We start from the raw sequence: 104,243 nt of genomic DNA, 5'->3' as shown, positions 1-104,243 counted from the left end.
TGGGAACTGAAGTTGTAAAGGAATTGGTACAAATTGAAAACCTGAGGGCTGGAGTTGGTACTGAGACTCAGGAGAAGAATGGCCAAAGACAGATTATTTCCAACATAACAACTCTAAGGAGGTAAGGTAGCGAGAAAATGGACACAGCAAGCAGCTGAGAGACAAAATCACTGCCGCATTTGTATAGGTGGCTCCATAAAGGGACTAGCTGGGAAGCAAAGAAGCCTGGAGAAGGCTGAAAACTACAGGTTGATTTCTGTTTAAAATTTAACCTGTAATACACTAAATGACACCTGGTTACCACAAACCAATCAAATTGCAGAAAATGAGCAATGGAGGCCGGACAGATGGAGATGGAAAGCTTACATAACTTTTAAAATTTTATATGTGGAAAAATGGAATCTGTTTCCGTGAAATACATTGAGATTGAAAAAGTAACCTATTTTAAAGAAATACTTAATTCAACATTATTTTGTCTTAGCTTCCAAAATAAACAGTTAACGTTTGAGACATTAATTTTGCATTTCCAAAAGTCAAGCGGATATGGTTTTGATACAAGAATAAAAGTACAGAAGTCACAAGTTCAAATTCTTTCATGGTAAGTTGAGGGGTGAAACTCAATAAATCTTTTATGGGTCAGGCACCAAAATAATGAGCACTAATAATGGTTGTGATTCTGTTGTAAAAATTCTACTGGTGCACTTCACATCCTTCAGGGAGGGGAACCTGCTAGGGAATCACAATAACACAATGCGCTTTATAAAAGCAGTAGAACTAAATATGTATTAACATTTTCTTGCATTTTCAATAAGCTATCACATGTTGTAATTGGTGAAGGAGAGGTCATTTTATAAAAATGTTTCCACCATAAATGAGAAATTCCTGTATTTCATTGTGTATTCATTTGTTTTTCATCATTTTCAAAACTCATTTTCAAAATTCACTTTGCTGTTTCAAATAGTATAGGGCATTTCTTTCCTATGAGATCATATAAATTGTGAAGTTGTACCTTTTTGCTTAATTTTTCCTTTACTATATGTTTGGTAAAAATCACAAATATACACAGAAGTATGTTTAAGGTTTAATTTCACAATAAAGTGGTAAAAGTACCAAAGAGTATTGATGTGTTTTTTTCTAAATAATAAATTAAGGCACTTTTGCAATGTAACCACATATATTTTGCCAGTGTGCATTTCACAAAGGAACATCACGGACAGAAACATTATAAGAAAATCTGTAAGATCCATGCTCTGTAATACAAAACACTCATTATACTTAATGAGGTTTTTTCTTCAAATTTGTCATCCAGATGCATTGTTTAATAGGGTGGCAGACTGCAAAAGTGGACATGGAGTTCAGCATGCCCAATTCGTAGAATTTTTAGTTATCCATGAAAGAAAATTTCTAGTCAGACTTGTATATTAATGCCAAACCATTTTCTTTATTTCTGCAAGCATGTAAAATACACTGCTTGGGCTAGATATTTTGGATTGGACCATGCTCCAGATGTTGACCTTAATTCAAGTTAAGGAACTGAGAAGTGACCCAAACAGAGGACGCATCATAATGTGTGACTAGCAACCCCACTTTGAAAATTGGCATTGCTAAGGCAGGCAGGTGACCATGAGGGTGCAAATTGGAAGAGTCCTCTGCAGCATTGTAAAAAAAGAAATTGAAACTCACACAAGGCCACAGTTGTCAGGGTTTCAGCATACAGAGGGAATTCCTGCATAGGATGGGCTGAAGTTGTGGTTCTGGCCACCCGATCCCAACATGTACTTGATGCCCTCCAGCAATGACAAAGCAAGCAGCTATCTACACAAGCTGCAAAGACCATTCGTTTCCAAGACGGTGTAGCAACAATATTTCTTTCCATGACCAATTCTACAGTGGAACAAGTTGCCTATGGAAATAATCATAGACCCATCACTTGAAAGATCTGGGCAGTGCTATCAACGTTCCCCCACTTGGTCTATTAATGGATCCAATTGGTTACCTGCCATTGCCAAGTGGGTACTCTCTGCTGTATTGACCCTGTCTCCGGCAAGATCGTTTGGAGGCGGGGCCCTTCAGCTAGCTGTCCTGCACACTATGTTCTGACTTTGCTCACAGTGTCACCTCCTAAGCCATGGAAATTTCAGCCCTTTATGTCAGCATCACTCAACATTTTATAGTGCATTTCCACTATGATGGCGCAAAGTGATATGGTTTTGCATCAACACTAAACTTGTCAGTTCATCAGCTTTATTTACACCATGCTGTATTGGAATGAGATTGCTTACTCATTAGTTATCTCCTCAAAGACTTGATCATAATTTCTACAGCAGGAAGTTGACCTGAACACTATACATTGATTTCGCTCCCAACCCCATCTCTTAGCCCACCTCCACAGCAAATTCAGCCTTTGAATTGAATTTACTGCTCCTGGACTAAGAAGGAGAAAACCAACTGAGTTTTCCATTGTCACTTGTTAGAAAATACACATATGCAGATATTAAATGGAAATAGGAATAGACTAAGAAATTATGAGATGAAAGCCAGCAAAAAATTGCCTTGTTAGAAACCATGTTCCTGAGTATCATCTTAAGGAGGTGATTGAACTGAAAGGGAGAAGTGCAAAAATTGCCAAATCTCTCAGTCCATCACAAAAGGCAACTGCCAGTTATATGAGAAAATGTAGCAAGCGAGAGGCAGTGAGTGGAGGCTGAAAGTTGGATGGAAGAGCCACTGAGGCTGACTCAGAGTCTGTGGGAGGTGAAAATCTCAATTCCGTCACAGCACAAGAGGCATGGGGAGTTAAGTCTGCATGTAAGCATTTAATTAAAGTTATTCAACTATTAACATAATCTAGATCACTTAATTAATGTAAACATTAAAAGTAAGCCAATTTGATAACATTTATAAACTCTAACTTCTATTTTATATGTTGCACATTGGATGATTTATAGCATAATTATGATGTGTTTAATTAATTAATCATATCTAGGATAACATAAAAATTAAATAAAGAGGGAAAGTAAAATTAAAGGGCTTCTTTTTTCTATTAAATTAAGATCTGGGGTGTATGGATAATAAGAGGCATTTAAGTAAACCTCACTCTGAAATGCAGTGATCTTAGCACAAGGGAAGGAGCTGATTGCTGAGTACCCGCTGATGTTTGTTTAAGTCTTCAGTTTATTTCTATTAAATTAGTTAATGCTATAATAAATAGAAATGGTGGATGAAATGAACAAATATTTTGCTTCTGTCTTCATTATAGAAGATACAAAAAACATTCAATTATTAGCTGTAAATCAGGAGGTGGAAGGGAGAGAGGAACTTGGTGAAATTACAATCACTAGGGAAGCAGTACTGAGCAAGCTGATGGAGCTGTGGACTGACAAGTCTCCGGATCTGGATGGTCTTCATTCTAGGTTCTTAAAAGAGGTGTCTAATGTGGTGGTAGGTGAGTTGTTGTTAATTTTCCAAAATTCTCCAGATTCTTGAAAGGTTCCATCAGACTGGAATGTAGCAAATATAACCAAGAAGGGAGGGAGACAGAAAGCAGGAACGATAGGCCGGCTAGCTTGATGTCTATTGTGGGGAAGTGTTAGTATTGATCATTAAGGAAGTTATAGCTGGGCACTTAGAAAAACTCAAGCCAATCGGGAAGAAGCAGCATAGTTTTGTGAAAGGGAAATCATTTTTAACCAATTTATTGGAGTTCTTTCAATAAGTAACATATGCTATGGAAAAAGGGAAGCATGCAGATGTACTGTACTTGGATTTCCAGAAGGCATTTGATCCACATAAAAAGTTATTGTGGAAATTAAAAGCTTATAGTGTAGGAAGTAAGATATTAGCATGGATAGAAGATTGGGTGGCTAGCAGAAAAAAGTCTAGGCATAAATGGGTCTTTTTCTGATTGACGGGGTGTGATTACCTGATCCACACCCCGATAGGAGGAAACAGCAAAGGTTACTAGTTAGAAGCATCTTAACCTGCTAAAGAAATATTACAGTCAGAGAGTGGAAATATCTGAAGGTGGACAGGAGGAGTCAGCTGAGGAGGAGGGGCCCTGGTTGAATCCCCAGTTACCAGACTGGCAAACACCAGAGTCTTGGAAGACTTAAATGCCCAGTTAACACACCTGACCAAAGAGCAGAGGGAGATTGTGGCCACACTGCTTGGAAAATTCAAAGAGATCTGTAGGCACCAGAGAGAGCGTACCACCCTAACATGCTGTGAGCGACCCCCCACCGATAAAACAAAACCCCTATAGGCTGAGCCCTGACAAGCTGGCTCAGGTCAGACAGGAAATCCAGCACATACTGGACCATGATATAATTCAGCCTAGCCAGAGTAGTTGGAGCTCCCCCACTGTACTGGTCCCAAAGCCATGTGGATCAAAACAGCTCTCCATTGACTACTGGGAAGTAAATGTAGTAACCAGGGCCGATTCCTGTCCAATCTCACACCTTGAAGATTATGTAGACAAGGTGGACCACTCAGCTACCTTGATAAATTCAATAGTAAAAGAGTAGTTAGAGGAGGAGTGAGACTAATTAAGGACCAAAAGGGGACTTACACATGAAGGCAAAAGGCATGACTGAAGAGTTAAATAAACACTTTGCATCTATCTTTACCAAGGAAAAAGATGCTGCCATAGTGAAAGAGGTGGTAGTTAAGAAGCTGAATGGGCAAAAAGAGAAGATATTAGAAAGGCTGGCTGTGCTTAAAAGTTGATTAGTAGCCAGAACCAGATGCAAAGCATCTGAGGATGTGGGAAATTATGGAGCTACTGCCCATAATTGTCCAACTCTCCTTAGATATGGAGAAGGCGCCACAGGACTAAAGGATTGTAAATGTTACACGCTTGTTCAAAAAGGGTGTGAGGATAAATACAGTAACTACAAGCTAGTCGGTTTCACTTTGGTGGTGGGAAAGCTTTTAGAAGCAACACCTCTGGAACAACATTTATAGCCACTTGGACAAGTTTGGTTTAATTAAGGAAAGCAATCACGTATTTGTTAAAATCAAATTGTGGTAAACCAACTTGATTGAATTTTTTGTTGAGATAACAAAGGATTGGTGAGGATCATGGTGTTTTTATGGATTCCAAAAGGAGTTTGATGAAGTGCCAGCAAAGTTGAAGCTCATGAAATAAAGGGGACAGTGGCAGCATGCAAACAGTGACAGGAAACCCAAGTGACAGGAAACTGACAGTAGTGTTTGTTTTTAGACTGGAGGAAGTTGGGGCCCCCTGGGGAACATACTCGAATCACTGCATTTCTTGAATTTTAATGGCTTAGGGTTAGGTGTGTAAAGCACAATTGCAAAATTTGCAGATCACACAACATTTCAAAGTGTAATGAATTGTGAGGAAGATAGTGATAGGCTTCCAGAGGACATAGACAGGCTCGTGGAATGGGTGGGTGCATGACAAATGAAATCTAATGCAAGAAAATGTAAAGTGATTCAATTCGGTAGGAAGAACCAAGAGAGGCAATATAAACTAAAATAAACAATTTTAAAGGGGGCGGGGGCTGTGCAAGAACAAAGACACCAGGGGCAAAAGAACACAAATCCTTAAAGGTGGCGGGACAGGTTGAGAAAGTGGTTATAAAGGCTTACGGGATCCTGGGCTTTATAAATAGGTGCATACAGTACTGAAGCAAGAAATGATGATGAACCTAGCTAGGTAAATAGGTAAAAGACTAGTTTAACTTTAACTGGAATGTTGTGTCTAATTCTGGCCACTGCACTTTAGGAAGGATGTGAAAGCTCCAGAGAGGGTAGAGAAAAGATGTCCCAGAATGCTTCCAGGGATGAGGGACTTCAGTCATATGGATAGATTGGAGAAGCTGGTGTTGTTCTCCTTAAAGATAAGGTTGAAAGGAGGTTCAAAGTCATGAGAAAAAAATGCAGAGCTATGGAGAAGGGGGTGGGGGGATGGGGCGTTGGTTGCTGCCTGAAGGGAGCTAAATTTCTCTTGCACTGAGGCTACACAGACTGGAGGCCGAAAGGTCTCCTTCTGTATAGTAACAATTCTTATGAGAGCTTTGCAAACACCAGTGGACAGGGTGATATTCCATGCAAGCTCCTTGTATGGAGCTCCTCGTCCTGTCTTACTTCATTTCACTAGCAAAATATCCTTCCATTCCTTTCTCCCTAGTACTTACCTAGGTCCCCTTTAAATTGTTCTCTGCAGTTCACCTCAACCACTCTGTGTGACAGCGAGTCTCTGAATAATAGAGTTTCTCTTGAGTAATTCGTGACTATCATACATTTATGGCAGCATGTGTTTGGTTCTTATCGGGGTGCTAACATTTATTTTGAGGCATAAATTGTACAGATATATAGAAAGCCCTGTCCCACAACTGAAAAATACTTTGGACTTAGTTAAGGAGAAATATTTGCGGGAATTTCCAGGTATTGGCTGGGTGTTGCAAGTTGCCAGTAAGTATCACATAGTACAAAAAGTAGCTGGAAAAATCAGCAGACAGGGAGAGGAAGATAAAGTTAACGTTTCGAGTCCGTATGACTGCATTATAAATGTGAGCGAGACAGTGAGGCGCGTTTCGCGCGCGCACAGAGAGATAGGCGTTTCAAAGCTGTGGTAAACACAGAAGTGCAGTCAACTGCTGGGTTGAGGGAGGGCGGCGATAGTGAGGGACTTTCCACACACACATCGGAGCGACACCATGAAGCAGCTTCGACTGATCTTGAACTGTGCGCGGCTGAGCGCTGCGACCGCCTTGATTCTCTTCTTCTTAACTTCGTGCACCAATTACTGGCTCCACGCGGTGACCCAGCCGTTCCTGAACGACACCGAGACGGTGAGACTCACTCCTCAACCCGGAGCGGGATCAGATTCAACTTCACCCGTTCCCGATCACCGACCCCTCCCTCCCCACTCCCTCCCCTCTAATCTCCCCCTCGTTTTCGCCCCCCGCCCCGCCTTCTTCTCCCCCCCCGCCTTCTTCTTCTCCCCCCCCCGCCGCCCTGTCTTCCCCTTCGCCCCCCCACCTTCTACTTGCCCACTCCCTCGTCTTTCTCCCCCCTCATCTATCCCCTCATCTTCCTCTCCCCCTTGTCTTCCTCCCCTACCTGCCCTTCTCCCCCCCGCCCCATCTTCTCCAAACCCCGTCTTCTCTCCCCCTCTCCTTGTCCAGTCTCGGCCCCCCCTGCCTTGTCTTCGCACCCCCCCCCCCCTGCTGAGTGGCAGTGTCGCTGGCATTGTAACTCTTTTGAGTACAAACCCAGTTCCATCTGTTTCAGATGAAGTTACATTGTTTTGTAGTTTGCCATTGTGGGATTTGAACTCTTGATTTTGGGGTTACAAACCCAGTACCATAACCACTTGGTTGCCGCTAACAACTGGTGTTGGAGAGAAAAGCTGTCGCCTGCAAACCTTTAACTTTCAAACATGAAACGTAATCTTCCTAGAGTTTCAACGATGTGTGCAGGCCTTTTAAAGTTTCTATCAGTTCTTTTTAAAAAGAGACTTACTTTTAACTATCGGATATGTTTTGATGTGTTTTTTTAGTTCATTCATGGGACGTGGGTGTTGCTGGCTTATCCAGCATTTGTTCAGAGGCATTTTAAGAGTCAACCATATTTCGTTCCCTTAATTACATTAGTGAACTAGATGAGGTTTTACAACAATCATTTGACTTTTAATTCCATATTTTTTATTGAGTTCAAATTCCACCATCTGCTTTGGCAGGATTTGAATCCAGGTCTCCAAAGTATTATCCTGGGCCTCTGGATTACTAGTTCAGCAACAATACCACTACACCTTTTAAGAATGTAACGTTGCATTCTGAGGTGGGGCACTGCACCAATTTGTGTGGTGGATGGTGTACCATATTGGATAGGCTGACTGCTCACCATGGTTTCCATACCTCACCATTGGCAGGAAATGGCCCCCGCTAATCGAAAATTTAGAGGAAGCAGCTTTGCACCAAATTCGAAAACTAGTTCTTATTGACATGGAAATAATCAAACTCCTAACGTTTGGCAACTTAAAAAAGTGGTGTTATTTTTGTCACTTAAGTGGGCACATATTGGAATTTTGAAAAGCGAGATTAAAACAGGCTTCCAGGCAACAAACAAAGTCCAATGAAGTATATGGTGTGGAAGAGCCAGGAACAACCAATTCTGACATTTATTCCTTATTCAATATGAAAGTTGGGAAGACAGCCAATGGCCATCACATTGCAACTGAATGATAAACCCTTAAAAATGGAAGTACACACTAGTACTTCTACCACTGTAGTAGGAGAACACAGTTTCAGATATTTAAACAAACAAGAGTACCTGTTTATTATAGACACTAAACAGCACAACTACCAGTGATGGTATAAGAAGGTAGAGGACCAAGCCTTTTGGGTTGAAATTGGTTGAGGAAAATGAACCTTGATTGGCCAGTGAGATTTCAAAAGGAAGCAGGAAGAGTTGAAATTGGAAAAGGAACAAGGCAAGGTAGTTCAGAAAGAGCCTGGAGAGTCCAAGGACCTCAACAGCTTGATAAAGGAGTGTGTAAGCATTCAGCAACCTGCAGAAATGAAGACTGACTTAGACAATGACATAGAAGAACTGCAGAAGAAACCTAAGAAGACTCTGCTGAATTACAGAATTCAAATGAAGCGAGTGAGTTTCTTAAAGAAAAAGAAAGCCTGTTGAAAGGCTTTCACACGTGACAAGGATCCCTCAAGTCAAAGTTTGTACCTCTGGAAAATTATGAAGAGAAACAGGAAGAATTTAACGTCATTCTGATCAAACTGAAGGATCATTTGGCAGAGAAGATGCAACAATGTTCAAGGTTGCAGGAGGAAGCAAACAGATACAAGAAGGAAACAGAAGAGCTGAAGAATGAAGCTAAAGAGGCTTTGAAAGTAAAAGTTGTAGAACTTTCCAAGATGCAAGTAGATAATGAAGTCATGGGTAGCTCAACTACTTAACTAAGACAAGTTGAGATTTCACCTGAGAGAAGTCTAGCCGACAGTGAAGTCAAAAAGAAGCTCGAGACTAAAATCTGGTAGAAAGAAGAAGACAAAAAGGAAGAAGGTTCCAAAAGGACAATAAAAGGTGGGAATGAAAAGGTTAACAGGTGAATCATTGAAAACTAAACTTGCTCGTTCCCTATTTCACGACAGAACCCACACTTCTGGCAATAGTACTGAAGATGTCTGCTCCAGAACTTGCTGCGCCCCTAGCCAAGCTGTTCCAGTACAGCTACAGCACTCGCATCTACCCAGCTATGTGGAAAATTGTCCTAGTATGTCCTGTACACAAAAAGAGGACAAATCCAACCCGGCCAGTTACTGCCCCATCAGTCTACTCTCGATCATCAGTAATGGAAGGGGTCATCAACAGAGCTTTCAAGCAGCACTTGCTTAGCAATAACCTGCTCACTGACACCCAGTTTGGGTTCTGCCAGGGCTGCACAGCTCTTGACCTCATTGCAGCCTTAGCTCTTTTGTCCATATTTGAACTGAACTCGTGAGGTGAGAGTGACTGCCCTTGAAATCAAAGCCGCATTTGACCAAGTGTGGTATCAAGGAGCCCTAGCAAAACTGGAGTCAATGGGAATTGGGGAAAAACTCTCCACTGGTTGGAGTCATACCTAGTACAAAGGAAGATGGTTGTGGTTGTTGAGGTCAGTCATCTCAGCTCCAGGACGTCACTGTGGGAGTTCCTCAGGGTAGTGTCCTCGGACCAACCATCTTCAGCTGTTTCATCATTGACCTTCCTTCCATCATCGTGTAGGCTGATGATTCATTTCAGCACCATTTGCAACTCCTCAGGTACTGAAACAGTCCATGTCCAAATGCAGCAAGACCTGGACAATATCCAGGCTTGGGCTGCCAAGTGGCAAGTAACACTCACGCCACACAAGTGTCAGGCAATGACCATTTCTAACAAAAGAGAATCCAAACATCGCCCCTTGATGTTCAATGGCATTATCATTACTGAATCCCCCACTTACCAACATCCTGGGAGTTACCATGGACCAGAAACTGAATTGGACTAGCCATGCAAATACTGTGCCTATAAGAGCAGTTCAGAGGCTAGGAACTGCGTGTGACGAGTAACTCATGTCCTGACTCCTCAAAGCCTGTCCACCATCTACAAGGCACAAGTCAGGAGTATGATGAAATACTCCCCTCTTGTCTGGATGAATGCAGCTCCCACACACTGAAGAAGCTTGGCACCGTCCATGACAAAGCAGTCCGATTTATTGGCACCACATCCGCAAACATTCACTCTCTCCACCCCTGATGCACAGTAGCAGCAGCGTGTACCATCTACAAGATGCACTGCAGGAATTCACCAAGGGCAGAATTTTCACCTTGGTGGGCAGGAGCACACCTGACCTGTTTGAGCGTGAAATGACACATGTTGACTTTGGGCAAGCATCCCAATGTCAACGTGCAGGCGCGCGATAATTCGATCAACGGGTGTGTGGAGGAATTGACAGCGCGCCCACCAACAATTAAAAGGCCTGTTAAGGCATTAAAGTATCATTTAAGTTAAATCTTTCGCTGCCCATCTGACCTGGGAGCTATCCTCGTGCAAAATGAAGCACCAGTGGCATACGTTTCAAAGGCAGTGACTGAATCACAGCAGTAGTACGCTCAAATAGAGAAGGACGTTTATGTTTGGCCTAGAACACTTCCATCAGTTTGTCTATGGCAAAGACATGGAGGTAGTGTCTGATCATAAGCCTTTGGAAGCTATACTTAAAAAGCCCCTGAACTGTGGACCACCAAGAATCCAAAGATTACTAATGTGTCTGTGGAAGTACCAGGTCAGAGTTAAATACAAATTGGGCAAGGAAATGTCTATCGCAGACATTCTGTTACATGCATACCTACCCATCACGGAGGAAGAGGATAAAGAAATGGAGACACAGGTTCACATGCTGACAAATAACTTACCTGTGACTGTAACCAAATTGGATGAGATCAGGGAAGTGACCAAGATCAACGCCACCCTGAGAAAACAGCAGCAGATTGTGCAAACTGGCTGGCCCACACGTCGGAGCGGAGCCCCTTCTGCTGTACAAGAATACTGGAACTTTCATGAGGAATGTCATGTAGCAGAAGGAATACTTTTCAAGGCAGAAGAGATCATAATTCCTGCAACACTGAGGAAAGAAATGCTGCAGCCCACATGAAAGTCACCTCGGCATAGAAATATGCAGGAGAAGAGATTGAGATTGGCCTGGAATGGGAGCACAAATTGGGTAAATGGCGAATTGCCATTGTACCAAAAGTACAGTAAAGCACTGGGTTTGTAACCCCAAGATCAAGAGTTCAAATCTCTCAGTGGCAAAACTATGAAACAATGTAACTTCATCTGAAACAGATGGAAACGGGTTTGTACTCGAAAGAGTTACATTAGTCTCATCAACTGTCTCTGTTATGCTTGGCCTAAATAGCCAAGTGGTTATGGTACTGGGTTAGTAACCCCAAGATCAAGAGTTCAAATCTCTCAATGGCAAACTATGAAACAATGTAACTTCATCTGAAACAGATGGAAACGGGTTTGTACTCGAAAGAGTTACACAGTGTTCCAAAGAGGCCCTGGCAGAAAATTGGAGTGGACTTGTTCACATTTAACAACAATGAGTACCTATTGGCATTAGATAATTACTCAAAGGCTTTTTCAGTCTGTGCTGCTGAGAAATGATAGTAAGAGCATCACTGTAATAAATCATTTAAAATCAATTTTTGCTCCCCATGGCATACCTGAAGTGCTCATCTCAGTTAATAGTCCACAATTCTCAGGCATTTAGTTTCGCAAATTTGCACAGGACTAGGAGTTTTGCCACACTATATTAAGTCCCAAAAATCCACAATCCAACAGAATAGTGGAACGCACAGTGCAGACCTTAAAACACCTGCTGAAGAAGGCAAAAGCGGATGGAAGAGACCCCTACCAGCTTCTGCAGGAATACTCCATTAGAGGGCATTGGGTCATCTACAGCACAGCCCTGAGGAGAAGGCTAAGGCCTAAGCTTCCAACTGAACTTCAACTGTTATTTATACAGCCAGTGAGCTACAGTGTGCAGGACCTGCTCAAACTGAGACAGCAGAAGCAGAAACAATACTTTGATTGAGGCGCCTGACCTGAACATGGGAGAGACAGTGAGGATTCAGCATGAAGGGATCTGGAATCCTGCTGTTGTCACAGGAATCACAGGAGAACCAAGGTCTAACATACTGCAGAGTCCAAACGGACAATAGTAAGGAGAAACTGAAAATTCTTATGGAAAACAAATGAAACGCAACCCTGCTCTGAACCAGAAAGTGTAGCTGAAGGTTGAAAACCAGAATGTACCAGTGAAGCAACAGATAACCAGACAAGGCCTGAGAATCCTGAAAACTCTCTAAGGGGCGATAGTGACACTGAGCTGGAGAAGGCCCCTTGTCCTTCAAAATCATCTGTCACCATTCAGAACATCCAGCAGAAGAATTGTGAAGAAACCACTAAGATACAGAGATGAGTAAAAGACAAAACAGATGGATCAAAAGAGTGAGAAAGAACCTCTGCGTACTTGAGTTGTTTAAAAACTTTTTTTTTAAAAAAAGGAAATGTCATGATAATAGCTGATTGAGGTTGTGGAATCCAGCATTAGATAGAAACATAGAAAAGAGAAGCAGGAGTAGGTCATTGAGCACTTTGAGCCTGCTCTGCCATTCAGTATGATTATAGCTGATCCTTTACCTCAACGCCATACTCCTGCTCTCTCCCCAGATCTCCTGACGCCTTTAGAGTCTAGAAATTTATTTCCTTAAATATATTCAGTGACTTGGCCTCCTCAGCCCTCTGTGGTAGGGAATTACATAGGTTCACTGCCCTCTGAGTGAAGAAATGTCTCCTCGTCTAAGTTTTAAATGGCCTACCCCATATCCTGAGACTGTGACCCCCTTGTTCTAGACCCCCCCCCAGCCAGAGGAAACATCATCCTGCATCTAGTCTGTCCATCCGTGTCAGAATTTTATATGTTTCAATGGGAACCCCTCTCATTCTTCTAAACTCCAGTGAGTACCAGGCCGAGTCGGCCCAATCTCTCCTCTTACGACAATCCTGCCATCACAGGAATCAGTCTGGTGAACCTTTGTTGCACTCACCCTATGGCAAGTATATCCTTTCTTAGGTAAGGAGAGCAAAACTGTGCACACCGTTCCAGGTGTAGTCTCACCAAGGCCCTGCAGTAAGACACCCTTGCTCCTGTACTCAAGTCTTGCAATGAAGGCCAATGCCATTTGCCTTCTTAACTGCTTGCTGCACCTGCAAGCCTGCTTTCAGTGATTGGGTGTACAAGGACACCCAGGTCCCTTTGTACATCAACATTTTCCAATCTGTCACCATTTAAATTAAGGTCTGACAGCATATACGGAGAGGAATACAGTTAACATTTCGAGTCCGTATGACTCTTCGTCAGAATTGTTCTGATGAAGAGTCATACAGACTCAAAATGTTAACTGTATTCCTCTCCGCATATGCTGTCAGACCTGCTGAGTTTTTTCAGCTATTTTTGTTTTTGTTTCAGATTTCCAGCATCCGCAGTATTTTGCTTTTACCATTTAAATAATATTCTGCCATTCTGTTTTTCCTACCAAAGTGGATAACTTCACACTTATCCACGTTATACTGCTGTGTATTTGCCCACTCACTCAACTTGTCCTCCTCACCACTTACATTCCCACCAAGTTTCGTGTTGTCAGCAAACTTGGAAATATTACATTTGGTTCTCATCCAAATTATTGATATATATTGTGAATAACTGGGCCCAAGCACTGATCCCTGCGGTATCCCACTAGTCACTGCCTGCTATTCTGAAAAAGACCCATTTATTCCTACTTTTTGTTTCTTGCCTGATAACCAATTCTTGTCCATGCGAATATACTACCTGCAGTTCCATGTGCTTTAATTTTGCACACTAACATCTTATGTGGAGCTTTATCAAAAGCTTTCTGAAAATCCAAATACACCACATCACTGGTTCACTCTTATCTATTCTGCTAGCTATGTCCTCAAAAAACTCCAGTAGGTTTGTCAAACATGATTTCCCTTTCATAAATCTATGTTGATTTTGTCTATTCCCGTTGACATTTTCTCAGTGTCCTGTTAGCACATCCTTTATAGTAGACTCTAGCATTTTCCCTACAACTGAGGTTAGGCTAACCAGTCTGTAATTGGCTGTTTTCTCACCCCCCCCCCCCCCCCCCCCCCCCCCCCCAACCACCCCTCCTACCCATCTTTTTTTACATAGTGGGGTTACAATTACTACCCTCCAATCTGCTGGGACTGTTTCAGAATCTATAGAATTTTGGAAGATGACAGTCAATGCATCCATTATTCCCATGGCCACCTCCTTTAGTACCCTGGGATGTAGATTATGAGGCCCAGGGGATTTATCGGCTTTCAGTCCCATTAATTTTTCCAGCACTGTTTTATCAGTAATTCTAACTCCCTTCAATTCCTCCAATTCACTAGACCCTCGATTCCCTAGTACTTCTGGGAAGTTATTTGTGTCTTCCTCCGTGAAGACAGAACTAAAGTAGTTGTTCAATTGATCTGCCATTTACTTGTTCTCTATTATAAATTCTCCCGTTTTGGACAGTAAGGGACTTACATTTGTTTATACATCACTCTGTACTATATATGTGGTCACCTGACCTGGGGGGTTGAAGGTCAGTTAGCACAGGTTGGAGCCTGTCTTGATAGAGTTCAGACACCAGATATTTTTTCATGTTGGGAAAATGTGTTATCAATAAAGTTAGGTCAGCTACAATGTTGACGGCCTGTGTGCATCATTAAAACAAGAAACCAGAAACAAGACATACAGTTCATAGACACTTGAGCAAAAATAATACCGAATATGCAACAGTGTGAAATCCCTTTCCCTGAAAATATATTGTGAGGAGGTCGGAAATGAACCCATTGTGTGTTAAGACTGAGCGAACAGCTGATTCTCAGTTCTACAGTAAATAACAAACCCATCCCTAACCCCACCAGTTTTAATCATTATTTTGTTTCAGTCAGACCTAAGCGCCCTTTTTGTTAAGAATGAAGTGAACAGGGAAGGTAAAAACCATGACCATATTAGAACATCAGGTGAAGAAGAGGTATTTAGAGAAAATTTTGAGAGGATGCAAGTGAAAGAAAACAGAGATAGAAGCAAAATACTGATGATGCTGGAAGTCTGAAGAAAAACGTAGGGCCCGATCTTCTGAGCAGCAGCAATAATGGTCAGATTGCTGCTGCGCTCGGAAATTCTCCTGCTCAATGCTGCTTTACATTTCTGCCAGGATCTTCCAAACCCAGCTTTCACAAAAATGCGCAGCATCCCTCAGGGAAATCCAAGCGGAGTTCAGTAGAGTTGAGGAAGACAGGACATGCCCCTTTTTTATGGCACTAGCTGTATAAGGTAAGTTTAAATGACCAGTCATAATGTTAGAGAATGAATGAGTGAATGGCTGAATGGCTAGGTGGGCAAGTGGGTGAATGGGTAGGTGGGTAAGTAGGCAAGTGAGTAGGTGGTAAAGTGGGTATGTGAGTAGTTGGGTAAGCTGGGCAAGAGGTGAGGTGTAGGTGAATGAGTGGGTGAGTGGGTAGTTGCATTGAGGGTGGTTGAGTTGGGAGGGTAATCAGGTCAGGTCATTTCGGGGTTAGTTGGGTGGTAGTCGGGTTGAGAGGATAGTCAGGGCAGGTAGTTGGGTGGTCGCAGGGTGTAGTTGGTATGTAGACAGATCGACGGATGGGAGGATACTCAGGTTAAGGGGATAGTAGGGTCAGGAGGTTAACTAGGCTGTAGTCAGTACTGGTCTTGGGGGGTGGTGGTGGATGGGTAGTCAGGTGATCAGGGGGCTGTCAGATGAGTGGGGTGGAGCAGTTGAGTCTAGTTGGGGGGTAGTTATGTGTTCAGTGGGGCAGTAAGGTGGTCAGGGGGTGTAGTCAGATTGGGTCTGGTGGAGGCGGGGGTGCAGGGTAATTGTGTCAGAGGGTAATCAGGTGGTTTGTGGGGGTAGTTGGGTTGGATCTGAGGTGAGTGAGGGGTGGTTGGGTGGTCTGAGGTGGTGTAGGGTTGGGTCCGGGGGTGGAGTTAGGAGGTGGTTGGGTCTAGGAGGGTGTAGTTAGGAGGTAGTTGAGTGGCCTGGGTGGTAGTTAGGTTGGGTTTGGGGGATATAGTCGTGTGATTGGATGGGGGCTCAGAAGGGAAGTTTGGAAGAGATTCAGGGTAGGCGATTGGAGGTCAGTTGTGCAGTTACCCAGATGTTAGGCCAAATTTTAATCTGTCTAATGTTTCCTGGGTAACTATCCAATTAAGTCCCGTGGAAATGTCTGAAATCTCCAACTCTAGCTCAGTGTCGGAGACATTCCCGGCAGGTTCCAGGGAGCAGGGGTATTGCCATCAGAGGTTTAAATTTCTCGGGAATTTCCTATAAACTGTTTCCCATAAACAAAGTTGAAAGGGTTTGTGCGCTGGCTAGGGGTGGAGTGAGGGTTTAGGAGCATGGGAGGATGTCCTGAACAGTACTGAATCTGAACTTCCCTTCTGAGCCCCCACCCGATCACACGACTATATCCCCCAAACCCAACCTAACTACTCCCCGGCCACTCAACTACCTCCTAACTACACCCTCCTAGACCCAACCACCTCCTAACTCCATCCCCTGGACCCAACCCTACTACACCTCAGACCACCCAATCACCCCTCACTCACCTCAGATCAAACCCAACTACCCCCCCAAACCCCCTCAAACAAATAGCCGACAGTGAGAGGCCCAGCACATGCCTTCCTTGCTCTTGAACAACTTAACTTCCCACCTCATTCGCTCTGAACCCCCTGGTGGCCCAGGTACTTGTCCCATTTTGCTTCGCACATTTGAATCTCACGTCCGCACCTGCATTGGCTCATTCCACCGCAGTAACATTGCAGGTGATGATACTCTACAGCTCATGGAATCACTGCTCTAAACAGTTGGTTAATTGTTTAAATAAGCTTCTTTTAGTGATCTGCAGAGACATGTTTTATCCGATAAACTCTTATTTAAAAAGGTATTCCCTTTGCGATTTGAAAATAGTATTTCAAAAACAATTTAAATCTATTTGCTAATTAAAATTTACTATTTAAGGTGAATCAGTTGTGTGCCCGTTCTTCAGCTTGTGTCTTTCAACAGTGCAGCCATAGCTTTGCTATTATTGGCTAACTTTTGATGGGCAAAGTGCTGGGAATATACCAAAGCCTTACTGCTGAACCCTGTAAATCCAGAATCGAAGCTGGGATTTTCCAGGTCAGCAGAGCTCAGCACTTATTATCTTAACTAGTTGAGTACTTATGGATTATTTCAATTCACTGTAATACACGTTTCTCCTTCAGGAACACTTGAGTGGGAAAAAGAATTCAGAGGATTACGTTGGATATATAGCACAGAAACAGGCCATTTGATTCACCCAGTCAATACTGGTGTTGATGCTCCATCGAGCTTCTTCCCACTGTAACATTGATTCCCTTCTCCCTCAAATGCTTTTCTGCCTCTTAAATCCATCTGTACTATTTGCTTCAACCAATCCCTCTGGTAGCAAATTTCACTTCCTTACCACTCTTTGGAGAAGAAGTTTCTTCTGAATTCCTGATTTGATTTATTGGTGACTATCTTATATTGATGGCCTCTAGCTATGCTCTTCCCCACAGTGGAAACATTCTCTCTGTCCACTCTGTCAAAACCTTTCATAATTTTAAAGACGAGCCACCTTCAATCAAGAAAAGTGACCTAGCCTGTCAACCTTTCCTGATATGTATACCCACATATTTCTAATATCATCCTGGTAAATTTTCTGCTCACCTTCTCCTTTTTACAATGTGCTGATTAGAACAGCATGCAGTACTCTTAGATAAAAACAAAAAAACTGCGGATGCTGGAAATCCAAAACAAAAACAGAATTACCTGGAAAAACTCAGCAGGTCTGGCAGCATCGGCGGAGAAGAAAAGAGTTGACGTTTCGAGTCCTCATGACCCTTCGACAGAACTAGTTCAGTTCTGTCGAAGGGTCATGAGGACTCGAAACGTCAACTCTTTTCTTCTCCGCCGATGCTGCCAGACCTGCTGAGTTTTTCCAGGTAATTCTGTTTTTGCAGTACTCTTAGCTCTGGTCTAACCAAAGTTCAATACAGATTTAACATAACTTCTTTTCAATTTTAACCCTCGAGAAGTAAAACCTAGTGCTTGGTTTGTTTTTTTTTATCTAGTTAACCTGCGACACAACTTTTAATGAAATCTCTGAAATCCCCTTGTTCCTCTACCTGCCTAGACTTGCAGCTTCTGAATAACAAAGATAGTGCTATTCTTCCTACCAAAATATACTCCCTTACATTTATCTGTGTTGAACTTAATAGTTTGCCCATTCTGCAAGAAAATAATGTCCTTCTGTAATTTGTTGCAGTCCTCCAATTCAACTGGAATTAATCAGCCATTTTCTATGAATAAATCAGCTCCCCAGGAAGAGGAACAATCTTCGACTCATCAAGCGAGACCCAACCTGGACACAGCCTTAGTGATTGTGAGTTCTACGTCTATATAATTTAAAATTACTTTACAATACTTAACCTTTTAATTTACTTATCACTGGTCCCTATAAGCTACCTTATGTTGAGGTTGCTAGTACACGTTCATGAAGGTCCCAGTTAGGGTCTCCCTTTCCTCACTACCTCCCTACTTGTGCACATGTACCTGGTCTGCTTGCTGCCCAAAAGCATCTACACAACTGAAATCAAGCAGAAAGCGGAATTAAGAACAAATCCTATGACTACCTTGACTTCATTCTCTAGTTACTACTCCTGTGCAGTGTGGTACAGTACAATTTGCAAAATGAATAAGAGCATAAGAAATAAGTGCAGGAAAAGACCCTAAGGTCCCTCGAGCCTGCTTCGCCATTCAACATGATCATGGCTGATCATTGGCCTTAATGTCACTTTCCTGCCCACTTTCCATATCCATTGATTCCCTGGGAGACCAAAAATCTGCCTGGACCTAAATATATCCAACAATGGGGTAGATAATTCTAAAGACTCACAAGCCTTTGAGTGAACAATTTCTTCTCATCTCAGTCCAAAACGATCTGCTCCTTATCCTGAGACTTCAATGCATCTTCAATGCATCGCCTCCAATGCAAATATATCCTTCCTTAAACATGGAGACTAAAACTGTGTACAGTGCTCCAGTTGTAGTCCCATCAAAACCCTGTTCAATTGTAGCAAGACTTTCTTATTCATATACTCCAATCCCCTTGCAATAAAGCCATATGCCATTTGCCTTCCTAACTGCCTACTGTACCTGCATGTTAACTTTATATTCCTTGTATGAACTTTAAATATTAACATTTAGAAGTTTCATGCTTTTTAAAAAGTATTCTGCTTTTCTATTTTCACTACCAAGCTGAATCTCACACCTCTCCACATTATACTCCATCTTGTTGTCTACCCACTTAAACTATCTATATCTCTTTACAAACTTTTTGTGTCCTCCTCACAGCTTACATTTCCACTTAGCAAACCAGTGCCAACTTGAAAATGCCCCAGTGATTCTAAGTCTGTTTCCTGTCTGTTTGGCAATCCTTGCTAATATGTTTCCCCCAACTTCATGAGCCGTTATCTTGTGTATTAGCCTTTTGCTTGGCATTTTTCGACAACGTTTTGGAACTCTACATCCACTGGTTCCCCTTTGTCTACACCACTAGTTAAATCCTCAAGATAAACTCCAATCAATTTGTCACACAAGATTTTTCTTTCACAATACCATGTTGACTTTGTCTGATTATACTATGATTTTACACTGTTATGATCTCCAGCTGAGGTTACCACTGGACAAGCCTGATCCCAGGGTGGAGCCCAGTTTGATAGATCATAACTTCTATGTCTGTTTGTTTAGATATGTGGAGAGGGGCTACTGAACAGAATTACTGGAGTCAGCTAATGAACTGTTAACAAAAACATAAAACATTTAAATAAGAAAGAATGAACTCTACTACAATACTCCTTTACCCACAACTATACCTTTACAGATATATGCACATTTGTAAGGATAACACAACCTACAAAAACTATCTTATACTCATGTTCACAGTAAGTACAGTCCATATAAACCAATTGGCAACCTGTGGTCAGACACATCACATTCTGAAACCAAGTGACAGATGCCGCTCCAGACAGATGCTATGGATCTCTCCTCAGCTATATGTATCCCCGCCCCCCCACAGACACTTGTTACACCGTGAGCCAACCAGTCTCACTGACTTCCACATGAGGGTTTCCAATATCCACTTTCCAAGAACTCCCCTTGGAATCTTCTCCTGAACCGACACTTTCTCTCAGACGCCTTCTGCAAAGGTTCACCTCCAGGGTTTTGAACTCTCCTGATGTTCCTCTCCCCTGGGTCACCACATGTGTTCAAGCTTTCTTCCATGCATTCTCTATCATGGGCTTGATTGTCAACAGTACACCACTGCTTCACATACCCTTTGCATTTGGACCTTCCAACTTAAAGCCTTATATCAATTTGACTCTGCTTCCTGCAGCATGGAGCTTTAAGATTGAAGCTTGGAGACTTTTTCTGCCCCTCACTCTTAACTTCACTTAACAGGACCTTTTCCAGGTTCCTGCCCTTCCTTTGACTAGAAGGTCTGCTTGGGACTTTCTCCAGTTCCACTCACCTGGATTCTTGGGGACTTTCTTCTTTAGGTTGCGATTGGCTATTTGTCCCTTTTGCTCCAGTCTCTCTATTGCAGCTACTTTCAACCACATTTAGCTTGGAACAGGCTATCTGAGCCTTCTAGGATGCTTCTGCCTGGCAACTGTCTTCAAAACTGAACTCAAAAACTGCTGTTTCTAGTTTCTTCTGTATGTCTGTAGGAGGGGCCTGCCTCTCTGGATTTCTGTTGCAACAGCCCAGTTTTTCTACTCTTTTTTTGTTTGATTAACTTCCCTCAAAGTTGGAAACTCTCATTAGAAATGCAGGCATCTTTTAAAGTGAAACCGAAACTTAACTTGACCTTTTCTTAACACACTGATACAGAAATACAAGTCTAACTGAAACATTAAAGCTAAAACTTATTTCTAACACCCACAAACACAAATATTACTTAAACAGTCTCTATTTCATAACAATAAGTGCTTTGTTAAGAGTTCCTTCATAATAAATTCTAACATCTCCCAACAACTAATGTCTAACAGGTCTGTAGTTCCCTGTTTTCTCTCTCCTTCCTTTCTTGAATAGCAGAGTTACATTTGCTAACGTGCAATCTGTTGGGACTATCTAGAATCTTTGCAAAATCATAACGGGTGCATCCATTATCTCTGGATCTACCTCTATTAAAAGCCCAAGAATACAGTCCATCATGTCTTGAGAATTTGTCAGATTTTAGTCCTTTATGTTTCTCCAATACTTTTTCTCTGCTGACAATAATTACCTTAATTTCCCCACTCATTTTAGCTCCTACGTTACCCTGTATTTCTGGCTTGTAATTTATGTCTTCTGTGAAGACTGACACAAAATATTTGTTTAATGTCCTTGCCATTTTTTCATGCCCCACGATAATTTCCCCTATCTCTGCTTCTAAGGGACCAATATTTACTTTATGAGAAGCTACTCTTCTTTTTATATACTTGTAAGAGCTCTTACAATCTGTTTTTATATTCCTGGTTGGTTTACTTTTATATCCTACTTTTTCTTTTTTATCAACTTTTTGGTGGTTTGCACTGGTTCCTAAATCATTCTCAATCCTTAGGCTCAGTACTGTTCTTTGCCAGAGTAAAATTCCCTTTTAATCTAAACTATCCTTAACTTCCTTAGGAAGCCACACATGGATTTTTCTTGCTGCATTTTTGCTTTTCAGTGGAATATCTTTGCTAAATGCTTTGAATTGTTTCTTTTTTTTCCTGTTGTATTGTTATAGTGATTTGAAGGCACCAATAGCTAATAAGGGATTGGTAAGTATGTTGTGGGTTCATTTATTTATACTAGGCATATGAGAACAGATATACATGGATAGAAAGCTTGAAGACATCAGAACTGTGCTATGTCTTCTGAGGCAAAAGTGAAACTAAAATTGGATTACTTGACACACTTCTAATGATGTCATGCTGCTGCACCTTAAAGGCATGTTACAACATCCTCCTTTCTTACTAAAGATATTTTCCCCCCTTCCAAAGAAGAATAATTATTTACAACACTTGTTCATGTTTAGCTACAATTACAACGTGTGTAGAGCAGATGAATCTATGAGCATCTAAAGCGTCGAGGTAATTTGTTGGTACACCCAGATTTTGTAATGGTAACCTTGTCTGGAAGTTTCTTTAATTGCTCACAGTGATCTGTGGGATTGTCATTCTTGGATGTTTTTCCTTATTGCATTTGGGACCTTGTCTTTGATACAATAGGATTGTACAGTGGTTGAAGAGCTGAAACGGATCTAATTTGTCCTCAGTTATGCCTCACTGTTGCGCTTTTGTGTGTAATAACTTCATAAGACCTTGATTCTGAACAAATCCTTGTCACCTCGGCTTGTTGCCATGTAACCTCTGTGGGATCCTGGATGCAAACTTTTTGTCCCACCTGTAAACTTGGCAGTTCTGTACTCACATTTATATTGTGCATGTTGGTCATCTTCTCTTGCTGTTTTAAAAGTTGCTTTCAAGTTCCTGAGTGAGTAGATCCAAGAAAAGTAGGCAGATTGGTATAAACTGGTCTGCTAAACACGTGCTCTGCTGCCGATGGAATAGTTGCACTTAGCGGTGTCGGTCTCAGATGCAACAAATGTGTTGATATTGCTTGTTCTGCCTGCATTTCAGAATTAGGGATTTCACCATGTGAATCATTCGTTAGCTAGGCTGTTAGATCTAGGATAATGAGGAGATGAAGTAATGTGATCAATATTCCACTATTCATAGATACCCTGAAATGGTTTAGCAGTAAATTCAGGACCATCATCCATAATGGTCTCACGTGTTTGTGGTCATGCTGAATTGAATCAGGCCATCCTGTGATGATGGTTTTCTATAGTTCTGTAATGTAGAATCTCTTGCTGTTTCTTCTTGTAGCTGCTGGCATTTGCTTTGTGCAAAACGTTCCAGACAAATTGATGGACTTGCATTCTCCTGCAAGTGTAATGTTGCAGCTCGTTTGAAACTGCCAACTTTGTCAAAACCTTCTGTATATTTTGATGTTAGGTCATGAATTGAGGTAACAGGAGTAGCTTCTGAGGCTGATCTGCCATGTAGGGTCTCACTGACTCTATGGATTGTCATTAGTATGAGGTCACGGCATGCTTGTAGACAAGCAGTCACTGGGCCTTTAGTTTCCATGATGTAGAACATCTGTGACATCCAGAAGGATTGATTGTACTTGCACTCCAGGAATATGGAACCTGCACATGGAATTAGTGGACAGGATTTTTCAGTCGGTGTGTGGGACCGGGCCCGACACGCTGCTGTGTAAAATAACGCGCCATGACGTTGGGCTTGCATCCCGGTGTCATCGCATTGAGTTACGAATTTTCGTTCGGCGGGCGTGCACCAGAGTCGGCTGCGGCCCTGCCAATATGTAAGTGGCCTATTAAAGTAGAGTAGTACTGTACAAGTATTATTCGTCAAGAAGTAAGGTTTCTAGCTAACATAAATAAGGCCCCGAGCTAGCATATTTTTTAAGGGAGTAACTAGCTTAATCGAGAGGGATGTCATGGCAGAAGATCTCAGACCCGTGATATGCTCCTCCTGCAGGATGTGGGAAAAGAGGGATACTTCCAGCATCCCTGTTGATCATGTGTGCGGAAGTTGTGTCCAAATGCAGCTTCTAGTTAACCGGATTTCGGAGCTGGAGCTGCGGGTGGACTCATTTTGGAGCATCCGCAATGCTGAGCAAGTCATGGATAGTACGTTTAGTGAGGTGGTCACACTGCAGGTGAAGATTACACAGGCAGAAAGGGAATGGGTGACCATCAGGAACAATAAAAGACTCAGGAAGGTAGTGCAGGAGTCCCCTGTGGTCATCTGCCTCTCTAACAGATATACCGCTTTAGATACTGTTGGGGGGGATGGCCTCTCAGGGGAAAGTGGCAACAGCCAAGTTCACGGCACCATGGGTGGCTCTGCTGCTCAGAGGGGTGGGAGGAAAACAAGTGGCAGGGCTATAGTGATAGGGGATTCAATAGTTAGGGGCACAGACAGACACTTCTGTGTCCGCAAACGTGAATTCTGGATGGTATGTTGTCTCCCTGGTGCCAGGGCCCGAGATGTCATGGAGCAGCTGCAGGACATTCTGGGGAGGGAAGGTAAGCAGCCAGTGGTCGTGGTACACATTGGTACCAACAACATAGGTAAACTAAGGGATGAAGACCTGCAAACTCAGTACAGGGAGTTAGGAGATAAATTAAAATGCAGGACCTCAAATGTAGTAATCTCAGGATTACTCCCAGTTCCACGTGCTAGCGAGAACAGGAATAAGAGGTTAGACCAAATGAGCAGGTGGCTGGAGAGATGGTGTAGCTGGGAGGGATTCAGATTCTTGAAGTATTGGGACCAGTTCTAGGGAAGGTGGGACCTGCACAAACCGAACGGGCTGCATCCAGGCAGAGCTGGGACCAGTGTCCTTGCGGGGGCTTTTGCTAGTTCTGCTGGGGAGTATTTAAACTAGTGTGGCAGGGGGATGGGATCCCAGGAGTAGGATCAGATAGGTCAGAGTCAGATCAGAAAAATGGAGGTAGAACATTAGCTAGGGACGTTGTGATAGGCATGGACTTACAGGAGAAGCAAAGTTTACAAAGTGTCCAGCATGGGAAATTGATGGGGTTAAGCTGTTTATACTTTAAAGCGAGGAGTATTACAAACTAGGTAGATGAGTTAAGGGCACAGGTAGACACATGGCAGCAGGATGTCATTGCTATAACGGAGACCTGGCTAAAGGAGGGACAAAACTGGCAGCTTAATATCCCTGGTTATAGAGTCTTTAGACACGATAGAGTAGGAGATAAAAAAGGAGGGGCGGGGGTAGCACTAATGGTTAAAGAATCAATTCCAGTTGTGAGAAGGAATGATATACTAAATGGGTCAACAAACGAGGCTTTATGGATTGAGCTTAGAAATAAGAAAGGGGCAGTCACACTACTGGGAGTATACTACAGACCCCCAAATAGTGAAAGGGAGATAGAAGAACAAATATTAGGCAAATTTCTGCTTGTAAGAACAAGAGGGCAATAATAGTAAGAGACTTCAACTATCCTAATATCAACTGGGATTCAAATGATACAAGGGGCACTGAGGGAGAAAAATTCATGCAGTGTGTCCAGGAAATTTTTTTCAACCAATTAGTGACAAACCCAACGAGAGGAGATGCAATTCTTAATCTAGTCTTGGGGAACAAAGAAGGGCAAGTGGGTGAATTGACAGTTGGCGACCATATTGGGGACAGTGATCACAATTCAGTTAGATTTAGCATTACCATGGAAAAGGACAGAGATAAGGCAGGAGTAAAAGTCTTGAACTGGGGGAAGGCAAATTTTGTAGAAATGTGAAGGGACTTGGCTGATATGGAGGATAAAACAGTGGAAAACCAGTGGGAAGCACTAAAAAGCGAGATCCTAATTGTACAAAGTAGACATGTCCCCTACAAAAATAAGAGTGGTACTGCCAAATCTAGACCTCCCTGGTTGTCTAGAGGATTACAGGGGAAGATCAAACAGAAAAAGAAAGCGTATGATAGGCACAAAGAACTAAGCACTGCAGACAGCCTAGACGAATATAGGAAGTGCAGGGATGAAGTAAAAAAGGAAATAAGGAAATCATAGAGAGGACATGAAGAAAGATTTAGCAAGTCAAGTTAAAGATAACCCAAAGATGTTTTACCAAAACATTAATGCTAAAAGGTTAGTTAAGGAAAAAGTGGGACCTATCAGAGATGAAGATGGAAACTTTATGTGTAGATGCAGAGGCTGTGGGAAGGGTTTTGAATGAATATTTTGTCTCCGTGTTTACAAAGGAAAGGGAGGATGTAGATATAGTAGTCCAGGAGGAACACTGCGAGATATTGGAGGGGATAGTCATAAAGAGAGAGGAAGTACTCGAAGGGTTGAAATCCTTGAAAGTTGATAAGTCCCCAGGGCCAGATGGATTGTTTCTGAGCTGCTGAAGGAAGTCAGGGAGGAGATAGCAGATGCTCTGAGGATGATTTTCCAATCTTCACTAGATACAGGGGAGGTACTGGCGGACTGGAGAAATGCAAACTTAATTCCATTGTTTAAAAAGGGATGAAAGGAAATGCAAACAATTATAGGCCAGTTAGTCTTACATCGGTGGTGAGCAAATTAGCAGAATCAATCCTGAGAGATAGGATTAACTGTCACGTGGAAAGGCATGGACTAGTGAGGGATGGTCAGCATGGATTTATTAAAGGAAGGTCTTGCCTCACAAATTTGATTGAATTCTTTGAGGAAGTGACAAGAAGGGTTGATGAAGGTAGTGCAGTGGATGTTGTGTACATGGATTTTAGCAAGGCATTTGACAAGGTCCCACATTGCAGATTGGTCAGGAAAGTAAAAGCCTATGGGATTCAGGGTAATGTGGCAAACTGGATAAAAGGTTGGTTTTGTAACAGGAAACAAAGAGTAATGGTCGATGGATGCCCTTGCGAATGGAAAGTTGTCTCAAGTGGTGTTCCACAGGGCTCGGTGTTGGGACCCTTGCTGTTTGTGTTATATATTAATGATTTGGACATGAACGTGGGGGGCACGATTGGGAAATTTGCAGATGACACAAAGATTGGCTGAGTAGTGGATACTGTAGAGGATAGCCGTAATCTCCAAAATGATATAGATGGGTTGGTGGAGTGGGTGGTAAAGTGGCAGATGGATTTTAACATAGAAAAGTGTGAGGTCATACACTTAGGGAGGTCAAGCAGTTACAGCGATTACAAAATAAATGGGAATATACTAAGAGGGGTAGATGAGTGAGAGATCTTGGCGTACAAGTACACAGGTCCCTGAAGGCAGCAGTTCAAGTAGACAAGGTTGTAAAGAAGGCATATGGAATGCTCTCCTTCATTGGCAGAGGTATAGAATATAAAAGTAAGGATATAATGTTGGAATTGTATAAAACACTGGTGAGGCCACAACTGGAGTATTGTGTGCACTTCTGGTCACCACATTACAGGAAGGATGTAATAGCTCTGGAGAGAGTGCAAAGACGGTTTACAAGAATGTTTCCAGGGTTAGAAAAGCATAGCTATGAGGAGAGATTGGATAGGTTGGGGTTATTTTCCTTAGAACAAAGAAGGCTGAGAGGTAACTTGATTGAGGTGTAGAAAATTATGAGGGGAATAGATAGGGTGGACAGGATAAAATTATTTCCCTTGATAGAGAATTCTAGAACCAGGGGACATAGATTCAAGATAATTGGCTGAAGGTATAGGGGAGACATGAGGAAGAAATTTTTTATGCAGAGGGTAGTGGGTGTCTAGAATTTGCTGCCCAAGTTGGTGGTAGAGGCAGAAACTTTAAACCCTTTTAAAAAGTACTTGGATCTGCACCTAAAGTGCTGTAAGCTGCAGGGCTATGAGCTGGGTGCTGGAAGGTGGGATTAGAAAAGGCACCTGGGTTCCTCGGACTGGCATGGACAAGATGGACTGAATGGCCTCCTGTGCTGTAACTTTTCTATGGTTCTCTGGTTCTAAGGCCATTGAGGAACTGATTAAGGTAATTGTAAATGCTGTCTGGCCAACCTTATGGTTGGCGGGCTGGCGAAAAGTGGCCTTCGTGTTTTTTTAGGAAACCTCATCCATGAGTGGGATGAGGTTTCCTTAAGCTTTTATTAAATAAATGAAACATTTTTCATAAATATGAAAACATGTCCCATCTCATGTGACACAGTCACACGAGGAGACATGTTTAAATACATTTTTAAACCTTTTATTTAATCATTCCAAAAGCCCTTCAGTCTCCCTGAGGCAACTCTGTACCTTAGGGAGATTGAATCGCTTTTTCGCGAGCATGTGCAAAAGAGCACTGGCCCCGACTCTCCTTCCTCACCCCGCCCACACAGGTAGCGAGCACTACTCTTCGCGTCTTATGCTGGCAGGCCTTAATTGGCCCACCCATGTTAAATGGCAGCGCGGAGCCGAGCGCTGGCGGCGATCAGCACCACGACTGTCCCCGCCCGCTCCCGCCAAGCCCGCCTGCCGGCTGAAAAATTCAGGCCAGTGAACTGTTGTATGCCGAAAGTATCACAGCAGTAGGCTTCACCGCGGTCTTCCATGTCTGTGGGATACATGATTTTAGAATTTGCAAGGGTGGTATGTTAGCACTTGCCCCTGTGTCAGTCATGGCCAATAACAAGTAGTTTCCAATTTTCTTAGGGCAGATAATTCAAATTTTGGCAAACACTTTGGATGATATGTTTTCCACGAGATTGATGAAACAAGTGACCACCACTCTTTGTCTCATCATGCACATTGTCTTTTTCAGGTTCATCAGCCACCTCATATATATGTTTCTGACGGGATACCGGAATGTCAGTCTTCCTGCTTGAAAGTACCTGTTGTGTAGGTTCTGTTTGGATCGATGCACGGCTCTTCGTATCTGCATCAGTCTTTGCTCTAGTGCACTGCTGCTGCCAATATCCCTTTCTGCCACATGCCTTGCAGAATTGCTGGAAAGCTGAGCACTTCCTTGGTGCACGCAAAAGGCTACACCTTCCACATGTCTTGCTATGTTCAGTTGTTCTAGTGAGTGCATCAACAGTTGGTGTCATACTTAGGACCTGTAAGCTTCGTTGATCTGCGTGGATCACTTTGTACATATGTCCATCCATGTGTAGCTCTTCGATGCTATATGTTTTGGGTCTGTCTGGCAGATCTTTCTGGAATTCTTCCAGGGGAGTGGATGTGATCACTTAACTCAATAATTCTGTCTGCTATCTCTGTGTTTAAAAAAAAACACAGAACGTACCTTTTCTCTGCATCTGATAAAGAAGTGGTCTACAGATTCTGTAGACTATTGTCAAAATGACATGAACTCTAGTCAATCAATACAGAAGTTTAACTTGATTCTGAACTGGTCTTCCAATGTGGTCCTTACCTTTTGTGGTTGCTTTAGCTCTTCTGCTGTTAATCCTAACATATTCACTTTCATTCCCAATTATTAGGTAAATTTTTTTGGCTTGCTTGTCTGTTTCAGACACATCTGAGTCAAGAAACCATAGCTCTGTACGCAGTTCAAACATTTTGAATTCAGATATTAGGTCAGCTGCATCCCAATTCAAAGTGGGAAATTTTGTGGACATTCTGACAATATCACTTTGACCTTCTTTCTCTTATATCACCTGGGATGCATGTTGCTGTCGCTTTTCAGAAATTCCGCCCATTATCATAGTAATCTTCTCTAGCCCGATTTAATGATGGTTTTATTTGTTTTTTTTTTGGTTGACTCTCATGTGCTTACTATCAATCTGGCCCGCACCCCAGTCACTCGCCTCTCCCAATTGGGCAAACCTGTTGCTGCTCCTCTCTCTGTGCTGTGCCACTCACTGAACTGAAAGGCTATGCACTACAATCTCACCACAAGGGATCCGCCTGCTTACCAGCTCTTTATTTGAACACTATCTCTGCATGGTGCCTTCAAAGCTTTTCTGTGCAGTCAGAATGTTGCAGTTTCAACACTCTGGGACACTGTGAACGTATTGTGGTCTGACCAAAATTTTGAAGGACTTCTCATGCCATGTAGCATGATCTAAAATAGTTCACCATGATATACCTGTACTCAAATCTTGCTGCCATGCTGTTTGACCACTGCTGAATATCGTGTTGTGTGGTTATAGTGTAAGAGGTTAGGTAAACACATTGTGTACTAATTTATTGAACTAGGAATTGTTACGACCGATGCAGTTGGTAAAGCGGAGTTATTTAAAAATCCCAGAGGGATGCTTTAAACAATTGTCATAATCAATAATTTTAAGTGTTATGTTTGAGATCCAACTCTAAACTCAGGAATCAGACCACTAGTTCTCAAGGTTTTACGTTAAACTAAATGAAACATTTTATTAATTTACACAGGTTAAAATATATGTACACATAACTACAAATTACTACAGTCATAACTTTTAACAATTTCCCAAACTAATCTCCATTAAGGCAACAATAACCCATAGACTTAACCAAAACACCAGGCAAAGCATTTTCACCTTATGAATTCAAAATGAGGTTCCCTTCACTGTAGAGCCAGTTGGACCAGTTGGAGGCTTGCAGCTGCCTTTTGATCTTACATTGCCTCTGCCTGCACACCCAAAAAACTTCTGAAGTTATACCCACCAGCCCCATTGAATGTTAATTCTCATTGTATCAACCACCTCTCTGAACTTCACCTTTTAACAATGAAACCCCTTTCATAATACCAATTTTATTAGTAATATAAACATATTGCTTAGTCGCTGTTAGAAAGGTGACAATTTTCACCCCACTTCTTGAAAGCTGTATTCAAAAAATGCAAATACATGCTATCTCTGTTTACATCTCAAACTAATACATCAAAGCACCCAGACTCAAAAATAAAAATACCAGGAAAAATTCAGCAGGTCTGACAGCATCTGCAGAGAGGAACACAGTTAACGTTTCGGTCCATATGACTCTTCAACAGAACTAAGTAAAAATAGAAAAGAGGTGAAGTATAAGCTGGTTTAAGGCAAGGGGTGAGAGCTGGATAGAGGGCCAGTGATAGGTGGAGATAGCCAAAAGATGTCATAGACAAAAGGACAAAGAGGTGTTGAAGGTGGTGATATTATCTAAGGAATGTGCTAATTAAGGGTAGAAAGCAGGACAAGCAAGGTACAGATAGTGGGGGTGGGGTGGGGTGAAGGGAAGGGATCGAAATAGGCTAAAAGGTAGAAATAAAACAATGGATGGAAATACATTTAAAAATAATGGAAATGGAGGAGAGAGTTCATGATCTAAAATTGTTGAATTCAATATTCAGTCCGGAAGGCTGTAAAGTGCCTAGTCGGAAGATAAGGTGCTGTTCCTCCAGTTTGCGTTGAGCTTCACTGGAACAATGTGGAACAATGCAGCAGGCCAAGGACGGACATGTGGGCATGAGAGCAGGGTGGAGTGTTGAAATGGGAAGCAACAGGGAGGTCTGGGTCATGCTTACGGACAGACTGAAGGTGTTCTGCAAAGTAGACCCGGTCTGCGTTTGGTCTCTCCAATGTAGAGGAAACCACATTGGGAGCAACGAATGCAGTAGACTAAGTTGAGGGAAGTGCAAGTGAAATGCTGCTTCACTGAAAGGAGTGTTTGGGCCGTTGGATGGTGAGGAGAGGGCAAGTAAAGGGGCAGGTGTTGCACCTTCTGCGGTTGCATGGGAAGGTGCCATGGGAGGGGGTTGAGGTGTAGGGGGTGATGGAGGAGTGGACCAGGGTGTAGAACTGACAGAAAGTAGAACTGAGTAAACATGGAACATTAGTTTTTACTCAGGTCAATGTTTTTGCAAAATCAACAAAGACAGGAATTTTGAATGTTGAATCTTAGAGAAGTGTGATTCAAATTAATGAAACTATACAACTTTAATGACCCTACAGAGTGTATGTGAGTTAGAAAATTAAGTAGGAACCTATTTCATGTGACCCTGTGTAAATTGGACAAAACATCATCTTATAGCCAGGCTTTTAGTCCAGCCTAAAGCCGAGTTGCGAAGGTGAAATTCTATCCAATTTACCCTTGCCTGAAGATTCATTTTCATTATTCTGCATTGTTGGTAATAGCAATAGAGGAAAAAAAGAGCTTGCATTTACTTATATGAGGTCTTGGAATTCAAATCACCTGGATCTCGTACCAGCTTGGGCAAGTTAATGAAGCCTTTCTGCTCGGGGAACAGTATGTCAATTGCCCATGGGAAAGAAGGAATAAGTCAAGTGGGAGCAGCCCTCTTCCAGGTGGCTAGCCTCCCAAATTACTGGACCTCTTTTATGGTACGCAATAGCCATCAGGCTAATAACCTCAACAATGATCCCATTTGATATATATATCACAAAAGAAAATGTTCCAATATCCAAGTAGTCTCATACCATCAAAACAGCTGGCTGCAGGCTAGCCCTTCATATTATGGTTATAAAACCAGCACCATGACAATTAGACAAGCAGTGGGATACATTCAGTGAACTATTTGGTGCAACACAAGACTAGAACATACTCTTAAAAGGCAAATACCTCACCTGTGTGGTTAGGCAACAAGGGCAACTGATGAGCTAAGCTACAATGTCGATTTAAAAGAAGAGACTTACACAAATTGGAAGGAAAGTGGAAATCCAGCAGGCTTACAGCAGAAGAGTTGTAAAAAGTGACGAAGCGGCACAAAAACAATATTAAGAGCTGCAAAAATGAACACAAGAGACTTGCAATTGTATTAAGGCTAATAGTAATACTTTTTATGAATATATTTAAGAGAAAGAGAGTGATTTTGGGAATCCCATTAAAGAAAGACACATACTACGCTGCAATCAATAACTTGCTAAATGAATACTTTGTATCTACCTTCACAGTAGAGGATGAGTAAAAATACCATTGGTACAGGGTACTTTAAAAACAAATCAAGGGGTGGAGTTTATTGAAGTTAATCTGTTTAAAACATTGTAATGGTAAAAATAAGAAGACTTAAGATACCTCCAGGACCTAATGGTTTCCACACTAGTGTATTAAATGAAGTAGGTTATGGAATTGGAGTTGCATTAGTTTTTCCAAAGCAGTATAGATTCAGGAATGTGACTGCAAAACTATCTAAGAAGGGTGAGGAAGTGAAGCCAGGGACAGAATTTAACATTTGCTGCAAAGGGTCTATTCACTGGCTGGCGAACCGATGGCAACCCCACCACAGCCATTTCTCTAAACCCCATTGGGATTAAATTCCAGTCAGGCAGTCTTCTGGTGTTGGAGTTCTCGGCTCCTACAGGGCAAATTTCCCGCAGGAGTTACTCCTGCAGGGTGGATGTTCTGCCCCGAGAGCTGCTGGCTAATCAGGAGCCACTGCTGGTACTTCAGTAGGCTTGAAGATCATGGTCGTTATGCTGGAATGCAGGTAAGTGGGTGTGATCACCATGGCCATTCCAGGGAAGCCCTGGTGAGGCTGGGAGAGAGGAGCTGATGTTAAGGGCAGTGGGGGTATCTTCCCATGGGTCCTGCTTTGTCATCAGCTGGTCCCTTTGTTGGACACAGGGTGCCCAGGAAGGAGGTGCCCCTACCCCAACATAGGCTTCAGGTGTGCCTGCTAGTGTTTACCACTTAATGTGGCCCCCACCTGGGATGTGGTCTTTATGTGGCCTCTTAAGGGCCTCAATTAGCTCTGGTAACGCTGTTCTCTAATATTCCCACCCCACACTTAATGGATTTCCAAGAGGCAACAGGCCTTCCACCCCAAGCCCCATTATAGCATCTCCCTGCCACCCTGCCTCGCAGCTGTGGGAGCAGTAAATTCCAGCCCAAGTAATTGCAGACTTGTCAGTCTAGCATCAGTAGTGGGGAAGATATTATATTTTGTCATCAGGGACAGAATGGCTGAACACTTGGATACATTTGTGCTGATCAAAAGATCCTCATGGATTTGCAAAGAGCAAGTCATGTTTGGCTAATCCGGTGCACCTTTGAGCTCTCTGCTCTTTGTTTCCTAACTTTCAAACAGTTTCTTTTGTCATCCCAAGGTTTACTGCAACACCATGCACTTTAAGTTTTGCTATCAATTTGTCATGCAAGACCTTATCAATTGCTTTCTTGAAGTTCATGTAGGTCAACATCCATAGATGCTTCCCTATCCATCATTTTAGTGACCTCTTCAAAAGGATGTTGTAAAGGGACAGGCACTTTAAATGAGTGGGCAAACTCAATGTGGTAAAATGTAAATTCATCCAGTTTGGATTTAAGAGAGAAGAATTGGATTATTTACTAAATGGTGAGAAACCAGAAAGTGTGGAGTACGGAAGATTTGAGTGCCTGTCTGTACATAAGAAAATGGCTCATGGAATGTTGATCTTTATTGCATTGTTTTTACAGCACAAAAACAGACCGTTTGGTGCAACATGTCTACATGAGCCTCCTCCTACCTTCATCCCTTATCAACATATCTTTCTATTCCTTGCTCCCTTATGTAATTGTCAACTTTCCTTTCAATTCATCTATTTATTCACCTCCTCTACATCATGTTGTAGCAAGTTCCACATTTGCATCCCTTTCTGAGTAGAGACGTTTCTCCTGAAATCCTTATTGGATTGTTGGAAGGATTAAAACCGCTTCTAACTCCTGGGTGGCTATGGTACTTACACCTACTAACCTCCCACTGGACCCCCTGACTATCACACTGACCACAGACCTTACCCTCCAAACTCCCGACTTACCCTGAGCCCTGCGATCACCCTCCCGTCCACTGACTACATTCCGAGACCATAAGCCCCCGAGCTACCTCCTGAACCCCCTCACCCCCGACTACTCCTACACCTGACTATACCCCCCCACACCCCCCCCCACCGGCTATCCTTCCGACACCTCCCCCACCACCCAACTAACTCAAAACCCCTCGACACTCCTCTTACTACCCACCACCCCGAATACATGCTTACCCCCATGAACCCCAACCTGACCAACCGAACCTCCAATGACCAAATGAGCCCCCCAACACCAATCATCCCATCCATGACCAACCTATCTACCCCCCATGGCTACCCTACCCTGACTCCCGACCACCCTAACCCCCAGTCAGTCAGAGGCCAGCAGCTCTCCAGATCTTTGGACCAGAGGCTGGGGTTGGGGACTGGGGGTTGGCAGGTCATGGGGTGAGGGCAACCTAAGGCTAGTAAAACTTTTAGCTAGGGGGCCTCCCTGGGGCTACTTAAGGAGGGACCCCCCTTTGTCCACCACCAGCCTGCACAGGCTATTCTGCCGGGCTGGCTGCTTGGTGTGGGCCCCCCATTGCTGGTTAAATTCTGGTGGTGGTGGGATGAGGTTCTTAAGTGGGCATTAATTGATTCTCAATTACAGTTGTAGAGAGAACGTTTGGTTTCTTGGGTACTGGGTAAGAAAGGAATCCAGTAGTCATGACAAAATCTGAATTTCCCTTTCCTCACTCACTGCCCCTTTTTGCCAGTTTGCCTGAGGGGTGGGGTGGAGGTGTAGCTGAAGTCGCCTCTGTTTATTATTCTATGTCTTTTACTCATTTTATAGATTTGCCTACTTACTATTTATTCCACCACTTCAATTTTACTGCTCTGTACCCCTGTGAATGTGATCAGTGCCTCTTTTCATTTCCTATAGACATTATGTTATCTCTAACTAGTACAACTGTATAGCTTTCTTTCTTCTTTCAGAATTCTTTCTGAATATGTTTTAGAACATAAGAACAAGAAGCAGGAGTAGGCAATTCAGCCCCTTGAGTCTGCCCTGCCATTCATTACGATCATGGCTGATTTCATTTCGGCCTCAACTCCAATTTCCCGCCCTCTCCCCATAACCTTTCAACCCATTACTAATTAAAAAGTCTATTTCCTCCTTTAATCTTAAATATTTAAAGCCTTTTTTTTGCATTCCATGCACCCTGGTATTACTTTCTAATATTCTCTCCTGGTTCCCACATCCCTGCTGAGTTAGCTTAAACCCTGCCCAACAGCACTAACAAAACAACCCGCAAGTAACTCAGTCCCAGCTCTGTTCAGATGCAACCCATCCAGCTTGTACAGGTGCATCTCCGCCAGAGCCAGTCCCAGTGTCCCAGAAATCTAAAGCCCTCCCTCCTGCACCATTTTTCCAGCTACGCATTCATCTGTCATGTTTTCCTATTTCTGTACTCATTTGCACGTGGCGCTGGGAGAAATCTGGGGATTACTACCTTAGAGGTCCTGCTTGCTAATTTTCTACCATCTCTCTAAATTCCGATTGCAGGACCACATCCCCCTTCCTACCTATGTCATTAGTATCAGTGTGGACCACGACTTCTGGCTGTTCGCCCTCCTCCACAAGAATGTTCTGCAGCCATTCTGTGACATCCTTAACCCTAGCACCAGGGAGGCAACGAACCATCCTGGAGTCACGTTAACGGCCTCAGAAACGCCTAACTAATTTGTCCCATATGAAGCTTTTAAAACTGGGCACAATAGATCTTTATTAGGTAAGGTAGAAAGAATTATGGCTGTTGATCCATGTTCTAACTGACTGATGGAACAGACTTTAGGGGCCTGCTTCTGTATCTATGTTCTGGTTTGTTTGTATATGTCTGAGTGAGCGAATGAGAAACAAAAGTAATAGGGAGGGACCATTCCCTCCCCAGTTCCCTGGTCCCCTCCTCAATCACCCAGACAACCCTTCCCCTTCCCAAGGCAACTTTCCATGGAAGCAAAAGAGATACAACACCTGTGCTTTTACATTAAGGTCCTTGTCATTGGCCAAGCCCAATTCCTCTTTACAAGTGAAACAGCAATTTATGTGTACTTTTTTTTATTTTTTATACTGTATATTCACTGCTCACAATGCAGTCTGCACTAAACTGGGGAGATTGGGTGATGGCTTTCTGGAACAGTTCCATTCAGTCCGCTAGTGTGTCCCTGAGTTTCTAGTGGCCTGTAGTTTTAATTCTCCATCCTGCCCCCTATCTGTCCTTTCTGTCCTCGGCATCATGCAGTGTTCCAAGGCAAATTTGATTTTTTGATTAGGTAATTTACAGCCTTTTGGACTCAGCAGTGAGTTCAACAATTTCAGATTGTAAGCTCTGCCCCTATTTTGTTAGCTTTTGCATTGCTGGTTTTAGATCTACTGTCTTGTTCTCTTTATTTGCTTTCAGATGAAGCTGTTCATCATTCTGCCATTCACACCTCCTCTAACCATATCTTTTGTTCTTTACTTGTCCCATTACCACTTCCTTTGATCTTGAACCACTAACCTCTTGTCATTTAATCTCTCCTGTCTTCCACCCTATAGACTCTTTGTTCTTTTTCCCACCCACCCGCTATTTCACTTGCTTAAAATCTATTACATCTCTTAACTTTTCCCAGTTCTAATGCAAGGCCACCAACCTCAAACATTGGGCCAGACTTTTGTGCGTTCTTACTTGTGCTGGGTTCTACATGGGTATCTTTCTATGTTACACTATTTATCCATGTCATTAGTGCCTGAACAGGTATATGTATGAGATTGATCGGCTCCACAGATTTCTTTCTTCCCTGTTTGCTAATGGTCACTACTCTAATCATTGCAATGTGATGGTGTGATCACCATCCTGAATATCTGCTCCAGAAAAGTTTCTCCCTCCCAAATGACCAGATGGTTCTCAAGCTGTGCAATTTGACTCTTAACTGCCCTTTCAAATGACCTCACAAGCCATTCAGGTGTGTAAAACTGCTGCAGAAATGTTAATTAAGAATAAAATTGAATGGATCACCTAGGCTTCAGAAATGATGAATACACACCTTGCCCAGTTGACTCTGCAAATTCCTCCTCAACAACATCTGGAGATTTGAGCCAAAATTGGGAGATCTTTACAAGGACCAGTCAAGCAGCAGCCTCATATAGTCGCACTCATCAAATCATAACCTATAGCTAAAATCCCAGATTTCGCCATCACCATATCTTGATATTTTACATCCCATCAGCAGGCAGAACCTCCAGAGGTGGTGTCACATTGGAATACAATCTGTCCTCAACATTAACTCTGGACTCCATGAAGTCTCATGGCATCAGGACAAACATGGGCATGAAAACCTCCTGCTGATTGTCACCTGTCAACCTTGCAGCCAATGAATCAGTGCTCTTCAAAATTGAATACCACTTGGAAGAAGCATTGAAGGAAGTAAGAACACGGAATGTACTCTGGGTGGGGGATTTCAATGCCCATCACCAAGGGTGGCTCAGTAGCTCTACTACTGACTGATTTGAATGAGTCCTGGTGGCTGTATCTGCCAGACAAGGCCTGCTACGCGTGATGAGACACAATGGGGGACAAACCTACTTAAGCTCATCCTCACCAATCTATCTGTCACAGATGCAGCTGTCCATGACAGTATTGATAGGACTGACCACAGCACAATCCATGTGGAGACACAACCTCATCATCACACTGAGGATACTCTGCATCGTGTCATTTGACATTACCACTGTGCTAAATGTTAGACTCCGAACAAATCTAGCAGCTCAAAATTGGGCATCATTAAAAAGATGTTGTGGGCCATCAGCATTAGCAGAACTGTATTCAACGAAAACCTGAAATCTCATGTCCTGGCGTATCCCTAACTCTACCATTACCATAGAGCCAGGGGACCAACATTAGTTCAATGAGGAGTGTGGGAACGCATGCCAGGAGCAGCACCAGGCATACTTAACCTGGTGAAGCTACAATGCAGGACTATATGTATCTAAACAATGGAATAAACGGACCTAAGCAATCCCACAATCAATGGATCAGATCTAAGCTCTTCAGTCTTGCCACATCCAGTCGTGAGTGTTGGTGGATAATTAAATAACTAACAGGAGAAGGAGGCTCCAAAAACCCCTCCCCAATGTTGGGGGTGTCCAGCACTTCAGCGCAAAATACAAGGCTGAAGCATTTGCAGTCATCTTCAGCTAGAAGTGCTGAGTGGATGGTCCATCTTGGCCTTCTCCTGAGGGCCTAATTATCATACATGTTATTCTTCATACAATTCAGTTCACTTTATGTGGTGGATAGAAACAGCTGCAGGCAATGATACAGCAAAGATGATGGGTCCTGACAACATCCTGTCAGTAGTACTGACACCATCCAGGACAAAGCATCTCGCAAGATTGATTGGCACCCCCATCCATCACCTTTAACTTTCACTTCCTCCACACAGGTGCACTGTGACTGCAATGCATAGCATTTACAAGATGCGCTTCAGGAACTTAACAAGGCTTCTTCGATGGTGCTTTCAAAATTTGGGAACCTTACTGCTTAGAAGAACAAGAGCGACAGGCTGAAGGGAAACCACCACCCGCACATTTCTATCAAGTCTCACACCATCATGACTTGGAACTGTATAGTCATTGTTTGATTATCACTGTCAAAATCCAGCAACTCCCTCCACCACCTTCACCAACAGCATGGTGGGTGTATCTTCAACAAATGAACTGCAACGGTTCAAGAAGGCAGCTCACCACCACCTCCTGAAGGGCAGTTAGAAATAGCTAGTAAATATTTGCCTTACTAGTGATGCCCAGATTCTGTGAATGAATAGAAAGGTTTTTTTTGCTCTCAAAAATACTGTTTCCTGAGTCAGTAGTGGGAGGATTGTCTGTCTTGTCACCTTCTGAAATCCTTGGCTTATCTCCTGGGAAGTCAGCATGGTTGAATCTTTATCTATAGATGTGTTATTCAACTTTGAAGTATTTTTCTAAGGCATTGCTGAAAAAAGAGATATGCTGTTGAAGCTTTTCGTCTTGCACTCATCAGTACAGATTCACAAGAATACCAAATCTAAAGGGAACAACAATTTATACTGCATGAGAATAGGGTGCTGATTGGTTGGCAAGAGGATTATGATTGGTAGAGATGTTGCCATGAAGAATGCATCAGAAAACAGTTAACTGTCAATTTTTTATTTAAATTCAAGCCAGGCAGGTTCATTCTGGGAAATGAACCAGGGAATAGCTGTCTCCCAAGCTTTTGTTTAGTTGAAAAAGGCACAATACGCGGGCATGCTCTTTTTCCTTGCAAAGGACAGGGCCCTTTGTGTGAATATATGTAGTTTCTAGCCTGAGTAAGTGAGCCACACTGCAAGCCTGACTGGTTATCTTAAATTGGTTGTCACTGTGATTGTTAGCACAGTCAGGGTTGTTTAGCAAATGTTATGTTGCTGTACCAATCTGGCATCCCTTGGACCTTCCTCAATTTCCTTATTGTTATCACCATTCTCTTCCTCCTCCAAATATGCACAAACACCTCTTATAAAGCACCTCTCACAACTTCAGGAGATTCCAAAGTGTTTTACAGCCAATGAAGTTAATTTGAAGTGAAGTCATTGGTTAGAGAGGGATGCCTAATAGTAGGGAATTTGAGAGTTTGGCAGTGGATTCAAGATTCAAGAGATGAGACAAGTAAATGGCATGCTACCAGAAGCAAGCTGTTCTGCAAAAATTCAAGTTTAGCAAACCTTAGAACCAAGAATTTCCATAGCAAATGGATAAATGAATTAAGAAGGTGTGTTTCAAAAATACAGCCATAGCTTTGTTATTACTGGGTAATTTCTGGTAGGCAAAGCACCAGGAAAGTACCAAAACCTTACTGCTGAACCGTATACAATGGGATTGAAGCTGGGATCTTCATGATCTGCAGAACTCAGCCACTTTTACCTTAATGAGCTGAGTATTCATGGATTATTTCAATTCAATGTAATACAGGTTTCTCTTTCAGGAACACTTGAGTGGAAAAATAATTCAGAAGATGACGTTGGATATGTGGCACAGAAATAGGCCATTTGCCTCACCCAGTCAACGCTCGTGTTTATGCTCCGTCGAGCTTCCTCCCATTATAACATCGATTCCCATCTCCCTCAAATGTTTGTCTAACTCGTAAAAGCATCTGTACTATTTGCTTCAACGAATCCCTCTGGTAACAAATTCCACATTTTTACCATACTTGGGGAAAGAAGTTTCTTCTAAATTCCTGATTTGACTTATTGGTGACTATATTACATTGATGGCCTCTAGCTATGCTCTTCCCCACAGTAGAAACATCTGCAGTTTTTTGCTTTTATCTTAGTGTTTAATTGACTGCCACTTCTCTTCAAGGAATGCCTACCTTGAAGAAGTATTACTCTTTTCGCCGTCAGGATTTTCGTATCTCTCTTTTGCTCTACTTGTCCCACCACCCCCCTTAAACCAGCTTATATTTCACCTCTCTTGTATTTTTACTTAGTTCTGTTGAAGGGTCATATAGACTCGAAACGTTAACTGTGTTCCTCTCCGCAGATGCTGCCAGACCTGCTGAGTTTTTCCAGGTATTTTTGTTTTTGTTTTGGATTTCCAGCATCCTCAGTTTTTTGCTTTTATCTTAGTGGAAACATTCTCTCTGTCCACTCTGTCAAAATCTTTCATAATTTTAAAGATCATCACCCTTCAGCTACCTTCTTTCAAGAGAAAAGCAATCCAGTCCATCAATTCTTTCCTGATAGGCATACCCATGGATTTCTAATATCATCCTGGTAACAAACTGTGCACCCTCTCCAGTTCCACATTATCCTTTTTATAATATGCTGACTAGAAGAATACGCAGGACTCTTACCTGTGATCAAACCAAATTTCAATACAGGCTTAGCATGACCTCTTTTTTCAATTTTAACCCTCTGGAAATAAAACCTAGTGATTGGTTTGCTTTTTGTTTTGGCTTTGCTAACCTGTGACACAACTTTTAATGATATATTGGTACTCCCAAAATCCCTTTGTTCCTCTACCCACCTAGACTTGCAGCTTCCATATAATACATAATCTCCCTATTCTTCCTACCAAAATGTACTACCTCACATTTATCTGTGTTGAACTTAATTTGCCAATTATTTGCCGATTGTGCAAGTTTAATAATGTCCTTCTGTAATTTGTTGCAGCCAACCAGTTCAACTGGGACAAACCAGGAACACTTCAATGGGAAAGAAAATTCACTTGGAATGAATCAACCATCTCCTACAAATGAACCAGTTGACTGGGAAAAGGCATATTATCAGGCTCGTAGAAAGCTGAACAAGCACAGAATCTTATTTGTTGTGAGTTCTACATCTAAACAATTTAAGATTTCTTTATATTGCTTAATCTTTTAATTTACTCACCACTGGTCTCCATAAATTTCCTTGTGTTGAGGTTATTAGTACATAAGCATGAGTGCCCCCATTAGTGATCCCCTTCCCTTACTACTTCTCTACTTGTGAACATGTGCCTGGTCTGTTTGTTGCCCACAAACATCAGAAATCAACTGAACAGATGAAATCAAGCAGAAAGAGGAATTAAGACCACACCCTATGACTAACTCAACTTCATTTCCCAGTTACTACTCCTGTGCAATGTGGTACAGCACAATTTGCAAAATGATTAAGAACATAAGAAATAGGAACAGGAGTAGACCATAAGGCCCTTCGAGCCTGCTTTGCCATTCAATGAGATCATGGTTGATCATCGACCTTAACTTTCCTGCCCACTCCCCATATCCCCTGATTCCCTGAGAGACCAAAAATCTATCTCAACCCATATATATCCAATGATGGAGCAACAATGGGTCGAGAATTCCAAAGATTCACAACTCTTCAAGTGAACAAATTTCTTCTCATCTCAGTCCTAAATGATCTACCCCTTATTGAGAGACCATGCCTCATGTTTTAGATTCCCTAACCAGAGGAATCAACCTCTCAGGATATAAGATAGGGTAGACACCATGTTTCAATGAGATTACCTTTCATTCTTCTAAACACTAGACGGTTTAGGCCCAATTTACTCAGCCTCTCGTCATAGGATAATCCTCTTATCCCATTAAGCAATCTAGTGAACATTCAATGCATTGCCTCCAATGCAAATATATTACTCCTTAAAAATGGAGATCAAACCTGTGCACAATACTCCACTTGTGGTCTCATCAAAACCTTGTACAATTGTAGCAAGATTTTCTTATTCTTGTACTCCAATCCCTTTGCAATAAAACCAACATGCAATTTGCCTTCCTAATTGCTTAGTCTACCTGCATGCTAACTTAATGTTCCTTGTATGAGTATACCCAAGTCCCTCTGAATATTAACATTTAGAAGTTGTTTAATGTCCTTTAAAAAGTATTCTGCTTTTCTGTTCTTACTACCGAGGTGAATAACCTCACACCTCTCCACATTATACTTCATCTGTCACCTTGTTGCCCACTCACTTAACCTGTCTTGATCTCTTTGTAGACTCTTTGTGGCCTCTGCCAGCTTATATTTCCACACAGTAAACTTAGATGCATTACACTTGGTCTTTGCATCTAAGTCATTAATATAGTTGGTAAATAGCTGAGGCTGTAACAGTGATCCTTGTAGCACTCCACTAGTTACAGCCTGCCAGCTTGAAAATGCCCCATTTATTTTTAGTCTCTGCTTCCAATCTGTTAGACAATCCTCTATCCATGCTAATGTATTTTCCCCAACTCCATGAGCTCTTATCTTGTGTATTGACCTTTTGCATGGCATCTTTTTGACAGCCTTTTGGAAATCTAAGTGTATTACACCCATTGGTTTCCCGTTATCTATCTCACTGGTTGAATCCTCAAAAAAAAACTCTAATAAATCTGTCAAACACGATTTTCCTTTTGTAAAACCATGTTGATTTTGTTTGATCGTACTATTATTTTGTAAGTGTTAAGATGTCCTTCATAGTAGATGTCAGGATTTTCCTAACCACCAATGTCAGGCTAGCTGGCCTGTAGTTCCCTGTTTTCTTTCTCCTTGCTTCCTTGAATAGCTTCCAATCTGTTGGGACCATCTAGAATCTAGGAAATTTTGCAAAGTCATAACCAGTGCATCTATTATCTCTACATCCACCTCTATTAGAGCCCTAGGATATGGTCCATCATGTCTTGGATATTTGTCAGATTTTAGTCCCTTAAATTTCTCCAATACTTTTTCTCTGTTGACATTAATTACCTTAATTTCCTCACTTGTTTTATTTAGCTCCTAGGTTACCCTGTATTTTTGGTATGTAATTAAGTTTTTTTTCTGTGAAGACAGACACAAAATATTTGTTCAATGTCTCTGCCATTTTTTTAATTCCCCATGATAATTTCCTCTATCTCTGCCTCTAAAGGACCAATATTTACTTTGTGAGGACACACTCTCCTTTTTATACACTTTTGAGAGCTCTTAAATCTGTTTTGATATTCCTGGCTGGTTTAATTTCATATTCTATTTTTTTCACTTTTATCAACATTTTGGTGGTTCTTACTCCTCAATCATCAGACTTAGTACTATTCTTTCCCACAGTAGAATCCTCTTCTATTAATCTAAACTATCCTTAATTTCCATAGTAAGCCACACATGGATCTTGTTGAGTTTTTGCTTTTCAATGGAATGTATTTTTGTTGAGCATTTTGAATTGTTTCTTTAAACATTTTCCATTGTTTATTTATCACTATATCTATAGTCTATTTATCAAACCAAGTTTAACCAGCTCACACCTTTCATTAGATTTCTAGCTTTAGACAAGTATATAAGAAAGTAGAACTAAGTAAATATGGAAAATTAGTTTTTACTCATGTCAGTGTTTTTGCAAAATCGGGGATAGGAATTTTGACTGTTGAATCTTAGAAAAGTGTGATTCAAATGAATGAAACTATACAACTGCAATGACCCTACTGAACATGAAAGCAATGGACATATTTTCTGGTTAACAGGATCATTCTCACCAGTGCATACATTAGTCAGGAAATTAAAAGGAGACATATATCATGCAACCCGGTGTGAATTGGACAGAACATTATCTTTACAGCTAGGCTTTTAGTCCAGCCTAGAACCGAGTTGCAAAGGTGAAATTCTATCCAATTTACCCTTGCCTAAAGATTCATTTCATTATTTTGCATTGTTGGTAATAGCAATAGAGGAAAAAAAGAACTTGCATTTATTCATATAAGGCCTTGGAATTCAAATCACCTGGATCTCGTACCAGCTTGGGCAAGTTAATGAAGCCTTTCTGCTCGGGCAACGGTATGTCAATTGCCCATGGGAAAGAAGGAATAAGTCAAGTGGGAGCAGCCCTCTTCCAGGTGGCTAGCCTCCCAAATTACTGGACCTCTTTTATGGTATGAAATAGCCATCAGGCTAATAACCTCAACAATGATCCCATTTGATATATATGTCGCAAAAGAAAAAGTTCCACCATACAAGTAGTCTCATACCATCAAAACAGCTGGCTGCAGGCTATCTTATAGTTATAAAACCAGTGCCATGACAATCAGACAAACAGTGGGATGCATTCAGTGAAATATTTGGTGCAACATAAGACTTAATAACTACACTTAATAGTCAACCATCCCATTTGTGTGGTAACATATGAGGTAAGCTATAATATCGATCTAAAAGAAGAGACTTACACAAATAGAAAGAAAAGTGGAAATCCAGCAGGCTGGAAGGGGTGTAAAAAGTGACAAAGGGGCAGGAAAACAATATTAAGAGCTACAAAAATGATAACAAACATAAGTTTTGCAAGTGTATTAAGGCTAACAGTAATACTTTTCATAAATACATTAAGAGAAAGAGAGTGATTATGGGAAATATGGTCCCATTAAAACAGATACAGACTACTCTCCAATCAATAATAATGAAATAGCATACTTGCTAAATGAATACATTGCATCTGCCTTCAGAGTAGAAGAAGAAAAATACCATTGGTACAAGGTAAACTAAAAGAAAACCACTACAAAGGGTGGAACATATTGAAGTTAATCTGTTTAAAACATTGTAATGGTGAAAATAACAAGACTTACGATATTTCCAGGACCTAATAGTTTCCACATTAGGGTATTAAAGGAAGTAGGTTATGGAATTGGAGATGCATTAGTTTTTCCAAAGCTATATAGATTCAGGAATGTGACTGGAAAACTATCTAAGAAGGGTGGGGAAGTGAAGCCAGGGACTGTATTTAACGCTTGCTGAGATGGGTCAATGCACTCTCTGGCAAGCTGATGGCAGCCCCACCATGGCCATTTCCAGGATACCCTTCAGGATTAAATTCCAGTTAGGAAGTCTTCCTGCAGGAGCTTCTGCCTCTGAGAGCTGCTGGCCAATTGGAGGCCATTGCTGGTGCTGCAGGAGGCCCCAGGATGAGGATTGTCACTGGAGCCCTGGAGTGCAGGTACATGGGTGTGATCACCAGAGCATGTTCAGCCTTGGTGAGGTTGGGAGAGATGAGTTGGTGTTAAGGGCAGTGAGGGTATCTTCCCACAGGTCCCTCCCTTGCTACTGGATGGTCACTTTGTTGGATACGGGGTGCCTGGGAAGGAGAATTTCCTACCCCAACAGGCTTCAGGCGTGCCTGCCAGTGTTTACCTGGTTATTTGGCCACATGATGTGACCCCTACCAAGGATGCAGTATTTATGTGGCTATTTAAGGGCCTCATTTAGCCACTGGTAAGGCTGTTCTCGATCCTTCCCACCCCAGGATTAATTGGTGGGTGTCAGGCAGGTGACGGGCTCTCCACTCTGAGCCTTTCTGCCCGTTATATAGCCCCCATGCCTCACAGCTGTGGGAGCAGTAAATTCCAGCCCAGGTAATGATCAACCTGTTAGTCCAGCATCAGTAGTGGGGAAGTTACTATATTTTGTCCTCGGGGAGGGAATGACTGAACACTTGGATACATTTGCGCTGATTAATGAGTCCTCATGGATTTTCAAAGAGCAAGTCAGTTTGGCTAATCCAGTGCAACTTTGAGCTCTGCTCTTTGTTTCCTAATTCTCAACCAATTTCTATCGACAACCTAAGGTTTGCTGCAACACTGTGCACTTTAAGTTTTGCTAACAATCTCTCATGCAAAACCTTACCAATTGCTTTCTTGGAGCCCATGTAGGTTAACATCCATAGATGTTATATATCATATGAGTAACCTCTTCAAAAGGATGTTGTAAAGGGACATAAGTACATTAAATGAGTGGGCAAACTTGGCAAATGGAGTTCATTGTGGTTAAAATGTAAGTTTATCCAGTTTGAATTTATGAAAGAAGAATTGGATTATTTACTAAATGTGAGAAAGTGAAGATTTGAGTGCCTGTGTGCATATAAGAAAATGGCTCATGGAGTGTTGATCTTTATTGCATTGTTTTTACAGCACAAAAGGCAGACTATTTGGTGCAACATGCCTACTTTGGTGTTTATATTCCACATGAGCCTCCTTCTACCTTCATTTCATCTTATCAACAGATCCTTATTCCTTGCTCCTTTACGTAGTAATCAACTTTCCCTTTAACTCATCTATGTTGTTCATCCCTTTCTGAGTAGAGAGGTTTCTCCTGAGTTCCTTATTGGATTTGTTAGTGACTATCTTCATTCTCTGTCCACTAGTTTTGGAATTCGCCATGGTGGAAGCAATTTGTCTACGTCTGCACTGCCGGACCCCCCCATTTCTCTCAGGTCACCTCTTGGCCTATTCTAAAGAAAAGAGCTCCATCCTGTATTAGTTAAAACTTTTTAGTTCTAGTATCACCCTTATAAATCTTTATTGCACCTATTTTTAATGCCTCCATATTCTTTTTTTAATATAAGACTAGAGCGAGACCAATACTCTTAAGTCTGGTCTTACCAAGATACATAAGTTTAACAGAAATTCTCTGCTTTTGAATTTCATTCTTCTAGAAATGAACCCTAGTACTGGTTGTTTTTGGCTTGGTTAACCTATGTTGTTACTTTTAGGAACATAGAAACAGGAGCTAGATAGGAAATTAGCAAGCAGGACCTCAAAAGCAGTAATCTCCAGATTACTCCTGGTTCTATGTGCAAGTGAGTGTAGAAATAGGATAAAGCCAACAAATGCATCGCTGTGAGGTGTTGCAGGAGAAAGAGCTTTAAATTTCTGGCATATTGGGAGCAGTTCTGTGGGAATGGGGCTGTACAGGCGAGGCAGGTTGGACCTAAGCAGAGCCAGGACCAATGTTCTTGTGGGGTGATTTGCTTGTGCTATTGGGAAGGGGATAAATGAACTTGGCAGAGGTGCGGGAACCAGGTGGTAACTTTAGAAAGGAATACCAAGATGCAGTGAATACTGGGAGAGACAGATAGCACTAAAGTTGGAAATAGTAAGTATTAGGTGGATTCAGTGTAAGAGGAAAAGTAATAAAGTTTGAATTAAGTTTACTGTGCATGTATATGAATGTGCTGAATGTGATAAATAAGATTTATAACCTGAAGGTGCAGATGGCCAAGTGGAAGTATGGGCCAAGAATTTCCATTCCCTGCCCTGGGTAGGGGCCTTACCCAGAGGTACCCCAGATGATTGGGGACCCCTGGAAAGTTCCCACGCAAAAACAGCATAGGAATTGCTCAGGAAGTTTAAACTTCCGACGGGCAATTACCCTGCACCTGGAACCATCTGAAACTCCGAATAGCTACCCAGGAAAAGTTAGAAGGATTAAAACCACTTATAGCTCCTGTGTCACTATGGCCCTTTCACACCCCACCTGACCCCTCACTGGAGCCCCCTGACTATCACTCCAACCACATCCTCCACCCTCCGACCCCCCTGACTAACCCCAACTCCCCGAGACTACCCTCCCTACCCCCAACTATCCTCATGACACCCCCCACCCCCAATAACCTCCTGCCTCCACGACTACCCCCTCATCCCCTGACTATACCTCACCCTTGGACTACCCTCCTGACCACGCCCCCAACTACCCCACCCACTACCCGACTAACCTGAATCCCCCGACTACTCCCCGAGACCCTGACTACCCCACCCTCAACTACACCCTCAAAACCCCAAATCCCCCCTAACCAACCCCATCCCCCATGTCCAACCGACTACCCCACCATGATCACCCTACCCTGACCCCCAACCACCCTAACACCCTTACACACTTGCCTTCTCAAAATTACTCACCCAGTGTGTGGCAGCTAGTGCTGTAAAAAGGGGTCTTTGCTTTCTCACCAGGCCTGGGTGGGAAGGTCAGGCGAGAAATGTGCAGCTCCTCACCTGGCTAAGTAAAATGGAGTGGAGTGGGAATCTGACGGTGAGTGCTACTCCATGGAATTTCTGATGTGGTAATAACGGAGCTACAAGGTGACCAGGAAAGATGGGGAAGGGAAGAAAAGAGAAGAGGTGGCAATATTGAATATGGAGAACATTGCAGTGCTGCAGAGAGAGGATGTCTAGAGAAGTCAAGGACAGAAATTAATTGGTTGGAGCTAGGAACAAAACTAATGCAATTAAATTGTTCGGTGTAGTCTGTAGGCCAGCAACTAGTTGGAAAGATGTAGAGCAACAAATTTTCAAGAAAATTACAGAGAAGTGCAAGAATTATACAATAGTTACAATAGGGACAACATCAGTGGGATAAGAATGGATCTGGCTCAGATAAATTGGAATCAAAGTTTGGCAGGCAAAATTGTAACTAAACAATGGGCTGCCTTTAAAGAAGAGGTATTTTAGTTACAGTCAAGTTATATTTCCAGGAAGGAAAAAGGTAGGGCTAACAAATTCAGAGCTCCCTTAATGCTGCACAGCTCATGGTGCAGACGCTTGATAAGGAGAAGGTATCACGTAGGCTGTTTGTACTTAAAGTTGATAAGGCAGCAGGATCGGATGAGGTGCATATTGATGGAAATTAGTAGAAACTGTGGAGGCACTGACCATAATTTTCCAATCTTCCTTAGATTCAGGGGTGGTACTAGAGCTCTAGAGAAATGCAAAAGTTACATCCTTGTGCAAAAGTGGTTGTAAAGATCCAGCAACTACAGGCCAGTCAGTTTAATCTTTGTGGTGTGGAAGTTTTTAGAAATAATAATTTGGGATAACATTAATAGTCATTTCGGTAAATGTGGGTTAATTAAGGAAAGCCAGCATGGGTTTGTTAAGGGCAAGTTATGTTTAACTAACTTGCTGGAGTTTTTTGCAGGTACAGGATTGATGAGGATAATGCTATTGTCATTGTGTATGTGGACTTCCAAAAGGCACTTGATAAAGTGCCACACAACGGACTTCTGAACAAAGTTAGAGCTCATGGAATAAAAAGGGACATTGGCAATCTGGATACAAAATTGGATGACTGACAGGAAACATATTAGTGTGATTGGCTGTTTTTTTGACTGGAGGAAGGTTTATAGTGGAGTTCCCCAGGGTTGGTATTAGGACTTCTGCGCTTACTGATACGTACTAATAACGTAGATCTTGGTGTACAGTGCACAATTTAAAAATTTGCAGATGACACAGAACTTGGAAGTATTATGAACTGTGAGAGGAATAGAGGTAGAACTTCAAAGTGACACAGATAGGTCAAGTAGCAGATGAAACTTAATGCAGAGAAGTATGAAGTAATTCATTTTTGGTAGGAATAATGAAAAATGACTATGTAAAATCAAAGGTACATTTCTAAAGTGGGTGCAGGAGCAGAGGGACCTGGGTGTCAATATTTTTAAGGCAGAGGTAGATAGATTCTTGTTAGGCAAGGGAATCAAAGATTATCAGATAAATGGGAATGTGGAAATCAAAACACAAGAAGATTAGCCATAATCTTATTGAATGGCGGAACAGGCTTCAGGGGCGAATGGTCTACTCCTTTTCCAATTTCTTATGTTCTTATGTACACAACTCATTCAATGTAGCAAGAAGGTTGAGAGACCTGTGGTGTTATAAAGATATAAAGGCACCAATCCCTCATAACATGTTGTGTGTTCACTTATTGCGACAAGGCACATGGGAACATATTTACAAAGGTATAAAGCTTGAAGACCTATCAGCGGCAGAGTGATGTCTGTGTGTCTCTACTCAAAAGCAAAAGTAAATCTAAATCTGGATCACATGACACCTTAAATTAATGTTACAACATGACCAGTTAATAAAACATATGGGATCCTGGGCTTTATAAATAAAGGCACAGCATATAAAATCAATGAAGTTATGTTAAACTTGTATAAAACATTGGTTTGGCCTCAACTGGAGTATTGCATCTAGTTCCGGGCAGCACATTTTAGGAAGGATATGAAAGCATTATAAAGGGTGCAGAAAAGGTTCATGGGAATAATTCCAGGGATGATGAACTTCAATTATGTAGATGGATTGGTGAAGCTGGGACTGTTCTCCTTGGAGAAGATAAATTTGAGAGAATATTTAATAAAGGTATTCAAAATCATGAGGAATCTGAACAGAGTAGGTAGGGAGAAACTGTTCCCATTGGTGGAAGGATTGAGAACCAGTGGGCACAGATTTAAGGTCATTGGCAGAAGAAGCAATGGTGACATGAGGAAAAGCTTTTTCACACAATGAATGGTTAGGATCTGGAATGCATTGCCTGAGAGTGTTATGGAAGTAGGTTCAATTGAGGTATTCAAAAGGGAATTGGATCATTTTCTGAAAACGAAAAATGTGCAGGACTTTGGGAAAAAGCGGGGGAGTTACACTAGGTGAATTGCCCCTGTAGAGAGCCAGTATGGACACAACAGGCCGAATGGCCTCCTTTGTGCTGTATCCATTTTGTGGGCAGCATTGTACAAGGTGCTTGACTGCCTGCTCTGCCGGCTAAAATGTCGGTGGGGTGAGGGGGAACTGGTTGCCCTGCAGCCATTTGACGGACAAATGACCATTGGCTGTTAATAGACGAGGGATGGGATTCCCTTGCCTCAGTGACAGCTGGTCCTGCCTCAGAGAGCTGCCAATCAATCAGAGGCCAATAGCTCTCCGGGACTCTGGAACAGAGACACGCTGTATTGGATTGGATTTTGGGTAAGTGTTTGGAGGTCTTGCGTGTGCCAAGCTGGTAGCCCCTGGCAAGAGAAACGGAAGTTGGTGTTTGAGAGGCCATGTGGGGAGGGAATCTTGGGGGCTGTAAAACCTTGGGTGAGGGGCCTCCAGTGTGCCCTGGGGCTGGTTAAGGAGGGAGCCCTCCCCGTCCACTGCAGGGTATCCTGCTCAGCTGATTGCTTGGCATGGCCCTCTCCCACCACTGGTTAAGTTCTGGTGGTGGTGGGATGAGGTCCTTAACTGGGCATTAATTGATTCGCAATTGGAGTTGTAGAGAGAGGCTTGCGTTTCTTGGGCACTGGATAAGAAATGAATCCAGTACACATGACAAAATCTGAATTTCCTTTTGCCTGTCCACTGCCTCTTTTTGTCGGTTTATTTGTGGGTGGGGGGTGGTTGGGGTGGAGATGTAGCCAAAGTTGCCTCTGTTTATTATTCTATGGATGAATCATCCAGTCCCTTTGGCGTTGGGCGTCATGACGGGAGAGGGGGGGGGGCAATTTGGCAAGAAGGGCAGAAATCAGTTTCACGCCAGTGGAAAGCACAATGGGATCATCCGATGGTGTCCACCACTGCGGAACACGAATCCTACTGGAGGCTGAAGTGAACCCAATTTGCAAGGGGATTGCACAGTAAGGCCCGACCAGAATCGTCCCCACATGCCAGATTTACTGTTACGCCGGTGGGAAAACATGGCGGCCCAGAACCCGTCTAGACAAGTGTGATGTGCAGAAGTTGGGACTTGCTGTTAGGGCCTTGCTAGGATTGCAGACATCTGAGGAGAAGCAGATGCTGGAGCCCTACAGCTAATGGACCCTGGAGGAACATGTGCATCTCATGGTGAGTGGATTCTCAAGGACATGGCTCCATCGCGAAGCAGCCCTTGGAAGGTGGGAGGTCTCTGTAGATGCTTCGGGCCTGCTTTGGAACATCACAGCCTTGGCCATGGGCAGCTATGAATGATTGGTAAGGGTTGTGGGGGAGCAACGTCCAGCTGTGGGTGGGAGGGGAAGGTGTACAGGGAGGTGGGGTGGGGTAGGGGTTGGGGAGGAGTGGAGTGGGAGAGGAATTTTTAGGTTTGACTGGAAGAGGAAGATCTACTGGGTTGGGGGGGGTGGTGGTGGGGAATAGAGGTGTTGGGGGGTATGAGGTTGGGAGGGGGAGGAGGGAGTACAGCAGAGATGAGGGTGTAATGGGGAGAATGTGGCAAGTGAGAATGTAGGTGTAATGGAGATGAAGGTATAAGGGAGGGGGTTCAAAGGGGGGAAGGAATTCGAAGGGGGAAATACATCCGGGGGTGGGGTGCGGGTGATGTGAACGGGGGCAGGAGGGAGCTTGGAGGAGGGAAAGGTGTTCCGGGGAAGGAAGGAGTTTGTTAGGGGCAGGAAGGAGGTGTCTGGGGGCTGCGTGCACACCTCTCAGTGCTTCCAGACTAGGACAGCTCCACAGAAGACATGGCCCCGAAAGGCAAGAAGACTGCAACCCCCAGGTTTAGTGACACGTCCCTCGAATGTCTTATGGAAGCTGTGGAGGCCCGCCATGATGTTCTTTACCCCTCGCTCTGGCCGCAGGAGGCCCAGCAATCTCACACTCCTGCTCGGTAGGTGATGGCAATAGTGATCAGTGCCAATGCTGTACAGAAGATGTTGGCCATCCAATGCAGAAAGAGGATGAATGATCTCATCCGTGCAGTCAGGGTATGGCAACCTCTCATCACTGTAAACTCACACACTCAAGCCCATCACACATGCACTGGCATCTCACTCACTGCCAGTTCAAGGGACATCACCGCCCATTCTCACACACATGCTGTCAATCTTCACCTGGTCTCATCTCCTCTGGAGACTGCCTCCTCAGCCCTCACCATCTCGTGGTCACTTGCACAGATCAACATGTGCTCTCACACACACCCTGGTGCCTCCCCTTTCCCAGTACAGCTCTTGCCCTGCAGCCTTTTCCCTTACTTGAAGCCACTTCTCCCCTTTCCCCAAGCAAGCCCCAGCCCAGCAGCCATTGAAAAGCCACCCACATATGGCTGATCTAGTAGGTAGAGACCTGCCCATGAGCTCCCCTAAAAGTGATGTGATGCTGTCTGTGAAGCCTGGCGCTGATGACTGCGAGTGCTACCCGAAGCAAGGTAGGCAAACAAACCTCAAAGTCTTGAATGAAGTGCAGCCCACCAAGTGTTCGCCTTATATAAGCTGTTGTGAAACACAACAGCATGCAATCATGCTGACGTGCTCGGATGATCCAGTGTAGGGAGATGATTCCGTTGAGCTGGGCTTATAATGATATGCAGATGTATTATAATGATGTTCCCGACGTCCAACAGTGAGAAATGCAGCCCGCCATTGACAGGCAGAGCGGACAATAGCAAACTGGTTTCATGATGCCATGAAACTGATTTTTGGCCTTCTTGCCATATTGTCCACTCACGCTGCCAAGCACGCCTGACACCAGTGGGCATAGAAAATTCTGCCCTGTGATGGGGGAAAGGACAAGGATGACTGGGGGAAGGGAAAGGATGGTGGAGCTGATGATAAATTTGACAAATACCATTCTGCCGCAATGGAAAGTGAGCGGAGTCTCATTTTGGATGAGCACAGGTGCTGCATGAGAGTGTGATCAGTGGGTGGATGGAGATGCAGGTCAGCTCAGATGGACAACTGAAAGTGAACCCCAGCAGGCAGCATTGAAAATGCTTGGGACAATGAGATGAGTGTGATGGATGAAGGCTCCATGTGCGTGGGAGAGTGCTTGTTCAAGGCTCCGAAAAACCATGCCCCACACACACTTCTCCCTCCAGAATTGCTCGTGGTCCAGCTGCGTGCAGTTGAACTGCTAGGGTAGGGAATGCAGTGGGAGGACTTGTGAAGCCTGTCAATGAAGCTGAAAGACAACATTACACATTATTCAGTGAAAGTGAATATATTTTCAGATTATAAAGTGGCAAAATGTACAACACATGCAACCACTTGTGATCAGAATTTCTTAACATTTCTAGGTCTACCACTTCTTCTAGGCGTTGCCCTAACACCTGCAGCAGGGGTGGAGACAGCCTGTGCAACGGTTGGCCCTGTTGCCTCTGACAACCTCAGCATACTGGCCCTGGCTTGCTTTGGCTGTCCTCCTGTGGCCCAGCTGCTCCCTCTACGGTGACAGAGGACGAGGTTGAGGGGGGTCACAGGCAAAGGGGACTAGGAGGGAAAGGACAGCTTCTGAGATTCCTGACTGGATGACCTGGGGGTATCCAGTTGCCACTCCTCCCTTCGGGTGCCCTTGGGCCCCGGCCTGACTCCTTGAGCAGAAGGAGCCCCTGGAGGGACATCGAGGTACCCCATTTCCCTCTCATGTTGCCACTGCAGGAACTCACCATGGCTATCGCGATGGAGTGCAGATCTGCATGCATCTCAGCATTCTGCTGGATCAGGGTCTCCATGGCATCCGCCGTTCTTCCCATAGAGACCTTCATGTGTGCACATGTGTGTACCACTTCATCAGTGAACAGGTGGACACACTCCTCTGACTTACGCGCCACTCTGTTGTGGGCTTCCAATGGCTCTGCATGATGTTCCCATGCCTTCTGCTGACTCTCCAGGATGTTGGAAGGCCCGAATCCAGAGGTGCATCATCTGACTCAGACCTCAAAGATGCCTCACAGCAGTCCTCCAAGTGCTCGGCTGAACCTGCCTCCTGCTGCAGAAACATGACCACCAGATTGTGAACCCGAGACTGCTCTAGATCAAGTCCCACCGAGGTGTGTGTCTCTGTGCTGGTGGAGGATGTGGGTAAGCACTGTGATGGGACTTCTAGGCTGTTTTTTTCCAGCTCTTCGATGGAGGAGGTGGCCTCTTGGCTGGAGATGAGGGCTTGGATGGAGCTGAGAAACCGGTGGCTGAGGGTGTCGATTGCTTGGCAGAGCTCCCTGTGAAACAAGGTAGAGATCATTAGTGCAGAGAATCAAAAGCAGGAGAGAGAGCACTCACAGTTGTGCTGAGAGGGGCATGATGTGGTGCAGGATCCTCACATGGTGTTCACAACCAACCTCAGCATCGTCGCAGGCACAGTCCATGTCCTCACTAGTCAGCATGATGGCTCAAAGTGAGTGAGGGGCCGAATGTGGGCCACTTCACCACCACCACCCCCCCCTCCCCACCCCACTGGTCCGGGACCTCTCCTTGCTGTTGTGAGACAGTTTTTCCCTCCTACATGAAAACAGATGGAGGGAATATGAGTAGGGTGCATGGTGTTGTGGAATGTTTGTGTGGTGAACGGAGCCATGGACAGGATGAGGATGCGAGCTTCAGAGGATATGAGTCTGATGAAGATGTGAGAGTGTGTGTGAGAGTCAGTGGTGTTGGCCCTTGAGGTGTGAGATCCCTGTGGATGTATGATGAGTTTGAGAGTGTGTGAGTTGAGAGTGATATGGTGGCTGACTTACCCTGGCGGAGCAGGTGAGAGCATTCATCCTCTTCCTGTACTGGATACCGCCCTCTCTCAGGCCAGATTGGAAACTCTGGTGGAGCTCCTGCAGCTAGTGCTGGGGTAGAGGATTTTGCGGTAGGCTTCCAGTGCGTTCAGAAGGAGCCCCAGGGAGGCATCACTAAATCTGGAGGCTGCTGTCTTCTTTGCTATTGAGGCCATCTGTCACCTGGAGCAGTCCTGGTTTGAAGACATGAAGTAGGCTGTTCTCTGGTGTACTTTAAGTATGGCACCTGGAGCGAGGAAGAGCTGAGATCACAGCGTGGTGGGAAAATCCAAGCCCACCCACCAGTGATCTGGAGTGTTTCCCGTGAATGCATTATTAATGAAGCGGAACGCGCTGGGAATGGGACGATACTGTGCAAAAACCCACCATTGTGGCAGGTGGGTAAACTGTCTTTTTTCATGCCCGCTACTGCACTTAGGGCAGAATCGCCCCAGATTTGCACTATGCCTTTTACTCATTTTATAGATTTGCCTACTTATTTCTTCTACTCTTTGGTTCTGTGCTGTACCCCTGTGTGTATGGTTGGTGTCTGTAGTAATTATAGTTTTGATAAATGTCGGACTGTAGCTCTAAGAATAACCCTGTCTTGTGAGATCAATGATCTGTGTAAGCCAATTTGTAGTGCAGGGAGCCTCTAGGCGGGAGTTCTTCTTTAGTTATAGAGCTTGATGCATGCATGCAGCTGCTGCTGCTGTCTTGTAAATAAAGTTCAATGTTTCCACCAAGAAATTGTTGTCTGGAAAATCAACTCTGTAACAAACTGACGACGAGGATAAATCAGATCTGGCACTGTGCCTCACCCAGCGATTGTGAGTGTCTAAGATAACCAAAAATAAAGGAAGATATACTCATCCGAGATGCCCATTTGGCAGAATTGATCCCTTTGAGCCAGCCACAGACGACTGGTCTCATAATGTAGAACGTCTTGGCTTCTATTTTCAAGCCAACAAAATCGTGGGGGAGGAAAAGAGGAGAACGATTCTCCTAAGTATTTGTGGGAGCAAGACTTAGTTTAATTCGAAGCTTGACAACCCCCAGTGCTCCCAGTTCAAAGACCTTCTGCACTTAGGTTTATTCACAAAACCAATATAACATATGTTGAAGACAGATTGGCTTCAGCTTGCTTTGCCAGATGGATGTTCACCAAATTAACATACATCTAATCTGAATATTTCCAGTATTTTCTGTTTTCCCAGATTTCCAGTGTCCATATTATTTTCTGTTTGTTGGAACAGGATAGTCCTAACTGTGAAAGTGAGGAGGCCTGTTGCTTCATATAATCAATCCCTGCTCTCTGGTCCTCAGATGTTTAGAATACTATCTTCAAAAGCAGTGAAAGTTTTAAAATTGCAGGGCCTTCCTCTCCTGACAGTTTTCTCTTTCCTGGCATATCGTTCTGAAACCATTGCAGTGACATTATGATATTGGAAGTTCAAAGACAACATAGAGTGATGCCCAAGTGTGTACTCTGTTGTAGCTTTTGTGAATAAATCTATGTGCATCATGCAGTTACCCTTTGTTGGAGCATCTTTGAGGGCTCAACTTAATCAGTTCCATTGTGACTAGGTCTGCAGCTAAAATGCTTGGTGTGCTACACCATTCGACTGAATGCTTTGCCTGTATCCTTAATCAGGTTGTAAGAGGTTGAGTATGAGATGACCTCTGCCCAGGAATATTCAGCAGGATTAGTACTCTTAATACAAGGGGGGAAAAATTTAATTGCAGTGGCCCCATAAACTGAACTTCAGATGAAAAAATATTCCCATCTATTGACTAATGAATTCATTTTCTATTATACAGTGCATCAACCTAAGATTTACAATTATAATGTTAAGTTTCAGAAAAGAAACAAAAAGTCTGCAAATAAATTAATTATAATGAGTAAAAGAATTCATATATAAAATAATAATTTTGGTGACTTGAGTTATATATCTGCAAACTAATAAATGCTGTTTTTTTTTTGTTTTGGGTGATCTAACAGAAGCAGCTGAGTCTGACTTACCATCATGAGGGTTTCTTCTGGAGATGCTGGTTCACAGATCAAAAGGTAGAAGCTACAATCTCAAAATTTATATTTGGTGAGTGATAACTTGTTTTTTGATGTTATGATATGCTTTCTGGTCTTATAGGCAAAATTTTCCGCTTGGCATGCGTGTGCGTGCCAGACACCCTCGAGCATGAGATAGCGTGCGATAACTCGGGTGAGTGTCCTAAGATCCTGATATTTCGGTCGATGGGTGCGTGCGAGAATCGGCAGCATGCCCACCGACAATTATGAGGCAGGTTAAGGTAATTAAAGTATCAATTAGCATGGATTTTTCACTGCCTGTCCAACCTTACAGTTGGCGGGCGGGCGAATCGGCCAGGTGGCCTTTGCATTTTTCAGGAAACCTCATCCAAGGGCAGTATGAGGTTTCTATAATTAATTAAAAAACAATAAAAATCTATGAACAGAATTTTTATAATGTCCACACACAGATGACTTATTCTGATGCGTGGGCATTTTTTTCCGGATTTTAAGTTCTGTCTTTATTGATTTTAAATTTGTCAGCTCTCTGCCTTTAGGGAGCTCTCCTTCCCTGCTCCCCCGCACTGACTTCAGTACCCTCCCTCTTCCTGCTTCCACCATGGCAGTGCTGAGCCTTTCAGCGTGCCTTTCACACTGGCTGGCTGTTAATTGGCCCACCAGCGTGAAATCGCGGTCGGGGGCCCATTCCTGGGCCTCTCCTGGGCCCACCGATTGCGGCCGCCTGCCGACTCGTAAATTCTATCCTATATCTTTCAGTTGTTGAGGGGCTGACCACGTGATCAGAATTGTACCATGCCAGCTTCTGTGCTTCCATTTGCGTGAAATCACCTCACCTGTTTTATGAGCTCATGACATTTAATGATTTTAGTTGCGTTTCCAGCTTTTAACATGTGAAGTGCTGGGAGCAGCACGGAAGCTGGTATCTCAGGTAAGAGTTGCCATCATTTTGCTATTGGTCCGCTGCTGGACATCCGTCTTGAAATGCTAATTGGGCCCAGAGTGCAACTCGGATGGAACCAATTTGCATTCAGTATGGAACCTAGGTCTACAGGAATTCTACCCCATTTACTGAGAGCAGCAAAATTCTAGTGGCGCAGAGTGAGTCTTCTGCCTATTCTCCTCCCATTTCAAAGGGACTTGACTGGGATGTAACAAGACTACATTCGGAATTCTGCAAAACATGCCCTCATAAAGCTGAACAGATTTCTTTCCAGCTGAACTTTGGAAGAGGTTCCAAGTTTGCAACTGTATCTAATTATGGAGGGGAGGAATTACCGTCTTCATTCAGCCCCTTTTTAGCCTCTTATGAAGCATGTGGAGTGTCACTTGGTCTGGATGACCCTTCTACATATTTTGTGCATAGACCCTCAGTATGTTGGCCAGCTACATTGTGTGTGCTAAGTGCATTGCGCCTCTGGTAAGGCTCAGGCCTGCATGCCTGATGACATCATCTGTAGTGCCACAGACTATCATTATAATGCCCCATATCTGTTTCTCTTTGGTTGGGTGGGAAAAAGATGAAGAACATTATTTTGTAAGCTGAATATTTTTAAGAATGAGTTAGATAGATTTTTGATTAATACGGAGTCAAATGTTTTTGGGGATAGACAGGAAAGTAGAGTTGAGGCCACAATCAGATCAGCCATGGTCTTATCAAATGGCAAAAAAGGCTCAAGGGGCTGAATGGCCTACTTCTGTTCCTGACTCTTACATTCGTATATATATAAAACATCTATTGATTAAGAAATTGACGTATATGGTTTTTCTTTTGCAGGTCAAGCTCAAAAATTTCAATGCATTTCATGATCATTTTAATCTCTCAATAATTTTGAAATAACATCTGTTGCAGTAGGAAAATATTTCTCTTGTAGATTTCTTTAATTGGTAACAACAATGCAAATTCAGCAAAATTAGATTTGCAGCATGGCTGTTCATTTTGGGGTTGGATTTTCAGTGGGGTTCTCCCAACCATCGGCAGTAACTTGAGTGAAAGTGGAAATCCTGGAAGAATGGTATAATAGTGTGAGGTTAGGAGGGAAATCCCTTTAGCGTGGGCCTTATCCAATTTGAGCAGCTCACAAACTGTTGGATGACGTTTCGAGAAGCTCTAAAATGCAGGCAGGATTTCTGGTTCATTTAAGTTGTGAATTCTCAGTTTAGCAATCTACCTGGTAAATGAGACAGTGGGGTAGACATGCATTGCTACCTTTTGTATCTGCTCACAAGTCCTACTGGTGATGTGCGGAGTGTTAACCCTTCCTGTCAACTCCTGCCAAGCATGCTACCTTGTTGCTCTTTACAGAGGACACAATCAGCTGGCAAGTAGGGCAGGGCACCTCGTACCCATCTCAGGTAGCAGCATCTTCTTTTCAGCAGTCAACAGATAATAGGTCTGGTTGCAGTTGTCCACAGTATTTCCTGCCTTCACATTTGTTCTATCTTTCATCGATTTTATTTTCCCTGTACGCAGGAAAGATTTCAAATAGGCCTAATTTATTACTGCTTTTCGAAAGGCGACAATATATTTTCTGTGTACCTTTTAAGTGGTTGCATTATTTAAACTGTAGGCTTTGGCCCTTTAAGGCTGAAGATGCACAGAACTTTCCACCCATCTTTTTGGTAGGCTCCAATCTACATGCCCAAATTGTGTTTAATGTTAAACAATTTAGTTAAGAAGGTGGTGTCTGACTAACTTGATTGAATGTTTTGAGAAGGCAACAAGGAGAGTTGGTAAAGTGCAGTTAATGTAGTCTATATGGATTTTATCAAAGCTTTTGTAAAGGTCCCACATGGCAGACCGGTTAGAGAAGTAAAAGCCTATAGGATGAAAGGCAATGTGAAAAATTGGATCCAGAATTGGCTCAGTGGCCAGAAACAAAGGGTAATGATTGACTGGTGTTTTCTTAACTGGATGGTAGGTTATGGAGGTCTACAGTGCTGACTACTAGGTTCCTTGCTTTTTGTGCTATTATCAGTGATCATGGAATTTATTATAGGAAGCATGATTAAGAAGTTTGCAGATTTTACAAAAATTGGCTGTGTGTTTGGCAAGGAAGAAACTGTAAACTGCAGGAAATATCAATCGGCTGGTCAGGTGGATAGAAAAGAGGCAAATAGCATTCAATCCAGAGGAAGTGCGATTGGGGAGGATGAAGAAGGCCAAGGGAATGCACAATAAATGGTTGGATATTGAGAAATGTAGAGGACATTAAAACATAAGAAATAGGAGCAAGAGTAGACCATTTGGCCCCTCAAGCCTGTTCCACCATTCAGTAAGATCATGGCTGATCAGATGTGGCCTTAACTCCATTTTCCTGCCTGTCACTCATAACCCTTGTCAATCAAAAGTATGTTTAACTCAGCCTTAAATAAATTCAATGACCCAACCTTCATTGTTCGCTGGGGGAGAGAACCAAACATTAACACCCCTCTGAGAGAAGAAATTCTGCTCCATTTTTGTCTTAAATGGGAGAACCCTTATTTTGAAATTGTGCCCCCTAGTTCTAGATTCTGCCACGAGGGGAGACATTATCTCAGCAGCTATCCTGTCATGCCCCTTCAGAATTTAATATTTCAATAAGATCACCTCTCCAGTCAGCCTAGTGAACCTTCTCTGAACTGGTTCCAATGCAAGTAAATCCCTCCTTGAGTAAGGTGCCCAAAAATGCACACAGTACTCTAGGTGTAGTCTCACCAATGCCCTGCACAGTTGTGGCTCTAAAACTTTTACACTCCATCCCCTTGCAATAAAGAGCAACATTCCAGTTGCCTTCTTAATTCCTTGCTATACCTCCATGCTGACTTTTTGTGATTAATGTACAAGGACACCCAGGTCCCTCTATACGCAGTATTCTGCAGTCTCTCTCCATTTAAATAATGCTCTGCTTTTCTAATATTCCGGCCAAAGTGGACAAACCTCACATTTTCCCATATTCTACTCATCTGCCAAATTTTTGTGCACCCACTTACTCTATCTATATCCCTTTGCAGACTCTTTGTATCCTCCTCACAACTTGCTTCCCCACTTATCTTCATATCATCAGCAAATTTGGCTACAATGCAGTTAATCCCTTCACCAAAGTTATTAATATAGATTGTAAATAGTTGACGTCCCGACACTGATCCCTGCAGCACTCCAATAGTGACAGTTTGCCAAGTTGAAAATGACCCAATTATCCAGACTCTGTTTCCTGTTAGTTAGACAGTTCTCTGTCCATGCTAATATATCACATGCAGTAACCTTTAATGGGGTACCTTTTCAAATGCCTTGTGGAAGCCCAAATACACTACATCTCATGGTTCCCCTTTATCCACACTGCTTGTTATATCCCGAAACTCCCTTCCTAATAGCACTATGTATATACCTACACCACATGGACTGCACTGGTTCAAGAAGGTGGCTCACCCCCACCTCGAGGGTAATTAGGCATGGGCAAGAAAATGCTGGCCTATCCAGCGATGCCCACATCCTGTGAAAGAATAAAAAATAATCTTCAAAGAACTCTAATAAATTTGTCAAACACAATTTCCCTTTCACAAAACTATATTGACCATGCCTGATGGTAGTATGATTTTCTAAATGCCCTGCTACTCGTTCTTTAATAATAGATTCTATCATTTTCCCAATGACAGATGTTAGGTTAGCTGGTCTATTGTTTCCTGCTTTCTGTCCCCCACCGTTCTTGTACAGACGTGTTACATTTGTGGTTTTCCAATCTGCTGGGACCTTTTCAGATCAAAGGAATTTTTGGAAGATTACAATGTATCCACTATCTCTGCAGCCACTTCTTTTAAGACCCTAGGAAGCAGGCAATCAGTCTTAAGTCCCATTACTTTTTCATCTAGTGATAGAGATTATTCTAAGCTCCCACTCTCTTTAGCCTGTTGACTTTTAATTATTTTTGGGATTTTTTTGGGCCCGTGAAGATGGATGCAAAACACTTGTTCAAAGCCCTTGCCATTTCTTTGTTTCCCATCATTAATTCTCCAGTCTCGTTCTCTAAGGGAACTGTGCTCACTTTAGCTACTTTTTTTTTAATGTAGAAGCTTTTACTGCCTGTTTTTACATTTCCTTCTAGTTTTCTCTCATAATCCAATTTCTCCCTCTTTTTCACTCATCCGTTCTAAAACCTTCCTAATCTTCTGGCTTAACACTAATCTTTGCAGCATTGTAAGCTTTATCTTTTAATTTGATATCACCCTTAACATCCTTATTTAGCCATGGATGGTACATTCTTCTGGTAGAATCTTTCTTCCTCAATGGAATATATCTTTGTTGTGAGTTTTGAAGTATCTCCTTAAATATCTTCCAGTGCAACTTCACCGTCTGACCTTTATAACCTTTTTTCCCAGTTCACTTTAGCCAACTCTGGTCCAGATTTTTGCTCGTGGGTCAGGTGCATAGAACAGGAGAAGCCCTGGCTCTGTGAGTTCAACCTTTCAAAATGGTGGCTCGCAATTCTCCCTTTCATTCTGTGGGGGGACGGGCAGGATTGGAAATTGGGCCCACCGGCCTTGGAGCCTGCCAGTTGTGGAGGCAGGCTCGTTAAAGGCTGGCATCTGCGCTCCAGCACTTTGTTGAATGCAATGAAAAAAATAAAAAGTCTACCAGCCCTCACCCCCCTCGACTCCAAGTAAAAATGTGAGGTCATACATTTAGGGAGGTCAAACAGTTACAGGGAATACACAGTAAATGGTAATATACTAAGAGGGATAGATGAAGTGAGTGATCTTGGTGTACAAGTACATAGGTCCCTGAAGGCAGCAGTTCAAGTAGACAAGGTTGTAAAGAAGGCATATGGAATGCTCTCCTTCATTGGCAGAGGTATAGAATATAAAAGTAAGGATATAATGTTGGAATTGTATAAAACACTGGTGTGGCCACAACTGGAATATTTTGTGTAGTTCTGGTCACCACATTACAGGAAGGATGTAATAACTATGGAGAGAGTGCAGAGGAGGTTTACAAGAATGTTGCCAGGGTTAGAAAAGTGTAGCTACGAGGAGAGATTGGATAGGTTGGGGTTATTTTCCTTAGAACAAAGAAGGCTGAGAGGTGACTTGATTGAGGTGTACAAAATTATGAGGGGAATAGATAGAGTGGACAGGATAAAACTGTTTCCCCTGGTGGAGAATTCTAGAACCAGGGGACATAGATTCAAGATAAGTGGCAGAAGGTATAGGGGGGACATGAGGAAGAACTTTTTTACGCAGAGGGTAGTGGGTGTCTGGAATTCGCTGCCCAAGTTGGTGATAGAGGCAGAAACTCTAAACTCTTTTAAAAAGTACCTGGATCTGCACCTAAAGTGCTGCAAGGCTATGGACTGGGTACAGGAAGGTGGGATTAGAAAGGGCACCTGGGTGTCCTCGGGCTGGCATGGAAAAGATGGGCTGAATGGCCTCCTTCTGTGCTGTAACTTTTTTATGGTTCTAACTCTCCAAGCCCCATCCGTGCTAACCCATGCCTCTCTACCCACACTCCGTGGCCCCTCTTACCCACCATGCCCCCCACATCCTTCATAGCCCTTTATAGCCCCTATACCAATTTAGTGCCAACTTATGCTAACCCATGATTCCCATCCACCACCACCCTACCCTATCATGTCAATTAACCTGGTATCCATTTGGGCAAACATTAGGAGCCATGTTGACATAAAGTTATGGGCCTATTGATGATGTAGCTATTTTAAACACAAAACACTCTCATTAATAAAAAAACATTCAATACATAGAAATTCCTTCAACTAATCTCTTATGAAAACAAGCATTTCTATTTCATAACTATTTGAAGCTGCCATTCAAACTGCTCACTTAATAGGTACCCCGCTGTGATAATGTGAATTTGTAAAATCAATCATTGCAGAACAAATCCAAGAATGATAACCCTCAGGCTTATGTCAACAGACAGAATGAAATATCAAGCACTGATTTTTTTAACACCAGACTGATTTGTTTTTTTATTTACAGCCCAGCAGAGTTAAATCCATTGACAGCTTTGACAGTGCTTTGACAGGTCTTGAAAGTTTGATAGTTTTTTGACAGCTTTAACAGTTCCAATGTGTTTTGGCACTTTTTATGGACAATTCCGCTGACTTTTAACAATCACAAAGGAGACTTTATCTCCTAAAGGGTGCTTAACCTCCCCAAAGGTGGTCTGGACCAGTGCCAAATGGGCTCCTTAGCTTTCCAAAGAGGTACCCTGACTATCCAAACAAATCCAAGTTCAGACCAACTCTTATAAAAACAAAAAAACTGTGGATGCTGGAAATGCAAAACAAAAACAGAATGACCTGGGAAAACTCAGCAGGTCTGCCAGCATCGGCTGAGAAGAAGAGTTGACGTTTCGACTCCTCATGACCCTTCGACCGAACTGAGTGAATCCAAGAAAGGGGTGAAATATAAGCTGGTTTAAGGTGTGGGGGTGGTGGTGGGGGGGGGGGCGGGGGGGTGGTTTGGGTGGGGGGAGAGAAGTGGAGGGGGTTGGAGTGGTTGTAGAGACAAACAAGCAGCGATAGAAGCAGATCATCAAAAGATGTCACAGACAACAGAACAAAAGAACACATAGGTGTTAAAGTTGGTGATATTATCTAAACGAATGTGCTAATTAAGAATGGATGGTAGGGCACTCAAGGTATAGCTCTAGTGGGGGTGGGGGGAGCATAAAAGATTTAAAAATATTTAAAAATAATGGAAATAGGTGGGAAAAGAAAAATCTATATAATTTATTGGAAAAAACAACAGGAAGGAAGGGGGAAGAAACAGAAAGGGGGTGGGGATGGAGGAGGGAGTTCAGGACCTAAAGTTGTTGAAATCAATATTCAGTCCGGAAGGCTGTAAAGTACCTAGTTGGAAGATGAGGTGTTGTTCCTCCAGTTTGCGTTGGGCTTCACTGGAACAATGCAGCAAGCCAAGGACAGACATGTGGGCAAGAGAGCAGGGTGGAGTGTTAAAATGGCAAGCGACAGGGAGGTTTGGGTCATTCTTGCGGACAGACCGAAGGTGTTCTGCAAAGCAGTCGCCCAGTTTACATTTGGTCTCTCCAATGTAGAGGAGACCACATTGGGAGCGATGAATGCAGTAGACTAAGTTGGGGGAAATGCAAGTGAAATGCTGCTTCATTTGAAAGGAGTGTTCCCTTGTTCCCTCCGGGACACCCTAGTCCACTGCTCCATCACCCCCTACTCCTCAACCCCCTCCTATGGCACCACCCCATTCCCACGCAAAAGATGTAACACCTGCCCCTTCACTTCCTCTCTCCTCACCGTCCAAGGGCCCAAACACTCCTTTCAAGTGAAGCAGCATTTCACTTGCATTTCCCCCAACTTAGTCTACTGCATTCGTTGCTCCCAATGTGGTCTCCTCTACATTGGAGAGACCAAACGTAAACTGGGCGACCGCTTTGCAGAACACCTGCGGTCTGTCCGCAAGAATGACCCAAACCTCCCTGTCGCTTGCCATTTTAACACTCCACCCTGCTCTCTTGACCACATGTCTGTCCTTGGCTTGCTGCATTGTTCCAATGAAGCCCAACGCAAACTGGAGGAACAACACCTCATCTTCCGACTAGGCACTTTACAGCCTTCCGGACTGAATATTGATTTCAACAACTTTAGGTCTTGAACTCCCTCCTCCATCCCCACCCCCTTTCTGTTTCTTCCCCCTTCCTTCCTGTTGTTTTTTCCAATAAATTATATAGATTTTTCTTTTCCCACCTATTTCCATTATTTTTAAATATTTTTAAATCTTTTATGCTCCCCCCACCCCCACTAGAGCTATACCTTGAGTGCCCTACCATCCATTCTTAATTAGCACATTCGTTTAGATAATATCACCAACTTTAACACCTATGTGTTCTTTTGTTCCGTTGTCTGTGACATCTTTTGATGATCTGCTTCTATCACTGCTTGTTTGTCCCTACAACCACTCCAACCCCCTCCACTTCTCTCCCCCCACCCAAACTGCACCCCCCACACACACCTTAAACCAGCTTATATTTCACCCCTTTCTTGGATTCACTCAGTTCTGTCGAAGGGTCATGAGGACTCGAAACATCAACTCTTTTGTTCTCTGCCGATGCTGCCAGACCTGCTGAGTTTTTCCAGGTAATTCTGTTTTTGTTTCAGACCAACTCTTGCCTGGTTTAATCTGCACACTCTGGGTGTGTCCTTCTGGCCTACCAATGTCCCACTTCAGTGCTTCAGTGGAGGCAACTGAGGACATAAATGGCCAGCTGCCTCTGTAAATCGGAATTGCATGAACCCCAGCCTGACTCCAGTCCTGCCCCTGCAAAAATAGAAAGTGCTGGGGATGGGTGTAGGATTTCCAGGCTCATCCACCTTTCTCGCCATGACAAAAAGGCTCTGTTTTCATAACCTTTTAATTGCCTTTATTTAAGTTTAAGACACTAGATATGGACCCACATTTCTTACTCTCAACTGAATGTGAAATTCTAACATTTTATGATTGGTCTTGCCTAGAGGATCCTTTACTATGAGGTCCTTAATTAATCCAGCAGAGAGACCTTGGTGTATGCACAGATCCCAGAACCTGGCAGAACAGGTAGATAAAGTGGTTAAGAAGGCATCTGGGATACTTTTTTAACTGAGGCATAGAGTATAAGAAGATGGGGATTATGCTAGAACTGTATGGGCAGAATTTTCGGGTTGGTGAGCAGGCATTCGGACATTTGGATGTTTTAATGTCATGTTTTCAAATCTTATGGACATCAGAAAGTCAACAAAGAAGTTGGATGTACCCCTCAGTCTATTATGATATCCAAATATATTAGACTCAAGTGACGGAGGACTATCGAATAGAGTAACAAATGTTTTAAAACCCATTCATTGAAAAAACAACTTTTATTCATTCTTATTGTTTTGGCACTTAAGAAATGATGTCTTTAAAAATATTGTAGAATTAGCAGGCACAGTATTGTGAAAGCCTAGCAGAAGGTCACATGCTTTTTTTTTAAGTCTCTCTTTAGGAAAACAGCAGCCAGGGATGGAAGTAAACAAAGATAATAGACAATGAGAATGGTGCTCTCAAGAGCCTCATGTCGAGGGCTCCTGGCTAAGGCTTCCATGTTGTCTTTCTTAAGACAACAGGACGGCATTTTGTACCCTCTTATCTATACAATTGTCTGGCAGGAGTTAACAAATGGCACCCAGCATGGCACAAGCTAATTTAGATGACCTATAGGCAAATTGTTTGATGGGAGGAGGTGATTCCTTTTGGTCCCTGTCCTTTGATCATTGGCCAGAGCTACTCAAGCAAATGATTGACATAGGTACCCTAGAAGTAAAGTATATTAGCGGATGTTCAGGGGTTGAGGGAACAGCCCTCGCCTCAGGCAGCTGCCATCTTCAGATGGAGGAAGACCGGAGAAGAGTGAAGACCAGGGGGAAGAATTTCCCAATACTTCAGCCAGAGAGCGGAAGACTGCCACCACAAGCTACAGAGATCACAGGCCATATGCTTTTCCTATCCATTTAGCTTGTGCATCATTTTTAAATTATTGTTTCTTAATAAACTACTTTTAAACCACCTATGACATTGACCCCAGTTTTGGGTAATCTGTGACTCTTGAACTCAATCTTACAGCACACACAATGCAGATCATATTTAAGGTGCATCTTGGTACACAGCGAGTTCCAAATAGCTTATTCCACTGGGAGGTAGCTGGTAAAATTAGAATGAAGTTAGCCCCAAAGTTTCTCACCAAACAGCACGGCAACTAAATAAACCCTGCTATTCCCATCTCTTTCTTGGATCCGAAAAGCAATGTTAAGGAATATTATTATATAAGTACACTGACTTCATGTTTCATGGCTTATGTGGGCCATGCTTCAGATAAACTTGTAATGGGTAAAGCATAATTTTTGATTCTTCAGTCTGATTGTCAAAAATATATGTTTATTCAACAAACAAAAAATAGTAGTGGCAGGAATAGATTTGATTGATTTTTCAGGCTGCAATGTTTCGCCAAAATTTCAGTCAGTGCATCCAAGGACTTGTCATGAATATCATAAGGAATTCCTGGAAAGTCCAATTTGTACTTCAGTGGAGAGGAGGTTTACAAGAATGTTGCCAGGGTTAGAAAAGTGTAGCTACGAGGAGAGATTGGATAGGTTGTAGTTATTTTCCTTCGAACTAGAAAGGCTGAGAGGTGACTTGATTGAGGTGTACAAAATCACGAGGAGAATAGATAGAGTGGACAGGATAAAATTGTTTCCCTTGATGGAGGATTCTCGAACTCTTGTGATAGCCTTATAATGAATAGGAAGGCCGGGCCTACCATGTCAAATTCCAATTTAGTTTTTAAAAAAAATTGATATTCTGCTCATGTTCATGATGCATTGTTCAGTTAAATCAAATATTAATGTGTAATATTTTCTCTGTTTAGTTAACCAACCACCTTCGAAATGCTGCTTACATGCTTATCATTCTCCATTTCCAAGCACCGTAGGGAAAACCTCCTCTGAATTTGAATCTGCGATAGGTAAGCACTTTTTGAGTTGAGTTACCATAGAGCATATTACACAATGAAAGTATTTTATTAAAGTTACCCATTATAGATGTTTGAACTCCAATTTTTGGTCGATGAAACGACATTTCAGGTATTTGTATCGTATGTTCCCGTTTACAACATGAATTTTAAAAATTAGCTTCATTTTGTTGTGATCGCAGTAGAGACCGGTAATTTTTTAAAAAAGAAATTAAATCTCCCAGTTATTGTCTGAAAGGATCATGGCACAAGATTTCACGTTTTAACTGAAAGCTTTTACTGACAAAAGAAAAAGAACAAGCACTGTTAACTTAATACTATGACCGGAATTCCTTGAATTGCACTAAGGATGGTGGCGGACGTGAAAAAAGATATTTTTCCTGTCGGCCTCAATGGCGGACTTTGGCACCGTATCACCCACTTCATGGCGTGTCCCGCCTCATTAATAATGCATGCATGGGAAACGCACCGGATCGCTGGTGGGCAGGCTCAGATTTGCCCGCCACATTGTGACCTCAGTGCTTCCTTGCTCCTGGGCCATAGTTAACACCAGAGCACAGCCTACTTCAAGTCTACAGACCAGGACTGCTCCAGGTGACAGATGGACCCGAAAGCAAAGATGATGGTAGTCCCCAAATTTAGTGATGCCTCTCTGGGCGCCTGCCGGTCGCAGTGGAAGCTTGCTGCAAACTCTTCTACCCCACTCTGGGCGAAGACCAGCCACCAAGCTCACCAATCCAGCATGGGAGGCGGTGGCAGCAGTGGTGAACACCAATGCCCCCCAAAAGAGGACAGCCACCCACTGCAGGAAGAGGATGAATGATCTCCTCCGTTCCACTGGGGTAAGTCATTCTTCTCATCACTCTCAACTCAAAAATTCACAAACCCATCACACATGCACAGGGTTTGCAGTCACTGCCAGCTCAAGGGACATCACCACTCTCTCACAAACACCCTTATCTCCTCAGCCCATTGTGTACTCATGCCGTCCATGGCTCCACCCGCACTCCACACATGCCAGGCATTTGGTCTGGCAGGCATCTTGTTTACACACTCTCCATCTGTCTCCATGCAGGATAGCCCCACAAGTGGGAGATGTCACAGACTGGGGGAGGAATGCCTGGCATCAAGGTCCTATTGTAAATAAACTCCCAAGAATATCTCCTTGTTATGATGAGCAGTGTTCATGTCACTCAGATGTGAAACCTTGGTTCCTGCACAAGATGAAGGCAAGTGTCTCAGTTGAGGGCCTCTTCCCTGTGCAGCATGTGACCTTCAGAGCAAAGTGATTGTGCAGTTTCATAGTCACTCAACACATCAATGATGCCTGTCCCTTGATGTGGTTTGTCATTACTGTCGAATGTCATGGGCAGATGTCACAGAGTTCCATCATTCTCTGTGTGCTCTCAACACAGAGGGGCCTGGCCCCCCATCTCGTCAGCATCTGTGTCTGCTGATGGTGTGGGTACACCCTGCGGGGGATATATAGGTTGTGAACACTTCTGGAATATCATTTGCAGACCTGTAGGATGCATTTATGGTGGTCGAGGACCAGCTGAACATTCAGCGAGTGGAAACCCTTGTGGTTCGCATACTGGACTGCTTGTTGCCACGGAGATCTAAGCGCCGCATGAGCGTAGTCGATGGTCCCCTGCACCTGTGGGAAACCAGGGATCGCTGCAAATCCCAGTGCTTTCGTTTCCTGGCTCGCCTGATCCTGATTGAAATGCACAAAGTTTTGTGCCTTGGGAATATGGAATCCGTTACCTCCACGTCCCCATGGTGTCAAATCCTGCAGAAGGTGGTATATGTGAGTGACCAGTTCCTTAGACATGCGCAGTCTTCGGCGACACTGGTTCTCAGTTATCTGCAGGAATGACAAGCGCCTTCTATAGACCTTGGGTCTAGTGAGGCGCCTACAAGCAATGGCTCTCTGTGGTTCTTCAGCCATGTGCACCTTCAACTTGAGGTTAGTGCTCCTCCCTTTGCTGAGCCAGGCACCTCCGTTGTAATTTTTTTCTTCTCTGTTCCCTGTGAGCCATGAGACATACAGCTAGATCACCAGGCTCCATGATCCTGATGTTCCCCTCCTCCAGAATCAAAGTGAGAGATGCGGCGGTTAGCATTTGTCTCTTAAGGACCTCTCGGCTAAATCTCCAGCTCCAGCTGCATCTCAAGGCCCCTTCACACATGCCGGAGTGTACTTGGCTGGCCAATGTTTAGTGTGCTTCATGGCTGTCCAAAACCCCACCCATCTCAGCCCTACTCCACTTGATCAATTGGCGGCAGCTTCATCCACTTGACTGCATGCTGTGCTCTCAGCTCAGGTGCAGCTATTTATCCTAAGCTGCATTGCAAGGCTGCGCTGTTAGCTTGAGCTGCTTGAGCCATGAGGGTTACTGGTCCAAACCTGAATAAATATATTGCAAGGAGCTCTGAGCGTGTCCGCCATTGACTGCACCATGGCCACCTTTTGAAAGGTCGTCCAATTGTTCTGCAGGCCCCTTAACCTCACATTAATTTGCAGTTTGCGCCTGAGGGGTGAAAAGTCCTGGAGCATTTGGTGGCATATTCATGCCTTTGTGTTGCTTGAGTGGGCAGAAAAGCTTCAGAGGCCCGACTCCAAGCATGTCAATGGAGCTGCTACTGAATGGTCTCAGCGGCAGAAGGATACTCACTTCTGACGAGCTTTGCCCCCACTGTTCCCAACCCGCTCCCCACACCCAGCATGTGCTTCTGTACTTCCATCAGCCTGTGCTGCTGTACCCTCTATTTGGCCCCCACTTGTACTTGAGACCTTGCCTTGGCACCACACTGAAAACCAGCAGGGAAAAAGCAACTTGTACGTGCTGTACCCCTGACGTGTGGCACCTCTTCCTTGATGTCCTACGGGCGATCCTTGCGTGCTGCAAAAGGTTGTGTGCACTGACCTCTGAGTTCCCCTCGAAGTTCAGCTCGCCAGGTGCGCACCTTTTAAACGCAGTCGTAATTCACGCCATTCTGAAGTCACCCCGATGTGGAAATTAAATTTGACATGTGGGATGATTCCGGTGTGCAGGCACAATAATGAGCTGCAAATACATTAACATTAAGTTCCTGATGTTAGATGGTGGGAAACGCAGCCTGCCACTAGTTGCAGGAGGGGACAATCACATCCTAGATTTATGTCACTGGAAAATGCAACTAGGACCATCTTGTGATATTTTCCACTCACATTGCCAAACATGCCTGCTGCAAACGGGAGTGGAAAATTCTGGCTTATATCTCATAAGCACTTATGCTTTAAAACTGAATTCTGAACACAATACAGCCCATTCTACTTTAACTGTCAACCAAGAATCCCCTTTTTATGTTACAGTTTCTTGGATGTTCATTTTACTTTCCTGGTGGTGGTGAACTGTTGCAGTCACTGTGGTGTAGGTACACACACAGTGCTGTTAGGGAGGAATTGTGACAGTGAAGGAACGGTGATATAGCTCCAAGTCAGAATGGTGTGTGACCAGGAGGGGAACTTGCAGGTGATGGTGTTCATGGCTTCATTAACCTACACATTCATCCCCTGCACCATCGATGCACAGTGGCAGCAGTGTGTATCATAGTAAGGTGCACTGCAGCAACTCATCAAGCCTCCTTAGACGGCACGTTCCAAACTCCTGACTTCTATCACTTAGAAGAACAAGGGCAACAGATGTATGGGAATGCCACCATAAGACCTGTGGGTGAGTGAGCAAATGCTGGTTGTGAAAGATTGTAGCAGGACATAGACTGTGTATTTTTGAGCACGCTCAAATAGAAAGGATATCAAGGTAATAGAAAAGGGGCATTGGAGGTTCACCAGGATAGTATAAAGGACAAGGAGTTAGAAAGAGAAACTTAAGTTTGGGCTTTTTCATTAAAATTGCAAAGAGCGTGAGTGTGAATGGGCCCTGAGACTGGAGTGAGCCAGACGTGCACGTGCGCACACACATGTGCGCACACAGACACAGAGAGAAAGACTGAGAGACAGGGACACACAGAGACAGCGAGACAGTGAGACAGAGAGACACAGACGCACAGAGAGACATAGACACACAGACATACAGAAAGACACGCACAATGCTCAGTGCGAGGACACATCCTCTGTCCCCAAAAAGGCAACCTGCTTCTGACCCTCACTTTCAAATGAATTTCGCTGAGGCCAGCTCGGAGTGTGTGCCACCAGTAGCAAATGCAAGGTCGGTGTTAGATAAACCCAACTCCTTAGCTTGGCCCGGTCCCCTCCTCCTTCTCTGATGACCAGGACTTGGAGCCTAGTCTATCTGTCTCTAACTCTGTTTCTTAGGTGAAAAGGCAAAAAGGTTTTATTAGTTAGCTCTGCTGATTGACACTTTTTAATGATTATTTTTATTCATTACTCATTTTTAAATGATCAATTTATTGCTTTGTTTTCTGTTTATGTTTTCTTCATATCTTAGCTTTTTTTTTTGAAGTTCATTTTTAATATTGTGCCAAGTGCTGCTGAGTTTCTTGCTGAAGGGAATGAAAGGCTCACAAGAGTTTGTTTGTTTTTTGCACACCTGGAGTTATTTTTGCTCCACTAAAAACAGGATGTGTTAGAAGTGCTCCAGATATCTGGTGACAATTGTGCAGAGATAAACAGAAGTCAATGACCCTCTGTCAGAAATTATGCTGATCATGGATCTGAAGCGTTAACTTTGTTTCTGTGGTAATCTGTTGTGCAATATACTAATATACCTCTGAGAGGAATGTTATTATTGAAGATCTCATGATCTTAGTATCCAATAGTATAGTAGCACGGGCTACCTCAGTAGTGAGCAGCCTAGAGTTAGAGTCTGTACTGTAGAGACAGGGTTTGAGTTGTAAACACACAAGTGTAGCTGCTGAGTTCCTTTGTAAATAAATAGAATGTGTTCTACATTAGAACTGCTGATGTACTTGGTCTGTGGTACCAATTCGGCCATCCAGAAACAAGTGTGCAACCCGGATCCATTAGTCCAACTAAACTAGTGACCAGGATCCAACAGTTTCTCTCTCTACAGATGCTCCCGGCCTAGCTGAGTATTCCTAGCATTTTCTGCTTATATTTCAGATTTCCAGCACCTGCAGTTCTTCGCTGTCCTATTGTAAGCTCCATGCTGGGCATTTGTAAGTGTGGTTAGTTTCAGTTTAAAATGAGAAGATATTTACCACTCAATGCAAAATGTAATTTACCTGTTAACAAAGCCCACTTGTGCAGATAGAAATAGAACGTTTATAGTAGGCAAATTGGTTGGTGCTAATTTACTGGAAGGTTTTGTCATTTTTAAACTTGGAAGCGAAACCAGAAGTCATGCGCCAACAGAATAAGTCATTGTTAGTTCAAGTTATTCTCATTTTTGCATAGGATTGTTGAACCACTCATGAGGTTCAAGTCTTTTGGACTTTCTGACCGGTATTGCAGATGGCTAGGTTCAAAGAAGCAAAGCTGGTTGCATAATATAAACAATCAAGTTGTGTGTAATTAAAAAATAGGAACAAAGGAACAGGAATTGGCCATTCAATACAATGATGGCTGATCATCCACTTCAATGCCTTTTTCCCACACTATCCCCATATCCCTTTAGGTCATTGGTAGGTAGAACTCTATCAATCTCTACTTTAAATATAGTCAATAACTGGGCTTCCACAACCCTCTAGGGTAGAGAATTCTGAAGATTCAAAACCTTCTGAGCTAAAAAAAATTGTCCTCATCTCAATCCCGAGTGAATTCCCCCTTATTTTGAGATTGTGTCCCCTGGCTCTAGACTTCCCGTTCAGGGCAAACATCTTACCTGCATTTACCCTGTCTATCCCTTTAAGTATTTTGTAGGTTTCAATGAGATCACCTCTCATTCTTTGAACGTCTAGAGAATACAGGCCCAGTTTCCCCAATCTCTCTTCATAGAAAAGTCTCCCCATCCTGACAAGAAGTCTGGTCAACCTTTGTTGCACTCTCTCTGTGGCAATAATATTCTTCCTACTGTAAGGGAACCAAAACTGCACACAGTACTCTTAAGTGTGGTCTAAGCAAGGTCCTATACAATTAACCAAGACTTCACTACTCCTGTACTCAAATACTCTTGCAATAAAGGCTAACATACCACTAGCATTCCTAATTGCTTGCTGCACCTGCTTGTTAGCCTTCAGTGACTTATTGACGAGGACACCCAGGTCCCTTTGTACATCTACACTTTATAACCTCTTACTATTTAAGAAATACTCTACATATTTGTTCCTTCTACCCAAGTGGATAACCTCATATTTTTTCACATAATATTCCAACTGCCATGTTCTTGCCTATTCACTAAGTCTGTCCAAATCCTCTTGAAGCTGCTTTGTATCTTCCTCACAACATGCATTCCCACCTAGCTTTGTGTCATCTGTGAACTTGGAAATATTACATTTGGTCCCACATCCAAATCCTTGATATATATTATGAACAGCTGGGACCCATGTACTGACCCTTGCGGTACCTCATTAATCACATCCTGCCAAGTGCCTATTTATCACTGCTTTCATAACAGATTCCAGCATTTTTCCTATTATTGATGTAAGGCTAACAGGTCTGTAGTTCCCCATTTTCTCTTTCCCTCCCTTCTTAAATAGTGAGGTGACATTTGCTACCTTCCAATCTGCAGGAACCATTTAAGGGCAAGTAGGGATGAGCAATAAATGCTGGCCCAGCCAGCGAAGCCAACATCCCTTTAATGAATAAAAAAAAATCCCAGAATCTATTGAATTTTGGAAGATGATCACCAATGCATCCACTACTTCCATAGCTACCTCTTTCAACACTCTGGGATGTAGAATCTCAGGTCTCAGGGACTTATCAACTTTCAATCCCGTTAATTTCTCCAACACAATCATCTTACTAAGACTAATTTCCTTCAGTTCTTCATTCTCCCTAGTCCCTTGGATCTCTAATTCTGAGAGATTTCTTGTATCTTGCTCAGTGAAGACAGACACAAAGTAATCATTTAGCTTCTCTGCCATTTCTCCATTCCCCATTATAAATTCTTCTGACTCTGCCTGTAATGGACCCACATTTGTCTTAGCCAAATGTTTCCTTTTTACGTACTCTTTTGAAGCTATCACAGTCTATTTCTAGATTTTTCGCCAGTTTACATTCATATTCTATTCTCCCTTTCATTATCAGTTTCTTGGTCTTCCTTTGCTGTATTCTAAAATCCTCCCAATCCTCAGGTTTACTACTATTTCTGGCAACTTTATAGGCCTTTTCTTTTAATCTTACACAATCCGTAACTTCCTTTGTTATCCATGGTTGACTGACTTTTTTGGGTTTTTGTGCCCTGAAGGACTATATACTTGCTGTAAACTATGCAACACTTCTTTAAAGACTATCCACTGCCTATGTATTGTCATGCCTTTTAATATATTTTACCAATCCACCACAGTCAATTTGCCCCTCTTCATAATTTTCTTTGTTCAAATTTAACATCCTGGCTTCAGAATGAACTACCTCACTTTCATACAAAATGTAAAATTCCATCATATTATGGTCACTCATCCCTAAAAGTCCTTTTACAGCAAGATTATTAATTTTTTGTTACATAATACTAGATCTAACATAACCTGTTCTCTAGTCAATTCATCAACATACTGGCCTAGAAAACCATTCTTAACACACTCCAGAAACTCGTCCTCCACAGCATTACTGCTGATTAAGTTTACCCAGTCTAAATGCAGATTGAAGTCACCCATGATCACTGTGTTACCCATGCTATATGCTTCTCTAATCTTCTGATTATTACCATGTGCCACACTACCACTACTGTTTGGTGGCCTATAAACAAGGTCTCCAATGTTTGCTGCATTGTCTGACAAATCCTTGGTTGTAAAGCATATCATATTGAAACTTGAGCTTTCAATGTGCTTTAATAAGTAGAAGCACAGAGTAAAAAAGCTAAGAAGTTTTGCCAAACCTATATAGAACAGGTTGAGCCAATTGTCACTATGGTTCCCGGTTCTGGGCACCTGAAGGATGTGAGGGGAGGGTTAAATGGGGGGTGGAATAAAGGGCCCAGAAACAGGAGAAGCAAAGGGCCTGCTCCCTGGCCCTGATCTCTTGTCACTACCTGCTGAGCAAGTACCTAGAGGGCCTCCAATCACCTTGATGATGCAAGACATCTCTTTTGTTCTGCCTTTTCAACCAAGAGCTCCAATGCAGAGTCAGAAAGCCAATATGCCCTCTCTCACCCATGATTGTTGCACACTACACTATTCCCAAAGATCTCAGCACGTCCAGCAGCCACAATGCACACTCACTTTAAGAAGTTCAAACTATCTTTAAATAGTGCTAGGTACTTGTGATATTGGGACCTCTTCTGATGCAGGCAGCCAATGAAAAATGCAGGGTGGGTTAGCTGCATGCAGAAATCATGGTAATCTGTGGGTAGCACAAAGTTGGAGTCCTTCCTGTGTTTCAATCAATGTGGCTGTGGGTTAATTGCACATTGTACATTTTTTGGGCCTTATCCAGCTTAAATCTTCCTCCACCCATTATCTTTTGTCTATTAAAATTAATGATCAGAAAATCACTTTATTTGCAGCCATGATGTGTTCACTATGAGTGCCCCTCAACACTAGCAGCTTAGTAGTGCAAAATCAGCCCTTAGGTCCGCAACAAGAAACATCCAGTCCATTATTTGAATAGTAGATAGTTGTTTGGTAGTACAAAACCTGAATATTGTTGAAGAAAGAGACATTTCAAAGCTTTTCATCTTGCACTCATCAGGACACTTGGGGAAAACAACAATTTGTAATATATGAGAAGAGAGTGCTGATTGGTTGGCAAGTGGACTCAGATTGGTAGATATATTACCATGGAGAATCCACCAATTGATGGTGACTGTCAGCTAACTGCCAAACATTGTTTGAAATTTAAACCCGGCAGCTTGACCCTGATTGGTCAATGCATTGCCCTAAGGAATGAATCAGCGAATGGTTGTCACTTATTTTGTTTAGCTGGCTTTGAACTGGATGGGGTCTTGAAATTTGTTCCAAAGAAAATTGTCAGAGTGGTTATATTGTGTAGTATGCTGCTGCCAAATATATCCATCAATGAAGACATATGCTTGCTTAAAGGTGGAGGCCAGCTAAAAGTCCCAACAATCTAATGGGAAGGTGATGATAGAAAGATAGCAGAGGCAGAGCAGAAACAGGAAGCAACACTCTTCCTCCGACTATGACATAGGGATATTTTTCCCGAAGTTAGTAATCTAATAAATTGGGTGCTCTTTTCAGGATTTTTTAATATAAAACTAGCTTTCTGTTATTACTGTAAATCTTGAAAACATAAATTTAGAAAGAAAACAATGACTTTAGAGCTTATGGAAATTCATGATATTGTGTGGAATCCTCCCATGTTTGCACTAAGTGCGATAGCGGGCAGGGAAAGGACGTTTTACCTGCCGACCATAATGGTGGCTTTTCACGACATATCATCCAATTCCCGGCATGTCCCGCCTCATTTATAATTCATTCTGGGGAAACACACTGGATTGCTGGCAAGGCAGGCTTTGATTCACCCTTGCCAGCCTCACCTCAGACTTCAGTAATCTGAGAGCCACATTTAAAGCCACCCCTTCACAGAGCTAGCAGTCTTCAAGGGATAGGAAGCTGCTGGGAACTGATGGCTGCCAAAGGGAAGAAGCATGCTGTCCCCAGATTTAGCAAAGCCTCCCTCAAGCACCAACTGGATGCAGCGGAGGCCCATTGTGATGTCCTCTACCCCCAGTCTGGGTGAAGACCACCAAGCAAGGTCAGCAATCCAGCACAGGAGGCAGTGGCAGCGGTGGTCAGCGCCAACACCCTGCAAAAGAGGACAGCCACCCCATGTCAAAAGAGGATGAATGATCTCACCCATTCCGCCAGGGTAAGTCACTCTTCTCATCACTCTCAATTCACACGCTCATAAACTCATCACACGTTCACAGGGATCTCACACCTCAAGGGACAACACCACTAACTCTCACACACACCTTCACATCCCCATCAGGCACCTTTCCTCTGGAGCTTGTGTCCTCATCCTGTCCATGGCTCCGCTCACCACATGAACATTCCATGCAGTGACATGCTTCCTGCTCACACTCTCCCCATCTGTTTCCATGCAGGAAAAGCCTGCTTACATCAGCAGAGAGAGGTCCCAGAGTGGGGGTGGAGTGGCCCACATTAGGCCCCTCACTCACTTTGAAGAGCATGCCATTGTGCTGACTGGTGAGGACATAGACCATTCCTGTGTGATGGTGAGGTCAGCAGCGAGCACCACTGAGGATCCTGCACCACATCATCCTTCTTTCAATGCAACTGTGAGTGCTCTCTGTCCTGCTTTTGATTCTCTGACATGCACAAATTATTTCTACTTTGGTTTACAGGGAGCTCTGCCAAGTGACCGACACCTTCAGCCAGCCAGTCCCTCAGCTCCATCCACATCCTCACCTCCAGCCAAGAGGACACCTCTTCCATTGAGGAGCTAGAAATAAGCAGCATGGAAGACCCATCACAGTGCTTATCCCCACCCTCTACCAGTGCAGAGACATACACCTTGGTGGGACCTCGATCAAGAACAGGCTCAAGTTCACAATCTGGTGGTCACTGCATGGACATGTGCTTCCAGGGGGACATAGGTTCAGCCAAGCTCCCCGGCACTCGGAGGACTGCTGGGGAAGATGCATCTGTGAGGTCCAAGTCAGATGATGAGCCTCTGGATTTGGCCTTCCAACTCATTGTGAAGAGTCAGCAAAAGGCAGGGAACATTATGCAGATCTGTTGGAAGCCCTCAACAGAGTGGTACACAAGTTGGAGGAGTGTGTCTGCCTGCTCTCTGATGAAGTGGTGCCCACATGAGTGCATGTTGAGGTCTCCAAGAGGAGATGGCGGATGCCATGGAGACCGAGGTGCAGCAGAACACAGAAATGCACACAGACCTGTACTCCATCACGGTAGCAATGGGTGAATTCGTACAGTGGCAACGCAAGGGGGAATCGGGGCATCTTGAAGTCCCTCCAGGTGCTCCTTCCCCTCAAGGAGTCAGGCCAAGGACCTCAGGCACCCGAAGGGAGGAGGAGCAGCAGCTGGCTCATCTACTGGGGAATCTCAGAATCTTCCTGTCCCTCCGAGTCCCCTTTGCCTGTGACCCCCCCCCCCTCCACCCAAACTCTCCCTCTGGGGAGGACAGCCTAAGGAAGATGGGCCCTCAAGGCCTTGGTTCTCTGGAGGATGCATGCCAAAGTCATCAGAGGCAACAGGGCCAACCATTGCACAGGCTGTCTCCACCCCTCCTGCAGATGTCAGGGCAGCACCTAGGAAATGTGGCAGGCCTAGAAAAGTTAAGAATTTCTGATCACAGGTGCTTGCACGGGTTGACATTTTGTCACCTTATAAACTGAAAATATATTCAGTTTCACTGAGTTATGCATTATAGTGTCTTTCAGTTTCATTTACATGTTTCACGGTTCTCCCCTACATCCCCTCCAACAACCACTGGCAATTCAGCTGCATGCAGCTGGACCACGAGTGATTCTGGAGGGGAGAAGTGTGTGTCTGGCAGGGCCTTTTGGAGCCTCGTGCAAGCACTCTCCCATGCACGCGGAGCCTTCTTCCATCACACTCATCTCAATGTCCCGTGTGTTTTCAACGCTGCCTGCTGGCGTTCTCTTTCAGTTGTCCATCTGAGCTGACCTGCATCTCTGTCCAACCATTGAATGCACTCCCTTGTAGCACCTGTGCCCATCCAGCATGAGGCTCCACTCATCATGGCCATTGTAAGGTTTGTTTTCAGCTCCCCTGTCCTTTCCCCTCCCCCAGTTACCCATGTCCTTCCCACCAACACTGTTGGCCTCTCCACATCACCCACCAACCCGAACCCTAGTCTTTCCAGGATGTCCAGGTGAACATGCACGTTCCTTATTTTCCTGCGAGTCCCATCCCCCTCCACATTAACCTCCCTGACCACCTCCTTCTCGCCTCCAGGGCACGTGTCTGCCTCCAAGTCTTCAACAACCATCCTCGCCATCCCTGCTACTGTTACTCATACATCCTCACCCTCCCACCCTTCTGGCTCACTCTGCCCCTCTCATTCTCACCTTTCCCTCCTACCATGTCACCCTGAGTTTGCTCCCCAGAAGGCAGCCACCAACTCCACAGACCTCTCCCTTGCACGTTCACCTGGACATCGCCCCCATGACTCCTTCCTCCCCAGGACCTGCTCCGAGCTCCTCCCCCGTTCTGAGCTCCTCCCCCCTGCTCTGAGCTCCCTCCCCTGCTCCAAGCTCCCTCCCCCGCTCCGAGTTCCTTCCCCGCTGCGAGCTCCACCCCCGCTCCGCGCTCTCCCCTTCCTCTGACCTCATCCCCCGGTCACACCTTCCTTCCTCCTTACACCTACCATCCCAGTTACATCCTCATCCCCCTGTACTCTGTCTCCCACGCTCCAATCTCACCATCCTGGCACCTTTGTTCCCTCCTCTTCCAACCACATCCTCGCCCCTCACAATAGCGTTCCCCGCCTCCCAGCCTCACCCTTCCCATCACCCCACTACACCTTTCCCTTCCAGTCAAGCTTAGACCTTCCACTCGCGCCCCCCCCTCCCATCGGCAATCAGCCATAGCAGCCCATGGCCAAGACTGTGATGTCCCAGACATCAACGTCATCTGACCTTCTGTGAGCTGCTTTGTGGCAGAACCATGTCCACCACAATCCACCCAGCATGCGATGCACATGTTCCTCCAGGGTTTGATTGTTGTAGGGCTCCAGCATCTTCTACCTCTTGGATGTCTGTGATGCGTGCAAGGCCCTAACTTCTGCACGTCACACTTGTCAAGATGTGCTCTGCACCGGCATGTTTTCTTGCCAATGTGGGCGATAAATTTGATGTGAGGCAATGATTCCGGCGAGCAGGTTTTATAATTAGATGCAGATGTATTAAAGTGATGTTCCCGACATGTAGTGGCGGGAAAGGCAACCTGGCATTGACGGGTGAAGCAGAAGATTGCAAACTGGTTTCACGATAGCATGAAACCAATTTTTGGCCTTCTTGCCATACTGTCCATGCAAAATTCCAGCCATTATTTTGTGTCTAACAGGAAAATAGCTTAGGTGTTATTTTTATGGTCTTCCAGAAGGCAATTAATAAAGTCCCTCAGAAGAGACTGTTAGCTAAAGTTGAAGCTCTTACAATTGAATGCAAGTTATTGACCTGGTTAGGAAATTGTCTGAGTGGCAGGAGAACGAGAATAGGGATTGTTGGCAGGTGATCTAATTGGATGTGACTAGTAGTATCCCACAGAGATCTGTGTTAAGGCCTTGGGGCTTTGTACTCAGCAGCCTGTCTGCACTTCAGCTGCAGATGTTGGGGTGGTACTACATCATAGTGATCACAAGCATGAGAGAAAGAGCATAAAGGTTCACCATACCTTAATATGATAGTTAATGGTCAGGTGTGATTAAATAGTCTTATTTCCTTTATTCATGCACGTTGGATAATCTGGTTAATAGTGTGAGCGTCTGCATAATAGGTAGCAATCCGGTATGGGGGAAGGCAGTGAAATGCCCTCTCCATGGTTGGGAAGGCAATCACAGAGCGGCTTGCCGATAGGCAATGGTGTGTTGCTCTCAGGAGGACTTGTAGAGGTCCCATGGGTCTAAGGTCTAAAGCAGAAGGTATACTAAAGGCATTATGCCTGCTGGAATGTGGTGTGACTGAGAGACTCATAGTCTTTCCTCACGTGCCTTTCCATTGCCCTTGCATCTCTTGCAGGAACCCCAATTTCTGACCTACCAGCTCTGCTCCCTCCCCCCGACCCTCCTTGTCGGATGGAGAGTTTGGCTCCTCCAGGTCAGTGGTTGGCAATTCCTCCTCCCTCTGCTGTACAAGTTTATGCAGTGCACAGCTGACACGGATAAGTGTGGATACCTTCTGAAGCGCATGTTGCAGAGCTCCACCAGAGTGGTTTAGGCAGTGGAACCGAATTTGCAACAAGCTGGTACTCAGCTCAATCGGCACCCAGGTTGATCTATGGTATTGATTATAATGTTTCACGGCTGGAGCTTCAGGGTGCCTCATTATTGTCATCAGCCAGCTCTTCAGCGGATAACCTGTGAGCCCCAAAAAACAGCGCCACTTGGGTGTGACGTAGCATGTAAACATTATGGGAGCTTCCTGGGAAGCAAGCGCATAGCTGGAGTATACACCTTCTGTGGTCACACACCAATTGGGGTGGAATCAGTAACGCCGCAGACTGGTCCCATGAAGCCCTGATTTCCTCATGTGTGCAATCGATAACTCTCTGCACGTGAAAGGTCTGCAATGGCACCGAAGCTCTCAGATCTTTCAACCTGGCTCTCAGGCTCCATCCTATATCACTCAACTCTCCGGTCCTTTTAAAGAGGACATCTATCACTTTTTACAGCGATGAGTGGCTTCCTGGGCAATGCTCCGCATGGCCCCAGTAGAGCCCTTGAAGGAGCCACTGGCATAGAAGTTTCATACCGCAGCCACCTTCAAAGGCACAGGCATTGGGTTGCTTCTGAGTCCCAAGGCCTCAGGTCAGCCTGCAGCAGAGCACACAGATCACTGTCGACTCCATTAGGCATCTACAATCATCACTGGCATTATCTCCTAGGTATTTGGAGGTAGTTGAGGCTAGACCTTGTCTACTCTGGGACACAGCAATGATCTTTGTCTGACTAGCCCCTGATTGGCTCCATCTTGAACATCTGCAGTATTTGGACCAACCACAGGTTGAGCCCCTCGATGTCCCCCTGCCATTTGTGCATCTGCACCCAGTTCCAGCTTCGCTCTGACCTGCTCCTCCTCTGACCGGGTCTCCAGAAACATTGGGTGGATGAGACCCACGTTGGCTGCTAGTGCTCTACAGATGTAAATAACCGGGCAAGGTTGTATTCTCCCTGGGTCCCTGGCCTTAAGAACCACGTGGTTTCTGTGGCCGAAGCACGTCTTCCACAGCTGTCAGGCTCCTGCACCCAGTTAGATCACCCCCGACCTCCCGAGATCACCCCCGACCTCCCGAGATCACCCTCGACTTCCTGAGATCACCCTTGACCTCCCCACAATGAACCTCGACCTCCCTACAGTAAACCTTGACCTCCCCTATGATGATTCACAGCCTCCTTTCCCCTCTTCAAAGAAAATGTCTGAGTTGTTTCAGACAGCTCCAAGTGGCTTACTGTTTGACTTCAGGTCAGATGTGGCAACCCACTGAATTTAAGCATATTACTAAACAGAGGTAAAGAAACCCCCAACAGGGATCCCCCTAGTAAATATGAGTGAAGAGGGAAGAGCCCAGCGCTGAATCCCCGCTTGCCTGGGAGGCATGGGAAATGTGGTGTATAGAAGACCTTCCCCTCACAGACTGACTTGCCTGCTCAAAGCCAGCTTTAAACAGCCAGGAAACTGAATGCCCATGTTCCACAGGCGTCCCTCACTTAATGCCAAAGGTACCATTTAATCACAAGAAGTCCCATGTTAATAATTTATAATAATATGCAGAGACATTGAAATTACCTTCCCAGTGCATGGAGTAGATATTGCTGACCCCCTAACCATCCCTAATACCCCCGCTGACAGGATAATCGGGCCTTTTATTCCATTGTCAGAGAATTGACACAACACCTGCCCCACAATTCGGCATCCTCCCTGCCTCATATCCTGCTCCCTCTGCCAGCATCAAATTCCGCCCATGGTCTTTGCACTGTGATACTTCTTGACACATCTGCATTTTATTTAGCAACTTGATTAACTCTGCTTAATCTAATTAACAATGTTTATCCCTCAATCAACCTCACAAAATTGTCTGGTCATTATGACATTGCTGTATGTGGGAACATGTACAAATTGGCTGCAATGATTCCTATGTCACAATGGTGATAACACTTTGAAAACATTTAATTGGTTGTAAAGCATTTTGGGACGTCTTGTGGTCATGAAAGGTGTTACATAAATGCACGGCGTCCTTTCTTTAACTTTTGGATTTACACAGATCGTCAGTGTGCTGACTGTCTGAAAACATCTGCCCTTTTTTTTTGCTGTATCACCCGTTTGCTTTCAGGAACTTTTCATCCCCTGTACATAAAGGTGTAGTGGCAACATAACAGGAGCCTAACCATCGACTTGCTTCTGCCTGTTTGCTATTGCTGGAGGCTGAGTTCTCACATGACCACTAAGATATTTGAGGACAGATTTCTCCATTCAGTACTTAGTTTTGAACTTTCATCAACAAGCAAGTCATCTTGGAGCTGCTTCACCCCTATTTAGACCCTCTTCTGTCCCCTCCCACAAGAAGGATTGCCCTTGGCCTTCACCAGGTGAACAGCAGGCACTAGAATCTTCTCATGAACAGCACAACTCACTAACATGTGCAAATGTCCATTAGCCTACTAACCATGGCATGGACACAAACATTATGGCACCCAGCTACCAACATGAATCAACAATTAAGACAATGGCCAAGATTACCTGAGAAACACACTAAGACCGTTAGTGGGCAAAAAAAATGGCATTCCACCCGCCAGCCGCAATGGTGGGTTTTTGTGCCATGTTGTGCGCTTCAGGCTGCATTAATTATTCATTCACAGGGAACATACTATTTCACTGGCAGGCGCATCTAATTCGCTGCCCTGCCATAACCACAGCACTCCTTATCTCCATATTTAAACGACGCCCCTGCAGAGCATTCGCACTTTCTGTAGCCTAGGACACCTCTTTTGAAGACATGGCTTCCAAAGGTAGAAAGAAGTATGTTGTGCCCGGATTCAGTGACGCCTCACTGATGGGCCTGTTGGACGCAGTGAAGACTTGCCATGATGTTCTCTACCCTCGCTCTGGCCTCAGTACTTCCAGCAAGGAGAGTAATCCGGCTTGGGAGGTGGTCACAGTGGTGGTCAGTGAAAAAGCCCTGCAGAAGAGGTCAGCCAACCAGTGCAGGAAGAGGATGAATGATCTTCTCTGTTCTGTCAGAGTAAGTCAATCATTTCATTGCCCTCAACTCGCACACTCGCAAGTCCATCACACGTGCACAAGGATCTCAGGACCCCTATGGTGTGTTTCACCACTGTCCAAGTTGCAGCATGAGCCTCATTGTACCTTCTCTCAGCACGAGTCTGAAGCCTCCGCACTTTTGTCTGACCCCACAATCATTCACACTAACACCCTCCGACTCCCAACTTGACCCCACCCAATTGCCCCACCAACCCAACCTGACCTTCCCTCCTCATCTCACTATCCTTTGACCAGACCTGACTACACCCTAACCAGCCGACTACCCACCCCTGACCCAATCTGACTAGCCCCCAACCTGACTACCTCTCATCACCCAACCTGAAGAACCCCACCCCCGACCCACCTCACTCACCTACAACCTCACCCACCAGCCACCCTACTCACCTACCACCTCACTCCGCTACAACCTCACCCACCTGCACCCTACCCACTTACTACTTACCCACTTACATCACCCCACTGCTACCCTACCCACCTTACTCTCATGCGCACTTATCCACTTAAATATCACCCACCTATCCATACTACCACCCTCCCTATTCACTCATTCACCCATTCTCTAAGATTCACACTTATTAAACTTATCATAGGGCAGCTAGTGCTGTAAAAAGCGATGCTACAGCGCTGCGCTGCAGCTCTTCAATAGACACTGTGCTTCACATTTCTGGAAAAGTCAGGCTTGGAAGACCTGGCAAAAAATGTGGGGCAGTGTTGGAGCAGGCAGAAGTTCGAGTGGAGTGGCAATCTGATGATGGTTGCCGCTTTGCAGAAGACCTGAGCCATTATCATTTTCAAAAAGGAACAAATATGTGCAGAAAAACCTGAAACTGACTCAAGTCTGGAACTTACAATTTTCTCCAACATAGCTGAAAAACTTTGGTCAAACAAGTAGGCTGATACAAACGCAACAGACCAAATAGCACTTTTCCATAATTTTTATGATTTCACACAATCAACGACAGTAGATTGAATGGATGACAGTGAACAACTTAACATCACTCTGCCTGACAGAGGGGCAGGCTCAGTGAGAGCAGGTGTATACATTGTGGGTATAATCGAAGATTTGGCTATATTCTTCTGCAGCTGCTAGCTTTTTCCATAGAGATGATGAGGGTCTGTGCTTAAGATCAATGCAAGTAGATTTCCTATAAACTTCCGTGTTCTTTGTATCAAGCAGCCATAATGTCTTAAGATGCAGCCTGCATGTTGTTTTGATATGGCACACAAAGCTCCTGCTGGTTCCCTTTTTTAGGTTTAAGCAAGCAGTTTAAAATTCCTAGTCATGAAGGATGAGAAAAAGATTTTGACCAATCATGGAATAGCCTTAAGTAGCCCCCAGGTACCCAGCAAGAGGACCAAAGGACAAGAGAATGTGAGGAAAGAGAGAACCCCAGGGAAAGAAAAGGGAGAAAGAGGGAGGACCAGTGGGTGCATAGTTGAAGAATAAAAAGAGAACAGATGAACAAAGCTTTAGAGATGGTGCGATGGTCAAAGGCGTGCATAAGTGATTGGGGGAAAGGAGGGGAGATTGGGAGGAAAATTAGGACATATTACATATTCTTGCTTGTGTTTCACTGACTATTTCTTTCCTTTAAATTGAAGTGCCTTCTGAAATTAGAATAGACCTTTTTGCAGTATTCTGTGATATTTTGTAAAAGTGCAATAAAATAAATATATAGGGGCAAATTTAAATTACCTGACCTACCATGAGCTGGGAGGCCGATAGCACAGCGAACCCAGAATTCAGGCTTTCCAGAATTTATACTTTCCAGCATGAAGGGGAACATTGACTTGCAACCTTTAACTCCACATTATGCCCGTGAGGTCCCCAACTGGTTGCCTGTCTGGCAGCCAACCTGATAACTTTGGCTTCTGATAGGGTGGGTAGTAGTTTGGTGGAGAAAATTCCACATTTCAATTAGGGGAGAGATGAGAGGTTGATTTTGGTGTGTGAGGGAGCCAATGTGAGTGCTTGAGTGGGAAGAGTGGTCGGAGGTGGAGGTTGGAGTGAGGAAGACGGGGGTCAGAGCTGGGGGGAATCGGTGATCTTGGTTTGGGGAGGTTATAAGGGTTGTTGCAGATATCGGAGGCCTTAGGAGATGGGTTTGGAAGATAGAGGGGGAGATCAGAGGCTTCCAAATGAAGGCAGCAGAGATCAGAAGGGGAATGTGTATCCAAGGCTGGGGGGATCGAGCCAGGGATGCTGGATCTATCAGAAAATGGAAGGGCATTTATCCCCTGAATACAGTAGTCCTTGCCTGAGTTTTGCTGGTGGGTTTCCTGAGGCAATAAGGCATACCGCTTCTTTATAATAGCCAAAGTGCCAACCCACCACCTTGGATTGTGTTGGTCAGCCACGGTCCCTGTCCCATCTCTGTTAAAACCAGAAGTGGGTGGCATGGGGACGGGATTCAGACTTCTAACTTTTTAATCCCCCACCTGACCCAAACTCCTCCATTTTTTGAGGTTAAAATTCCCCATAAAATTTGTTTCTCAGTGTAACTTTTTTCCTGAAGCTCTCAAAGGAATTGATGTGCAGAAGGGTCACCCTGAAAGGCGAAAGGCTGTTACATTAAACTGTTGTACATACTGGCAAAACCATTAGAGAGCTGTGCATGAATCTGTGTCTGAATTCACTAGATGTTAGTGCACTTTGCAGAGATTAGCTCCAGCAGCAGTGCTGTCAGATGAGTCCCTTCAGCACTATTAGAATGCGGAATTATATTCACATATGAGAAAAAAATTGTTAAAATTATAAATTTGTGCTCTTTGTTTTTCTAGTCTATCGTCGTTTGTGGAGTACGCTGATGTTTTTGGCAGTAATATTTATTACAATTGGATGCATAATCATTACTTTGAAAGCGTTTTCTGAAACTTACCAGATGTATAAAATTGTGGGGGCCATATTTTTGCTGTCTGGTAAGTGATACATTTTTTGGACAGTGTTGTTTTACTTGCACTATGTAAATTGCACTTAGCTTCTTCCCACTGCTTGTCCTGGGTGGTATGAGAATTTTTCATGGCTGTGTGGAGTTTATAAAGTCAGGGTGGCGAGGAAACCAGCAAAGGGGGAAAACCCTGCTTGACTTACCCTCACCAATCTATACCTATTGTATTGGTAGGAGTGACCACTGCACAGTACTTGTGATACCAAAGCCCCATCTTCACACTGAGAATACTGTCCATCGTGTTGTGTGACACTACCACTTGTGCTAAATGGGATAGATTCAGAACAGATCCAGCAGCTCAAAACTGAACATGAGGCGGTGTGGGCCACCACAATCTGTAACCTTGTGGCTCAACATATTCCTCACTACCGTTACCATCAAGTCAATAAATCAACCCTGGTTCAGTGAGGAGTGCAGGTGAGCCAAACCAAGTATATCTAAAAACAAGGTGCCAACCTGGTGAAGCTACAATGCAGGATTACATGCATGCTAAACAGCAGAAGCAATGTGCAATAGATATAGCTAAGTGATCCCACAATCAACAAATCAGACAAAAGATCTGCAGTCTGACCACATCCAGTCATGAATGTTGGTAGACAATTAACCAGCTAACCAGAGGAGTAGAATCCGGAAACATCCCAATCCTTGACGTTGGGGGAGCCTAGCACGTCAGTGCAAAAGACAAGGCTGAAGGGATTTGGTCAATGCGCTGTGGGTTAATTTATTAATACTAGGTATACTCGAACAGATATACATGAGTATAAAACTTGAAGACATTGGAACTGTGTTCTGCTCACAGGCAAAAGCGAAACAAAAACTGGATTGAATGACACACTCCCCTTCTTGTGATGTCATACTGACATCTCTTAAAGGCATACTGCAACATCCCCCTTTCTTTTTAAAGATACTTTTCCCCCTTCCAAAGAAGTATTACATAAGTGTATAGAACTGATGTATCTATGAGTTTCTAAAGTGTAGAGGTAATCTGTTGGCACGCCCAGCTCTTATAATGGTAACCTTGCCAGGCGGTTTCTTTAATTGCTCACAGTGACCTGTGGGGTTGTCAATCTTGAATGATGGTCCTGGTTGCATTTGGGATCTAATCTGCAATGTAATAGGACTTCATGGTGTTTGAGGAGCTGGAATGGATCTGATTTGTCCTCGGTTACATTGTTGCACCTTTGTGTATAATGATCTCATAGGACCTTGGTTCTGAATAAATCCTTGTCATCTCGATTGGTTGCCACGTAACCTTCTGTACGATCCTGGATGTGAACTTATAATCCCAACTGTAAACTTGGCAATGCTATGCTGGCATTTTCATTGTGCACGTTGGTCATTTTCTCTTGCAGTTTTAAAAGTTGCTGTCTAGTTTCTGAGTGTAGAATGTGTCAGACTGGGTAAATTGGTGCGCGCTAGTCTGCCAAACATGAGCTCTGCTGATGATGGAAAAGTTGTTCTCAGAAGTAACATTGTAGTGTGTAGATCTTGATTGGTCTGTCTACATTTGAGAATTAGGGATTTCATTGTGCGAATCATTCACTTAGCTAGGCTGTTAGATCTAGGATAATGAGAGGAAATAGTGTGATCAATATTCCATTTCTCTCACTTTTCCTGAAAAGGCTTACCAATAAATTGTGGATCGTCATCTGTAATGATCTCTCTCGGTACACCAAATAAACTGAGGGTGCATGGCAGTTTGCTTAGTGTGTTGTGCAGTTGTTGTAAAATGGGATACTTGGTAAAGTAGTGGACGATGACAAAGAAGTCAGTACCATGGACATGAAAGAGATTGGGTGCAGTTTTGGACCAAGGATGGGTAGAAATTTCATGTGGAATCAATGGTTCTTTATGCTGACTTGGCATTTGCTCTTCAAATGCTTCACACTTCCTGATAACTTGAATGTCATTGTTCATATGTGACAAAAAGTCTGTCTCGCTTGTGAGTCTTCTTGTCCGATCCATGCTCATGTGTGAGTGATGAAGTTGCTGAAGAATATCAGGTTGCAACGATTCAGGTATTGTGCCCTACCATGGGAGATGCCTAGCTCGTCCCCATAAGGCAAAAACTGTCTCACATGTTTGTGGACTTGCTGAATTGAATCAAGTCATCCTTCAAAGATGGTTTTTCACAGTTTCTGTCGTGCAGAATCTTTTGCTGCTGCTTCTTTTAGCTGTTGACATTTTCACAATATGTACCAGAACAGTTGATGGACTTGCATTCTCCTGCAAGTGTAACATTGCAGCTCCCTTGAAACTGCTGATTTTGTCAAAACAGCCTGGATGTTTCAATGTTAGGTTGTGAACTGAGATGATAGGAGTTATTTCTGAGGTTGATCTGCCATGTGAGATCTGACTGATTCCATGGATTGTCACTAGTACGAGGTCACGGCATGCCAGTAAACCTACAACACTTGGCCTTTAGTGTTCATGATGTAGAAAATCTGTGACACCTAGGAGGATTGATTGTACTTGTACTCCAGGACTTTGGATCTTGCACATGAAATTTGTGAACTGTGGTACACTGAAAGTTTCAGAGCAGTAAGTTTCTCCATTGCCTTCTATGTCTGTGGAATTCACAGAGGTAGTATGTTGGCACTGGCCCCTGTGTCAATCTTGGCCAGTAAGGAATAGTTAACAACTTTCTTAGGGCAGATAATTCAAATCTTGGTGAATACTTCGGATGGTGAGATGGCACCAATATTTTCCATGAGATTGATGGTGTGAAACATGTGTTCACCGCTTTTTGTCTCATTGTGCACGTCATTGTCGCTTTCTGGTTTGTCAATCACCTCCTGTATAAGTTTCTGACAGGATACCAGATGGTCATTCTTATAGCTTGAAGGTACCTTTTGTGTACAGTCTGTTTGGATGAGTGCACAGTTCTTTGTAGCTGCATCAGCCTTTGCTGTATTGCACTACCACTGCTAATTGCCCTTTCTGCCACATGCCTTATAGAATTGATGAAAATCTAGGTGTTTCCTTGATGCATGCAGAAGGCCACACCTTCCATTTGGCTTCCTAGGTTTGGGTGTCCCAGTGAGTGTGTCAACAATGGGGTTGTACTTAGGACCTGTAAATTTCATTGACCTACGAGGATCACTTTGTACTTGTGTCCATCCTTGAGTAGTTTGTCGTTGCTGTACATTTTGAGGTTGTATACTAGATCTCTCTGGAATGCTTCCATGGGAATGGAGCGATCGCCAACTCAACAATTCTGTCTTAGTCCTATGTCCGATAAAGTCAGTTTGTACCCTTTTCTCTGCATCTGCTGATGAAGTGGTCTATAGATTCTGTAGGCTGATGTCGAAATGACATGAACTATAGTCAATGAATACAGAAGTTTAACCTGATTCTTAACTAGTCTTCCAATGTAGTCCATATCTTTTGGGGATCCTTTACCTCTTCTTAATACTGACATGTTCGGCCTGTGTAGACCTTCAGTCCCAATTGCCAGGCAAATTTTTATGGCTTGTTTTTCTGGCTCAGATACATCTGAATCAAGAAACTATAGCTCTGTACGCTGCTTAAACATTTTGAATTCAGATAATAGGTCAGTCACATTCCAATTCAAACTGGGGAATTTTGTGGACATTTTGAAAATATCTCTTTGACCTTCCTTCTCCTGTAGTAGCTGGGATGAATGTCATTGTGGCCGCTTTCACGCGCTTTTCTGAAGATCTAACCTTTACAGTTGGAAACTTCTTTGGTTCAATCTTTATGATTTTTTTTTGTTTGACTCTCCCTCGCTCACTATCATTCAGGCCCACAACCTGTTCGCTCACCTTTCCTGACTGAGTAAACCCAGTGCTGGTCCTCTTGATGTGCTGTCCTGCTCACCACGAGGGATCTGTCTGCTTACCAGCTCTTTACTTGAGCACTGCATCTTCAAAGTTTATCTGCACAGTCAGCACACTGCATTCCCAACAATCCCTTACGCTTTGTTGACTTTGTTATGGTCAGACCAAAATGTTGAGGGTCATCTCATGCCATGTCGCATGATATAAGGCTTTCACCATGCCATACCTGTATTTAACCTTGCTGCTACCCTGATTGCTGCTGAGTACTATGTTTTGTTTTTACTATGATATAGAGACTCCAATCGCTCATAAGGGATTGAGTAAGCACGTGTGTTCATTTATTAAGACTAGGTACATGTGAACTGTTAATCATAGGTATAAATCTTCAAGATATCAGAGCTGTGCTGTATTCTGCTCACAACCAAAATCGAAACTAAAACTGGATCACATGACGCACTTCCCTTCTAGTGAAATCATGCCGCTGTCTCTTAAAGGCATATTACAACATCTGCAACCATCTTCAGCCAGAAGTGCCAAGTAGATAATCCATCTCAGCCTCCTTCTGAAGTCCCCAGCATTTCACGTGCCTGTCTTCAGCCAATTCAATTCACTCCACATGGTATCAAGAAATGAAGGCACTGGATTCAGCAATGGTTATGGCCCTGATAACATCCCAGCAGTACTACAGAAGGCTTGTGCTTCAGAACTAGCCATTGCCCTAGCAAAGCTGTTCCAGTATAGCTACAACACTGGCATCTATCTGACAATGTGGGAAAATAGCCCAGTTATACCCTGTATATAAAAAGTAGGACAGTTCCAACACAGCCAATTACTAGGACTAGCTTTTAGTTAGCCTGGGTCTCTGGATTACGAACCCCATGAGATTACCACTACGCCACCATCTCCCTAGCAAGTCCTAGAGTTCTCTCTTCCTGTTTGTCAACTTCCATGAAGGACACTATTGAACTGTTGTCACCTCACAAACAGTGCATAAGTGACCTGCTCAGTGAATGTGTGCACAACAACAACTGAGTGGCTGTTGCTGATATAGAGGCACCAATCGCTCAGTTTAGAAGAAGCCTGAGGTATAATGGTTTAGAGTCCCAGTGGCCTGAATGTTATGCTCCTCCGCTGGTGGGTTTTTAGGCAGGGGGGGGAGCATGAAATTGAAGGAATGGGATTCCCTCCAGAGTGAAATGGCTGCGGGCACTCGGAGTCGTTTGGAAGCGAGATCCCGCCATCTGAAAAATTCAGGCCTGTGACTTAATAGGCCATGCGCTGCTCTACATATGCTGATGATAGACTCCAATTCTCACAACGAGTGGCAAGGGTAAATGACCTCCTTGTTGAATCACAGCCACTTTATACACTGTGCCTCTGTGAGGCTCAAGGGTGGTGTTCTGTTTCAGCATACACACATACTGTCATGCTGCTGGCTGGCGCTGTTGCCTCCTTTGCTCTCCTGTAACAGCACAGGCATGTCTTTGCTGTATTCCTAGTCCTGTGCCTGATTTGTTGGGTCCAGGTTCAGTAACTCAGAACCAGAAATTCTTGTGAAACTGTTCTTGCCCTCCAAAAACTCATTATGCAAAAGAATCTCATAAAAAGAAACCTGCCAAAAACATTCTGGAGACCTGCTACAACTAACTGGAGAATTTCCTTAATGGCGATGAGGATCCCTTTAAATGCTACTTCTGAAATCTGCTGCCAAGTGTTCCAGTCGGGAGCAGGAGCTGTGTTAACATTTAAATAATGCCTGCATTTATTGCTGCCAGGAAAACCTGCTGTATACTTGAATATATCTGGTGGCAGGTATACCTCCAACCTCATTCTGATACGGAACATTACACTTCGAATTTGACTTGTGGTGCCCGTTTTGGACATTGCAAATGTGCCAAATACATACCAACTTCTACTTCCATATCTCTGCACCATTCTCCTGGTCAGTGTCGCAGGCTGATCCAAATCATTCTATTCTATTCCATCCCAGCCTGAACTTCTATTTGTAAGCTGTGCATTCTTTCTGTCACCTACTGTGTGACATTGCCTGCTTCAGCTCCTACCTCAACCTATCTGCTTCTGCACTGAAACCTCTAGCTATATTATTGCTGCATTTAAATTCTACTATTCCAATGCTGGCTTGTCATGCTCATATTACGTAAACTTCAGCTGATGCTAAAATACTCTACTGGCCGCACCTTATTCTGTAGCAAATGCTCATCATCTTCTGCCACTGTTCTTGCTGATCTTCATTGGCTCCCAGTCTTCTGAAACCTCTATTTTAAAGTTCTTATCCTTGTGTATAAATCCCTTCCTGTAGCCTCCTCCAGTACTACCACTGAAATGGCTGAAATTGAGATCAATAGATTTTTTGAGGGTGAAACATAGAAAATAGGAGCCGGAGTAGGCCATTCGGTCCTTCGAGCCTGCTCCGCTATTCATTACGGTCATGGCTGATCATCCAACTCAATAGCCTGCTCCTGCTTTCTCCCCATACCCTTTGATCCCTTTCGCCCCAAGAGCTATATCTAACTCCTCCTTGAAAACATACAATGTTTTGACCTGAACTACTTTCTGTGGTAGCGAATTCCACAGGCTCACCTCTCTCTGGGTGAAGAAATTTCTCCTCATCTCAGTCCTAAATGGTCTACCCCGTATCCTCAGACTGTGACCCCAGTTCTGGACTCCCCCACCATCGGGAACATCTTTCCTGCATCTACCCTTTCTAGTCCTGTTAGAATTTTATAGGTTTCTATGAGATCCCCCCTCATTCTTCTGATCTCCAGCGAGCACAATCCTAACCGACTTAACTTCTCCTCATACGTCAGTCCTGCCATCCCAGGAATCAGTCTGGTAAACCTTCGCTGCACTCCCTCTATAGCAAGAACATCCTTCCTCAGATAAGGAGACCAAAATTGCACACAATGTTCCAGGTGTGATCTCACCAAGGCCCTGTATAATTGCAGAAGAAATCCCTGCTCCTGTACTCAAATCCTCTGGCTATGAAGGCCAACATACCATTTGCCTTCTTTACCACCTGCTGCACCTGCATGCTTACCTTCAGCGACTGGTGTACGAGGACACCCAGGTCTCATTGCAAATTCCCCTCTCTCAACTTATAGCTATTCAGATAATAATCTGCCTTCCTGTTTTTGCTACCAAAGTGGATAACCTCACATTTATCCACATTATACTGCATCTGCCATGCATTTGCCCACTCACTCAGCTTGTCCAAATCACACTGAAGCATCTCTGCGTCCTCCTCACAGCTCACCCTCCCACCCAGCTTTGTGTCATCTGCAAATTTGGAGATATTACATTTAGTTCCCTCATCTAAATCATTAAAATATATTGTGAATAACTGGGGTCCCAGCACCGATCCCTGCGGTACCCCACTAGTCACTGCCTGCCATTCGGAAAAAGACCCATTTATTCCTACTCTTTGTTTCCTGAATGCCAACCAGTTTTCTATCCATCTCAATACACTACTGGCAATCCCATGCGCTTTAATTTTACATCTTGAGGGACAAAGGGCAAAGATGGGTTAATGAAGCTGAGGCACAGATCAACCACAATCCACTGGAATAGTGGAAGAAGCTTGAAGGGCTAATTGGCCTAGTCTAGATCCTATATTTCTATCTGCCCCCGGACTTAAATCATCAAACTCTAGCCTCTTGTCGCCACCCTCCCACCCCACCTCAAAACTGCCGTTATCCTAATATTAGCGGCTTTGCAGTAAGCCACTGAGACTCTACACTCTGGAATTCAATATCTAAACCTCACCTCTTTCTCATTCTCTAAGTTCATCCTTAAAATCCATTTCTTCTACCAGGCTTCTCATCACTTCTAATCTTTCCATCTTTGGCGCAGTGTGCATTTTTCCACCTGTCTCTGAAAGTCTATATAATGCAGGTTGTTGTTGTTCTGCAGGAACAAATTAAAAATAACTTCCTGATGTTCCAAATGAACTCTCAAAGATGTAGAAAAATCATTTCTTGTAAATATATTGGACTAATGCAGCTTAATAATGAACAGTCTTCACATTCAACGGAGATGTCAATGGATCAGTCAAAATTATCTATTTAAAGTTTATCTGTAGACACAATGTACTTTTTAAAATCAGTAAATGTTTTGATTTGTAAGCAGGTTTAATAAAGTCTAAAAATGAAACATTTTAATTGAATTCTACCCTTCACTCTTACACTTAGGTACTTTGAATGCACTGTCAATCATCATGTATGCCTATTGGATATCAGCTGTACGTCAAATGATGGCTGCAGATGAAATGACTATACAAGTCAATACAGGTTTAAACATTGGCAAGACTGAAGTGAAATATGGCTGGTCTTTCATGGCAGCTCCTGTTGGAATATTATTCTCTTTGATTGCAGGCTTGTCGTTCTTGAAAGTAACTGGTATTGCTTACAAGGAAAGCAGTAGCATCATTTAAGTGTATATACTACACAACCAAACACAAAACATGAAATGTATCAAGATATTTTATCCTGTTAAAATATAAAAAGATGTTAATGTGATAATCTGACATTTGCTTGTATTCAATAATTATTCTGTAGCTTCTGAATTTTAACTGCATCTTCAGTTTTTAATATTGTATGACATGTTTAATGTTGCTACACAGATATAGCTGGTGTGATTTGCTTCAATTGTCTTATGTAATTTTTAAGATCATGTATTAGGGTCTCATAACATCGTTGTGGGGAGTAAAGAGTTATTATGATTTGCTGGAGAGGAAGTCATTATAGCCGATAAACCCAAGCTGTTTTCGAGTTGTATTTTGTTTTCCTTACCCTGTACTTGCCCACTAAATGGCAGACAAAACACACCTGGCCAGCTGCAGCTGTATTTTGTTTTTCTTTATTTTTTTCATGCTAGGCCAGCATTGATTGCCTATCCCTAATTGCCCTTGAGAAGGTAGAGGTGAGCTGTTACCTTGAACCGCTGCAGTCCATTTGGTGTAGGTACAACCACAGTGATGGGTTATACAAAACATGGAAAAAAAATTCTCTTTGTTTTGTAATTATTTGAGTGTGGTATAAAGATTTTGTTTTAAAAGAAAAAGTTGTACATCATTATATTGAGATACACAGTTGAAAGGCATTGTTTAATTACCTAGAGCATTTGTAAACCTGGGGGTAATAGGTAAATAGCAGACATATGTAATGTTACATTCTGTAAATAAACCCATTATTAAGAAAAATATTTGTGTCTAGTTTCATACTTCAACTGGTGTGGAATCGACTTAATAGAAAGATGCAGTCATATTCCTGAATAACGTCAACAATGGTGAAGGATGGCATTTAGCAATGCATTAAGCATAAATATCAACCCCTGATTGTTTTCAAGTTAGGATTAAGGAAAACAAAGAATGAACTAGATTGGGAATTTTTGAGAATATCTGAAGAAGAATATCTGAAACGTACAACATTGAGCTCTTTGGCCATCTATTTAGTCCTTTGTGCAATTGAAGCATTCAGATGAAGAATTTGGTGGAGTGCTTATTTTAAACTTTTATCTACCTGCTGCTATTGTTTTGTGATCCTATTGTATTACCCCTTGTAGTCTTGAATTGATGGAAAATAGAAAATTCAATATTGCATAGCTGCCAAACAATAATATAGGAAACAAAGTACTCTGGGAAGGAACCATTTGGAATTTCAAGCACAGTTTCGGGAAACTTTTCCACTTTATTTTCAGGAGTGGGTCCAATTCTAGGTCCTGGCCCCACTGTTGTCTGCAATCTGCCTACCAGCATAATCTTATAGGTGGTCATCAATTAACAAACTGCCCCCAAGTTTGCCTTTCAATCAGGGATGGCGGGCAACACTCAGATGGGGGAGGCCCAATTGGAGCAGCAGAAGAGAGGGCCGGCTAGCAGCCCCAGTTTGAAAGATGAGCACTGCTCAGGCAAATGGAGACCAAGCGGCAACACAAGATGGGGTCACTTAAAAGTCCAAATGGCATCCTTTGATTGTGGCCAGAATCACCTCAGAGATCGGTGTGCATGAGGAATGGCTCCATGCAAATGAGGTGCTTACAGTCTTTCTCATTTTTGTTTGATCCTGAAAGATCGTGATTGATGTCCGGACATCAGGCAGCCTTCGACGCATTGCCAGCTCCTGACACAGAGTGGGCCTGCGCACTGTCAATACAATTTCAATGCATTGCCAGAATAGGAGTTATTGGCTTATTAAGTACCTTAATTGGCTACTTGCCTCTGCCAGGCATGTAGCTCACACAGCTGGGAATCCACTTGAGCAGGCCCAACATACTTGGTTCCAAATTTCTATGCCCCCTTCCAAGTCTGGCAGCATCTGTGGAGAGAGAAAGAGTTAATGGGTCATAACCTCCGAGCTCCCCAGCATCCGATTTGGGGGGTACCCCAAAGATGCACTGGGGAACCCCTCTCAGAGCTTCAAAGATCAGGGTCAATTGCCCAGAAGTACATACTTCCTCTGGGGAATTGCCCTGTTCTGGGAACCATCTGAAAATGCAATTTCAATCGCTAATTTTGGATGGTTCTGGCTGTGTTACACAAATAGTTGCTCAGAAAAAGTTAGAAGAATTAAGTTAAGCTATAAAAGTGCCTGATCGAAAGATTATAATTAGAAATGTTATATTGTTTTTCTGGGTGCCCTTGAAGGAGAAATTTCTCCTCACTTGCACTTCACATTTTAATACAGAATACAGTTTTGGAATATGTAGCATGTAATTTTTTTAACTGTTAAAGCTTTTACATTGACTCAATTTCACTACGATTATTTTTTACCCCTTATGACTGTTAATATTCTACAACTAAAATAAACTAACATTAATACTTGTCTTTGTACAGTGCTTTATTAATTTAGAATGTTGCAAATCTGTTTTCACAAAAAAATTATTTTTGAAGTGCAACTGGTTTTGTTGCGTAGACTATCAAAGGCACCCATTCTGTAAGAATGGGTCACAAGATGAGTGATTAGATTTTGAGGTGGTATTGGTTGAGAGAGCAATATTGGCCATGGCCCTAGAGAGCTTCCTGCACTTCTTCAAATAATGCCAGGGAATATTTAATGTCCACCTGGGTAGACAGATGCAATTTTGGTTTAATGTCCATTTCAAAGAATGGTCTGTTCATTAATATAGCACTCCCTCTCTTCTGTACTGAAGTATCAGTCTAGGATATATGTTCAAAGCTCAGTAAAGAACATAGAAACAAGAGTAGGCTATTCAGCCCTCCAAGCTTCATCTGCAATTCAGTTAGCTTATAACTGAACTGAACCTTACCGCACTCTGTCCCATAGCTACTGTTAGCCTTTCCCAGCAAAAATACCAAGTCCTGAAAGTTTCAATTGACTCCGCTTTCACAGACTTCTGGGGGTGGTGTTGTTTTCCAGATCTCCATTATCCATTGAGTGGAACCGTCGATGCCTGCTGGCATCGGGCGTGCTTGGCAGCGTGAGCGGACAATTTGGCGAGAAGGCCAAAAGTCAGTTTCACAATGTTGTGAAACCAGTTTGTGATCATCCGCTCAGCCTGTCGACGGCGTGCCACCTTTTCCACTAATGGACATCGGGAACCTCGTTGTAATATATCTGCATATCATTATAAGGCCAGTCTGCCAGAGTCAGCCCCCACCCCACCGGATTGCCTGCTCGGCCAACGTGTTTCACAACAGCCTATATAAGGCGTGCGCTTGGCGAGCTGCACTTTGAGGAGAACTTGGAGGTGAGTACACAGTAATGTTGTGCAACACTTGCCTGGGTCCCCTGTAGGACTTAAAGGTTGAGACATGTTGGAGGCATGGGGTCAAGGGCTGCCCAGCAGTTTAGGTGACTTGGGGTGGGGCAAGGGCTGCCTGCAGTTGAGGTGACTTGAGGGGGTGCTTTAGGCAACTTGGGGGTAGGGGAAAGGGCTGCCCTACAATTGAAGGTAGTGCACAAACACATGCGAGATGGGGGAGAGGGAAGTGGCCATGCATTAGGGAAACCTTATATAAAGTGACCATTCCTCTACAGCTGAGACAATTCAGATGCAGCCAAATTGACATGTGTGGAATCGGGCTTCGAGCTTATCTGCCCACTTAAGCAATGCAGAGGCCTGAAAGTGCTCTAGAGCTTTTCACCCCTTGGGCTCAGACTTAACCAAGAGAGGTTCTTACTATACCCAAGCTAACTCTCTCTCTTTCATCCTGCAGGAGGAGTACATCAGGATCATGGAACCTGGTGAACTAGTTGTATGCCTCATGGCTTACAGGGAGTGGAAACGATGGAAAAAAGAGCAACAGAGGCACCTGGCTACTTGGAGGGTGGAGTAGCACCCTCAGGACAAAGGGTGGCTGGGACTCCCACACACACTGCTGAAGAGCTACAATGAGCCATCGTTGGTCATCGCCTAGCCAGATGCAGTGTCTATATATGCTGCCTTTCATTCCTGCAGATGACCACAAAACAAGTGTTGCCGAAGACTGCATATGTCTAGAGAACTGATCGGTCACATCTGCAAATTACTGCAGGATTTGGCGCTATGGGGAGATGGAAGGCATCCACTGCCAGTGGCCATGAAAGTGACTGCCACGCTCAATTTTTACGCCAGTGTCTCCTTTCAGGGCTACACAAGTGACCTCTATGGCATATCACAAGCCTCCACCTACAAATGCATCCATGAGGTTACGGATGCCATCTTGTCGAGGCAAGGCAACTTTGTGCATTTCGCCCAGAACCAAGAGAGCCAGGGCGCAGGAGCGATTGGATTTGCCCAGATCTCGGGTTTCCCACAGGCGCAGGGTGAGATCAACTGCACTCACATGGTGCTCAGATCTCTGTTGTAACAAGGGGTCAACTATGTTAACTGCAAGGACTTCCATTTGCTGAATGTGCAGCTGGTGTGTGACCACCACAAACGCATCCTGCAGAGCTGCGTATGGTTTCCATGGAGTGTCCACGGCTCCTACATTCTCAGTCGGTCACAGATCCCTGACATCTTCCAGGGTCCACAGGAGCTGCAGGGATGGCTCCTTGGGGACAAGCATTACCCGCAGAGGACGTGGCTGATGACACCCGTGCGGCGGCCTCAGATTGCAGCAGTGCGACGCTATAATGAGGCTCATGCTGCAACTCGCAACTTCGTGGAGCAAACCATTGGGATGCTGAAAATGAGGTTCCAGTGCCTGGACCAGTCTGGTGGAGCCCTGCAATACAGTCCGCAGAGGGTGTCACGCATCATCGTCGTCTGCTGCACCCTTTACAAGCTGGTGCTGCAACGGGGAGAGGAGCTGACTGAGGAGGAGATGCAGGTGCTGGAGATCATCTACTTGTGCTTGAGTCTCTGAGATAAGTTCTGAGTTCCTGTTTTCTGAGAAGTATTTCATTTGTGCAGCCAACACACTGGAAAATTCACTGTTCATTGCATAAGGCAGTGCTGTTTGTGCCCTTGAACCATATGTGGTTTGAAATCTCTTCTTCATTGAATCAATGAGGAGGATGTTGACTGTGATGAGGGTGAGGAGGCCCTTGATGGCGGCGATGACAGTGATGAGGTCCGCGCACTGGTCAGACGAGGCAGGCGTGCTCGGGAAGCCCTCACAGCTGCTAAATTTGTGCAGGATGAAGGCGACATACAGTGAGGAGACACCATAGATCCTCACATTGTATATATGAACATTTGACTCCGGTCTGGCTTATGGCAGTGCACATACCCTCTGTGATAATGTTCCAGTTATTGGGATGCAGTGGAGGCACTAATAGTCGCTCAATTGCAGGGGTATGATGATGACATGCAGTGAGGACACTCCATAGATCTTCACATAGCTTTTGAGAATGTCTGACTCCTGTCTGATTGAGGGCAGCTCACTTACGCTCTGTGATCAGGGTCATATCATAGAGATGCAGCCATGAAGATCCTTTGTCCACCTTCAGCACTTGAGCCCTTCAGTAGCACAGAGTCACTGGTCACAGATGCTGAAGAGATGGGGGCCAGCCTCGCCTTAAAGGTGCTGAGAGCACACAGAGAGAATGATGGAACTCTGTGACGCCTGCCCACAATAGTCTGGCAGCAATGACAAGCACCGTCAAGGTATAGGCATCACTAATATGTCCAGGGAGTATGAGGCTGGACCACCACTTTGGTCTGAAGGCTGCACAAAGCACAGGGAAAAGTCCCTGGACTGAGATACCTGCTTTTACCTTGTGCAGAAATGTTTCACATCTGAGTGACTCAAACATTGTTCATCAGAGCAAGCAGCCATAGGCAGGGAGATATTCTTGGGAATTTATTTACAATAGTGAACATTATGTACAAGTGATTAACACCCATGCCCAGGCTATGCAATTGCATCTTCTTAACTTTCTTAACCCAGCCACCACATCTTGGTGCACCCCTAACATCCACAGCAGAGGTGGAGGCAGCCTGCTGACTGCTACACCCGGTTGTCTGTAATGAACTTGGCGGGCGTCCTCTGGAGGGCTGAGACCTCGAGGACCCTGGCTTACTTTCGGGGTCCTGCTGTGTGACAGTGGCACCCTCCTCGGTCTGTGGAACTGGAGCTGCTGGGGTTACAGGAAGAGGGGAATCAGGTAGCCGGACGCTCCCCCGTCACCTAATTGGATGGCCCCAGGGAGTGCACTTGCTGATCCTCGTCCCTATGGGTGCCTGAGGGTCCCTAGCTGACTCCTTGAGGAGAAGGGGTAGCTGGAATGAGATCGAGCTGTCCCGCACCCCTCTCGTGTACACACTGTTGGAGACCAACTATGGCATCAGCGCTGGAGTTCAGCCCGTGCTGCAGTGCAGGAGCAACATCCTGGAGCAAGGTCTCCATGTCAGCCGCCATCCTACTGGTGTTGACCTTGGTGCATAGGCATGCCAGTGCTATCACCTCAGGCTGAAGATGGAGGGACTCCTTCATCATGCCTTGAAATCTGAGGAGTGCAGCAGACATCCCTTCCTGATGTTCCCGAGCTTGTCTTTGC

The 104,243-nt window shown here is 43.7% G+C and overlaps 1 protein-coding gene across 3 annotated transcripts; it reads left to right on the top strand.

Moving 5' to 3' along the window:
• Positions 1 to 6,523: 6,523 nt before the first annotated feature.
• Positions 6,524 to 98,497, top strand: LOC121284420 (transmembrane protein 182-like). 3 transcript variants are annotated; one of them, XM_041199869.1, is made up of 7 exons: positions 6,529 to 6,818; positions 18,445 to 18,561; positions 41,612 to 41,767; positions 57,927 to 58,023; positions 69,376 to 69,471; positions 89,313 to 89,450; positions 97,488 to 98,497. In XM_041199869.1, the coding sequence occupies exons 1-7, from the start codon at positions 6,684 to 6,686 to the stop codon at positions 97,727 to 97,729; spliced, it is 981 nt and encodes a 326-aa protein (XP_041055803.1). In that variant the 5' UTR covers positions 6,529 to 6,683; the 3' UTR covers positions 97,730 to 98,497. The 3 variants fall into 3 exon arrangements, with proteins under 3 accessions (XP_041055805.1, XP_041055803.1, XP_041055804.1); XM_041199871.1 differs by lacking the exon at positions 89,313 to 89,450 and having other exon boundaries at positions 6,524 to 6,818; XM_041199870.1 differs by lacking the exon at positions 18,445 to 18,561 and having other exon boundaries at positions 6,590 to 6,818.
• The last annotated feature ends 5,746 nt before the right edge of the window (positions 98,498 to 104,243 follow it).

Source organism: Carcharodon carcharias, chromosome 11, assembly GCF_017639515.1.
Source record: "Carcharodon carcharias isolate sCarCar2 chromosome 11, sCarCar2.pri, whole genome shotgun sequence".
NCBI lineage: Eukaryota > Metazoa > Chordata > Chondrichthyes > Lamniformes > Lamnidae > Carcharodon > Carcharodon carcharias.
Note: the sequence above shows the minus strand (reverse complement) of the source record. Positions and strands in the feature narration are given on the sequence as shown.

Coding starts and splice junctions, on each gene's coding strand:
- LOC121284420 (XM_041199869.1), top strand. CDS start 6,684: ATGAAGCAGCTTCGACTGATCTTGAACTGTGCGCGGCTGAGCGCTGCG. Junction 18,562..41,611: donor TGGACACAGCCTTAGTGATT/GTGAGTTCTACG, acceptor AATTTGTTGCAG/CCAACCAGTTCAACTGGGAC. Junction 69,472..89,312: donor TGAATTTGAATCTGCGATAG/GTAAGCACTTTT, acceptor TTGTTTTTCTAG/TCTATCGTCGTTTGTGGAGT.